Source organism: Ammodytes marinus (assembly GCF_949987685.1).
Source record: "Ammodytes marinus genome assembly, chromosome: 18".
Lineage (NCBI taxonomy): Eukaryota > Metazoa > Chordata > Actinopteri > Uranoscopiformes > Ammodytidae > Ammodytes > Ammodytes marinus.
The window spans coordinates 15,723,983-15,844,761 of record NC_137222.1 but is presented as its reverse complement, the minus strand read 5'-3'; the positions used below and the strand labels follow the sequence as shown (position 1 = coordinate 15,844,761).

The 120,779-nt window shown below is 41.1% G+C and overlaps 3 protein-coding genes across 3 annotated transcripts; 1 reads left to right on the top strand and 2 right to left on the bottom strand.

Annotated features, from left to right (window-relative positions):
• Nucleotides 1–23,031: 23,031 nt before the first annotated feature.
• LOC307264799 (nodal homolog 2-A-like) lies at nucleotides 23,032–24,876 on the top strand (the record flags this gene model as incomplete). The annotated part of the gene is made up of 3 exons (XM_080046308.1): nucleotides 23,032–23,341; nucleotides 23,817–24,595; nucleotides 24,724–24,876. The coding sequence occupies 3 exons, from the start codon at nucleotides 23,032–23,034 to the stop codon at nucleotides 24,874–24,876; spliced, it is 1,242 nt and encodes a 413-aa protein (XP_079902434.1).
• Nucleotides 24,877–26,203: 1,327 nt separating this feature from the next.
• On the bottom strand, nucleotides 26,204–29,974 carry LOC307264751 (eukaryotic translation initiation factor 4E-binding protein 1-like). Its single transcript, XM_080046242.1, has 3 exons — nucleotides 29,703–29,974; nucleotides 26,681–26,875; nucleotides 26,204–26,552 (listed from the first exon to the last, which is right to left on the bottom strand). Exons 1-3 carry the CDS (start codon nucleotides 29,836–29,838, stop codon nucleotides 26,524–26,526), a joined length of 360 nt encoding a protein of 119 aa, XP_079902368.1. The 5' UTR covers nucleotides 29,839–29,974; the 3' UTR covers nucleotides 26,204–26,523.
• A 4,807-nt stretch (nucleotides 29,975–34,781) lies between these two features.
• Nucleotides 34,782–102,273, bottom strand: ank1b (ankyrin 1, erythrocytic b; the record flags this gene model as incomplete). The annotated part of the gene is made up of 43 exons (XM_080046480.1): nucleotides 34,782–34,850; nucleotides 35,999–36,070; nucleotides 36,445–36,715; nucleotides 37,194–37,854; nucleotides 43,158–43,232; nucleotides 43,781–43,930; nucleotides 44,105–44,236; nucleotides 44,361–44,435; nucleotides 45,563–45,647; nucleotides 46,111–46,230; nucleotides 48,108–48,236; nucleotides 48,794–49,022; nucleotides 49,141–49,237; nucleotides 49,417–49,621; nucleotides 50,823–51,034; nucleotides 51,268–51,422; nucleotides 52,124–52,348; nucleotides 53,255–53,367; nucleotides 53,666–53,729; nucleotides 53,818–53,941; nucleotides 55,342–55,362; nucleotides 55,539–55,611; nucleotides 55,836–55,928; nucleotides 56,499–56,597; nucleotides 56,836–56,934; nucleotides 57,372–57,470; nucleotides 57,608–57,805; nucleotides 58,060–58,158; nucleotides 58,339–58,437; nucleotides 58,781–58,978; nucleotides 59,172–59,270; nucleotides 60,545–60,643; nucleotides 61,028–61,126; nucleotides 61,416–61,613; nucleotides 62,511–62,609; nucleotides 62,771–62,869; nucleotides 63,152–63,250; nucleotides 63,624–63,809; nucleotides 64,034–64,132; nucleotides 64,298–64,396; nucleotides 65,310–65,408; nucleotides 69,221–69,322; nucleotides 102,148–102,273. 43 exons carry the CDS (start codon nucleotides 102,271–102,273, stop codon nucleotides 34,782–34,784), a joined length of 5,844 nt encoding a protein of 1,947 aa, XP_079902606.1.
• Nucleotides 102,274–120,779: the final 18,506 nt, after the last annotated feature.

Here is a 120,779-nt window from a genome sequence, read left to right as displayed (position 1 = left end):
TTGATGGGATAACTAAAATCATCATGGACGTTATTAGCTCAGACACTCAATAGAATACTTTAAAATTGTTAAGATTGATTTACTGCTAAGTACACACAGAAGCTTGAGACCCACAGTACCTTTGGTCTTGCAGCTTTTATAGTCAGGCTCCAGATAGAAGCCAGGATGGCATAGACAGGTGTAGGACCCGTGGGTGTTCAGGCAGGTGTGTTTGCATACGACGTGAGGCATCGCCTTGCACTCGTCAATATCCACACAAGACCCAGCACGGGAGTCTAGTCGGAAACCTTCAGTGCAGTAACAAATCTGCAGTGGGGGAAGAAAGTTATTTTCAACCCAAGAAAGTATGAGCTTTTTTAACCCTCCTGTTATGTTCCGGGTCAAATTGACCCGTTTTGAAGTTTGAAGATCTAGGAAAAATAGTTAAAAGTATTTTTTCAGTATGAAACTTCTTCTGCTTGCCTTAATTAGTGTAATCAACATATAATATGAAAATAGTTCATCTCACATATTTGCAACCACCCCGTATAAAAACGCGTATAAAAGATTATCTGCATGGGAGTCCTACCAACATTACACTCTGTCAGACAGACTTTTACAAAATGAGCAGCAGAAGCAAAATGATGACAGTCCAGGAGGCTCTGGAAGTCATCATTGATCATGCTAGTGAAATAGAGGAGGATGTATCTTGAGCTAAATTCTGATTCTAATGATTCTGATGTTGAACCAGATGAGGGAATTGCTATTCCTATTCCTCCAAGCAAGACATTCATGTCAAAATGGTGAAATACAGTGGTCTTCATCCCCAAATATGCATCAGGCAAAACTGTCTGCAGAAAACATAATAAAGACAGTGCCAGGGCCCACTAGGATGGTAGTGACTTGTGTGACTGAGATCAAGTCAGCTTTTGTGCTGGTCATGCCAGATTCAATACAGAAAATCATTCTGGAAATGCCTAATGTAGAAGTGAGGCGTGTTTTAATGGGAGAAGTGGAAGGAGCTGGACAAAACATATTTAGATGCGTATTTGGGGCTCCTCATCCTGGCTGGGGTCTAGAAGTCGAATGATGAATCGACAGCCAGTCTGTGGGATGCAGAGACAGACAGGGCTATATTTCAAGCCAATGTCTCATGAAACTTTTCACATTTTCTCCAGAGTAATCAGATTTGATAATCGAGAGACAAGGGCTGGTAGATGGGACAGAGACAAGCTGGACGCTGTTGAGACAGTGTGGGACAAGTGGGTAGCAACTTCCACTACTCTATAACCCAGGCACATTATGCATTATTCTTCTTCTCTGGGGCTCCTCCAACAGGCTTTTCAGTGTAAACCTGCATTTTCAATGCATAGCTGGTGTTTGCATCACATGCTGCCCGGATTTGTATCCCATATTCAGCTGGTTTGGAAGGCATGCATTGCCTTAATGGGCAGCGACCTCTGAATGCCACCAGCATTTCATACACTGTGATATTAGGGCCTGGGTTATAGAGTAATGTGGGCCTTGAAAAGTAATAAAGTGAAAGTAAAAAAAAGTTTGAACATGTATTTTTTTAATGAAAAACTAGTGAATTATCCTAATTGAACCATTCCTTGTTAGAGGTAAGGAATACCATTGCACCAAATATTGATAGAATAGTAATGGAGTAAATTAAATGTTCACACTGCTTGGGATTTTTTTGGTTTCTGACATCTTTTGGATAATAAACATGACCCGGGAACACCATTACAGTTCCTGACAAATTAACATAACAGGAGGGTTAACAGCCATATGCAAATAGGGTCAATAAGTTATTTTCATTCTCCCAGAAAGTTATATAGCACTAAAAGGGAAAGTCTAGAAAGAATTTGTGTAGTAGCCAGAATTTGAGTAGTCGCTACTCCGATCAGAGCATACTGAGGTTAAAAAGGTGGCGCATAGGCTGGTTATTTGTTCAGTGCATACAGTACGGTCAGTAAGCGGATTGTGAGGAGATTCAGATTTTGACAGGAAGCATTCTCCAGAAAAGCTAACTCCACCTTTATGTTTGGGACAAGCAGTTCTAAAAGCCTGAGACAGAAAATGTGTTATTCACTGACCGGCCCATTTGGGGTGCTGACACATTGGTCACACCTAGGAGCTGTTGTGCTGGAGCAGTTGCGTATAGCACATCCCATGCCCTCATCTGATCTGTCGGCACAGTTTGTGAAGCCGTTACACACCAAGCGCGGGTCCACACACTCGCCGCTGCCACACTGGTAAAGGTGAGTGGGGCATTTTCTCTGGCTGCCTGTGAAAGCAGATGCACATGTAGATAGATGTTCTTAAATATACAACTTATTATAAACCGGTAATTTGTTATGGGGAATAGTAGCTCATGGAAATAAACATGGCTGATGAGGTATGAAACTCAAGTCAAGAATAAACCTGAAAGAATTCACAAGAAACATGCTCACATTTGTCCTCGTCCATGCCGTTGTGACAGTCCCTCGTCCCGTCACACTTCCAGGACAGGGGGATGCACCGAGTGCTCTCTCCACACTGCCACTGGTATTCCCTGCACTTCTCTGGTGGCGACACGCAATCCTGGATACAAAATCATTCAAGTATCAAAAACCTTAAGTGCTCAAGAAACAAGGAAGTCTCTTAATTATTGCCTCTATCATTAGAAGCTGCAGTTCCTCACCTTCTCATCTGACCCGTCTTTGCAGTCCTCTTCGCCATCACAGAGCCACACCTTCTGTAGGCACTCGTGGCTGTTGGGGCATCGGAGCTGTGTCCGGCAGCGCGGCGGTCTTGTGCACCCCTCCTCATCAGAGCGATCACTGCAGTCAGCGTATCCGTCACATCTCAGGGCCTCAGCCAAACACTGGCCACTAGCACAGCGATACTGGTGAATCGCACAGGGCACCACACCTAGAAGGATAACAATAGTGTACATCATCTGATTTTAGTAGTTGTATTATATTCATCATCATTCCCAAACATTTAACATTAGATTGGTGGACTTATCTGGGTTTCAATATTGGACATCACTTACCACACTTATCCTCATCCGAGCCATCAGCGCAGTCTCTTTCCCCATCACACAGGAATGTCTCTGGTATACAGCGAGTGTTGTTATCACAGCGGTGATGGCAGCCCTCAATCAGACTGGAACAGTCCATTTCATCAGATCGGTCTTGACAGTCGTACTGCCCGTCACAGACCTGCTCTGACCGGATGCATCTATTCCCGTGATTACATGGGAACTCATCTAGGCAGGAGAAAAACAACTCTTCAAAGAAAATCCATTTCACTTTTATCACATAAATATGCCATCAACTGTTCTGAACAGTCTAGTGATTTTCTGAAAAGCGATCTAGCATAGCACTGCAATTAAGAGTGAAAGAAAAGAGTGAAAGAAAACATTTAAATCTGGATTCCACACATCCAGAGAGACAGTTTGGAAGCTCAAAACTTTAAATCAACAGTAATTCCCAAAGAAAAGGGTATTTGTGTTGTCCACTGATAACAGATTGGAATCACCACAGATATGAGAATGTAAGACAAAGCCCATGGTGTTGCTTCAACAATATGGGAAACAGACTGTCACTGACACATGGAAGTCCCTTAATATTACAAGTGACCATGTTACAGCACAAAAACAAACCTGCTTTGCACTGAGCAGCACATCCTTCTTCGTCTGATCCATCGAGGCAGTCCTTCTCGCCATCACACACATGGCTGTACATAACACACTCCAGGCCATCTTTGCATGGCTTGAAACCTCTGCGGCACCTCACAGGGGTTGTTCTGGCACTGGGCACATTATTGATGAAAGCTTGGAAGAGAGAAAATTATACATTGAAAGGATTATGACAACACCAAGCTTAGATTTTAGTAGCCGTGCTAGAAAACAGTCAAGTCTAGGATTTTTCTATTTGATTAGCAAATTATGTATGAATGATATAATGATGATAAAGAGATATCAATGTTTGGGTTAGGAGATCATGGTTTCTATGGTGGCATTTAAAACTTCCTAGAGTGTATAAGTTGGTTGTCAGGTTGACAGATGGTCAGTAGGAAAGTGTGAATTTACTTGGGTGTACTATGTTTTGACATAGCAAGCACATTAAGTATTAGATCTAGTGTGTATTGGCTAAAAACTAAAACTGACTGGGATCAATTAGAATGTTCCTTTAATTGACCCACTGCTCTTACACATTATTGTTGCACTGTATTATTTATTGTTGACTTACAGGTAGCAGTTGGACCTGCTGATTGACACTGCTTCTCATCTGAGCCATCGGGACAGTGGGATCGCCCATCACAGACTTCCAAACTGGAGATGCACATCCTCCGGTCACTGCACAAGAAATCCTCTGATGTGCCGCAAGAAAAAGGTGTCATTTTGAGAATCAGAGAGAAAAAAAATAAACTAGTGGAGGTATTGCAAAAAATAACTTAGGAATTCCAAGATGCCCAAAGAGCTGTATTCTCATTGTGAGAGTACTTAACACCTTTCTTGGAAATGATCTCAGTGATCCCATGTTCAGTGTGTTGCATAGGTAAACTATTGCTAACACTGTTTATTTTATTATTTAACTAAATTAGCCAAACACACCCTAAAGGCATTGCTTTGTGTTGATCGCTGGATGCAGACTTACTTGGGTTTTTACACTCGACCACACAGTTGTTTTCATCAAATCCATCAGGGCAGTCTCTTTTTCCATCACAAATCTGATTTTGAGAGATACATTGTGAAGAACCTGGGCATAGAACTGAAGGAGTGATGCAGGGTGTCTTGGGAGTGAGAACAGGAGACTCTGTTTCATCAGAAACCGGGTCTAGGAAATGGTTTAAAACCAAGTGTTAAACGCAAAGTGCTGAAATTAATATAAGACAAAACAATTAAAAGGAATATTTCCATGTAAAAAGTAAAAAATAGTTTGTACTCCTTCAGTCGCATTGGCATATCTTCAATAAATTAACCCTACAGATCTGGATGTGAAAGACTTACCGCAGCCCATCTCATCTGTGCCATCCACACAGTCCTTCTCTCCGTCGCACACAAACTTATTTGGAATGCAGCGCTTGCCGTCGGCGCAGTGAAAGCCACAGCTCTCAGTTTGTTCCCTGCAGTCCAGTTCATCAGACTGGTCCTGACACTGCGAAGTCCCATCACAAAACTGGGCGTCAGGGATGCACATCTTCCCGTGGGCACACTGAAACTCACCTGGATGAGTAAAGTGAATGACTATTATAGATTGGTAAAGTATTCTAGAAATTAAGCAATGCTGACTTGAAATTGCCTAAATTACAATTTTAATTAAACGTTTAAAGTGAAACAACCTTGTTTGCAGTTTTCTCTGCATCCCTGTTCATCAGATCCGTCCAGACAGTCGTTCTCTCCGTCACATATGTGGCTGTATAAAACACACTCTGTGCCGTCATTACAGGGTCTGGAGCCCATGCGACACTTTAAAACATTTTCCTGAGCTGCAGGAGGAGCTGCACTCTGACAGTCGACCTCGTCTGAACCATCGTGACAATGAGAGTGGCCGTCACACACCAGACCCTTGGAGACACAGCTCCTACGGTCCTTGCAGAGAAAGTCAGCTGAGGATGAAGGCATTTTATAAATCAATCCAACACGATACAAAAATATCCACTTTCCCAGTGTTCAGTCTTAAAATCAATAATGTGACAACTTACTCAAGTAAGGGCATCTCCTCAAACAGTTCTCATCATATCCATCAGGGCAGTCTTTTTTTCCATCACAAAACTGTGTTTGTTCTATGCATACAGATGAACGTGGACACAGAACTGAAGGACTGGTGCAGGATGGCTTGGGGGGAGGCTTGGTGTAGTGTGATTCATTTAAGCCAGCATTTTCTCTAGGGTCAATCTCTGCAGCATGTAAAATGTATAAAGACACAAGTTTGTTGAAGTTTAAATTTCCATTTAAAAAGAAAATTGATTTATCCTACGATTACAGTAGTCATAATTAAAAAATAATCTTTAAGCCCACGTTTTCAAGCAGTCTCCATCAAATGCCATCGTTATCGTTGCCATTTCGGAATTTTGTTTCTTAGCGAATAGTCTTGCATTTTTCTTAAGGAATCCTCTCCAAATAACTTAAAATGTACCATAATAACAATTATTGTATCTTAAATTAATAAAGCTACTTTAACGGACCAATCTGGAAGGCAATTTAAGGTGTGAAATAATCCAGACATCCTGAAATCAATCTGAACATTCATTTGACTTTGGAAAAGCAACATATTCACAGGAACTCACCGCATCCTTCTTCATCAGATCCATCCTGGCAGTCTGTCTCTCCATCACAAACATGGCTGAATAGAACACACTCAGTGCCATCTCTACACTGACTGGAGCCCATGCGGCACTTGAGGGAATTTTTCCGAGATGCAGGAGTAGCAACGCTTGGACAGTCGACCTCGTCTGAGCCATCGTGACAATGAGAGCGGCCGTCACAAACCAGACTCTTGGAGACACAGCTCCTACGGTCCTTGCAGCGGAAGTCAGCTGAGTAGGGTTAGAAAATATTTAAAAAGGCATGATTGGCGTAGTATCAGATTTGCTCTGTATACCTTCAATTCATGTATTGTGTTCATCATGTTAGCTCAAACCTCTACTTGTCCATAGTCATACAATTGCGTGCAACTAAGGAACCACATCCGATTACATAATAACTTACATTTGTATGGGCATCTTCTCACACAATTCTCATCAGACCCATCTGGGCAGTCTTTCTTCCGATCACATAGCTGTGTTTGTGTGATGCATACAGAAGACCCTGGACACAGAACTGAAGGGCTGGTGCAGGGTGGCTCGGTGGAACGCACAGAAAATGGCTCCACGGTTGCAGGAGAGTAATTTAAGTTGCTACTTTCAGTAAGATTGGCAGTGTATGCTGCATCTAGAACATATATTACCAAGTATGATTTGTTAAGTATGACATTTAAAAAAATCAAGTTGTGTCTAACAAAGCACTTTTTACATGCATTACCTTATTAATCACAACTTTTGACTGAATACTCACCACATCCTTCTTCATCAGATCCATCCTGGCAGTTTGTCTCTCCATCACAAACATGGCTGAATAGAACACACTCTGTGCCATCTCCACACTGTCTGGAGCCCATGCGACACTTCAGGTAATTTGCCCGAGCTGCAGGAGCAACGCTTGGACAGTCGACCTCGTCTGAGCCATCGTGACATTGAGAGTGGCCGTCACAAACCAGACTCTTGGAGACACAGCTCCTACGGTCCTTGCAGCGGAAGTCAGCTGAGGATGAAGGCATTTAATAAATCAAACAAATAACTCAACATTTCACAGTGTGGCTCAGATCAGAGAAAAACAGTCTGAATCATAATCTGACTTACTCCTGGAAGGGCATCTCTTCACACAGTTCTCATCAGACCCATCAGGGCAGTCTTTTCTGCCATCACAAAACTGTTTTGGTTTGATGCATACAGATGAACCCGGACACAGAGCTGAAGGACTGGTGCAGGATGGCTTGGGTGGAGTGTAGGGTTGAACAGGTAAAGGTGATTCATGTAAGTTGACGTTTTCTGTAGAAGCAGTAGGGGCAATCTCTGCTGCATGTAAACATGTAAAGACAGACACATGGAGTTGAAGTTTAAAGTGGCAAAATATCTTTATAACAAATGTAATCATTTGACAATTACCCCAACAATAAGCCTGAGAACAAAATGTCTAGTAGTCTTCATCACAGGCCGTTGGTATCATTAGCATTTCTGAACATTGATTCTTAGCAGATAGGCTTGCTTATTTATACTACGCTCTTATAACACTTCTCTCATTCAAATGAATATAGCCAATTATGCTAATCTACAAAGCATTTATTCAAATTTCACAGAAACTTACCACATCCTTCTTCATCTGATCCATCTCGACAGTCACTCTCTCCATCACACACATGACTGAATAGAACACACTCTGTGCCATCTCCACACAGTCTGGAGCCCATGCGACACTTCAGGATGTTTGCCCGAGGAGTGGGAGGAGTTGAACTCGCACAGCCGACCTCGTCTGAGCCATCATGACAATGAGAGCGGCCGTCACAAACCAGACTCTTGGAGACACAGCTCCTTCGGTCCTTGCAGCGGAAGTCAGCTGAGGATGGAGCCATTTATACATCAAACTAATAACAGTCCACTTTCACAGTGTGGCTCAGATCAGAGAAAAACAGTCTGAATCATAATCTGACTTACCTCTGGAAGGGCATCTCTTCACACAGTTCTCATCAGACCCATCAGGGCAGTCTTTTCTGCCATCACAAAACTGTTTTGGTTTGATGCATACAGATGAACCTGGACACAGAGCTGAAGGACTGGTGCAGGATGGCTTGGGGGGAGTGTAGGGTTGAACAGGTAAAGGTGATTCATGTAAGTTGACGATTTCTGTAGAAGCAGTAGGGGCAACCTCTGCTGCATGTAAAAATTTAAAGACAGACACATTGAGTTGAAGTATACAGTTCCATTTTAAAAATTGCAAATTATCTTTTGAAATTTGTAATAATAACCCTAACAATAATCCTGAGAACAAGATTTCTGGTAGTCTTTATCACAGGCCAGTGGTATCATTAGCATTTCATCACATGTATTCTTGGCGGAAGGTCTCGCTTGTTTATATAAGCTTCTCATAAGACTTCTATTATCCATCTAATGCAGTCCCCGTAGGAAGCCGGTATTAGCTTACACGTAACCCATCTATGAAGGTGGGACACAGAAACAGATTTAGCCTACACATAGGTAGTGTCCCACAGCCATAGATATGGCTGCCGCATCGCTCTTCAATGTCACTTTTGGTCTTTCTTTAATATTTTTTGCCCCATATATAATCCTCTATTCTTTATAGGCAAATCAGGTGAAAATGTTTCTCTTTATTGGTAATTGCAGCTTGAAGGCAGTCCTTGCGCTCCTCCATCACCCGTTTGAGGATGCCCCAAAGATAAAGATGCTCTCAATAGGGTTTAGGTCTGGAGACATGTTTGGCCAGTCCATCACCTTTACCCTCAGCTTCTTTAGCAAGCCAGTGGTCGTTCGGAGGTGTGTTTGGGGTCGTTAACATGTTGCAGTACTGCCCTGCGGCCCAGTTTATGAAGGGAGGGGATCATGCTCTGCTTCAGTAAGTCACAGTACATGTTAGAATTCAATGAACTGTAGATCCCCAGTGCTGGCAGCACTCATGCAGCCACAGACCATGACACTCCAACCACCATGCTTGACTATAGGCAAGACACACTTGTCTTTGTACTCCTCACCTGGTTGTCGCCCCACACTCTTAACACCATCTGAACCAAATAAGTGTATCTTGGTCTCATCAGACCACAGGACATGGTTGCAGTAATCCATGTCCGTAGTCTGGTTGTCTTCAGCAAACTTTTTGTGGGGCTTCTTGTGCATCATCTTTAGAATAGGCTTCCTTCTGGGACAACAGCCATGCAGACCAGTATGATGCAGAGTGTGGCGTATGATCTGTGCACTGACAGGCTGACCCCCCACCCCTTCAAGCCCTTCAGCAATGCTGGCAGCACTCGTACGTCTATTTTCCAAAGCCAACCTCTGGATATGATGCTGAGCACGTGCACTCAACCTTCGTAAACTGGGCCGCAGGGCAGTATTGCAACATGATAACGACCCCAAACACACCTCCAAGACGACCAGTGGCTTGCTAAAAAAGCTGAGGGTAAAGGTTATGGCCTGGCCAAGCATGTCTCCAGACCTAAACCCTATTGAGCATCTTTGGGGCATCCTCAAACGGAAGGTGGAGGAGCGCAAGGTCTCTAATATCCACCAGCTCTGTGATGCCGTCATGAATGGGTGGAAGAGGGTTCCAGTTGCAGCCTGTGAAGCTCTGGTGAACTACATGCCCAAGAGTGTTAAGGCAGTGCTGGAAAATAATGGTGGCCACACAAAATATTGACACTTTGGGCCCAATTTGGACAATTTTCTTAGGGGTGTACTCACTTTTGTTGCCAGCAGTTTAGACATTAATGGCTGTGTGTCAAGTTATTTTGAGGGAACAGTAAATGTACACCGACTACTTTACATTGTATCAAGTGTAATTTATTCAGTGTTGTCCCATGGAAAGATATAATGAAATATTTGAAGAAATGTGAGGGGTGTACTCACTTTTGTGAGATAGATAGACAGATAGATATATAGATATAGTCAATGATGCTAATCTACAAAGCATTTACTCAACCTTTTCACAGAAACATACCACATCCTTCTTCATCTGATCCATCTCGACAGTCACTCTCTCCATCACACACATGACTGAATAGAACACACTCTGTGCCATCTCCACACAGTCTGGAGCCCATGCGACACTTCAGGATGTTTGCCCGAGGAGTGGGAGGAGTTGCACTCGCACAGCCGACCTCGTCTGAGCCATCGTGACAATGAGAGCGGCCGTCACAAACCAGACTCTTGGAGACACAGCTCCTTCGGTCCTTGCAGCGGAAGTCAGCTGAGGATGGAGCCATTTATACATCAAACTAATAACAGTCCACTTTCACAATGTGGCTCAGATCAGAGAAAAACAGTCTGAATCAATAATCTGACTTACCTCTGGAAGGGCATCTCTTCACACAGTTCTCATCAGACCCATCAGGGCAGTCTTTTCTGCCATCACAAAACTGTTTTGGTTTGATGCATACAGATGAACCTGGACACAGAGCTGAAGGACTGGTGCAGGATGGCTTGGGTGGAGTGTAGGGTTGAACAGGTAAAGGTGATTCATTTAAGCCAACGTTTTCTGTAGAAGCAGTAGGGGCAATCTCTGCTGCATGTAAACATGTGTACACACACACACACACACACACACACACACACACACACACACACACACACAGTTAGTTGGCAAAATATGTTTGGCAAATGAACAAATTAGTAATAATAACCCTATCAATAAGCCTGGGAACAAGATTTCTAGTAGTGTTCATCATATGCCGGTGGTATCATTAGCATTTCTGAACATTGATTCTTAGCAGATAGGCTTGCTTATTTATACTACCATCTCACAACACTTCTCTCATTCAAATGAATATAGCCAATAATGATAATCTACAAAGCATTTATTCAACCTTTTCACAGAAATTTACCACATCCTTCTTCATCTGATCCATCTCGACAGTCACTCTCTCCATCACACACATGACTGAATAGAACACACTCTGTGCCATCTCCACACAGTCTGGAGCCCATGCGACACTTCAGGATGTTTGACCGAGGAGTGGGAGGAGTTGAACTCGCACAGCCGACCTCGTCTGAGCCATCGTGACAATGAGAGCGGCCGTCACACACCAGACTCTTGGAGACACAGCTCCTACGGTCCTTGCAGCGGAAGTCATCTGTAATTAAATTTAGCATAACAAATCAAGGACACATTGAACAAATCTTTTGATCAATCAAGATACATTTCTCAAATAAGGCCTTTGAGCTGGGACATGGATAAAACATGTTATCAGGAAAACACATTAACTCCACATTCGAGGCTTACTCTTTGAGGGACATTTTTTCACACAGTTTTGTTCATCAAAGCCATCAGGACAGTCTTTGCGCCCGTTGCAAAACTGGCTTGGAGAAATGCAGAGGTAAGTAGAGGTCTGGGGACAGAGCACAGAGGGGCTGATGCAGGCTGGCACAGTCGGAGCAGGAGCTTTGGTGGCAGATGGCCACACTTCGTCTGATGGGTCAGTATTTAATTTGGTTGGTGTTCCAGGCTGTGCTGTGGCATCTTGAACAAACAGTAATATTTATTTAGTAAGTCAGTTAAACTTAATAGAGTCAAATCTGTATTGGTTAACTATGACTATAAATAATATAGGATCAAATTGAACTGCAAATGTTTCTTTAAATCATTAAAACAATATTAATTAAAAGTAATTCTCTCTCAAACAGAACTTTTTACCCCAAAACAGCAAAACCATGTCTTTGGAAACTCACCACATCCCTGTTCATCTGATCCATCTCGGCAATCCTTCTCCCCATCACACACATGGTTGTAAAAAACGCACTCTGTGCCGTCTTCACACGGCTTTGAGCCCGTACGACACTTCAGTACGTTTGCCTGAGTTGCGGGTGAAGCTACAGTGGAACAGTCAACCTCGTCTGAGCCATCGTAGCAATGGGAACGACCGTCACAAACCAGATTCCTGGTGATACAACTCCTACGGTCCTTGCACATGAATTCCTCTGAGGTTGGAAATGAAGGCAGCAAATAATACAATATATTTTCAAAGCTGTGAAACTCAATGCGTAGGTTAACTTCATACATCACTGCTAGGTCTGACTCCGTAAATGTGTCATGTCAATATGTTACCTTTAGATGCACATGTGATTACACAAAAATCTTCATCATCCCCATCAGGGCAGTCCTTTTTCCCATCACACAGCTGGGCTTGTGACACGCAGACTGATCCATCTCGGCACAGCACGGAGGGTTCACTGCAGACAGGAGTATTGGGCACTGTGAAAAGTTAATTTGGAATAGAGAAATTAGTATATCAGAGTAAGTATTCTACAGAAAATTGCCACACAAAAAAAAGAGTCAAGCCTCAAGGCTTTTCAGTGGGCTTTTTGTTAACTCGGTCTAACCTGTACGGATGTCCCTGAGAGCAGGGATTACACTGAACACAGGACCCCCCACATTCGTCTCTTGAATGGGGCTCCCGTCTCGCCGGTCCCACAGAGTTATGACATCATCAGTAAGGGACAACAGGTAGGGCTCAAAGGCAGCTATGACTGAGCCAGAAATATTCCACCTTCTACCAGGTTGGTGGCTTCTTCCCTGCAGCAAACTCAATGTTGTCAGACCTGTCAAAAGAGCAGGACCCAAAAGTAATTTAAACAGGTCTGTAATGTAGAAAGATGGGCTACAAATAGAGCATTTACTATTACAGATTTTGTATTATATATTGGGATATTTGGTCTGATTTACCATCCATCACTATCAGTTTGAACTGATTGCCGAAGCCAAAGTAATACCAATGCACTTCATCTTCAAAACACATACATCTTCAAAACACATACTACTTTATTTCAGTTATTCGCAAACTCTTCCAAGCCTTATTGCATCAAGCTTCAACAGGCGAGTCACGGCTGGTAAAACAATTTATGCATGAAAAAATCTGGGAGAGACAAACCTGACAGTTTTGAGTTCCAGAGGAAACCGTTGGCACTGAGGTCAAAGGCAATGTTCCCTATAACTTCTCCTGCCAAGTGCAGCAGCTCTTTGGGTTTGCCTCCCTTCATGCTCATGGCAAAGATTTTGTCTTCCTCCACCCAGAAGATGCCACCCCTCAGCCAGTCCAAATACAGCTCACGGATCTCCCTTTTCGTCTGGTACAGCTGCTGTGTGTAGCGACTGTCTGATGTGGTGGTGCCAATGACGTTTTGGCCACACGACAGCCAAAAAAAGCTCCCACTACTCTGGTCCACTTTTATCTGACAAACTAAAAAGAAGAACAAAAAAAATACTTCAGAGTTGATAGAAAGTGTGCCGACATCTGTTATGCGGTGGAGAAGACGGTTGGTTAGTAGCTTGTACTCAACTAAATATCATGTAGCACTGAATCTAACAATTATCTTCATTAACAATTCATCCATCAATACTTTTTGACTTTATGTATAAATCATGTAATCTATATGTATGCTCATCAAATGAACTCAGTTGTGCCCTGAAATAGCTTGTTTTAGCCAACCAACAGTCCACAACAAAAACAATCAATTTAGAATACAAATTATGTACCGTTATCATCGTTATTTAATTTAATTGCCTTGACATGATTTTAGTTAATATTGCGGTAAAATGTGTTGCCTATGCTTGTACAAGCCCAGGACACTTAAAAGCCCTAACCTGGCAAAGGTGTTGGAACCAACTCAGTCTTGACCTGGGTTAGACTGGTGCGTTGGATATGACCAGTTTGGTTAGCCCAGTACAGCAAGTCTCTGTACCAGTCAACATCAAATGACAGGATTTCTTCGTCTGTGGCAAACAGCTCGGTTTTAAACGAATCTCTGGCTCTAAACTCCAACATGTTGATATGGTTGACGGTAGCGTATATAAACCTCGGATCTGTGGGACAACAAAAAATAAATAAATCATAAAAGGACTGCAGAAAATGGTGGCTAATTCCATTATGGCATGAGACAATTTGTGACAGGGGAAACAATATATTTAGGACAGAATATAGTTTTGTAAATCAAACAAAATAAAAGTTATGGTAGACCTACATTCACATGCCCCATCAACCAACAGTACTTTAGAGTGTGGACAAGCACATGTGAATCCGACAGGGTTGCTTTTAGTTAGCTGGCAGAGTTGACATGGAGTCTTTGAACATGCAGACGAACCTTGATTGAATGAAAAGAAAACATTTTGAAACGTGAGAACTGTCAGGTGAGAAGTAAATCAAGATAACATGATTTAGAAAGATACACTTAAACTGGTTTATGAAAGTTGTTATTTCATAGAAAGAAATATTATTTTCTCTTTTAAATTGATCGACTCAAAGGGCATTCATTGTACATTTACTGTAAATTGGTACCTTATTAAAAACGATCATAACTCAGCACTTTTGCATATAAAAGCGCAAAGACAGTGGAGATTCAGAAGAACAAGTACTGTAATTATGCACCTATTAAATCGATAGCTCAAATGATTACCTTTAGGCTGCTGTAGCTCATGGTAAACGGCTAATATTGGCAGTGTGGCTTTCCAGATAAACGTCTTCTGGTTTGGTCGGTCTTGTGGAACCTGCCACAGTCCTTTGTTGTCGACCCAGTAGAAGGAACCTCCAAACGCAGCCAGTCCGAGAGCCGGTTTCCTGCTGAATATTCCTGTGAAGGAGTAACGGCCAGACCCGTCCACCTTCACCGTCTCTATAGACTGAATGAAATGAGTCAACAAACGGTTTACAAAATTCACCCAGACGAAGACGAAGAAACAGTATCTATGTTATGGGATGTTCTTCTCATTGAGCCAACTATGTGCAGTGATTTCTCCACACTTTATTTTATTCATTCATGACCTTAGAATTAAAATGAAGCGGACGACCCCTACTTCCCCAAAAAATAATGACAAGACAGCAGAAAGCATTAGCAAGAACTTATCAGAATGCTTCGATTAAACCCTTAAAACTAAATGTAGCTATTTTTGCTATTAAGCGCTTATTTACTTTATAGTTCTGCAACATTATACAAATATGCAATGTGTTTTATGTACTCGGTTAAATTTGACTGCCTGTGTTTCTTCCATAACTCACCTTTTTGAAGTCACTGATCCAGTACAGCCTCCTAGCAGCCACGTCAGCAGTGAGGCTGTGGGCAGACTGAGCGGTGAGCGCAGTCAAAGAGCTCCCGTCTGAACCATCCATCCATGCTTTCTCAATTGTCACTCTGTCGCCAAGGCCTGCATTGATCCAGAACATCAAGCTGGGAGGCAGAAAGAGACACCAGCATTTGCATTTGAAATAATTCAATTGAGATTTATTTTTATTTTTTTAATAAATTAAAAATCATATGTAACAGACATAATACAATGCAAGCTTACCTCTCCACAGGTACAAGCACCAACTCTGATGGGCTGATGTTTTTACTCAGCAGAGTGGTGTAACTTTTCCCATCAGATGCCTGCATGAAGATGGTCTCCGTCTTCCGATTGGTCCAGAACAGGTTTCCAGTCAGCCAATCACAAGCTAGCCCCTTGATTCCAGGATCCCCTGTTTAGGGAATTGGGGAAATTCTTTGTTTAGAAATGTTTTTCTCCTCTGCATTTAGGGTCCAAATTTGAATGCGACCCCAATGGATTCTGTCATGGGGTTTTAATGAGATGGATGAAACACTTCAAACATCACTGAATGGATACTATCTAACATATTTTTTTTCTTTAATCTGAAAGACTTCATTCGGTTTCATTTTTGTCACTTGCATTGGGCAGGCAGAGAACGGGCATTTACATTTACAGCATGTCTTATAGCTCCACATTTAAATCCCAAAAAGCAACTTTCAGATTCAAATATTCCAAAAATAACTTCATATGACAAGACTATGAGAAAAGGAATGGAAATTCATGAGAGAAACACAAGTAGTTTTTCACTTGGCTCAGAAATGTTCTACATAACAATGGCTAAAAACTTGATAAATGTAGGAATTTCTGGACTTTTAAAGCTGTTCAAAAAAATCAAGGAAAACACATGGTTGAACTGGTGATGGGTGATCACTAGTAGACATGGCTTTTCTTTAAGAGACCACTAGCCAAAAAGGTTGGGAACCTAGACTATCAAAAAGAAAAATATGCCACAACATTACACGCAGCTTAGTAAACCTGCCAACATAATAATCAAACGCATAAGCGAACCAGAAAGAGCCAACATCTTACCAGAATATATTGTCCATTTCTGCTGTCCATCACTTCTGTAAATGTTGCCTTGGTTGTCAGCCCAGTAATACCAGCCTCTGGAAATGTCAAAAGTCAAGGCCACTGGGTCGTACACCTGAGGCTGGATAACTTCAAACTGTTGGGATTTCACATTTAACAGCCCCATAGATTTCTTCTGCACCGTTAGCATTCTGACAGCTTTACCTGGACACATGTTCAGATTGAAGAAGGGTGCAGTTAGTGTATTAACATTTGGAGCAGGGCAAGTTTGTCCTATTGTTAGTGGAATCATTTCTTCTTCATCATCCTTTCACTATCAACATTTCATGCAATCATTTCTTTTTTGGATGTTTGACTGTATTTCTACTCTGGACTTTGATCTTTTCTTGGTCATTAGTTCAGCCACATCAAAGTAGCCCAATTACACGTCAATTAGCTTTGGTCCAAGCACCTTTCATGATGATTGCTGTAGAGTTTGATCTTTAGAGGATGAAACTAAATCCAGATTTCAGAGGTTAAAGTCATACATTAAGCTGATGAGCTCACTCACTCAGGTATAAGGTTTATACTTGCATGTTGCTCAATGTGTTAAAATGTCTTGTGGCATGTGTCTTGGAATCAAACCACCAGGTGGAAGGGACACATGTTAATGTTGTCATTACCTGTAGCTTCACATGTGGAGCTTCCATTCAGCTTGAAGCCGTCTCTGCAGTGGCAATAGTAGGATCCGATGGTGTTAGTGCAGTGATGCATACAGGGAGAAAAGGGTGGGGCACATTCATCTGAATCTGAGGAGAGCGAGAGAGCGATGTTTCAGCTTCATACGCATGAACTGTCAACTGTGCATAATAAACAGATATGAAGACTTCTAGATTATACAGCTGCAGAAGGGAGCTTCTTCCGACAACTCAACATGGTCTTTAATCTTCCTAGTTAGCCACTTGAAGAGTGGGACAAGGGGTCCAGGGGGTACATTTAGTTTTAAGTCCGCTCTTGGTGCCATATGTAGATAGAGCTTTTCTGATATAACCCAGGCTGCAAAATCAATTGGCCTTCTATTGAACTTTAAGTGAATACTGCTTTATTTTAAATGCCCCACACACCTTCACAGACTGCTCCATTGGGAGAAAGCTTATATCCGACGGGACAGGTACACAAGGCTCCCCAGGGTTTATCAACACACATGTGGCTACAGCCGCCGTTGTTCACTGAGCAAATACGACCTGCGGGAGGCGTCACATGGAACACAGCATTACAAAAATACAGAGCAGAAGCCGCACCCGTCTCATTATTTTTCATATTGTTAAAATAATCTGCAGTAAAGTGTCAGTGTAGTTTGGTGCAGCAGTTTCCATAAATGTATTCTGCCACAAACCTACCACAGGTAATGGGCTCATCGCTGCCATCTGAGCAGTTCAGCTGTCCATCACACCTCTTTTCAGCAGACAGACACTTCCCCTCAGGACAACGTATGCCATCCTCCCCACACAGACCTGTAAGAGGACAAACTCAGTGAACTATTCAACATTTATCAGATTGGGACCTCAAGTTCAATGTATTTGTCATTCCAAAAGTAAAACATTTAACTGAATAAATCTTTATTCTTCAACTGTAGTGTAAATCCAAGAGAACAGAATGAACATAAACATTCTGAGTGTAACATCTGAGTTTGTTCAAATAATAATGCAGAAAAGTTATTAAAAACAAAAAGCATCACTACTTAAAATAAAAAAAGGCCTTATGATAATCTTCACACCGATTTAAACTATATTGCTTAGCCTTACATTTAAATAAAAAAATTAAGAGGTTTTGGTTTAATAGATTTTGGTTCAGTTTCAATTATTGAATTGATTTCCTCCAATGTTCTAATTGACAAAGCAAATGACCACATAGATGTAAGTATTTTCTGAAAACATGACTGAAATGAATATAAAATAAACCCATACTATCTGCATCCCTACAGCAGACATCACTTGAAGTCAAGGAGAAAATTCACGTTGCTGTAAATCAGGTGAATCAACCATTTAAGTATTCTTCACTCTACAGTGGCAGTGAGCATAGGTGCAGTCCCACAGACTGACATTCTGTTTACTGTGGCACATTCTGTATCTTTCTCACCACAGTCCTTTTCATCAGAATTGTCCAGGCAGTCATTCAGTCCATTGCAGCGCAGCTCTTTGGGGATACAGAGGTTGTTTCGACATGTAAAGTCAGAGTCCAAACAGCTTTCCATAGCTGCACAGTTCTCCTCATCAGAGCCTGTTGGACACTGTTTTTTTCCGTCACAGCGAGCCGACGCATCAACACAGCCGACAGAGTCCACACAAGGAAACTGGCCCGGTGGACATCCAGGAGAACCTGGCAGTGCTGGGAAGACAATTTATTGAATAGGAACAGATGGAATGGTTACGTTTCATTTTCCTTTCATTCCGCATTTTCTCTTTGGGTACAAAATGTTGGCATTATGACATTTTATTTGTTTGAGTAGTTTTCTCTTGTACTGACCGACCTTTGTTACTAAACTAAACATAACACTGGTAAAAAGACAATCCTTAACTTTTTTTGTGACTCCACAAATACAATCTTGAAACTTACATGGCACATTGTAAATATGCTTTTGGTTCTCAATCTTAATATACAGTATCTCTCAAAAGTGATTACACCCTCACATTTCTTCAAATATTTCATCATCTTTTCATGGGACAACACTGAAGAAATTACACTGATACAATATAAAGTAGTCGGTGTACAGCTTGTATAACATTTAGTGTAAATTTACTGTTCCCTCAAAATAACACAACAAACAGCTATTCATGTCTAAACTATTCATGTCTAAACTGCTGGCAACAAAAGTGAGTACACCCCTAAGTGAAAATGTCAATATTTTGTGTGGCCACCATTATTTTCCAGCACTGCCTTAAGCCTCTTGGGCATGGAGTTCACAAGAGATTCACAGGTTGCCACTAGAATCTTCTTCCTCTCATTCATGACAACATCACGGAGATGGTGGATATTAGAGACCTTGCGCTTCTCCACCTTCCGTTTGAGGCAGTATTGCAACATGATAACGACCCCAAACACACCTCCAAACGACCACTGCCTTGCTAAAGAAAATGAGGGTAAAGGTGATGGACTGGCCCAGCATGTCTCCAGACCTAAACCCTATTGAGCATCTTTGGGGCATCCACAAACGGAGGGTGGAGGAGCGCAAGGTCTCTAATATCCAACAGTTCTGTGATGTTGTCATGAATGGGTGGAAGAGGATTCCAGTGGCAACCTGTGAATCTCTGGTGAACTCCATGCCCAAGAGGCTCAAAGTAGTGCTGCAAAATAATAGTGGCCACACAAAATATTGACACTTCAGGCCCAATTTGGACATTTTCACTTAGGGGTGTACTCAGTTTTGTTGCCAGCAGTTTAGACATTAATAGCTGTGTGTGGAGTTATTTTGAGGGGACAGTAAATTGACAGTTATACAAGCTGTACACTGACTACTTTACAAAGTAGTATCGAAGTGTAATTTCGTCAGTGTCCCATGAACAGATATAATGAAACATTTGAAGAAATGTGAGGAGTGTACTCATTTTTGTGAGATACTGTAATTGGGATAATTCATTAGCACTAAGAAGATTTCTCTTTTGCACAGACAGACAGAAGTACCAGAGCAATCCATTTCATCAGTTCCATCGAGACAGTCGCCATCTCCGTCACATCTCCAGATATCAGGAATACAGTTTCCATCGTCACACTGCCACTGGCTTTGAGGGCATCCTAAAACCTGACCTATACAAGAGTGAGACAGACAGAAGGACAATAGTTTAGCTGAAGGCTAAGAAAATATGACCAGACTAGTCCCAAGTCACTATCTGGATGAATTGATGGCTCTTTGTGCAGACAAGCTGAATTGTCATTGAAAGTGTACATGCTGTAAGGTTCAAAGGTTTAGGGAGCCATGAGGAACCTTTCAAAACTAGGCACTGATGCGCAAACAAAGGTTTCTTGATCATGGCTCAAATGTGTGAAAGCAGGGGGGCTCCAAAAAAAACTTAGTGGTTCACCATTGTTGAAATTCCACTTCAAGTAAAAGCTAAATTCAAAAACAAAATTGTTAGATAATGGTTAATTTATTTAACCAATTAATTCTAGATAGACAAGAAAAGCTTGTATAACAACTTTCTTTCTCATCACAAAAGGTCACACTAGGCCTCAAAGGGCAAACAGAAAGAGAAGATAAACATTTGCACTTGGTCGAGTAGGCTACATGTAGGCAAGTTGGCTAAAATGGCAACAGGCAAAACCCCATTCTTTGAACCGCTTTTGCCAAAACGTGTTCTAACGGTTTCACAAAACAGGCAGGGAAACATGGAGAATTAAATGTTATCAATGTAAAAGTATCTATTTAACATACTGAACTGTCACACACGCGTGTTACATTTGAAATACCGAAGCCTGTGCAGTTAAAAGTGACAGACTCGCATGACAATCCCCAAAAAGTTTGTAACCCAAGCCTGAACGCCATGTTGCCTCGTTAATTGTTTAGAGCTGGACCAAAACAAAACAAAATGCACATACGGGTTGTTGAGATACACACTCACTTGACTCAAGTCTTACAAATATAAAGCCTACATTAAACAAAAACAAATATTACCTCTGGAAATTATCAGACTTGACAGAAAAACCGTACAAATTAGCTGACGTAGGTCCATGTCAGCCCGCGCGCCTCATCGGGTCGAACCGCTTCACCTGTGAGGAAATGCTTTTATCCACTTCCACTGCTGCAGGTGCGCGTGCGGTCATGGACTGATCAGGCAGCCGCCGTTACCAAAATAAATAAGTAACTAAATAAAATAGTATTTAATGTTTTACCATACATAGGCCTATAAAGGCTACATATTTATTTTTCATTTATTTTATTTAACTTTTATTTATCCTCGAGAGACCAATTGAGGAGTGACCCTCATTAAGGGGTGCCATATATCTATCTATCATCCAGCTTTGTTTAAAAGTGCAGCTAAAACAACAGACATTAAACCTAAATGTAGGCTCAATATGTCATATTCTGTCAACCGTTTGGTAGGCCTATACAATGTATTAAAAAAGAAAAAAAATAGACCGGAAAAACAATCTACTGCTATTTTTTAGGGAGAACATTAGAGGTGTTTGTTATATTGTATCATAGTTGGTTATATGAACTCATTCAACACGTTTCAAAATGTCTTCTTTATAGGCTAAATGATATTGACTCCGTTGCATTATCAGTTCACCGTAAAAGAATGAGACCAATAATTCCTTCACAATTCTGAAAAAAATTAACTTTTTATTCAAAGTACAATCGTTTGTAGGCTACTTTCTTACCTTAAAAGGTGCACCAGATCAAAACAAAGGTGTGATGCTATGACAAAAAAATAATTTTCAAAGAACAGGACTCATTTACCACTAATGGCTTCCATCATGCTCATTAAAAGGAATCAAAGCTTTGTAGTTCGCCATCAGACCTTTTATTTTGAGGTGTGCATTTACACTTAAGAATGGGCAACGATCAGCTGCCTTGTTCGACGTCATTAATGTCTCTTTAATGCTACTGTCAATTGGGTGGTGTTGCATACTTTTTTTTTCATTGAATGTGTTCAAGTTTGTAGCTGTAGCCTACCAATCATTGAAATATTGATATGCATATGATCAGTAGATAATCATGATTGGGAATACCAAAATGTTGCCATAGGTTCCAAAACATTACAGTTGGAAAGAAAAGTCCAGCTCTATAAATAGACAGCTAAGATAGATAATACAAATAAAGTAATAATCATAATTAAAATATATGATGCGCTACAAGGAAAATAAAAATAAAACATGCGAGATGTCCTGACATTTTCATTATTTTTCTTATATGAAATAATGCTTAATACTGATATACTTCATCTTTATTTTAATTGCATATTTTAGCCTATTATTTATTCATAAAATAAATACTCAGTTGTTCACCTCATTGTTTCATTAAGTAGAATTATGCTATTGTTGTTTTATAGCCAACTCTATGGTTCAACCTTTGACACAGACAATCATCTGTTTGTTTGTTTTTTACTTTCAACTATCAACCTTTTTCGTCCCAATGCCATCTTTGTTGATTTTATATGATTCATGGGCCTATTTATTAAGCGTATTTGATTATTGTAACTTTTAAAAATAACACGATGATATAGCAAGAAATACTCTAACTTGCCCACCTTTTGCGCACCTCCTCCTGTCCCATCAGGCTCCTGTTGCGCTTCAGAAAGTGATTTGTGATTAATTCCCTTGTTGCTTCCCAATTAATCAGAGCGCAGTTGTGCACGTAATCTCCTTAACTAATATAATTGTCATGCCTTTCTTATCAAAGAGATCTCTGATGACCTTGACTACTACAAAGACCAATTGGTTTCGATACAAACGACCCTGTCACATCTAAGTCTTTGAACGCGCCCGTGGATCACACACGCCCTCCATCCTCATCCATCTGCAGCTTGACACATATCTCTTCAAAGGAAGTCAGGGAAGGAAGGAGGCGTGCGATTATAAAAACAGCGTGCCAGCATCTCACCTGTACCATTGTGAATCTACCTGTGGAAGAGACAACAATACTACTTCTTGGAATTATGAAGGGACTAGCAGCAGTGGATTTCTCTTTTGCGCTTCTTCTTTTGGTGGATTTGCTTCTTGGTCTCGCAGCGCAGCCCTTTCATGGGATGCACCCTGACGCACTGCTCCGTCGGATGAGCGGCGGCTCCAAACGCACCGTTTTGCGGCAGCAGAGCGGCAAGCTGCCCCTCTACATGATGCAGCTCTACCGGACCATGCTGACCGACGACCGGGCCAGGAGTCCGGCTGCCATTGTGGGCCACGCCGGCACGGAGGACAACCCCGCTCTGCACGACTCCGACTCTGTCATCAGTCTTGTGGCTAAAAGTGAGTAGGCCTATTCAAAAGTGAAGTGGAGTTTGATATGTGGCTGCCTAGATGCATGTTATTCTATTTTAAACACAGAGGATAACTCTTACTATAACTCAAGGGATCATACAATGTAACCATTTTAGAAGACAATATAGCCTAAAGCTTTGTGTGAATGCCATCTCTTTAGCACATGATGTTCCTTAGGATTGCTTTGAAACCTTTATTTATTTCCCTCACCTTAATTTAATCATTTGTTTAATCAAAATTTGCTTGATCAAAGCACTTATGCAAATCCTAACTGAGAAAGCATCTTTGACGTTCTTCAGAGCTGCCAGATTAGTCATCACATTTACAGATACATTAGAAATGAGTCTTTTTAGGCAAATGTTTTGCAAGCCCAAAGTCACATGATATGCGTGTTAGTCGATTCAGGGCCTTGTCTTTGCAAAAACAATGCTAACCAATTGTCTTTACTCTTCCCTCTTTTCAGGCTGCCAGCAGAATGGCCAGAGGTGGTCCGTCACCTTTGACATGTCCTCCATGTCTGCGAGTGACAACGTCCAACTGGCCGAACTTCGCATTCGCCTGCCCTCCTTCGCCGAGTCTCCCCGAGCCTCTGTAGACCTCTACCACCAATCCCAAGGGGACGAGGACAGTGTGTTCCTAGGCCTCCTCAGAGCTCACCCCACTTCCACCATCTCCCCCTCCTCCTGGAAGGTGGTCAACATGACAGAGATGCTGCGTCGCTGGCTGCACAGGGAGGACCTCACACAGGGGACTGAGGAGGAGGAAGAGGAGACTGGGGTGAAGCATGAGGAAGAGCAGGAGAAGGAGGAGGGAGTCCAGCACCCTACAGGTGGCCGCGTCATGATGGTGGTCTTCTCAAGGCAGAACCCACACGGCCAGAGAACGCCCACCCTCATCCGCACCGCAGAGCATTCCAAGTACGTCAGCCTGGACAGAGAGAGAGCGGAGGTGGCCAAGACGAGGAACCGCAGGTCCAAGAGGCACAACGATTACCACCAGACCAAACAGCACAGACAGAGGGGAGTGGCCGGCGCTGCTCCTGCTGCCAGCAAGGTCACAGAGGAGGAGGTGAAGAAGGAGGGTACTCTCTGCAGGAAGGTGGACATGTTGGTGGACTTTGAGAAGATCGGCTGGAGCGAGTGGATCGTCTATCCCAAGCGGTACAACGCCTATCGCTGCGAAGGGAGCTGTCCCACGCCAGTAGATGAGACCTTCACGCCGACTAACCATGCCTACATGCAGGTAAGACCAAGAACTTTTTCATTGTACAGAATTTGCTACAAAGGAATATACCTTGACAATAACACCCAGTTTAAGATTTGTTCTAATTCATTTTTTCTCTTTCTTTCTTTCTTTCTTTCCATCTACAGAGCCTACTGAAGCTTCGCTACCCAAACAAGGTAGCATGTCTGTCCTGTGTGCCGACCCGACTAGCCCCGCTCCCCATGTTGTACTACGAGAACGGGAAGATGATGATGAGGCAACACGAGAACATGGTGGTGGAGGAGTGCGGCTGCCACTGAGCAGAAGACCAGAACAACCTTTTAGGTTTAAGGCCAACAAAAGACTGCGCTCACAGGGCCCAGAGGAGTCTACAGAGCTGAGCTACTCATAGGCACCAAGTGGATGGACGTCCACCGGCACTTAACAGAGATGTCCAGTATGACACTTGGACACAGGCTGCTGCAAAAGGGCAGGGCATGAAGGAAGGGACTCAACTCTCTAAATTATGGATTCAAAAAAATTAAGATTAATTACAGTATTAAACTGTTGGTACTTTTTGTATAGAAAGGTGACTTGTTAAGATAAGGTGAAATTGTAATTGGATTGCAAAGCCATAATTCAAGATTATATGAACGATCACAAAAACTGTATGTGGTAACTAACTGAAGCACTAAAGAAGATTAATTAAATCAGTTGTATACAAGAGATTTAATGTACATACTGTTGTTCATATGCTTGAAGATTGCATATTTGTAATGCCATTCAAATGTCATAGTGGTGGAAGCGCTTTGTAACTTAATTGAGATGTATGGGTCACATTGACCCATATCTTTTGCGATGTACATTTAAAATAGTGATAATAAATTATTTCTTATCATGAACTAAGCGTGTGATGTTGATTATTTAAGTGTGTTGAATAAAAACAACACTGGCTGCATTCCATTTAGGTATTAAAGTATCTTGGTGTTGGGCTTGCTGGCACACAATATGCAAATGGACGGCGCCATCGTTAATGTCTTTAGTAAAACCTGTGCTCCAGCTAAGATATACAGTAAGAACCTGAAAATTGGTTTTAGTGAAGCTATTCTAAAAGGATCAAAATAGAAAAATATTTTAGTTGGTAGTTAACATTTATCTCTGTTAAAGAGCAGCACACTGCTTATCTGCAGATCCTCTCAACTCTGTAGGCCGTATTATAATCTTTCAGCTGACTGTCTCCATTTTATGACCCATAGTCACTCACTTTGTTGTAAGTGAAAACATTTTTTGAACTCACCCTGCACCACCTGTCCACTAGCAAACAGCAGACTGAGCTCAAAAAAGAGCAAAAGGGGGAGTGAATTATGGACTAACATTCATCAGGTGGCATGAAACACAATTTCAGTAAATGAACAGTTCACTGTAATATATGCTGAATGCTATACAGTACATTTCCCATATCAACTAAAAACTTGTTAACAAGTCAGTTTGTTTCTGCCACCCCCAAGTGGCAGCAGACAGAATTGATGATCGTAAGTAAAAAATACTTCCCAAAATATTAATACTTCAAATAATACTCAATAACGTAATTAATTTATTTATATGTCATTGACATTTTTAAAGTAATTAAATGAGTCACATCACATAAAATATTAATGGTTTAATCGTAACAAGACTTTGACCTATTTCAAATGTGTCACAGGTCACACAAAGCCAAGTGCTTATGTTATGTAAACAGAACATTTGTATGCATCCGTTAGTGTTGTATTATAAAAGCACAACATTATCACACACACACATATTTAGCGTTACAAAAAAAAATGCCACCTCATTTTCAGAACAAATCTGAAAGTGGGTTACAGCTAAGTAACACTAGGCCTCTCATTTCATCTATATATAATCCCAGTAAATGAAAAAAGCAATGACAAAAGTTGGCAATCACTTTTCATCCTTGCGGCTGACTCTCTTCAGATGTCCATCTCAAACTGGTCATCCTCTAGAAAAAAGAAAAGGACATTTGCTGTTTAGCAGAGGGGGAGGAGGGCGGGAATAGACAATTATGGAAAGACATGAATGATTGCGGCTCGTCTCTGTTGTCGACACTTTAAATACACAGAAATGTACCTGCGATGGTCTCTGTCTGTCGGTTGTGGTCGTTGTTATTGCTGGGCGTCTGTTCGGGCTTGTTAGCATTAATGGCTGAGTCGGGTTTGAGGGGCCTGGTGACTCCTGGGATGTCAGGCAGGCTGGGAGGAGTACGGGCCAGAGGCGACGTCCGACACTGCAGGAGGAACTTCCTGTCGTAGATGATTCTGGTACCTGCAGAGATCCAAGGAAACAAATGTTAATGCTTTTCCATATTTTGCCCCCCCCCGCCCAAAAAAAAAACTAAAACTTTCTATAGAATGCTTGTTGTCAAAACAAGCCCCAACTTCAGCGATTTTTACCAGCATCCAATAAGGAAGTGACCACAACTGTAGTAACCCGGAAGTGCCACTGGGGGTGGTACCAAATCCAAGACTGAGCAATTTTTCTTTGACTCACTTGTTAGACAGGCCGTTTTCAAAGTCTTATTAAACCTATTTACAGCCTGGTCCAAAAAAAACGTTTTAGTCTGTATGTTTAGGTCATATCTCCATGACAACACTGAGGGGGGTGAATTTTTTTGGACCACGCTAGTTTTTATTCTTTTGGAGGTTGAAATGTATTGGCGTGATCTCTTGAGTGACAGCTCTCCGCCCGTTGTCCCTCACTTTGCCTCGGAGGTATACGTCAGCTATCTCCCTCCCCCCCGACGTGAGGCGGAGTAAAAATTTCACAAAATGGCGACGCGCACAAACCAGGATTATTGGATGCCGTGTGAATAACTGAGGTCAGCCGGGATGCTACATCCATATTATTTACTATCCATGTGTCAAAAGGACTTTGTCAAAATCAGTAAGTTTTAATACACCCAGTCTAGGCATGATGCTAACTATGGTGGGCCCCCTTTGTTTACATACCCTTTGTTTGCATACCAGTTTACAGAGTCTAAGCTATGTTTTAACATCAGATTTTCTTTTCAGTGCACAAACGTACAGGTAGTGGATCGTGGGGAGATATTCACAGATTGACAAATTGATTTTGATAACAAGCGTTCTCCAGAATCGTTAACTCCACCTTTAACAGAAAATGTAAATGTCAAATGATCCATATGTGCACTAACTTTGCAGATAACCCTGATGAACTCTCGGGTTTAATTAAGAACAAAATTAACATTAAATACGTTTAAATTAAATAAATCTGCTAACCTTGACATTGAACAGTTGCAACTGGTGTGACTTTTAAATATACTTTACTACATGTGCATACATGCTCATGACCAGTGACCTAATTTTTCAACATCACATCAGTGATGTGATGTTGACACACCTTCAATGACCTACTTTGGTTTTTATCTGTGTAAATTTGTCCCACCTGGCAACTTGGGAACAGAACACAGTATCAGTTTTGGACGAACATGTGCACCATGCGTCAACGCTCTCACAACCACAAAAGGGAAAACTTTACCTACTTTACTTTTACCATCCTACTGGAGATTTCCTTAGGTCTCAAGCTCATAAATGTGTGTGTGTGTGTGTGTGTGTGTTTGAATTGGATTGTTTTATACTATATCTTGGTGTTGAACACTTGTCTTGTCTTCTGTTCCATGTTGACAGAATAAACCTAGTTTTGAAAATATGTGTGTACATTGCCCTAATTATGAATTCATACCAACAATTTTATTACATGATTACATCTTAAATAGAAAGCTCAAATAGAGGTTAGTGGGTGAAAGTCTGGTAAGTTTCAGCAACTTCAATGTATCCACACATACATATGTGTTCAATTTGTGTTCATTCTAGCTGCCCCTTTGGACAAAAGTGGTAGTGTTTTAACGACAACAGCGCCTGCTGCCCCTAAAGATCTTTGCTTGCTCATGCATTTGCTTTGGGAGGTAGTGAAAGAAAGACCGCAGAATGCATTGCAATGAGGTCATGTCATATATGTATATGTGACTGTAAGATTAAAAATGGTAAAATGCAAAATAAACTTTGATTAAGTGCCATTTCGGGGAACACTTGATTTTCCAATCTGCCTGCCGTAAAGGTTTGTGTGAGCTACAGTGGATTTGGACCCATGCAAAGGCATTAATAATAACTTAAAATATCATTCTTTTCACTGATGGTCTCACTTCACTAACTTGCTGTTACAGATTAGTTATAATCCTCAGAGGAAAAATTAGACTGTTTCATAAACATTCAAAAGTTCCTCATGGTCACTTTAACTCTTTAATGTAAGCAGTGTGACCTAGAGGATCCCACTTCTAGTAAACACGTAGCTGCAGGCTGCAGCTCAACAACAGCCCACTGTAACACCCAAGGCTATTAATAGGCCATGACTACTGAGGAGAGGCCTATATTTGACTATATAGCCAATAATTGTGTTAGTCCTACTTACGTTGAATTCAGACAACGTTTGCTATTCAAAACTGAACGAATGATTATTCACAATATTTCCTGAAACTAATATGCTATAAGCAATAAGCATACATTAGAGGTAAATGCACAAACAATCACAATGCACATTGAATGTGCAGCCTGCAGGATTTAAGTTCACTAAAACACCAACGCTGCCAAACATTAACAGCAACATAGCAGCACTAGTGCTTGACCTATAACCTGGCTCTTCCCTTTGCTGAGCACTTCCCACAAAAAATAGATGCAACAGATATATATATAAAATGTTTGAATTGGGGGTAACTGTTGACTTTTTATCCTTGGTGTCAAAAATCAAAAACCAAGGCATTACCTTTAAATGTACAACTCATCCACTTAAATGTTTTGCGTGATGGCAACACGTGCAAAAGCAACATGCCATAGGCCCTAGGCGACTGTGTGATGGGGAGCGCCAGCTGTGGAATAACATTTTAGGAGAAATTCTGGGTCCTTTTAAACTGCTTGTCAACAACACAATCCGTCTCCAGATCAAAATGGCAGGCCTACACATAGAAATCACTTGCACTTCAGAGATTTTTCACCCATTTCTTGAAATATTATCGTATAATGCCTGATGTTGAATATTTTCCTAATGTCCCGCTCCCTGACATTGACAACCCTTTGGTTACCTCCTGGCGTAGTGCTGAACAGGGTCCCTCCTGGAGTCGTGGAGTAGTCCAGCGGCATGTGAGCAGAGTCATGGATGGTGACCCGTCTCACTGACGGGATATCTCGGCTCCTGGTTTGACCTCCTGCGGCGGACATGTCTCCTAAAACTGGTGGTGTAAATGACTTCGAGTGTACTGGCGTTCAGAGTGCAGGACGGAATACAGCTAATGACAGACCGAAGACAAGTTACCTTGATCCTCCACGTGGTCCGAGCACATTCAAAACATCCTAGGGACTTCCTACTAAACAACACGTGACGCCAGGGGCCCTGATTGGCTGAAAACGGGGCGTCACAAGGTCACATGATGTGGGAGCATGGACCTATAACGAGTGTGGGAGTGGTAGTTCTTCTCTCTTCTGGGAACTACCATAGATAGTATAATAAACTACAGATACCACTAAAAGCCTATGCAGTTTGGTTTGAACAGATCGACAATGAGAATAGGAACAAATCTGTGCCGGACAATTACAGGATATTTAAAAAAAAAAGTTAAATATAAATAGGCCTATTTAATTACAAACACGTCATCCCCATACAATTATTGTGATGAGGATGGTGAATATGACTATTTTACAGCCCCCTTATAACTTGATGTAGCCTACATTTAAAGTTTTTAATGTTTCCTGGAAATATAGTGTTCAGGTGAGCTGTTTTACTCAGAAGGCCTACAGAGCATAGTTTAACATGCATAATGTAATATTGGTACCTAATTATTAACATATACGGAACACTCGGACCAGTTAACAATGTTTCCAAAACATATTTATGACAAATAAATAGTAACTTGGGTTTAAATGGTAGGCAGTCTGCAATGTCTGAGATGATATATCAATTCTACCCTATAATGATATCACTAAACACACAATAGTGCATAGAGGAATATTCTAGCAAAAATATAGAAAAGAGCCACATTATGAATTTCACTTTTTTTTTACACAAAAACACACAACATTTATGTCACATCTTTGTTTATTAATTCTTGTAAATGGTTTGAGCTGGTGTACAGGGTAAGATGATCTATACATATATTCATGTCAGAATGATTCTGATTGAAAGGCTTGTATACATATTCACGTTTGTTTATCCTCTCTCCAGGATGATACAAAAGAAAAGAAAACAAGTGGTCATAGCTACAAAGCCTCTACATTCCCCATGATGTGGGTGTCGGCCTAGTCTAGATAATGCTTAAAGAACATCAACTCTATGAGGGTGCATAGCATTCTAATGAAATATATTTTGTCATATATTTATACATTATATTTTCATAAAAACATATTTTTTTGTGCATGTGTGCAGTTGCATTCCTTAGGATAGATTAATATGATATTGCGTTTACATAGTCATGTATCCATTCTAAACGGATTATAAGTGATCTCTATTCTTCGCAACAGTTAAAATTTTACATTAATCTTTATCTTTTTTAAATACATCGTCGTAGGTTACAGGTCCTCTCAAGTCACAAGCCCAGTAAAAACTTTCTCTCTTCTTCCCCCCCGATCCAACATGGTTTGATACCTCACTCTCTTACAAACACACACACTTAACATACAACACAAATATGGTGGAGTTGCATTCATCATAGTACAGTTTCACTGACAAGTTTAATTCATACTGCAAAACCAAATGTTTGTTAAGTGTGAAAACATAAAATATCTTAATTAAAATAAAACTACCTAATACATCATTTCACTTAGTGGCCAAGAGTAAATATCCTCAGGATTTTACAACTGCTCACTATCTGGGGAAAACAAGGGGCTCAACGTCCACATTGATAATACTAGAGATTCTAGTCTTGGCTGATTTGGCGATACCTATGGTTAGTTACCTATGGAAGCGAGTGTGTTTTATAATATACCTCTCGGATTTGCTTTTGAAACATGACCACAGGGTCCTACATGATAGTTTAAACAATTGAGTGTGTATGCAGTTTACATCCCAGCAATGAAAACTGCAAGTATACTTCAGAGGGTATTATCCATGCAGATACATTGAATGGCTGTTGAAAATGAATCAAATGAAACCAGTTGTTTGGTTTTGTATATTGTTTTTTTGTTAAGGTATTAATGGAGGGCGAAAATACTGACCACATACTCAAACCTTTTGTATTTGAATCAAAGAGCTCCACAAACACACAAACGCACTCACAAACCATCCTGCTTGACCCCCTCCAAAAAACAGCCTCCCCCCTGCATCCCAATCCCGCCCTTTAGCACCCCCTACACCTAATCTGAAGCACTCACTTCCCACGCTCGTCTTTGAGAGGACTCAGAACTTAAAATGAAACAAAAAACACTTTGATTCTGACAGAGCAGAACTGAAAACCTGAGTGGATCAACAACAGTGGAAAACATGTGATATGTAAAAAAACGTGTGCTATATCGGACGAGGTTCTCGTTTGCACGGACTGGGCATGGAAAACATGTGCATTTCTGTGATGTATAACTAATGTGTCCCATTCGTTGATTCATTCATTCACTCATTCTGGCTACAGTAGCATTTTACAGTACTTCAATATTGTGTTTCTATTTTCAGGAAAAATTGCGTGCTACTATGACATGACTTCCCTTTGCAACGCTGCTGTCAGGTTTCTGCATAAAGAAAAGTGTTTTTAGAGATAGAGGGGAACGACAAGTTAGTGTACAGTAGCGGTTTGAAAAAACTGTTGCACACTAGCAACTGCAACTTAAATGACTCAGGAAAAAGAAGATGGAGTTAGGTGGCGTCCATCTCACGGCAGCAGCAGACTCCTCTACAGATTTCAGCGTGTTACGTCAACTTGTCCTGGTTTATATTTTGCTACGTTAGGTGCTGAAAAACAAATGAATCCCACTCAGGCCTCCGCAGTCCCACACGGCAACGGCTGAGTCATCTGATCCGGCATCAGTGCATCCTCTATGACTCATCCGCATCAAGGTCAATGGATCCAGTCAGATGCAGCGCGGCCCGCCCAATGTCAAACTCAAAATTCTGTTCGTCCATGTACTTTCTGTCTTCATGGAGGAGTTCAGTCAGTTGCACCATTTTCAGTTCCAAATCCTTTATATGTAGATCTACAGAACCCTGGCTTCCATCTTCTGTGTTCTTGTCGTTAGGTATTATTGCTGTGGCAAACTCCGACAAATCCAATAACTCTGACCGGGAAATAATCCTTTGATAGTGTAATGTGTTTCTGATTATGTGTGCGTGTATGCATGTATGTGCGGGTGTGAGGCTGTGCTTTTGCTTGTATATTTACATAGCCTACATGAATGTGTGTTTGTCTTCACAGTTTACGAGTCTGCGGTCAGTGTTGATAAGACAATCACAGTGCTACCTGTTCCAATTGCGATTCACATTTTTTTTCAGTAACATCGTGCTATTTGACATCCACTCCATGTAACTACAAATTTCCCAGAGCACTAAATCCTTACATGAATCAGATCCTCAATCATTTCTCCACTTCATTAATTGTGTTCATCAAATTAACCAACATTTGGCCAGCCACGCCCTACAGCTGTAGCACAAATAAACAGGGAGCACACATACGCCATTGTAACATTAGATGCTGATGGAGAGGCCTTTGATTGTACTGCATATTGACTGAGGCTACTGACAAATATTATGTATCAAGGTGATATGCGCTACTGGGAAAAATTGCGGAAGAAGGTAGAATATGGTGATGAGGGAGGAAAACGTCCATCTTTGTGTTGTAAAGCTGCTGCCCACCATAATCAAGCAACCAACCCCACTCTAAAAAAACATTCCCTGTTGCGAGAAAAACATATTCCCCTTTGAAAACACGAGGGAGTGGGGTGGGGTGGGGGGGGGGGTGAAAGCTCCAGTTCCTTCAAAAATGCTTTAGAATCAAGGTTGCACAAGTTTCAAAAGGAACGAATAACCAGCAACAAGTTTCATCCACAAAAGAAACAGACGTCGACACACGCAGGACAGAAACACTAATGAGCGGTGGAGCACAGCGGTTTTCTCATTTCAGCACTGAGCACGCTATGACATCACAGGAGGGCAACGAGCCAATCATGAAGCAGGGCTTGGCGCCGAGCCAGAAGCAAGAAACGCATGCGGTAGAGCAGAATACGCGAACACATACGCAGCACACATACGCGGCACACATACACACACTGACACATGTCCACGTAGCATAGAGTGCATATATCACATTGAGAATAATAGGGAAGGGGTCCAGTGAAAGAAAGCATCGGTTGGCTCAGCAGAAGCTTAGCTGTACACAGGACCATCCATTGAGGGAATTTCTTTCGCTTTAGTGTTATTGGACTCATCTTTAATGCCACTCCAGTTAGGGGGGAGGGGTTTTTGAGTTCCTTAAAATGGCCTGTGGCCCAAGTATTGGCCAGCTCCATACTTTGTATCCCCTTCAGTTTGTAGATAATGACAGTTCAAAAGGTCAGAGGGCATGCACCAGCAGTTATCATGCGATTACAGTTCACAGGAAGCACTTTTTGTTGTTTTGTTTTTTCTTGGTTGTTTTACTGACATTTATGTTTTTTTGTAAAAAAGAAAAAGAAAATCATGCCTTATTCTATTTGATATTTTTGTTTACAAATGTTATAAAACTACAAGTTGATCTCCTCTTTTTTCCCTCTCTGTCTCTTTTCTTCTATGGTGGTCCATGGTGACACGTTGAGGATCATTCTGTGTTTCTCATTTTGTAGTTTGCACTTATTTTAGTCTTTGTCTCACTCTTCCTCTCCACCTTCGCTCATTTCCATCTGCGCTCCGGTTGTGTTTTTTTTGTTGAGGATGGTTTGGCAGTGGCTTTCCGGTCCTAGAAAGCAGAGAGAAACACAATCAACACACAACACAAAACAAAATTACTTTGGCCTTCCAAAAAAAAGAAAAAGAAGAAGATCAAAGTGAATACCAAATCTAGGGTTCTAAATTGAATATAAATGGAACAGAAAAGCATGTTAGAGACTATTGAGCTCCAATATGTTGCCATACATGTTGCTATCCAAGCACTGGGATGCACAAGTGCTTGTTGTGTGTCCCGTACCTGGAGGACTGGGGAAGTATGTGTATTTCAGTGATTAACTCTCCGCAGACTGGTACGCTGCCCTGACTGAGCGCCCCTTCTCACATCCACCCCCACCTGGAGCAAGGAGGGAGGGAGGAGGAAAGGAAACAACACTCGGACCAGTTAACTGCTGAAGCCTCCAAATGTTACTAGAGCAGGAAAATGACTTGTCAGTCCACTGGCAAGCCACTGCAGCTCGCTGCAGTCCCAGCTATCACTGTTTAATATCTAGTAATGCATCAGTCAATCAGTTCAGAAGACATCATTTTCCAAAAACTTCACTGCCTAAAGCACAGTATTCAATATATCATATCAGTTTACAAATGTAAAAGCATTGCACCACGATGTTGATGAAAAGTGGTAATGTCTCACTCATATTACACCGCTACTCCTTGAAAATGTTTTGTATATCAAAGGAATAGTTAAAAAAAATGTATTCTTAGCTTGTTGCCTCACTCGTGGGTTCAAGATCAGGTGACAGAAACCATCTGCGCATCTGTCATCTGTTATCTGCGCATGCATTTGTTAAGGAGATATGGGCAAAGGTTGCTAATTGCTTACTAGCTTAGCTCAATACTGGTAGTCAATGGGAAGTATTAGCCTCCGTTTACCGACAATCAGAAGATAGACATCCCTAACAATCATGTGTGCTTGATGTGACTTGTTTATTTACAATTTTTATGAACAAACCACTGCAGATGTGCTTGTTAGTAGGTCAACAAAACACAACATATGTGTTTACAAGCACACAGGAGTGTAGAGTGATTTTGTAAAGTCTATCTTGTGACTGTTGGCGGAAGCAGGCTAACACTTCCCATCGACTAGGGTGTGAGCTGAGTTAATAAGAGATGAGCACCCTTTGCCCATGTCTCATTCAAACATGCACACAGAGTTAAAGGAATGGTTTTAGTCGCCTTGCCTTGAACCAGAGAGTGAGGCAACGAGCTAACAATGAAATATTCCTTTAATGTCTTAAAATATGGATGTCTAATATCCTAATTTCTTAGGCTCCAGATTTTCTCTAAATCAGCAATCTGTTGTCAAATCTGCTGATGGGGAAAACTACTTCAAACCAAGATTTAGCTGGTGGCTCCTGTGATTTTCCCACCCATTGTGCCTGGCTATATAACTGATTGACAGTATAAGGCTGTATTCTTCGGTTTACAATGTTTCTTCGTAGTGAATATGACTCAGCGTAAATGGCGAAAACACGACTCGCTTACCTTTCGAGCGAGCACATTTCCTTGTTCAGAAACCAACCGTGGCTCAGCAGGGTAATCCTCTTTTTCTTCTCTCTGTAAATAACACAGTTGACATATTAATAGCAGTGCCGAGTGTTTGGATTTGACAATAGCAACAATATTGTTTGCAGTCAGAAATGTAAGCCAAAACAAATAGAATCCGACATGGTAGATATTCCCCATGTGCTGAACCATACGACATCTTTTTCTGGTCAGATTTTGTGACGTCATCAAAATAATACATTTTGATGATTGTGCGAGTCTGTAAGTGAGACTCAAACTGATGATGGTCGCGAGCAAATAAATCAAACTTAATGACTGAATTATTTTCCAATCTGACATTTCAAAAAAGATAGAGAGATGGACAAAGATTTTTTCCCCTCTGGGCGTGCGCAGGAAGTGGCGGCTGGTCGGCGTGGCAACCTGACCTGGCCCCGCCTCTGCTCGTTCTCCCAAACACGGTGGCCCGCCTCCTGTTGAGAGACGCCCAGCCCCGTGTCATAGGGCTGCGGGCCCTGCAGGAGGCGCCCACGCAGCACATAAGAGTAACCCGTGTCACACACCGGAGTCAGCAGAGCCTCCTGGGCCACACGCAAGCCTGGCATGCTGCCTTCACGTGCCGCCGACACCGAGCCCACCCAGCTCTGCAGGGTGTCCCTGTCTGGTAAGTAGGGTTGGAATGCTCCACCTCCCACCACACTGGAGAGAACAATGTGAAAAAAGCATACAGGGAGAGAGAAAGAGAAAGAGAAAAATAAATTAAGATAGCAGATACATTGTAGCCTGGTTAGTCTTTTTATTGTCCTGATCTTCCGATGTTCTTTTATCTCACGCTGATCAATCTAGCCTTTCTCCAGTCTCCGTTGGGAGGAGGCTTTTTTCTGTCCCTTTGTGGAAGGCAGCACTTGATTGGTTCAGGTAGTCTTTGACGGTCGGTCTCAAGAGGCTAGATTGATGACTACATGAACCAATCAGGGGCTACCTTCCACTAATGGACAAATGTTAGGTCAGAACACGGGTTCTGGTTGGGCCCTTCATTTGTTGATTTTGTCCTCCCAACGGAGATTGGAAGACGTCCAGACTGACTTGCAACGCGAAGCTTGCAAGATCAGGCTAGGTATGCCAGGCTAGATAAATTGAGAATTTTGAGTATAGACTCAAAGTATAGCCAACGTACCGGTTATCTCCATTGTGCTCCATAGCCCGCCAATCACTCAGTCCTGTCACCTCACACCGCTGGGCGTACACCTGCTGGCCTGCAACGACAGAAATCCCTTCCACTGAACCCAGCCCTCCTACACCTCCACCTCTTGCCCCTCCTCCTCCTGCGGCGAGGACTTCCCCTCTCCTCCCGTCCGACCTCTGACCTCCCAGCTGGCCGTTCAGGTTGACCTTGGGAACGGCGCCAGTGGCCCTCAGAGCCCTGTCCCTCTCTACCAGTGCAGTCACTAGCTCCTGTGGTGCCTCCTCCTCCTCTACCTCCCCCTCCTCCTCTTCCTCCTCCTCCTCCTCCAGCTCCATTATGGAGCCGCTAGCCTGACTTGCTCCGCTGGCCGGGCGACCCAAGCTGTAGGGCAGGGAGAGAGTGGCGCCCTCAGAGTCGTCGGCCCGACTGCTGCCATCCAGCGACGAGTCCTCCACCGCCAGCGAGGGGCTGACCCCGGCCGGCCACACCTGGACGTCCGACATCTCCATCAAGGTGTCTTCCTCGGTGGCAGCGATTGGGGCGCAGTCGAGGCCCGTGACGTCCTGCCAGTAGGGTTCAACGCCCAGCGGAGAGGGGAAGCTGTACTGCATGGAGGCCGGGGACAGCAGCTCCTCCTGCACCAGCCCAAAACCTGAAGGGGAAGACAGGAGTGACAAGAGAACTACTAACACCACGCAGGGACAGGGAGGATGGGGGAGGTGGTGGATCGACTGTTTCGCTCAACCTATGAGGAAACAGTGGGGGCTTAGCTCTGTCCCAATAAACAAGGAAGGAGCCATTGTTATCAAGCCATGGATTTAGAATTAAGATATCCTTACATCCATTTCATTAATTGTGAAAAATAATATAGTTTAGGAGTTTGAATAATCAGTATAAAGCTCGTACCAGTATATGTTCTATACTCCTTTCAGTTGGAAAGGTAGAACACAGGAACAATACTTTTCTTTAAAATCAGCTCCCTTTATCTGTCTAATGTCAATTTGTCTTCTTTAAATACTGGGGACTGATTCCCTTCAGTTCGTGGGTTTGATCCAATGGACTTGTCATTGGGACACAGTAATAAGAGTGAGGTGGGGGTTAGAGGGGTTAGGTGTATCATCCATTTCCTGTGAGGTGAATTGTGCAGGGCTTCAGCTTGCACTACACTATGTTCTTTGATTTGCGAGAGAACAGGTTAGTCTTGTCATTACATCATACAGTATATTTATTGTAGGGTTGGCACGACACTAGTTCATAAATAGTAAAGCCGTTACATCGGAGAAAAAGTTTCCGATTGGATTTAAGGATCCTGATTCACTGGACGTCATTAAGGCTGGTCAAGATCTTATAAAAATATACTATACATTTAATAGTGGTCATCACAGAAACATGGAGTTTAGACCAACATTTTCTTGACCAATCAGGGCAGAGGCTGGATGCCAAACTTTTCCAGTAATTATAAACTCTTCTCTCTGTAATAAAGGGTCTCTATTATCATTCCAACCCTTGTCACACGTTTCTGAGTGTCAGCAGCATTTTTCAGATTCTGCAGAGGAAAATGCAAGTTACTGTTGATCTTGCATTATACTGTAGCCCCATATCAGTCATGCATATGTCTGCATCCCATGCATTCAAATAAAGGTCATTGTACAGACAGACACACACACTATTACATACAGATGCACATTAGACAAACCTAGTAAGTTTAGAGATTTTTTTCTGCAAAGCCTCACGAGAACTTGATTGATTTATTGAATTAAAAAAAAACGGTTTTACGTTATGCGTTAAGTTGCTTTATTGGTCAATGGCTTAATTGAAATTTGTCAAACAATATCAACAAAATACTTTTAACACACGGTTGGGCACTGTGTTCTACCTTGTTTTTATAACCAAGGCATTATTCACTGGAAAGATATAAAAGGACAAACCCACTGCATTTTTGATTCTACCTATGATCTAAGTTTACTATAAAACCATGGCTATATGTATAACTATTTAAATAAAGTAAACATTAAAACATATCCTACTAATAAGCTATTGAAATAGTATTTGAATAAAACTGATAAATCTATGTTATAAATCTTAAGTGTATTTTGAATACATAGGCTTCGGACCTTGGATAGCCTGATTACTCTAAGTAAATTATTCTTGATTCATTATTGCATCAATGAGTTCAGATGAATGAATTGAGGTGAAATTGAGCAGTAAAGGAGTAATTCACCCACGAACATAATGTATTCACACCGTTCTGCTTCAGAGCTCAAATCTATTTAATCTATTTAGTGCTGTCACCTTGTGTATCAAGCTGGAGGGTTTAAACCAACAACATCTATAGATTAAGAAACCTTTCAAAGAACAGCCTAAGGTACTACGTATAGTGTGATCACAACCTCAAGGTTATATAACAATCCTTAATGGTTTAACTTTTTAAGCAGTTTTGACAAACTGACCTTGTTAAAATAGTTCTTATAATATTCAACCATCTCCCTTGAAATACAATATACAGACAGACAGTACACTGCACACTACAGTTCTCAATCCCATTAATTTAAAAACCTTTGATTTTAGTTGTGCAGGATTATGGTTAGGTTAAAGAATAAAAGCACTCACTGTCCACGATTACCTGATAAAACAAGTTTAACAACTAGATCCTCAGAGAGGTTTGACATGTTTTCATTGAATCTTTTGAGAAATCTGTTTTTGCAGAAACAACCCCTTAGTATATACCATTACCAAAAGGATTGAAAAGCTTACCGTAACTGACCTTCCAAGAACTGCATTTTCTGTTTCCATTTTCAGATTAATCAATTTAAAAATCACCTGCACATGTTTTACAATAAGCACAATCTCATAGCAATTCCAAAACAATATGTGTAGCTAACAAAAAAATGTATTCCATAAATCCATAAATGCCGGCATAAAAAAGTATGTATTAATGGGTGAAATACCTCTTTACCGTGACAACAGTCATTTCTTAGAGCTTTTGCGTTAGTGGACCAAAATGCAAGTAAGCATGTGTGTGTGTGTGTGTGTGTTTCTGGGATGGTTCAGGGCCAGGAAGATGAAAGGGTCGAGTTAGAATGAGGTGATCAGGGAGGAATGATTGGGTTAGAATGAGTTAGATGAATCTGGGTTAGCCTTTCCCTTCACTCCTGCTATTTAAATGCACACGTACAAACAGGTGTCAAAGGCACAGGACGTGGTGAAGCACACATAAACTCCACAGACAAAATGATATTTAAAAAAGACAACATACTGCACAGCACGCAACTCACTTTACAATTGTAGTTGCACAAACACACACACAAACTAACACACACACACACACATACACACACACACACAATACTGCACTCATTTTAAAACACAATGTACAGACAAAATCCCACACATCCAGACCAAAACAGAAACACGCATCACAACAATATGCCTGCTGGTAGATAAAGTACAGACAACGTTAACAGTGCATCTGTCTTCAGACCTCTGCAAAACGTAGTTTATGCAAATCTAATAAACGTTGGGAATCAATTATTTTACTTTTATACACATTATATGCAACTACAAAATAATCGCACAAAATATTTCTTTAAAAGAAAAAATGTGTACTAACTAGATCAGGCCTATTCAACTAGCGGCCGTGGGCCGAATACGGCCCTTCTTATTTTTTTTCTGGCCCGCAAGAGGTTGCCTGCAGCCAATTTTTTTTTTTTTAAAGGAAAATTGTTGTCTGCAAATCTGGTTCGCGTGTGTAATACACGGTGTAATATGATAAATAAAACAAATGCAGTAAATCAGTTTTACACATGCCTATGATGCTGGTTTATGAAGCTGCATGAGTCTCAGGATAGGCCTTACAACTTATGAGCCAAAATCAAGGCAGTGCAATTTCTCTCACTGACAGAAACAGGCTCAAACTGTCTCATATGTACAGTAGTTCTGTTTTGTGATGATTCCAACAACATTGTTGAATCATAAGAATGTGTCCAAAATATGTAAGAACAACATTGTTATTAAAAATATGTGTCCAAAATATGTAAGAACAAAAATTGTTATAATGATGCGATTACAAGTGCAGAAGAAAGGAATGCGTCTGACAAGTTTATTCCATTTAGCAGTACTATATCTATTGAGTTAACATTTGTAGCGATTTATTGACATTATATGTTTTACTGCATGTGTGGCCCATGAACCCCCAGCGGTTTTCCTTTTCGGCCCACTTGTTAAGGAGGTTGAATAGCCCTGAACTAGATCAACAAAGGGGCTGACTTTTATTTGATTTTTAACAGTATCCATTTATCAAAAATGATTTACAGTTAGTATTTTTGCCCATGAATGAAAGACATCACATGTCACAGCAACATTGTACATGTAACATTATCTGCTTCACAGCTGACCATCTATTACATATGCGAAGAATTAAAAAACGCACCATTTATTTGACAGGAAAAGAAAAAGAAAACATTTGTTTGTTAATGAAGCAATAAAAAAAGACTGAAATACACCCATTGAACTGAGAAAACATTTTACACTTTAAAGAAAACTTCATACATTGAAAGCATGCCATGCACATAAAGATGTCAGAATCAAAACCACTCACTCACAAGTCCCAGTCACTGCACAGACACAAATAACCCTGAATAGACTTGGGTAAAAATTTACTTTAAGATTATGATGTATTAATTGCAGCCTCTTTGAGTGCCCTCCAAATAAGTGCTATATAAATACTATCAATTATTATTATTATTATTAAGGCAATTTATACAGGTAAATTCTTTGCAAACACTACATAAAGGGATTTGCTTGACTTCCTATAAATAATAACAATTTCAGACATAAATAAATGTCCATGTCTCAAACATGCTTGCACACACACACACGTTTACACACATACACAGGCACACAAACAGATACCGTAACAGCAAAGCATGCAGCATGCACGTGCGCAAACTGTAGTACACACACAGAGCTGGATTGAGAGGAGGAGTAGGAGTAGAGGGCCCCCGCTCGACTAAACGAGGGAGGAGCGCGGGGAAAATAAGATGACTAGAGAAGAGGAGGCCCAGAGGTCAACATGAGGTCATATGAGGTCAGAGGTCGAACAGGAAGAGCTGTGAGGAAGAAGAGCAAGAGAGGGGAGGAAGAGGAAGAAGAAGAAGAGGAGGAGGAGCAAGGCAGCTGGCCAGCAGATATGACATGTCATAGGTTCAGATACAGTGTAGGAGAGAGAGAGATTGTCCTGAGCAGAAGGCAAAATGTCAAGCCGAAATTATGCCTTGTTCTCAGGAAAAGGAGGAGAGACAGACAGAAAAAAAGAGGGAGGGATAGAAACAAGGTATGAAGGCCTAGAGCACACCATTATCTGTGTACTTTGACTAGTGTATCCATCCCAGACACACGCGTATTCACACACACACACACACACACACACACACACACACACACACACTCACACACATATGTATGTACACACACACATGCGCATGTATGTGTGCACGCAGTCACGCAAACACACGCACACACAGGTTGTCTAAAAAAGAATGCAAACATCCTTAAAAGAAAATCAGGGATTACACATATGCTAAGTGTTGTCGTGTTTGGCCCTACAATGTGTTAGTTGACTATCAAAAAATAATCCTTTTCAGTAATAGTAAAAAGGGAGCTATGCTTGTTTCTCATATCAACTAAGGAGAATAAGAAAGCGTCATGTTCAGGTATGAGGTGTGTAAAACTGGAACTGAAAAAAACATGACTTGTGCCTCAGTGAGGAATGCACATAAGGCGGTGTTAGTGCATGCTGCAAAAGGCCAGGGGTTCATGGTGGGAGAATGGTACCATTCCTCAGGCCTCAAAAACGTCATTTCAGATTCATCATCGGCATCATCGTCATCATCATCATGTACATGTCATTAGCAGCAAACCACCATGCAGCCAACCCCAACTTCAACTTCAACTTACCCCTTCTGAAAAACGGGGGTCTAATAACTCGCGGCCTGTGCAATAGGCGCGGTGACCTTGACCTGTCCGTGACCTCTTGTGGAGCAACAAGAGACAAGGGTGAAACGGCTGTTACCCAGACTCAGCGGAAGGAGGGAGGTTGTTTTTTTTCAGAGGTGGATAGTAAATTAGAACAACAGCTCACCTTATTGTGCTGAAGAATTTTGTCTCAGATGTTTTAGTAGTACTGACTACACCAGCTCATGACAACAAATACATTGGTTTTCAAATAAAGCTTTCGAACAAGTAAATCCTGGAGAAATACCTTACTGTAAACTTTCCATTTTTAATTGTCACTTTATTAAATACGCAAACTTTTGGCATTTTTGTAACACAAGTTGAATGAGGAAGACTCTAAAATACTTAAAAAACAACTGGATTCATTACTTGCTATAAAAAGGTGATATGATCTGGCACTCGTTTAATGCGACAAGGTGTTAAGACTAAAACATTCAATCCCTTAGAAGAGTATAGCACATTTTGAGCTGTCTAAATGTAGTGGGTTAATTCGCTGTTCATTGATAGGGATACTGATTTAATCATTGCATGTCTTGTGTGGTGTTGGATGTGTTTGCAAGTCTTACCATTGACACTGGGCGACAGCAGGCTGAGGTCACTGAGTCGACAGGCACCCTCCTCAGAAGAACAGGGTGCCGGCTGCGGAGCTTGACCCTCCAGGGAGGTCACAATGTCTGCACGATCGATGTTTTTCAGAGCGGTGTACAGGCTCTCCACTGAGAGGGAAACGCACATAGGGAGAAGGATAAAATAAGAAAGGGACAAAGAGGACAATGAAGTAATGTTTGCGAAGTCAGGGGGAAATATTCCCTCTGACTTCGCTTTTTTTTTTAGATAGTCTGAAGAAGAGTAAACCTGACCATTGAATTGAATAATTAGATTGTACTTACTCTTTGCCCTTTTGCCTTCTCTGCTGGCCCACAGGTTAAGGAGGGCAGAGCTTTGGTCTAAGAGGGAGTTGGGATTCTCCACACGGATCCTATTGATGTCGTCCACACCAAACAGAAGCTCACGAGCCAACTCTGACAAAGGGACAAGTCAAGAAGATAAGGGGAGATAAATGAAATGTACAAAAAACAGACAGAGACGACAGATCAGATAGCTCTCCTCTGGTGTTCTTTTTTTCTTCTTTATTAAATGACGAACCTGCCCAGCTCAGACCCAGCTGCTCCGATATGATGTTGATCTTGAACTCAGTCCTCTCCATGGCATTCACTGTGGCTAAAAAGAGAAATAAAATAATGTCACCAAGACAATAAAGAATACATAAACTGAACTAAGAAGATTGGAACTCTGACTCTATTTAAAAATATATATCGAGTATATATCTAAGTCACAATTTATTTGGACAGTCCAGCTGAATCTGTCTACAGGTAATCAGTGTTTGGGTTAGGGGACAAATTGAATCAACTATAGACTATCCAAATGTGTGTTATTGTCAAAAACTGTTATACTACAGACATAAAAAAAATGCTCTTTTTTAATCGTTTGTGTGCTAAGAGCCCTGACTTTGACTATTAAAATAGCTGATAGCAATACTTACCTTGACAAAAGCATTGCTCTGTTGAAGGAAATTTGCAATACCTACAACATTGTTTTTGTCCAAATAGTTTTCAAGGAAAGTACACCATATGGGCAGCAGAGGGGGGAGTCAGAATCTGGGGGGTTCATTCAGGTGCTAGTCCCACCAATCACAGTAGCATACAGTAACCATTATACAGGGACTGAGGTGCAAAGTAGCAGCGCTGGTTAGTTGATAGACAGAAAAGGCCTTTCCCCCCTTCAACCACCTTTAAACCAAACCAGTCATCACAATCTTGACTTTACCACAGGCCAATCCATATGAGGACTCCTCTGTCTAGCTCCACTGCGAGGTCCTGCCCATTCCCAGTGCTACGCTACAGTGCTAATGCTAACAGTATCTGCTAGCCATGCCATCGGAAATCGCAGTGGAGACACCAGCGCCATGCAAACCAATCAAAGAAGTCATTCACTTGTTGTCATAGCTACCAAGACACCAGAAAGAAAGAAAAGGCTTATTTGCCATGTGTCATGGGGCCCTTCTGGGTCTCGTTGGGCACTGCTGATCATCGTTTGGTCATACATTCAATATGATTATTTTCCACTGACTGCACTGTGAAGAACTCTTGGGCACACTGTATAGCAGTTCATTGCATCCAAGGCTCAGTCTTTGTGCCATGCGTGCACGCGAGACAGTTAGGGGCAAATAGAGAGGACAGAGTGGGAAGCGAAGGGTTGTGGGTAAAGGGGTAGTGCAACATTCGGTGCCCGTCTCCCACTGTGTGTTAATCAGGAGAGGGCTGCGGGTCAGGCAGGGAAGGACTCACCCACACCAGGCTCATTCAGTGCACTGTAGCGTTCCCTCAGGGCAAGGGGGGTTAACGTTCGCCTGCGCTCCTCGCTCCCAGCAACCTAAAAAGTAAAAAGAAACAACAACAAAATCATATCATAGTTGCACAAGTGTCAGTAATGCTGCACTTTTTAACCCATTAACGCCCATTGTAAATGTCTGCAGGACATTAGGACTATGTAGACTGCCTATTATTTACACATCATTACATGAATAAGGTCATGTAATACATGCATATATAGATTGGATTCATATATTTAGTGGGTATAGTTATTTTCAAAAAGAATACTAGTCACACTAATCCCGGTACAATGTACAAAAGAGTATACAATGGAAACTGGAGTCTGCCATTAGTTATTTTTTGGGAATCTGTCCGACAATGTAATACATCCTTGAACTAAATGTCCAAATTCATTGTAAGGCTAAAAAGATACTTTTTTTTAGACAACCACCCCAATAAGGAAGAAGGTGTTAAAGGGGTTGTGTGTGTCTGTTTGTGGGGCGTGTTTTTAAGTGCGTCCTTACCTTGACACACGGTGGCATGGTTATGTTGAGGTTACACAGGACATGCTGTACATCCTCGTACTTGGTGCATTTCCGCAGAAAGGACAGAAACCCGATGGCTTCCTTGTTGCTATCTCTGACCTAACATAGAGAGATGACAGAGAGCGAGAGAGAAAGAAATAGAAAAGAAGGAGAATATAGATAGAGAAGGAGGAATCCAAGATAGAGGAATGGAAGAGAGACGAGTGAACAAGAGAAATGAGCAAAGAGAGGTTGAGCGCAAGAAAGAGGAAGGAAGGAATTGAAAGAACGAGACAAGGTACGAGACGGAACACATGAGAAAAGAAGAGAGTGAGCAAGAGAGAAGAGGAAGAGGAGTAGTAGGCAAGAAAAAACAGATGAAAACGGGTATTAGGTCCCTCCACATTGTCTCGAGCATGTGACGCAGAAACATGGGACGAGAAGCAGGGGGGAAACAGGGATGGTAGCAGTCCACAGGCAGGCGAGAGGGAGAGATTTACCTGCACACTTTACCTGGACGTCTGTCAGAGCAGACAGTTACAGACAGTAACCGTGAGAGAGAGAAAGAGAGACAGTGAGACAGACACATACGGACAGGCAAGGCCGCAAGATAGGAAAGGCAGGCAAAGAAAGTGAGGGAGTCACAGAGGACATGCAAACAGTTACCCAAGAGAGTCGACAGGTAAAAAAGGTAAGTTGTTTGTTGCTTGGCTACCATAAGGGAAAAGGTATTTATCAAAGTATTCATGAAGCTGATGCTTAACAGTAGATAGTGGCACACCGACAGACGCACATAGACAAAAGGACACGGACGGACAAATAGGTGGATTACAGAAAACGCCAATGACGACACAATAAGAAATGACATTAATATGATGACGGACATGATAACAGACGCACAGCATGAAAGCAGACATCTGCACAAAACGTCAATAAAATGCAGAAGGAATAAAACAGACTAATGACTAATGTCACATTGTTTTTTAAGTTATGGATGTAATTATTATACAACTCATCCAAGTAAAAATAGATTTGAAAAATAAAATAGATAGAGAACGGAAGAAGTCCATAAACTGTACAATAGAAGGGAATGGGATTACAATTTGACATCAACAAAGAAAAAGGACTGGCTGAAAAACATACTGAGATTTAGAAATCTATCATCACAAATGATCAATAATAATAATAATCTTTATCTAAAACGTCTTACTGTATGAATATATAGTTAAATTCATATGTGCTATACAGCTTTCTATACATTTTACATGGTAATGGTAAGACTTACTTAGCAACTGCCTGACAGATATGACAGTAGGGCTGTGCTGAAATATCGATACGGCAATAAATTGTGATATTTATTTTCTGTCATATCGTCCGCTCCAGTATCCATATATTTAAGAGAAAACAATTCAGGTTTTAAACGGGTTGGGAACTACAACCTTGGCTCATGTAGCCTTGACTTGTCAGGTTTTGACTTTGAATTCAAGTTTGCGCTTAATCATCAATATCATGTCAAGACCACTCAGGTCGTACACAGCATCTTGTATTACAGCTCTGTTTTTACATTTTCATTGAACTATGTGGAATATTGCAATATATCGCAATATGCATTGTATAGCAATATATCGCAATATGCATTGTATAGCAATATATCGCAATATGCAATTGTATAGCAATATATCGCAATATGCAATTGTATCGCAATGAATCCTGATATATCATATCGTGAGCCATGTATTGTGATGAGTATCGTATCGTGAAGTCCTTGCCAATACACAGCCCTACATGACAGTGGGAAAAAAACGCAAACACACATAAACCACCATATGAACAGGTTGTTTGGTTGATCAGCGGGTGGGTGACCAGGAGAGAAACTGGCGAGAAGATCCTTGATACACAGTGAATCCAACGACTGAATGGACAACATCACAGTACGGTATGAATACATATATCAAGTGATTAAAAGAGGGCATGTGAACAGTTGGATAGAGACAGACCTTGACAGAGACTGGCAGCCTGTTGTCTCTAAAGGCCTGGAAGCTGAAGCTGCGAGGCTGCTGGGTGGCCTTCCGGATGGGTACCAGGTTCCCACAACACTCCAGGTGCAGAGGCATTCCCTCCATCAGCTGTGGAGAGGTGCACACAGGGTTAATGGTGACAGGATAGATAGTTTTAGCTGGAGAATCCGAGATGGATTCATTCCTTGCCTGTGTGCTAGTCGCGCAAAGTCAGTCCTCGCTACAACTTGTAATTTGGTCTGGCAGCACACTATCATTTCTGGAATAGGGAGGAAAAAAGGTCTGGCCTGTTTTTCTTTCTATAAACCAATCACAATAGTCTTGGGCGGTGCTAAGCCCAGGAAGCAGCAACGGTGTCCCTGCAAAATAGTGTGAACGTTTACCAAAAATTCTAAATATTAAGTGTCTGCAATTTTTCCACATTTAACCGCTTAAGAAAAGGTGCCGACCGACAATGTTACTGACGCGACGCCCCATGTGTGTTTGTGTGTGTGAGTGCACGCACGTCTGTGCAGGAACTTCTCTTCTATATTCAGTCTCTTCTGAGAGGGAGCATTAAAACGGTACAGCATTGAAGAGGAAAGGTAGGAGTTTTCCGACGTAAAATGTAGGCAGGCGTATCTCAACTTTCTACATCCAGTGAGCCAGACTACCCGTGTGCTGACCTCTATGTCTCGACTGCGCGCCACCTCGGTGAAGTTTTCGTGCAGCTCCAGGGTTTTGTCCATCTTGTCGTCGGTCATGCAGTAACAACGCAAGCGTCCTTCGCGTGCTTCGTTCATCTTGGCAAAAATAACAAACTTGGCCATGTACGGGACAGACATTAGCTCCCGGTACAGCAGATTTGCGAAGGTCACCACCTCTGCTGTGCGAGGACAATCCGCCAACCAGAATCTGGATAGGGTGGAAGCAGAGAAGAGAGAAAGTTTGAAAGAAAATTCATAAACATTCGGGCGTGTGCAAGGAAAGAAAGCTGAATACATTTGTGTTGATTTCTTGCTGAGATGCTCACCTTGCAGAAACATTGGTGGTAAAGTTGGCACAGTTGTGGGCGTACATCAGCTTTGTGGTTCCAGTGATGTCCTCCCACTGAGCAGGTGCTGTGCCACCTGTATCAACAAAACTGTCATTTGAACCCCGACAACAAAGCTAACAGATGGCTTCATATACTAAATGCATTTTAGATCCCCAGAAAATCTGAATAAAATTTTATTTTTATTCTACAGAAAGTCAATACTCCACAGCGAATCTTTGCGGACTTTTGTATTATTTTCAAAATGGATGGTACCGATGACACTGCAGAGGAGGCGCAGGCTGGTGGTGTCACCCTCCCCAGCATCCCGAACACTCTCTCTCCAGGATGGTGGCAAAGGGATGCGCAACCCGATTGGACGGTGGAATTTGCGTCGGCGTGGTTCGATGGTCACCACTGGGCTGAAGGTCGCCTGGTTACCGAGCTGCCGAGTCAGCATCTCGTCAGGGATGGGCTGCGCCTGTGGTGGAGGAAAAGGTTATGTAAAAGGAGGGGTGCCAGAAATGACTTTTTAAAGGATATGGAATGGAAAGGCTCAGTACGTAAAAGTATCTGGAAGATACACTCAAGCACACAAACACAATAAAAAAGCTGAAGTAACTACGGGTGATTCAGAAGGATAGGAAATAGGTAGACAAATAGAAAAAAGGTGAGGATGCAACACAACATAAAATGGACGAAATAGAGCAAAACATCAAACTCACAGCCATACTCACACATGCAACCAATTCATATTCCACACCTGACCCAACTCAGATCAGTGCATCAGCTCGGTCAGTGTGGCTCACAACTTAAATCAGGGAACTGAGGAGTGATGAATGGCTGGATAAAAAGGAAAACATAAAGAGAGCAGCATAAGGCAAAAGCAAAACTCATGCAATTTCCTTTAATAGCTTCGGTGCTTTGAAAAATTAGGCAATGTGAACAATGTACACTGAGGTGACAAAAAATCCAAAACAAAAAACGGAAATGAAAAGTGTAATCCCTCATAAGGATTCTGTCATGAATTTCCATATGTGTGTGTGCAGGACTGGAGGAGTTATGGTCAGCCATGCAAACGGAGATGCTAGTTCTTGGCAAAAGTACTAGCATGGTGCTGTAGTATATTGTAAAACTAATGTCTTGTATTGTATCTTGTATATTTTTAAGTTAGGTGGTTGCTGAGTTAGTCATGAATATTTATTGTTATAGAGAAGTATTGTTTTAGGGGCTTTAAACTTATACAATAACATGTGTTCAGTGTACACGGTACACACTTCCTCTCATTGACTGATAGCACAACTCTGACATATCCAGGCTCATTTTACTAACAGAACATAATGATTTGTGTTCTGTTAAATGTCAACTCTAATAAACTGAAAACTGTACAAACAGAAATGCCACAGGTGAACATGCTTGCATAGAGCAGTGAGTCACAGGATAAGCAGTCATTTATGCTGTTGGTCATCTTGAAATTGAAATGTCTTTCCTCAGTCATCTCTGAAAAGCACCGGATATTAATACAAGAATGATAACAAACAGCCAGGTCATTATAACAAATATGCATGAGTTCTACATGTTTTTCCAACCTGTAATTCTCTCTCCTTTTCATTATTCCTGCTTTCTAATACCACTCTCTCCCTGTATTGTGTTTTTGCTCAAAGTTGGACTCCTCTTCTTACCTGCAGTCCCAGTCTCACTCTCTTAGTGACGGCGGTCTCAGGGAAGATGGCCTCGACGTGGGGCACTAGCTTAGTGGTCAGACGGCCGCCTTCTGGACCAATCAGATCGCTCTCCTGCTGAATGCGGGATACCACGGCGAAGTACAGGGGGAAGTCAGTGGAGATGATCCGACGGATTCTCTTTTTCTCAAGCTCGTCTAGACTTTCCAAATCTAAGGAAGGACATCAATACAAATATACATTTTGGAACAAGGGAGCCATACAAACTAAACTTAACAACTACACAAGTCCAAGTGACAGTGTACTTCGGTGTTGTTGCCATGACAACCTTCCTAAAAGAAAGTGCCCAGTCGCCCGTGCCCTCGTTCTGCAGCGCTGGGTTCCTTCCTACATCGAGATTAAGACCGACGTATCTGCAACCACGTCTCATCACCATCACACTGACCTTCATCCATGCCGTTCAGAATGGTTTCCAGCACCTCGTCACCATAGCGATTACGATGCTCCTTCCAGACCGAGCCATTTTCACTGCGGAGGACCACAAGCTCTCGGTCCCCTCGGCCCAGTGAGGCAAAGTGGGGGATTTCCACTATTACTGGCCTGTGAAAGACACAATAAAACGTGCACTTAAAATGTGGTTTTGTATCAAGATGATGAATAAATAAGATTACACAATGTGGTTTTGTGATATAAAATACATAAATAAAGATAATGCCATCAATCCAAATATCTTCTTGAAATATGCAAGCCTGTAAATGTCCAGTAGATGGCATAATATTCATTTTGTTTTTCAATTAATTTACAAATGAGTTAAGATACAGCATATTTCTGTCCAAATCTTACTTTCTGTTTGGGTTGAGCTGAATGCTAATTATCAATAATTAAATATCCCAAATAATTAAAGTTGACACAAAATTGTGCTTGACAAGAAATCTCACATTAAAGAAGAAGTAAGTGATATTTTGTTAATTAACATGTTAAATTACTCTATAATCATAAAGCAATCACTTAAACAATATGTACAGTTCACAACACAGGTCTCCCAGTCATTTAGCTTTGCAGTAATTGCCAGATAAAATATTGAGTATCCCGCTCTTTTGATCCAATAAGGAGACAGAACTTTATAAAGAGGCAGGTCTCTGTGCCCTTGAACGCCCTTGCTGCTCTCCATCGCGGCACTATCTGACGAAGACGGCTGCGTGTTTGTTTGGTGGTGACATAGGGACGAGGGAGGGGACTGCTAACTGCAAAGCACTTACTTCTCCTTTAACCCATTTGAAAGCTGTCCAAAGTGGACTCACCCGAGGAACTGCATACTGGATGGCCCAAGGGAGATGATGCGGCTTGCAAGCCCCTCCCCCTCTACCAGCGGAGGGGGCGTGGTCAGTTTCTGGGGTTTGACCAGACGGCAGGTGATGCGTGTGGGCGCGGTGCAGGTGCGAGGAGGGATAATGACTCGCAGGCCGTGGTGTCTGCTGCCTCGCATGGAGCCTCCTCGAGCATCCACCATGAAACTCACCAGGAAGCTGAGAGGCACACAGGAACACAGTGATTGAAGTGGAAAGGTTCATAAGACTGCATAATCATCTTTCAAATGTTTGTGGTCATGATTAAGATACATTAGGCTGTAAAATCTGACAGGACAAAAACACAACATTTAACAGCATATAGCTTAAGCTAGGCTTTCCAAAGGGAAGTTCTTGCATTTGTGGCGTATGGAAATTGATCTGATCTCTGCCTGTTTACACTGTATGCAGAGTGACTCGTAAAGGAGACACTCATCCACCATGTGGGTGCCCTTTACATTTGATTATCTCAATATGGCAAGGGAGGACGGGCTATACTAAGAGGCCACTAAGTGCAGCAAGAATGACATACAAGAGTGAAAAAAAGCCCCATGCTGTTTGATCCCGCGTGTGTGTGTGTGTGTGTGTGTGTGTGTGTGTGTGTGTGTTTGGGGCAAGGTGACTCTTCTCTCATGAGTGCATAATTTCTTTCCTAACAGCCTCACTATATATTCTGCTTATCGAAAGCTGACTCATTGTGTTGACAAGGCCGACTCAATAAATTAACATCATGCTGCAATGACTTTATGAATTTGAAAGAAACATCTTAATTGCATATTTGTTTTCATGGACTATATAAAACAAGGGACAATTATAATAGTTTATGATCCTCAAGTGATCAACATGTATCAAAAGATCAACAGTATACATCCTGGGTTTAATGTAATAGAACACAGTGATATGCTGTGCCTGTAATAATCTTTTCACATTCGCGACTTAACAAGATCGCCTACTGTCAAAACAAGAGCCCTGCCTCTCACGCATCTCATTGGGTCTTCTTTATGATAAGCCTGACAAGCAGCATCAATCCGCAACACAATAAAGTAAACAAAAAAAAAGAGGATTATCGCGCTGTTATTATCTGACCCAGTGTGAATGGGGCTGGCCACAGGGCTGACGTTGTCCGAAGTCTCCGTGGCTGGACTGCTAGGGATGAGAGAGTCATCATCGTACTCCTTGGGCAGGGGGATGGGGGTGTGCTGAAGTCAGAGAGGGGGCAAAGAGACAGGCGGTGAAACAATGAGAGACAGCTTAATAACCATAACTGAAAAGATTAAGGCAGACAAAAGCAGAAGGCAATGACAGAGAAAAGGACCGAGAGGAGAGGGTGAAAACTAAAATACAGCACAATGAAAGACAATATGATAGAAGATGATTTTTTTTAATTCAATAGAAAAGTTAAAAAAATAAACATCAGAATATCTGTCTTCAATTGGATAAAGAAACAAATGCTCACGAAATGGAATGCACCCTTTAAACACGACGAGTTAAGCCTACCTGATCCAGTAGTACGGTCTCTGGGGACACACAAGGGATCCTGGGGATTGCAGGAGAATATGGCCTGTAGGAGAGAAAGTGTTACCATGTGTCATGATAGGTGGTACGTTTAAAATTTGACCTCCACCACCGTAAAAAACATGATAACTTACGTGGTACCCATGCCCCCCTCAAATTCTCTCATGCTTTTCTTCGGGGAGAGGAAATCCTCATCCTGGTCCTTGAAGTCGTCAAGCTTTAAATAGCGTGCTCCGTCCATCCCAAGCAACTCGTCTCCTGCGGGAAAAATTATAGTAGTGAGAAAAGTGGGAGAGGAACAAAGAAGAAAAAACGAACAAGCCGCACATAAAGAATTAACAAGATAAAAGGACAAGACCAGGGGAGAAACTGGGCCAAATGATGCTGATCTCAACTCTCAAGTTCTTCCACTCAATTTATTTTATTCAGTAAAAAAAAAATCTGTCAATGGAATTGGCCTTTTTATCCAATGCATTGATCTTCTTTTTTAAAATGTTTTGTTGATGAGTGACAGTATCTTGAACTTTGGTTGACCTGTCCGCTTGAATCAAAATGATCCATTCTCGATAACTGGAAGACGTTTTCGTTTCACCAGCATCATTCCCATCCCTTCACCTTCATGAAACCACAGAAAGAACTATGACCACAAAGCCATCTCAAATAGTTGAGTCCACACAATGGAGTCAAGACTGACAACAACCACAGCCGATGAAAAAAGAAGAAGAGGATTGTTAAGACAGTGAATATCAGCAAAGTTTAAGACACTGCACGGACAGCACACTGCAAGGCACCTGGTGACAGCTGTTGTTTTTTTTATGAGCATGCCTATTAACGATGAAATCACATGTGGTAATGGTTGTTTCTGTCTAGGAGAGAATACTTAAATTATTATCAATTATTAAGGAGGAATGATAATGAAATACTATTCATAACAACATAACACTTCACAAAACAGAGTCGTTGAAGAGACAATAACACTCATTAGTACAAGCGGTACAGTTAAACAAAAAATTCAATGTTAAAGAAGGAAAAAGCAATGCAATTAAACAAGTACATCAACAACATAGATTACAAGATGAAGCTTGCATGTAAAAAGGGTTTCAACATTTGTTGTGAAAATAGATAAATTGATTCGATTTCATTCTGAATGTCCCTAAAGCAGCAAGACGACTGCATTAACAGTGAATGTCGTTAGCAGAACAGTGTCACAGCTGGGGCACAGCATGTGTGTTATTAGCTTGTTAATCAATTAGGCTCTAAAAGGTATAAGCACTTATTTTGCAAATGGCTGAATTGGAAGGGTTTAAATGTTTGTGGTTTAAATGCAGAAAAATACTGGAGCTCTGTCGGTAATGAGAACACGAACAGATGTGCATTGAAGTCTGGTAAAAAGGAAACATGTCGTGATTACATGCTGATGAAAAACAGACACTTTTTTTTTTAAATAAACCTCCGAGCAACAGGGAGAGGAGGAGAGAATAAAGATAGACAAGCTCAAGACAGAATGGAGCAAAGAGGGCTGGAGTTGAGAGCAGAGCCGGAGAAACTGATTAGAAAGACAATCAGACACAGAGAAAATGAGCATCGCAACGAAGGCACAATTCACAAGTTCACTAGTCACCGGACCGGACAAGCCAGAGATACAGACAAAATCCTACCTAACGTTAGCTGGGCAACCCCTACAAAGCAAATGGGAAAAAAAGTGTTATAAACATGTATGCATAATCAAATTCTTGGTGGTACTTTGATGTACCTCTCCCATAGAGTCTTCTTCTTCCAAAAGAGCGAATCAGAGCTGAACATTTATCATAAAAGCTGTCCGGGTTGATGTGTTCAACACAATCAAAAAGCATACCTTCATCCTCTGAAACATCCAGAATCTCATCTACTGTCTCCGGAAAACTCATCCGATGCTTCTCTGTAGTGATCTGTAGAGAGCAGAAGGAGGATACAAGACCGAGACAGAGGAAAATAAAGAGAGAAGAATAAATGGAAAATGCTAATGTACTGTATTTTGTAAGCAGGTGAGGGAGCTGAACCTGATCAAGACAAGACAATCATCTTGTGACCTAACGTCTGAGTCACGGTGTGTCAAGGCTACTTGTTTGCGCATTGGTGTAACCATGTGAACCATGCATGATGTGTTGCTCACCGCGGAGACGGACTCCTCGGTAACCAGCTTCAGCACGTCAATGACAGAGATGTAACCGAGCCGCTTGGCAATACCCAGGGGAGATGTCCCATTCTACACAAGAGAAAGATGAGACACATCACACACAATCTTTCCATTTATTTTTAACTCTCACTCTGGTTATTTTGACACACACACACTGTCATAATGTCCCAACGCTTTAATCATTTTTGCAGTATACAGGCACAAAACCGAGTGAAAAGAAATATAAAACATTAATTCAAAATGGAATCCAGCCAAGATGTAAGTAGTTTTTAAGAGGAAACATTGTTTTAGAGGAACACTGTTAAACACTAAAGTTAACACACATAGCAATTGCAAACTTAAAGACTGCATTAAACAAACAAAAAATGGAGTACCGTATGTGGGAAATTTAAAATATTGACCAGAAAATCCAAATATAAGATACTTTTTTTTTTGTTGTTTCTTTTCTTGCTTTTATAAAATAAGCCATTTGAATCAGTGAGTGGTACCTTTAATTAGTGCTTTCCTTATCATTTTTCACATTGTCCAAAGGACACATTCTTATGTTTCCCCAGAGAAATCAGTTTGCAAGTACAGAGGTAATGCCCAGTGTTGAGGGGAAGGTAATAACAAGATAAGGTATTCCTTAAGGTGTCTCACCGAAGTAATCTCATTGGGCTGAGCTCCGTGTTTCAACAACATCGTGACAATATCGGTATGGCCCTGCTGAGCTGCCTGGTGCAGGGGTGTGTAGCCCAGCTGGAGAAGACAAGAGGGAGAATGGTCAGACAGAGAATTTATTTCCATCTATGATTCTGGCTCCTAATGTTTATACTACTTTTGCCCCAGTCATCTGCTCACCCTGGTTAACCAACAGCTGGTGGTTTAACAGCATTTTGTAATACAGTTTAATAGTGCTAACACCAACTATCCAACAAGCAAACCAAAAACATACAGCAAGTAATATATATAATACAAGTTGGCACATGAAGTTTACCTTTGTTTTGCTATTTACTTGAGCCTGCTGCTGCAAAAGGAACTTCACCATCTTGATGTTGCCATAGTGACAGGCCACGTGAAGGGGGGTGTAGCCCATCTGAGAGGAGGAGAGAGAGAGAGAGTTGGCTTCACCATGGCCTCTTTATACCTTTATCTTGTGTAAACACATGTTTACTCTTACAAACACGAGCAGTCACAACTATGAAAAGGCAAACAAAAATGAAAGCTGAGGATTGATAATGGATTCATGGAAAATAACTGTTAACTTTACTTTTTAGAAAATAAATGTTTATTTAGCCTGAAAGCAGTTTTGTAACCGGAACATTTTCCAGCAAAGCTGGATGGTAAAACGAAGATCATTAATGAATGGAAATTGTCGCTAACAGAAAAGCCCAATGACTATGACAAAATATGCTACATGCTAGATGATCAAAAGTGGAAGAAGCTAATTCTGTCTTTTCTTTCAACTCATGTTGGCTAATAATAGCTTTTTGGAAAAAAAATGTGTGGACCGGTGGAGGTGGTGTAACTTACCCGTGAAGCAACGTAAACGGAGGCTCCTTGTCTGGCCAACGCCTCAGAGATTCCCACATGACCTTCCTGAGCCACAAGATGCATAGGGGTCAATCCATTCTAAAGGATGGAAAGAACGGACAGGAGAGATGAGAAATATGTCTTTCCAAGCCATATTTTGTCTAATAACTGTACAATGTTTTCCAAAATGATTCCAATCATGGATGGATCCGTTTTCATCCATTCTAATGTTATACCTTGTTTCCTAGATTTACGTTGGCCTGTTTGGAGATGAGCAAGGCCACCATGTCGGGCCGCCCCTCCTGTGCAGCCAGGTGTAGGGGTGTGATGCCTTGGAGGGACTCGACATTGGGTGTCGCCCCATTCTGCAGCAGAACACTGGCCACCTCCATCTGGTTCTGCTTGGCCGCTATGTGCAGAGCAGTGTAGCCGTTCTGTGTCGAGAATCAAGGACATAGGATAGAGTGGGCATCGCAAATCTCAACACTATTCCTGTCTTAATTGAGTGTAACATTTAGAATGCCATGAGGGAGTGCTTTAGAGATTGTTGTGAGAGCTATTGTATGTTTAGGTATCTCATGCTCATTTGACCTGTTTTTTTGGTATGTGTGTAAGCAATGGCTTGCCATGCTGTGTTGGCCTGCCAGTGTGAGTTTTTGCACACACATACAGTATGTGAGCATCTTACTCGGGCTGTGCTGTGTGCAGATCCTCCCTTGCTGACCAGGAGTTTAACAACATCCAGGTTGTTGTGATGGACGGCCACATGAAGGGGTGTCAGACCGTTCTGTTAAACACACACGCATACACATGTACATGTATATAAACCCATAGACATACACACAAAAAACACACAGAAACATGTATATATGAAACACATACCATGACAATATATATCCCAAACACAAACTCTAAGGCTGAATTGCTCTTCAGAGCCTTGCAAAGAATGCTTTATTGTTCGTCTCACCTTGCCAGCTGCATTCGGATTGGCTCCCCTCTCCAGAAGGAGTTCAGCCACGTCCACCTTTCCATATTTAGAGGCCACATGGAGGGGAGTAAAGCCTTTCTACTCAAAAGGGAACAAAAAAGGGAGAAATATTCCATGTTTGTCATGATTGTATCTTTTGTTTATAGAAAAATAGGCATTTTTTTTTCTAATACTTAACATCAATAAAACTAATTCTGTGTGATGAAAACAAAGATTGTGATAGAAATTGAAATTCAACCAAAATAACAGGATATGTTCTTGAGGTAGGAACATAACAATTGATGCATTCGCTCTGGAAATTTGCTAAATACAATTGTCCCAGAAGACATTAATGTAAGTAAATTATCTAAGCATAGTTTAAGTAGTGTACCTGTAGTGCCTAATGTAGACCAGTTAAGACATTTTCAATTTTCTTCTCTACCTTTGTCATTTTAGTCTGCTCTGCCCCAGCATCCAACAACATTCGAATAGTGTGGGCATGTCCTTCCCGTGCGGAGATGTGCAGTGGAGTGTGGCCTGCACTGGTAGCTGAGTCAGGGCAGGCTTTGTGCTCAATGAGCAGCTTGACAAGCTCCTTGTGGCCCATGCGGGCCGCACAGTGTAGGGGGGTCTGGTCATCCTGGACAGAAGGTAATAGAGTTCAGTTTGTGTTTCAAACAAGAAAATGGATATCATTACAGCAAAGGCCATCCAAGCCTGCCATCCAAACCAAATCTGGGCTTTAAGAACATGTTACTGCAGTTTAAAAGGCAATGAAGCCCACTTAATGGAAGCAAGGTTGTGATTGTCAAGTGAGAATACACAGCTCATACCTTAGCCTTGGCATCCACTTGTGCTTCGTTCTGAAGCAGGAACTGAGCAACTTCACAGTGACCTGCTCTGGAGGCCATGTGGAGAGGAGTCTCCACTTTCTGTTGAGTATAAATACAGGCAAATACAGGCACATGTCTTCAGTCACTCAAATTAAACTGTTTCAGTTCTATGTAATTGACATTTTTAATTAATTCATACATTTTAATCCACCTTGGTAATATTGGGGCCCATAGTTTGGACAGTTGTATTAATTTGAATCATTTAGAAACAAACCAAGTTCTTTCAGCATTTCCTTTTTAACAGCACTGACTTAAAGTGGCTACGAGGAACTTTGGCGGCTGGCGGCCCCTTTGGACAAAAGCGGTAGTATTTGTACAACGGCAACTGTCGTAAAGCTCGTTTCTAGCGTGTGTCGGCCGGTGCGAGTGTCAATTGATTAGGATGCAATATAGTGCATGTCCATGTTGAAAGTGTGAGGGCACGCAATCTTTTCGGCTCCCTGAGAGTGGCAAGTGACAATGCATCAACTCAATGCCAGTCAGTGCCACACACACCTGATTCCAATGAGTTGATGCAGTGTCACTAACCACTCTCACAGAGCTGAAAGATTTTGCGCCCTCACAGAAAGCGAATGAACGAGAGACTGCAGTATGGATCACGATGAGGTAATGTGTTTATGTTTTTGTAAATAATGACTATTTCAGATGAATAATGGTCATTTGATGATGATGAAGCAAAGTAAACTTTGTTTTAGTACCGTTCATTCACTTAGGAGTAAACACTGCATGACTAGTTCACTTCTGTTAAGTTGTTTACACGTTGCCTGGCAACGCCCTCCACTCCAACTACTTTCCCTTTTAGCTTTTAGTTGTTCTTCAATTAATTTTCTTTTTTTCTTTGATGGTCCTGCCTGCCCCAGTATCAGCCATTATGACCACAAATAACTGTCTAAAACAGGGCTCCCCTTCCCTTACCTGGAGGGATAGGCTACTAAAATTGCATTGATGCGCTACACTGAAATCTGCAACCAATACGAATATGTGACCATAGAGCCTGCATGTGCAAGCCGAAAATTGGACTGGGTGGTAAATTATGATCATCAGAGGAAAAATTAGACTGTTTTAAAAATACTTAAAAGTTCCTCGTAGCCACTTTAAGGTGGTGGCAAAGAATGAATCCATGCTTACATTTTAAATGTTTGACCTATGAATTATACATTCTCAAATAGTAATTGAATTCAGTGTGACATTCAATCACTTATATACTGTGAACACTGCAAGGTAAATTGTTACGTATAACATCTGAAGTTTGATATTAAAAGAAAAAAAAAGGTGATGGAGGCAGTTTCGAGGTAGAAAAGAGGGGTTCTCACCACATTGGAAGCATTAGGTGAAGCCCCTCTCTTGAGCAGGCTCTTTACTATGCTCAGGTGCCCCATGAATGCTGCTACGTGAAGAGGAGTGAGACCAGACTGCAAACACAAGCGCAGGCAGATAATGTAATCAAGTTTCACTATCAACGTCCTACAGAAATGTCAAGTGATATTACACTTCAATATCTATCTTTGGACAGCGGAGGACATTATTATTATTAATATCCCCTATGAGCAATCAGAAAATTGCCAGATTTTAAACTTTAAGACGGATGACACTGACATTAGACAGGGGCTATAATAACATAAACATTATGCATGTAAGCAACACACGTTCCACTCTTGCCTGGCCTTAAATAGGCACATACGAAGCAGTATATACAGTCACAAAATGCAAAACATGTTTACAAAGGCCAGTTTTTTTCTCAACGAGACCGGATATTTTTTTTTTCAGACTTGGCCCCGGTGGTCACATAGTCTCACCTCTGTGACAGCTTCGATGGAAGCAGAGTGCTTTAGCAGCAGGTCCATAGACCGCATGTGATTCTTCTTGCAAGCAATATGGAGAGGTGTGAAGCCATTCTAGAAACACAGAGAAAAACATTGTTCACATCCAGGTTTTACAAGTGCACTATGCTTTTTGATCCAAAGAATGTAATATTACTTAGTTAAAAAAAACTTTTTTACAGCATTGATTTAATATCAAAGTTGTCTACTCGATGAATACAGACTGAAACACTGAGGTGCTCTTTTTGTAAGCCATAACATGTCTTCAATTGAATGAAAAATAAATCACCACACCCTTTTTTAACAAATAGAAAAAATATCACAATAAATAAGTAAAAGTATACAAAACAAATAGAAAACCTACCAGGGCACGTGCATTGGCTTTGGCCCCCTTGTCCAATAGGACTTTGGCCATCCGATGGTGACCACAGTGGGCTGCTACATGAAGAGGTGTTAAATGGTCCAGCGTGATATCGTCAATCTCAGCGTTGTACTGCAGTAGCAGCCCGACGCAGTCCATGTGATCCCCCTGAGCTGCCATGTGGATGGGGGAAAGTCCGTTCTGTGAGAAAGAAAGAATGGGGACACAGTAAAAATGTCAATAAGTCAATAGGATTCAGTTTCTTGTGATCAGGAAAGCAATCTTTTGAGGGGATACAACCAACTTGTGTGTTACATTAATTTCCACAAAATACAACTGGCGAGGAATCTTGTAGCAATAATATCTGCTCAGTATGTACGTCCATTGCTGATGGGGGCTCAGATCTAGGATGCTCAGCACAAAGACCAATTAGTCAGGTATCTCGATATTAGCTATTTTGCCAAAGTTTGATGAAATTGTAAAAGTGCTGTATTTTCCACACTATAAGCCGCACTGGACTATAAGCCGCAGGTGTTATAATGTTTAATTACCATATGTAAGAGTTCGTGCACAGAGGGGATTGTCGGGAAAGAGATGGCTGCTTGAGGAAGCTCCCATTTATTAACATTTCAACAAACAAGTTGCATATTTGCATAACGTACGTGTTACCATTTAGTGCAATAGTAGCTACTAGGGATGGGCACGAGTGTGTTCGCTACTCGTGTGATCGCTTGCATTCCTCGAGGATCAATCGATTCCTCGTTAAACTTTTTTCTATTTTTAGAACGCAACGCATCTGTCTACAGAACAACGGTTGACCGCAATAAAGCGCTCAATGCTTATGTCAAACAGTCACAGTTGCCATATGATATTAAGGATTTTTTTCCACAAGTTTAAAACACATTTTCCTCACTGAAAGTAATTAAATAGACGGGCCACAATTTAAACCGATTGAGTAGGTCTGCCATGGGGAGAAAAAAAGAGAAAAAAAGCCTGGGCTGTAGTTGTAACAAAAAAAAATAGCCTAAGTCACTTAACAGATCTACCAAAGGCATAGTAATGGCTAAATGATCACAGTATTCCATAACATTTGTCTACCTTGGTTTTAGCCTGGATGGGAGCACCATTTGCCAGCAAGAGCTCAATGATGAGGACATGACCATTCCTGGCTGCACAGTGGAGAGGAGTCAGCTCATCCTGCAAAGAGAGAGTGGGAGAGTCATTACATCTGGTGTTTAATGACATAAGAGACACAAAGGAGCAAGACAGATGGGGGGGGGGGGTATAATTTGGGTAGCCGTTAAAACATACATATGTGCCAACATTCCAGATTGAAGTGAAACTGAACAGTACACTACCTTAGTGGTGGCATCAATCTGTGCTCCTCTGTCCAGCAGTAGTCTGACCATCATCACATTGCCCCTCCTGGAGGCTATGTGAAGGGGCGTGATGCCATTCTAGAGAAGCAAGGGCAAGAACTTGTCAGTTGTATTAATCATCACTGTGTATAATATACAGTATACAGTCTATGGTGTAATCATTGCATGAAGTCTCAAGATGACTTTCAAATACGACACGAAAAAAGTCAAATGGAAGCTGTTCTACTGAAAACAACTAATTAAGAACAACTAATTGTACAGGGAAAGTGTCTGTTAATGTTCCTGTATCCTCCATGTTTGAACCACATCCATCGTTCCGCTCAGATGTCGTCACTGACTGGACAGCCGAGGTGGACTGACCTTGGGGACAAAGTTGACGTTGGCTCCTCTGTTCAGCAGCAGCTGGGCTACGCTCATATTCTCATAGTGGGCTGCAATGTGTAGAGGTGTGAAACCAGTCTATAGAGAAAGAGACACGATGGGGAAGTGAAAGAAAAACTGGGATAATTAGAATCATATCAATTCATATCACTAACAGAAGACAAGATTACAACAATGTCCATGTCACAGAAAAAAAAAAAAAAAAAAGTTTCGGAACATAAAGTTAGAGAGAACAGTTAGATACTAGCCAAAAAGAGGTTATAACAGCAGGTTTTGATGATTATAGTTCCCCTTTCGATTTCCTCAGTTTACTCAGATAGTTTCTATTTTGATTCATGGAATTTGTTTTGTACTCATGCAATGTATTTTGTATTACTTTTTGGCTGACCGTATTGCCATAGCACACTAACTTAACCATAGCACCAGTTCAACAGTCTCAATGAGAGCGTACCTTGCTGAGAACATCGGGGTTGGGGTCGTTCTGCAGGAGCACTGCGGCGGTGCGCGTGTCGTCGTTCCGTGCTGAGATGTGCAAGGCGGGCAGGCGGACCTTCCCCTTGGTGCCATAGTTAATGAGCAGAGCCACAACGTTTTCATGGCCCTGCTGGAGGGCCACTGCCAGGGGAGTGAAGCCATCCTGAGAGAGGCAGTGATAGAGATGGAGAAATGACAACAGAACATGTAAATAATTAGGTTAGGGTGATCAAGGTGAGGTCAGAGCAGGACAGGGTTTAAGATATATAAAATAAATGATATGAGTATATACAGTAAGATATTTTAGATTACTAATCAATAGTAGGGCTGGCCTGGACAACCTCAGACACACTGCCAATCAAAAAGCCAGTCTGAAGAGACACGCACCTCCGTTGGGAGACTCTGATTGGCCCCGTTCTCGAGCAGGAACTTGACCACCTCCAAGTGGTTCTCCTGCGCTGCCATGTAGAGTGGACTGAACCCTTTCTGTTAGGGCACAAATGCATTATGTATAGTTACAGACACACTGGTCCCGACAGATACTGCATGTAATAACATGGAAACCTCATTAGCAGGTGTGTTACATTTCCAAGCACAGAAATACACACAGACTTAGTGCACTCTGATTGCACACAGGTTGCGGTGACTCACATGGGACTGGGCATTAACGTTGGCACCGTAGTTGACGAGCTCAGCCACCACTCTCTCCTGCCCTGCCAGCGCTGCGATATGGAGAGCTGTGTTTCCTTTCTGGAAAGGTGCACACACACACACAGTACCATTATGAAGGAGAGAGAGCAAGAGAGAGAGAGAGAGAGAGAGAGAGAAAGAGAGAGAGAGAGAGAGAGAGAGAGAGAGAGAGAGAGAGAAAAAGAAATAGAGAGAGGAAATGCAATGAGATGATTGCAACCAAATGGCCTAGATCCCTGCACTAAGAGCTTGACACTGAAATACAGAGCTGGGGTATATTTATTAATTCAGTGCACAGGATCAAAACCTGTGAGAATGAAAGCAGCACAATTTGGTTTATATCCATTCTCTCATTTAGAAGGACCCACACTGTGATCATTAAAACAAAATCAACTGTTCAGATGATATAAGTTTTCCTGAATATTTTATGCATTCATTTAAAAAGAAATTGGGGAAAAATGAAAGCCCGGTCAAAACAGGCTTTCAGAAATAACTGGCTTTAAATGGCTTTTTTTTAAATCAGTTCACGAAAAAAACTGATAATTCCTTTAACTTCAAACACTTTGTTTTAAATATAAAAAAATCTATTATACATGAGCCCTGCTGGGTATGCTTTACCACCACTTCTGATGATAAAAACCCAAACTCAATAATGCATGTTAACAGTTTTGTTAAAAAATTCAGTTCACTACTGCTGGGATAACAGGATACTAATCAAGTGCACACGATCTGTAGTAAGCTAAAGCTAGAAACGTATTGCATTTATTATTCAGGAAGTAAACAACCTAAGCTGTTTGGCTTGTGAATGCTTGGTACAGTGGTTTCTATAGTTGCACTAGAGCTGAGTTAGCTGAGCTTAGCTAAAGGTAGGAAAGGTGTGGGGAAGTTGTGACAGCTAAAGTGCTTTATAGATTTTAGATCAGTATGAAATGCCGCTTTTGATTAGTAAGCATACAGTGAGGGAACACAATACCTTGGTGGTGGTTTCCAGGTCAATGCCAGAGTGCAGTAGCTCCAGGACCATTTTGACGTGACCTTCTTTAGAGGCCAGATGTAACCCGTTGAGACCATTCTTAGGGAGAAAAACAGAGAGAGCTTAGCGTCACAAAGCAGTACGAAACATTAAATAAATGATTGAACTTTTGATTAAGCATAGGATTATGTATATTAACGCTGCAGTGATAGTATAATAATCCTGTTAATAGTCAGGATTATTATAATCACTGTCTAAATTAACCATAAAGTGATACCGAGTCTCTCAGGGCAACTTAATGAATTGAGTTGTGGTCTCTCAATGTGTAATATAATATATAAGTGCACACATTCTCCTAAATGTAATGAATATAACAGAGATTATCTGCAGCCATCCCTGGACAGCATTATCCATGTCCTTTTCTCGGTCTCGGCATTGCAGTCTTGGCCACAACCATTGCCATGGAACACTTAATGACATCCCAGAATTGACTAAATGTGCCATCAGAGCAGTGGGCTGAAGAATAAGACTAGAGTAATGTGTTTGACTTCCTCTGTTGAACGGTTCATTTTCGGTTGGCTGTAATAGAACCATGTTACTGATGGAAAGGTTATTTTTTTTAAAGGAGTATTCGCACACCCAGCTAACTTGGATGCAGGTGTGTTGGATAAAAATACACATGGAAGCAAAAAAGGAGATCCCGAACGGTAGCTGAGTGGTAGTAAAAGGATGTCCTTTTTTCTTCCAACTGATGGAAAGTTCGAAAGGATGAGAAAAGTATTTCTCATTATACTTTAGTGTCTGCCCCTATGAACACTGGAGCTATTTCCAATTTCAGAACACCACTCATATAGTTACTGTATCTCTAAAAATAAGTGATACACCCACATCAACAGCAGCTAGACAATGATGAGTAAGGAGGCCCACAGACAACTGGTTTACCTCTAAATGGTCCGTCTGTCCTGTATTGGCTGTGTGTGTCTATCTGGCCACTCATTGTATTGCCTGCTGTAACCAATCTCACCACCAGGAGTCTCCTTCATCCAAACTGTTGTCAGGGCTCCCAGTCTTTACTGCATGTCACTCAATTGAAATGGGCAACACAGTGTCTCTGAGAGCATGCGCACAGTGATGGGTAGCGCACAGTGTTTAAGAGGCTGTTACCCACTCTGTTGAACGTAGTGTGTGAATGTCTGCTGTGCACACACAGGACTAAAGAAAGTACACAGTGAGAATCAGCTTTTTTCTTACATAATATACACACACACACACACGCACAAGGACACAGTCAACACCCCTTCAAGCAACACCCTGAATTATATGCATTTATGCATACACAGTTATACACACATGATAGCGGGTACTTAGATATCTCGAGAAATTCAAGTAGAGAGCAACATGATCCTGCAGGGTTATAGGGATAACAAGGACAGGTTTATTGCTGCAGTTTCACATAAATCATGCACAAAAAACATCTCTGCCCTTGCCTCAGTCCTCAGTGAAAACCCATCAATAAAATGGTTACCAAAAAACGGAAAGAAAGAAAGAAAGGAAGAAAGAAAGAAAGAAAGAAAGAAAGAAAGAAAGAAAGAAAGAAAGAAAGAAAGAAAGAAAGAAAGAAAGAAAGAAAGAAAGAACTGCATAAGGAAAGGGAAATAAATCTTTCAAAATCACATTGAAAGCGCTTCTTTCGAGATATAACTGATCACATGGTGATTGGTATGAAATGCAATTACTGTAGATCATATCAATAGTAGACATTTAACTTAATTACAATCTTCATTCAAAGATGTTGAAAGCCTTGAAAATTGTTCAAATGTCCTCTGATTTTAATAGTCATCTATCTTCGGTATCTTATGTTCGGTCTGTGTGTGTGTGTGTGTGTGTGTGTGTGTGTGTGTGTGCGCGCGCGTCTGTGTGCGTGTGTGTTGCTTGCATCAATCAAGCAAGCAGCACACACACACACACACACACAATCTGGCACAATCTAGCCTGAGGGAGCTGGCGTTCATTCTAAATGGCCATAGCACAGCCAGTGTTTTGTCTCTGTGTTTATAAAAGCACTTGTCCTTTCATTCACCAAACATCACTTCCACTCCACAAGAATCCATAACACAATAACAGCTAGTCTTGAACAGCCAGACCAAAATACAGCTAGCAGTAAACACAACAAAATGCTGTCGTTGAGCCGTGTGTGTGTCCAAACCACACACACATTTAGGTTCATGTCTCTTGGTTTTCAGTCGCCTGGACCTTTTTGTGTTCTGGTCATGATGCAACAAGGTGTAAGAGAGCAGACAGTAGGGCTGAAGATTGAGCGGACTATAATATAATATACTCAATTATTTATGCACACCACTTTACACAAAGAGAGAGAATCAGGAGGTCTAGGGGTCGTGAATTTTTAATTTTCCCTTTGGTCTTTTTACACTATTGGCTGATACTGCAGAATGACATTCCATTGAGAATATATATAGTGACATAATGTGGCGCATTTACATCCCTCTTCAAGCTCATCTAAAACTAAGACCAGATTTAGTACAGTTTGTTCTTTCTCTGAGGAAAAAAAGTTCCTAAGTGCCATTCTCCATTCAAACTGTTTAATAATCATGAGCATTTTACAGAGGGGAAGCGTTTTGTCTTCCCACAGTGGGGCAAGAAAAGGCTCTGTACGCTCAGACATGTTTTCCAAGAGGCAAAGCCTTTTGGATAATATTTCTTTATTTATCTTTATTTACAATAAATTCTTCATGACATGCATATAAGTTCCTTTGGCAGATGGTCAGGGAAAAATAAATCCAATTCGCATTAGTGCATTGGTAAACATATGCACATTTCTGATTTCTTTCTTTCTTGAATATATTTAAAGCAACCTCACTGCGAGCACAGATATTTTTCCTGAAGTAGAATTTAAACTGGTGACAATCTATTGTCCAGAAATGCATACCATTGTCATCTAAATGTTGTATAACAGTTTGTATTCTTCTTCTAGCAAATGAAGTTGTTTAGAAGTGGCTATAGGAATGAGCACAGGACGTGCTTTATTCTTCAACTGTGTTACTAGGATTTATGTCTAGCAGCATCACTGAGAAAGTAAGACATTTTTCTCATCACGATATGAGCAAAAGCTGTATCTTACTGCACTGACAATGGGTGATCATCACATACTGTATATTAACCCAAAGACAGTAATCTCTCTAATGATGCACTATTTTACGCTCAGAATATAAAGCAGCCAGAAGGCAATGAGCAAAGGCACCATCGCAACCAGACAAAACCACTTTACTTTTTTCCCAACATGCTGCCCCTGGGCCTAAATGAATACATTTGAGGGTGGTTTCAAGGAAAATAACTTATAAAGTGTAATGAATTTCCAACCTCCTAGTGTATAAAGAAAATATCCTCTGGAAATCTCTCCTGAGGAACATTATCAACACAAGCAATAACGTTATCTCGCTTTGCTCTGCTGCTATTGTGTGTATGAGTTCAACAGCGCTGTTTCATTTTTTACTATAATCTGAAAGTTGAATTGCCTCAGTGGCTAACAGTACAAAAGAGTACGATTTGATTTGTTAGTGTGGAAAACAAACTGTTGTGATAATAATATTCACATTTCAATTTTAAAATGAGTTAAATGTTTTTATATTATCATGGAAACAAAAAAGTAATTTTGGATTTGGTGTGTGGCTCAGAGCAGGGACTCCTGGGTAGGCTGCTATTTTTGTGTCAGTCCTGTGGATACTTAATAAAAGTTGTAATTGATTTCGCTGAGGCACGATTTAATTGACTGTTTTGATAATTGAAATCTGTGGCTGGCATCTTAATCTACTCCCACTGGCACACAGAAACAAATATACACACATGCAGCTGTCTGGATGCCTGTTATTGCCAGTTAAATGATACCATCTTACTTGATTGGCTGTGTTGATGTTGATCCCATTCTTGAGGTGATCATGAGCCTTGTCCAGGTTCCCTGAACGCGCTGCACGCAGGAAGCTGGTGGCTGCATCAGCCTGTGGAGAGGAGAAAAGGGACGACATAAATACAGATAAACACTCATTTCCATGAGCTCCATGACAACTAAGCACATCAGATTATTAGACCGTAATAGAAATATAGTGTAAAGGGTATAAAACCAATTCTTCCTCGTCCTCCACAGAACACAAACTGCTCAAATTCACCAACATAAATAGTTTGGAAATATAATCAAATGCAAAGAAAAATACACACTGTAATCCCCCCTCAACCTTGCATTTCAACTTTAGTTGGCAAAAACCGTAGGACAATACAATATGGTATGGTTATTGCAAAAAGATACTCTGCTCCATATTTTGCATATGTAAAAGGATCCGACACAGTGTCTCTCTCAGCTCTGCAACCTTTGACAAGATGTGTCAACCATATTATTTATCTTACCTATCAAGGATGACCTAAAGTTGTTGGATATGTGTACGTGTTGGCTTAGTGTAAGGACATGTGATGATGTATGACATGTAAGTCTTCAAAACTAAAAAACCCCAGTCCCCAGTTACACATCTAATTCAATTATAATAATATAAATATATCTATTACTAAAAGGCAAGACGCAGGGCTATACGCAGGAAACACGATACTCCAATCATCGGCTCTCCTGCCCTCTGTGAGAGGTTAACAACGTCAGACTCCTTACGGTGGTGGTTTCGCCCACACTGCGAAATTGGCAGGCATTCAGAGCTGAGCACGATCTGCCACGAGCGCGTGCCTCCTGCCTGTCTGCCCTCGGAAGGGAAACTCCTGTGGTTTGAGTCCTGGTGCGTGTCAGTGTTTATACGCCCACCTCTGAATTCATTCATCAGCCGATAGTGTAATGTGGCTGACCCGCACAATGAGAGGTTTCCATTGCCCTGAAGAGGAAATACTGTGCTCTTGACCCCTCCCTCCACCCCACTGTCACCAGCAGAATGATGTATCTCTTTGTAGCCGTTATTCTCAAGTGCTTTAATTATACTGAATTGCTGAGAGATATGCCTGCCCTTTCCCACGAGACGTTTATTTTTCTTCTCTTTCCCTTCTCTCCTCTCATCTCATATCTGTGTCCATGCCTCCAGAGCCAATGTGATCTTTTGTTTCTGTGAACGGTGCACTGCGTTACAATTTAATTTACCTATACAAAAAAAAAGATCATGTGGTCTTTCAGCAGTCTACTCTCCATTCACCTACCAGGCCAAGGTCCCCTCGACACCTGCGTTTTATTTTACATTTCTAAATGAAATCTCAATGTTCCCTTTTCATTTGCCTCCCCCAGGTTCTCTTTCTGTTTCTGTTTAAAACAGATGAAAATGGAAAGAAGAAAATGTGAATTTTCTTACGTTAAATTAACAATAGACAAAACTTTCAAACTATTTATAGGTTTTTATTTGGACCTTTTCATAAATTGCAATCCTTCCACCAAACCACTTTATATTTTCTACAGATATCAAATCATCAAAGCACAGACATCACAAGGGTCTTGGCAGCAATATGATCTATTTCACCATCTCCTGGCTTTGCTTTGAACATGAGTGCTGGACAATACTCAGCCAGGCAGCACTTAAGAGACTGCACGGACTGCAAACAGTCAATGTCACCGACCGGATCACGGTCTCCACCTGCACCTGCAACCCCCCCACATCCCCCTCCCCTCCTCCTCCCCCATGACCACACCACTGATGCTTCATGATCCAGATATGTGCATTTATCATCTGCAATATGTGTTTTTTAACAAGTGCTTGCCATTATGTGTGTGTGTATTAGGCCAACAAAAGGCATGAACCATGAGCTCCCCTGACCACATTTCGCAGCTCCTTCCAGAAACTCATTCTGTGCCAGCTTGTGTTCGTCTTGCTGTCAGGTCGGAATCCATTTTCCTCCGTGCTCCACTGCCTTCTCTACGGTTCCATCTCTCTCTTTCCTTTTTTAACTGCTCCTCACATCTTTCATTTCATTTGTCCTCTACCGCAGAGATTGTAGCTATACATCAAATCCTGGCATTCCCACTTCCACTGTACTTGTAATCATCGTGCAAGTAACACCAAATAATCAGATTACAGAAAACTCTCCACTATGCATCACTCGATACTGTAAGTGACCCCTGCTTCTACTCCGCCTGCAACTAAATGTGATTTCCCTTTCCCTGCTGCCTCTCTATATTCTGGCTATTTGCCTTATTTCTCTTGCTCACACATTGTACTTTGTTTTTCCCCACACTTAGGAATAGCACCTAAACTATTTGATGGTTTCAATGGGTTATTAACATATTTGACATGTACCCCTAATTAATAATTAAATTTACTTTTTACAATGTGAGTATTTTCAATTTCTTTTTGTTTGGGAGAAGGTGTTAAAATGAATCATTACGTCTAATAAAGTACGTCCTCCTAAAGTACTATATCCGATAGTGGTCTACTGCCTCGGATGACTGCTATAATTAGTATCCCCTGTGCATAAGACAGGAGACACAAAGATTGTTTATATAGCCAATTCACCGCCACATAGTCGGCTGCTGTGCAGTGGGTTTTCTCAGATTTTCAATTTCACACTAGCTAATCTAGACGATCATAAAGATTCAGTGTTAATGGTCTGTAAATGTACAGTTAAAAATGCGAACCACACTCTGTTTAAAGGCCAGGACACACCGGCCCGATAATCGCCATCGTAGAGTTTCGAGGGGACGGAGAGACGAATCTATTTGGTGTGTGCCGTGAAATCGGTCGTAGTTGATGTCGTCGGGCTTCTTTTGAGCCGATCGGCGGCGGACAGTCTTTCAGTTTGAGCAATTTGATTTGTGGAGGGCTAGCGAATCAGTGAAGCCCGGAAGTGAGGCGGGTAGCACAAACAGCTAACAACAGCCATCGTTTTAATGTGTTTGTTTGTTTCGTTCAGCGAGTACTCACATGCATCAACCCTTGTTGACTGCTCGACACCATGCTCGACACTCTCTGCTAAAAATGGTGCTCTTTATGGTCCATAAATATAAATACGTATTTCTATCTATGTTGATGGTCTAGCGAGCCGTCCCATCATTTCCGGCTTCCGTATTTTTTCGGGCCACAATACAGATTAGCGCCGCCTGCTGTTATGGAGACATTACGTCCCGCGCAAGCGCAGAGCGTACGGAAAGTCAGCAGTCGGTTTGGTGTGTTCTTTGCACTTTTTCGGCCGCGACGGGAAGACTGGAGCTCCCTGGATCGGCAGTTGCGATTTTCGGGTAGTCGGATTGGTGTGTCCTGGCCTTAAGAGAACAACACGTTCGACAAGTCTAAACCACAATACACAGAAGGACACAACACCACTGGAGAAGTACAAATGAGTGTGACTAGACAAGGCCACAGTGACATAGCAGCTTTCCTGAACACAATGACATGACAGGGTTTTTCCTGGCTCAGAATGGGCCTATGGGGGATGAGAACACGGGACAACTTTTTTGGGGTTGCGATTGCAACAGTAAAGGCGAAAAGTTTGTGAATGTTAAGAGCGGTGTGGGGTTGAGAAAGGGGAGTTTCGATGATCGTTTTATTACAAACATTTTGTTTTCATTTCAAGGGAAGCAGTAATATAAATTGAATTGCAATCAATCGCCCAACCCTTTGGAGAGGTTTTAAATAGCGTAATATATTCTCAATTTTTATCATTTTGGCGCTGGTGATTTTTCTTTGGGGGAGGCATAACACCACTATGGGGGGCGCCGAAAATGTCTCTATGCAGGAAAACCCCTGCATGAAAAGAAGCAACAGCCAAACACAATCACCACAGTGCAAACACACTATGTCCTACGTTTTAAAATCAGACTTTTACTAGAAATCTACCAGCTCACTAATGTTGTAGGGGGAACTATCGACCTGCCGAAATTCAGTAGAAATATCCATTGGTGGTGCAACAACAGGACACTTTTTTGCAATGCCTTTAGGAGACCCCACTGCAGTAAATGAGAAAAAAAGAGACTAAAGTGTTGCGAAAAATAAGCAATGTGTACACAATCATCATATTTACTGTGTTATTAAAGAGCCGTATTCCTCAGGCATCAACAAGCCTGTCAGAGCTAACAATGCTGACCAAACGGGTAAGTCAGCGCTGATTCTGAATCACATTGTCTAGGAGACAACAACACACAGCAGCCAAGACATCACAGAGACAAGACCGGAAGGTTGATGGAAAAACTAAAAGAGGAAGTCAAATGTAAACTGGCTGAAATAAGGTGTGGGGTGTCACTTATTCAGAAAGTATTTTTGATTTACCTAGAGTTTGATTGGCGATGTCTGATTAATGCAGAACACATTCATGAAATGCATTCATTCAATATAACAACTTATCAGCTGCTTACCTAATTATATATTATATATATTTAAATTTTACATTTGATTCTGCATTTGGTACAGTAGATGTATTAACATCTATAAACCCAAACATTGTCCCATATGGGAACATGTCAAATGTACAATCAGTGAAATACATAAAGCCTTTATAACATACTTCTTTGGTCTCCTTGAAGAATATGATCCCAGAGTGCCTTTAAATATTAAGGAAGCAGTCGACTGGTTGTGCCTCTTGTTAGAAACAAGCACAGTGAAGCTGCTTTTATCTACTACACTGCACAGATAGAACCAACTTCCCAATGATATTAAATTCCGCCCAGACCCTAGCCCGTTCCAAATCTAAATGAAAAATTCCTGTGTATTTCATTGACCGGTTTCTTTATTTCTTTTGTTGTATTTGGGGGAACAACAACCTTTTACTGCAGAAAACTGGAAAAGCTGGTAAGATTCTTGTTTGTCACAGTTAACCACTTTGAATTGATTGCATTTGTGTTAAAAAAAAAGTGAGATAAATAAAGCTGCCTTGCTTTGCCGATCACTTTCTTTGTGTTTTTGTTGTACTTCATGATCCTGTTGTATTAGTGCTTTTTGTGGCAACATGCCTGTGTTACATATCAAATTACCTTTAGGTTTGTTATTTAATAATTTTTTTCTGTGTCCCTCTATAATTGGCACCTCAATTGTGCTCGCAAACACACACACACACACACACACACACACACACACACACACACACACACACACAGACACACACACACACACACACACACACACTGAATGAAAAGGACCTATATGTGAACACATACAATTGTTGAAATACACACACGTGGTCGAGTACAAGAATCAATTGATAGAAACCAATCTTGCAAGATGAGTATCCTCTTCCCATTTAAAAAACAAATTGCATTAATGGCAAAGAAAAGAAGGTGATTCATATATAAGCTGGTGTGAATCTTACATGTAGGGCCGATCTAATAATTGGAGAACGTGTTAATAACCATATATATAATATTTCAGGACTCAACTTATTGTCCTCTGCGCTTGGGTTTCAGCCTCCACATCCACTTTTTTGTATGATAAGCATTCAGAACTTTGGGAAAGGGCAAAAAAGAGACATTCATTCTGTGAACATCACATACTCTCTGGTTTTTGTTCCATGGCACTTCTCTGACTGAAGTATTTGGCAGAATAATTTCTCACATGTACTTATTTGTAGTGACAGCTCCTGTCACTTCTGGTTTAAAATGATTCATTGTGTCACTTCAAGTAGAGACTTTTTCTAACACACAATTTGAGACATTGTAACACTCATCTTGTCTCCTTCTACCTAACTGACCACTATGGCTGTCACTATGAAATAGAAATTCGAATATTGGTTTGAACATGGGGTGAAAAGTTCATATTCAAACTATAATGACCTGCTCAAAATGTAGGCTGCAGTATCATAAGCATATCAGACCATTGATCTGATTGGCTCAGTCATTTTTTGACCAGACTCCTCCTAAAGGAGATTGGAGAAAGTCCAAACTGATCCGCGGTAGAGAAAGAAATGTGAATCTCAAGCGAGATCAAGCTGGTCTCACCAGGCTACTATTGACCTACACTAAGCTCATTTTAATCACTATATATAATAAACAATAGAAAAATAAACGTGTTGTAAGTAGTTGTGGAATCAAAAGACATGGGTAAGAATCAGTAGAGAATGACAAGTGTACAGATGTGCCTTTAGAGGGCACTGCCCCTTTAAGGTACCATGTGCTTTATTTTTTTTAAATGCACGAAAAAAGAGTACCGGTACCTCATTCTCTGATTACATTTAGTTTTAAAACTGTAGCTTCCTATTGTTGTACTACTCATTGACGTTAAAAGTAAGCCAGACAAAGACACCCCACAAATTGGAGGATGATAAATTTGCAATGGGATCTTCCAAATACAACTTATTTTTACTATAACCTATGTTGATGGTGTGTATGACAGTTAGAGAGAGAGGGAAAGAGGAAGGCAGAACACAGGAATAATAAAGACATGCAAAAAGCAGAGGGAAAACAATTAAATAAGAAAGAGAGAGAGAGAGGTTAACATTATCTGTATATCCCTATCTCCACAGAGAGTTACTGCTAGTAGAGTAGTAGGTACTATGTTTGTCTTTTGAGTGCAAGAACTGACACAGCATATTTGTGGTGTATTATGATAAATACAGTTGGACAGCCAGAGGACGTGTTAAGTGTAGAAGAAAAAATGGTGGCTATTTGTCATGCTGAGCATAAGCAAGAAACTCATTCACATAATGCTATTGGGGAAAAAAACAACACAACACATATGAAGACAAATTACCTACGGACACACACAGGCACACAAACCCAAACTAAAAATAGCTGAATAGATGCCACAGTGTGTTAGAGCAGGCACCAACAGGGAGGGAGACGGATCACAGTAATGAACCCTCTTGGGTTTAAACAAAGACCCACTTGTGCCACAAAAGACGGATAGATTCTCAAGCAAACAGATACACATGCGCAGTCCCACAGTAGATGGTGGGTTTATGCACAAAGCAACATGATCTGCAGGCTCTGACAGCAGAAAACATAGAAGAAGAAGCCTTTCAGGCTCTCGCTGTCAAGTCTATCTCACAATCTGAGTCCAAAATAAAAGCTATATGAACATGATTAAACGTAGGTGTGTCAGTAAGCAGTTGGTTATGTATGTAACACATGTTATTGTGTTTCTAACCAACAAATGTTGGGAGTGTAGTCAGAGTTAAACTAACACTGGCCTACATCAGTAGACCAGTCTGTGCAACCAGCTCCACGTCTCATCTGAGGATGAGTTGCTCTTTATTCTAAAAATAAAAACAACAAAGACTGAGCAAAAGATTAAACGATTGGTTGAGATAAATATTTTTTTGCTGCACACTAAAAATTCCTCTTTACTTTCGAAACAATGATGAGACACATCAAAACGAGGATGTTCCTTTTGTTTTCTCCATCCCCGTGCTAAAACAGAGCATCTGAAATATTTATAGCCTCTGTCAGGCCACTGCCTCTGCAACCCATTACAATCAAAGCATTGCTTTTCCTTATTTTTATATACACGAGTGTGTGTCTAACTGCATGTACATCAAAATACATGCCGATATTTTGGACAACAATTATGTGATGGGAAATGTAAAATAGGTTTAGATTCTATTCAGTGGGATATTTGCAACACAACAATAGATACAATCACAAAGAAATAGCAAGAGGGAGCAAGAACAGAGGCATTTAGACAACTACTGCACACACACATATACACACACTGACCACAATATTATTAGATGGCTCAGTTTCTGCATCTGATGGAATTACGCCATTAAATGTACTACACACCAGGAAACTAAACTGATCTTCAGACAGTATCAATAATGATGCAAAAAATAACAGGGAAGAAAATTCAGGTAGGCGATGAAACTCTTTTGGTTTTAGTGTAAAGCAAGCTGGAAGAAACACTCAAACATCCTCCTCTAAGCTACATCATTTATTATTTTTCCATTTAACTTTCCCATTCCAAAGCCCGTGATCTACCATCTCTCGAGAATAATCCACCAGATTGCAGATGTGCTGTACACACATGCACAGGTTAAGAAATACAACATTCTGTATTTCGTCTGCATATTTTCACTCCTGTTATAAGATCTGACCAGGTGACAAGAGCATGGTATGAGATCTGATGGTACCTTTTTTCACCTTTTTTTCTCTTTACTGCTTACTTCCTAAATTTAGAGCCTTTCTGCCTAAAGCACAGCATCGAAGGGAGACACAGGAGGGAGACAGCAGGGGACAATAAAGTGATGTGACACAGGGGTGAGGCAGCCTTGAACGTGTGGATTTACAAGCACTTCTTCATTTTCTCAGCTACAGTATACTATCATGTCCATACATTTCCTCTAGTCAGTACTCCTTCAACATTTCTCTCCCTCTCTCTCTCTTACCCTCTTGTTTATCTTGCTTTGTGCGGACTGTCTCTTTCCCTCTCTTCCTCAAACTGCCTCCACTCTTTCTTTTCATAACCTTTCAATATTCATGAGCGCTGCAGAAATACTACTAGCAAAGCATGCTGGGAAGAGCTGTCCCTAGGAGTCTGCTCTTGACGTCATGACTCTGTGCTGACATTCTTGGCTCCCAGCCCTGTTTCAACATCCAGACGGATTTCTGATGAAGCATTTTGATTATTCATTAGTCGTTAACTCCAGAAAAAACAGGGCAAAAAAACTCTTTGAGAAGGGTTTCTGAAGTTGGTCATCTCAGGTCAAAATATATTTGAAATAATCGGAATTTGATTGATTATATTGTTTACCTGATCCTTTGATCAGCCCTGATACAGATACTTATACTGTATTCATGTGGTATCGGACTCATCGGAAAAACAAGTTTCCGAGTCGGAAAATGAACATGATCGACTGCTCAAGTCGGAACAAAATATCTTGTTAACAATGTATGCAATACTCTGGAAACAAAAAAAAAATAAAAAAAGAAGCTGCAGCTAGGGCAGGGCGATGAAACGATAATGATCATCATCTTACTATAATTTTCCTCAATATACATTAAACAAATGTTCAGAAAAAATGTAGTAATGCTGATCAACCACCAGTTGCCACGTGCGATCAAACAGAAGAAGAAAAACAACCAATCATGTTGCAAGAAAAGTTGTAGGCTTTGCTAAGGGGTTTGTTTTTGGAAAAGAGAACAAATACATGTGAAATAAGTGACAGCAAGAACAAATAAAACCCAACACAAATGACAAAGCTATATGTTTCACAAGAGATGGGGTAACTCAACTTCATTAGTCTGGAGTTATATGGGCTTTTAACCCTCCCACAAAAAATACAGCAGTGTGCACTGCAAACTTTGTCAGCTAAGATGGGAAACACCACAAAGCTGTTTCATAATTTTAAACAATATGACCTGTTGAGACACAGAGACAGTAAGAAATAACAGACCCAAACCAGTGTTGTAATTAATTGACTGGTTTGTTGAACATTCACGCAGGAGCAAACATCTGCCTTTAAACTTGAAAGGAATACTTTTTCGACACTCATGACAAGTTTCAATCTCGATTGATGTGAGATTTAAAAAAAATTACATACTATTTTAATCACCAAAGCGAAATTCAAATTCACTGTTCAGTGTTAATTATTTTTTGGAGATCCAAGAAACAACCAAGGCCATACACCAGTAAATTACTTGTACAGTAAAATGCCGAATTGTTACTTTTTAGTGAGGTTTTCACAAAATATTATGTGTTCGTCTGAAGGTTGTAACCTAATAAAAATCCTCTTATCTTACCTCTAGTCTTCACCAAAAGTATCTCAAGAGTCTGTCGAAATGTAAAACCCAAAGATTTTGAAAATATACAGTGTGCCACAAAGAATAACTCTCAAAGGTTTTGTATTGTTGTTCATGAGTAAAGCATAATTTTGAATGGACCAAAGGACAAGAGACAGGTAAACCCTGCAAATCAAAAGGTGCATAAAGACACAAAAACTGCAAAGACAAGGTAAGGAGATACCTAGGAAGGGGAGACACATAGAATCTAGGGAGCCATTATGTCTGAAAGTCATGTGTCCATGACTAATGGTAAAGCACTCAGCTGCACTACCTCCCATAAGGCCAATATACAATCACTATGACAGCAGACAGCAGCCAGCAGAGGGAGGAGCAAGAGTGATGTATAAAAAGGGGGAGGAAGACTTGAAGGACATACAGAAGAGAGAATACATGGTATGACAGTAAAAGATGAGCAAGGAACAAAGGACTTAAAGGGTAATACATTCTACTACATGCCAAAAGGTTTCTGTCCATACTGGGATTATCCGGTTGTTTCCACTTCCAACAATTTAGTTTTTAACAATTTCACCTTACATGGATGTATATATTATAAAGTGTTTTTTTTTTTTTTTTTGTTAAACAGTATAGCAGACCTAGCCTGGAAATCCTGACCCTGATATCTTGAACGATAGAGGGTCTGGCGACGATCAATAGTAATTTCCAACTCTAGGGGCGGCTCCTACTCGTGCATTTCAAATGCCACTGCACGCAGTTGGATAGCACTACAACCAATCAGAGCGATGCACAAGTGACGTAAGCCCCGTTCGTTTAGCGAACAGCTGTTAAACTGTTCAATTAAACGTTTGCCGTTGTCGGTCGGCAAAACAGAACATTCCACTTACTTGCTAGTGAAAGCTATGAGTCCCGTCTTCCAATTCGTTAAGGGTCGAGGCCAAAGCAGTCTCAAACTCACACAACATATCCGCAGCCATCTTTGATGTTTACTATCACAGCTTCGACGTCGCATGCACGTCACTGTCGTCATCCGGTTACGTCCTCCCCAGAGCACCATATAAAGGGCTCTGGCGCGCCCATATTAGATAGAACCAATTGAAACGTTATACCAGATTTCTGGTAGTCTTGATAAGCTTCAACGGAGCGTCTCCAGACCAACACGCGCAGCAAATTTAATTTGCCAGCGCCTAGTGGCAGGTCTGGGAATGCCAGGCTATAGCAGACCTGAAATCACATAAGAATAACACTATATAGCAATAGCCTCCCGTTTTCCAGCTTCGAAAGTCCAAGAGTATTCAAAGAAATCTGGGGGGTTTTTTTGTGTAAAAATGCTGGCTGTGGGGCTGTTGAAAGGCCAAAGCAGAAACAAAAGTATAAGTGAGGACATGACTTTAACAGTGATAGAGAGAAGCAGAGGTCAGGTGCAAGTGAGAAAGATGGAGAAAGGAGGGGCGAAAGCCATCATAAATGGAGTCATGTCGTAAAGCAAACTATTATCCGTGTGTTATAATAATGCATCCCCACTGGGAGACATTCTTTTTACTAGCTCTCCCCCCAAAGGAAGAGGTCAGAGGTCACGGTCAGATACAGAGCAGCACCTCTGGGGCTGGTGGGGAGTCAGTGTATTGCTGAAATACACTGAAGCAAGGCCAGAGGGGTGTCCAAGAAAGTGAGAGTGATGGGTTGGCGATGTGTGCTGCAGCTTATGCACTGTTTTATTTTTATTTTCTGTAACAGTAATCTGTGTATCTGAATCCGAATTTGATGAAAATGGGGGCGGGACCTGATAAGCCTTTGGCTTCTTCCGTCTCCCTTCGGACAACACAAAGTATGATGTATGAATATTTGCAAGAGAAAATTGTGTATTGTGTGGAATTGTCCGAAAGAATAATAAATAAATAAATAAAAATTAAGGGTAACTTTTGCTGCACAATTAACATGCTGGACCTGAGGAGATGATGTTCAGAGTAAAAAAGGCCCACCCTTTTACAGAGCAACTATTTGGGAAATCCTGTAACCCTAGGTGGCAGAATTGTAAGCAACGTTATATTCTTCTGAGTATGTTTGAAGCATGTGTGAAGGCAAAGACTTTCTCAAGGCATATTCTGTCTTCATTAATGCTTGTTTTAATTAAAGCAAGAGACAGATGCGTGCCAACCTCCCATTTCCATTTCACTATGCCTTCATCAATATGGCGAAATATGTTTGCATATTGTATTACTGATTGATATGTGAAAACAAATCAATGATCATAACATACACTAAAACATCAAATAAATTAATCAATGGTAAAAACAAAAAACAAGTGAGAAAACCCTGAACAGGAAATAGAAGCTTTGACCAGAATATTTAGATCAATCTTTAGGCGATAACAGCCTGTTATTATGGTAGAGTGGGTCAAAGCTGCATGATAAAATAAGTTATTTTCCAGACAATAAAATATAATTTGATATAGAAAAACAGTTAACCTAAAGAAAAGAAAATATCCTGATTGTTAAGGGGCTTCAATGATAAAACAAAAGTTAAAATACTCATAAACTCACTACATCAAACTTTTTTTGTGGAGCCAGCAACCAATTTAAACCCAATTTATTCTCAAAAATAATATAAAAAGTATATACAGTAAAAGTAAAGCATTAATAAGACAAACTAATCAATTGCTTGGATGACGGCAGGTAAGTTGACCATTAAACTCCACAGGGAAGTCAATATAAAGTCACAGCAGTATGACTCAGTAGTTGAAGGAAGAGTTGGATGTTAGATGTCAAGAGGATCTTTAATCGTGGCCTGGGAGGAAGAGATATATGGGCTGAGTGGCATAGGGGGTTGGTGTAGGGGGGCAGGAGCTGCTGCTCTATCCTGACATTGACTGACTGACTATCAAATCACCCGTGTCATGAATCAGGACTGTAGCTGGCTCTGGAGCTGACACATCCTAACTCACAAGAGCACACCGACAGGCACAAGACAAATGCACACAAATACACACATTCTTGACCTACGTGCAAATGCTCTTGCACCCCAAAAAAATCCAGGTGTGCAGATTTATCCTCGCAAAAACGCTAACCTGTACGCTTCGACTAATGTGCAGACGTGTCAGCCTGGACACATGCTGTAACATACTACATCCTCTTTGGTTTTGCTGCCAACAGGCGGTCATAGAAGCTGACATATGCTCCTCACTGCAGGAAGTAAAGATTCAAACACACACAAGCATGCCCATGTCAGCCCACTGCTCGCAGTATGCAGTGCTTACAACAGACGCAAGTCAAGTCACAGGGCCTCCATGTGGACGGTTGTTTTAAAAGATGTCCAGCTCATAAACTGCTAGTATCCACACAGTTCTTTTTCAAAAAAACAGCAAAGACACAAACAGCACCTTAAGGCTGTAAATATTCTATTCTAACAAGACTGGGGGGACATAATGGCTTACTGTATATGAGCTAGGACTGAAAAAGGAAAAAAGCCAAGGGAGCAGGGTGTCATTTGTTCTCTCTGCTTTGGCCTCGACTCATTAAGATGATTAAATTATTAGAACAGGGATAATAACAAGAAGCATTAATATCAGGATGACTGTGACATACCTGTGTTATGCCCATGTGATGGCATATCTAGACTGTGCATGACTCTGCATATATGTGGCAGCTGTATGTACTGACATGAGCACAGTGTGCCAGCCACACTGTGTGCGTGTCTGTGATATTGACAGCGGGTCATCGCTAATCACCCAGTGGGCGCAGAGTCATACCGGTGAGCGACACACTGAGAGAGGGATGGGGGCTGAGAGGGGCTGATGGAGGGTGAAAAAGTAAAAGCCGTAGAGGACAAACCTGCTAGATTAGCTAGAAGACAAGACCACAGGAGGACATGCTACATCCAGCTATTATTGTGAGGTCAAATCTGCCATGATAACTATCGCTTCTAAAAATAACTACGATACGGTGAACATTATTAATGACAGTGGTGTCAGCTCTATCTTAATGCACCGATGAAAATGCTGTTTTAAAACAAGTTATTGGATCTGGTACACTTGTTTTTTAAAGGTTGAAGAATGGAACACAATTGATTGTAGTCAATAGTATACGTTGTACGTCTAGAGTAGACGACGTATAAAATAAAATAAATATAATACATGAGTAAACATTAGGTCCGCTAACAAAACCAGAAAATTACAAATCTTCTTCACCTTCAACCATATAAGAATAATGGCATTCTATCCAGCCACAAATTGCTACTGCTGGTCTGATAGATTTCACAGGATGGTGACCACTCCCTGAGGCCGGTCGATAGTCACCTCCTTATGATTCAGCATTCCGCACAGGTTCACAAGGGGCCTTTCACGAAGAGCCATTCGTCATTGGGACAAACTACTTATACGAGGGTCATGCCTGAAGCGCAAGGTCCAGAAGGGGTTAACACATAGGCTAACACATACAGTAGCCTGCCAATTGCAAGCAGCAGCAAGTGGCTTGTCCTCAGAGGCCAGGCAATTGCAATTTTTCCACAAAGTCCAGATTAGAGAAGCGAGCCACAGAAAACGATAGAGCGAGGGAAACTGGAATACTAAATGAATCCTGATCAAAACTCATTAACATATTGAAAAAAGAGGCCATGGGCCAAAGCAGACACTGAGACAATCACAATGACATAGTCACATAAATACACAAAATGCCGGACTATTGAAAGTGCCTGGATTATTCCATCCCTCAGGACAATTCAATGAGACCGTGAATGGCTCTATTTCCAAACATAAATCATAGTGCTGATTTTGAGGTTGAAAAACATATCTAAAACTGCCTTTTATTTTCACTGATGCAAGAATCCTAAAATAACCCTAAGAGAACATACTGTACTGTCACATCTAAAAGGGATTGTTCAGTATTTTTAAAGTGGGGTTGTATGAGGTACTTATGCATAGTTAGTCTGTTACCTTACGGAGATGGCTGTCAGCGCACTCATTTTAAGGAGTTTGGAAGAGATTTCACGTTGCTGTCGCACAAGTAGAGGGGGCCAGAAGAAAAAAGTAAAAATGCTTACTTGAAAAATAAATAACGGTGTAATCGTATACTTCATTTAGGATTTGTTCACTGCTGATTTGCAGAATGATATGCTTCACTGCACCGATGCAAGTTGGCATACTAATACATGGCCGAAATATGCAAAATTAAAGTGATACAAGCCAATTTCAAAAATACTGAACTATCCTTTAAGGCAAAATAAATTCATTAAAATGCATTAATGCAAACTATTGATCCAAGATGATAAAAGGATTCAAAGAAGTGGGTGGCAGGATGACTGTGACACATGTCACATGATGTCGCAATGAGAAGTCACTCAGCTCTTTCCACTTTCCAAAGTTCATGCTATAATAAACCTTATGCACCAGGGAGAGCTAAAAATATAGGCTAGACAAGCTGACACGCTGCATTTCCAAAAAACTGCACTTCCTTTCGGAGGGACAGTCAATCATTCTCATCATTCACCAGTTGCTGATGCCTATTGTCTGGGCTGTATGGCAAATACGTTAGGTTAACACTCGACATGGCACTATAAACATGTCTACACATACAGCTTAAATGTGTATCTTGCAAAGGAAAGAGATAATAGTTTGAACTCCATTTTGGGGTACAATGCCAGCACATTAAGCATATTGTTTTGAAAGCTTTATTCATTATGCTCTTTTTTCTCTCTGCTGCACGCCTGAAGCTATCACATCTTTAAAAAAGACATATCATGTTTGTACAAACAACTACCTGGTTTTGAGAACAATCTAGGTATCAGGCATTCTTGTTCTAATTAATATTTCATGCCAGAGTGAAAGGGCCCTTACAACAATGTTACAACTAAACCATCAGATTTCAGTAAGATACTTCTGCAATCTTAGCAAAGGTTAATTATATAAGATATTTCTTGAAATCTGTAAGGTAGTTTTTATACACAAAATATGTTAAAAACATCGACAACAGACAAAAGCGGTATTTACTGCACCAAATATTTTAGTAGTGGAAGCTGGAGAACAGACTTCCGGACCTTTCTTACTGGGTCATTACAATGCCTGTTCTTGACCTCATTTATTTTTTCAAACTGGCATGGTATATAATTTAGCACTTTTATGACAGGAGTGCACTTTGTTTCAGATTCAACTACTACATAAACTACAGGCACATATTTGTACACTGAGATCAATATTACTTGCTGTGTTTACAATGGCAAGAGTTGTTGCCTCTTTTTCCAGTGGGTGGTTGCAAATTATACTGTAATCAATCACTCTAGACCGTTTTGCATGGGTCAGTGAGCTTGGTGTCTTGAATTCTGATGAAGAATTTGTTAAGCTATAGGATTAAGGGGATGTTTTTTATATGCATGTTATGTGCATATGTGAGAGGCAGTGTGTGTCTGTGTTTCGTCCTCTCACCTTGGCCTTCCCCATGGGACAGCTGGTGCAGAGCCAGCAGCACACGACCTGTCACCCTGTCAGTCGGTCATAACGCCTTAAAACCGCTGAGTAAGATTCACTGCTTCATTACAATGCCACAAATATTGTTTAGCTTTGTGGGTGTTTTTTATGACTCATAGACAAGAGACAGAGAACAACTGCGTGAAAACTCCCAAGCGTGTGTGTGTAAGAGGGAGAGGGAGTGTAAGTAATCATGACACACATCAATCAATCAATCAATCAATCAAGCAAGCAAGCCAGCCGTCGCAGTGTGTGAGTGTCCTTCAGGCGTAACATAAAGTGCATCATGCTAATGTCCCATAGCTGCTTTGAATGGGGGTATTTGTATACGTCCGCACCGGTGATAGCCAAAGGCCGGAGCATTATGTTGTCAGGTTATCCGTCCATCCATCCGTCTGTGGGTCTGTCCATCCGTCTGGGCCATTCTTGTGAGTACAATATATCATGATCGATTGAGGGATTTTCTTCAAACCCCACACAAATGTCCACTCTAACTCAAGGATGAACTGATACGAAGTTTAAGGTCAAAGGACAATGTCAATGTGACCGCGTTCCTCATGAACACAATATCTAAAGAACGCTTTGAGGGATTGTTTTTCAAATTTGGCAAAAACTAACACTTTGATTAGAAAATAAAACTGATTACATTTTTCTTCAAAGTGTGAAGAAAAGTCGACTGACGTAAAGACTGCTGAATAGATTTTGGAGGTCAAAGTTTACTGTGACCTTACATATTGACAGGTCGACATGGGCTTGTCCCATATTGTAGCTTCTTAGGAGTGTTACCTTGGTTAAAGCATTGTCTACCACCACTGTACTTTAACAGTTATACCTTGCGTATGTCCTTCAACTAGGCAATTCTTTTGGAAAAAATACGACTGAACGTTTGTAATCAGAATAAGGTTCTCTACTCTGCAGTATCAAACTTCCATCTGCTCCTGTTTTCCCGCTTGCTCAATATCATCCAAATGCAAGAGAATCTTGCTTTATGACTCACCGGCTGTTCTGGCAAAATACAGTGTTAACGTTTATTTATTTCACTCAGCCTCTAGCTCTGTGTTTAGACTGCTTATGCATAGTTGTCCTAGATGATATGCAACCTAATTGTTTGCTGGAGATGCCACATAAAGACTCATTTATGCTCCAATTCCGTACGTAAAAAGAGACGTACGTTTACAACGTTATATCCGTCACTGCCCTCATACTTCCATGCGTCCTTTATGTTGGAATCGACATTAAGCAAATCAACCATTAGTGGGCAGCAGCGCCGCTCAGAGTAAAAAGTTACTCAAATAGGAAGAAGAAGAGTCAAACAGTGAATTAACTGGAATAAATATTTTATAATAGATCCATGGAAGAAACAGCTTTAGCGATATAGGCCTACTACTGTAGTTATGGAAGAGGCTAAACTAGAGGCTGTGTTATAGACAGCGGGGGTCTGTGAGGACATTAATCACTTCTCTATTGCTGCCGTCAGCCTGCCGTCCGCTGCCGTCTAGCTGACATTTTTCCCCGTGCGATCCCCGCTCATGCTGCTCTGTTGTAGTTGTATGTCCCTGTGCCCCGGCCGTGTAACTTCATAGATAGCTAAATGTGTATGTAATTTCGTACCAACTCACAAAAACCTCTCCTCAAAAGTTAAGACATTTTCTAAAGAATTATGTCTTTCGTTTATGTTTGTGAACAAATGTACAGTAAGTGAAAGTGAACTGTTGGCGATGCGCCCCCGTGATCTTCGATGATACTGCTCCGTTCTGTCCGTTTGGTACGCATCCGCAAGCTTGCAGGATACGTGCAGAAATACGGACGTAATGTACGCAGAGTACGGACAGAAGGCTCCGTCCGTATCCGTATGCGTATGTAACGTAGAGCATAAATGAGCCTTAAAGGTACAAGCTTACAGGTACTAACTTGGTTCATAAAGCAACACTGATAGCTGTACACAGCAGGCAACAGACACATAGGCTATTCACAGAACTTATGGGAGCAAACTGTGACTTTTATGTTTTCATCCATCTTAATTTCCTCTGTCCGTCATCCCGAAGTGAGTGACGTCGGGAGGAGCTCAACGCTGATTGGCTATCGCGGCGCGGCCGGCGGCAAAAAGTTCAATATTTTCAACTCCTGCCGCGCCGCCCTAGCCGTGCCGCGTGAACCGCTCGCCACCGGCCACCCATTCACGCGTGTGTTGGTAATGTCTGTGCATGGCTGGCTGCTGATAGGTCATGTCGCAGAAAAAGCGAGGAAAAAGGAAAATGCATAGGACAAATTAAATAGACTTACTATCTTTGTTTTCCTGTATTGTGAAATGTTTTAACTTTTTTAACTTTGCCAAGTATCCCTCTTTCTTAGTCAGTCAAATAACAGCTATCTGTGGTGGATCAATAGGCTGTGGTCAATATATTTATGGCTTTAGGATAGAAGAGAGGGAAAAGGGCAAATAGTGTGCAGGCTTTTACGGCAAGGAAAATCTCTCTGTCAGTTAATGAGGCTGAATCTGCGCACCATGCAGCAAATTAACATTTGGCATGGTATGGTGCACAAGCAACACATCCTCACCAGTCAATAAAAGCCCAGCGATAAAGCACTCTGTCAGACACACAGACACATACATTGGTAAAAGGAGGGGGATTATTTTAGGCCTGTCACGCTGTAATGCACAAACACATTTTCAAACTTTCAGAGTATGGTAAATTGCTCGACCGCTTCATGATGTGCGGCATTAATTCCAGACTTTTTTTAGATAATTTTTTCGAAGCTATATGAAGGCAAATACACATTTGTATTAATCTTCTGGCTTTCAGAATTTCTACCTGATTCCCCCAACACATTAATTAACACTGCATCTACAGGGCTTGTATGATAGCTCTGAGTCAGTTTGGTTGACAGCAGTATGTCAGGGATTCCAGAGAAAAATATATGAATGGTCTTTTTTATCCTGTGTATACTGGATCTTCTTGGTATTTAACTACTGAACTACGTAGTATGGATAAATAAATATATTCTGAATATATTTGAGCTTCAAGAGTCATTTTTGGACACGTGGTAATAAAATGTGCACAAGTTGCTCTCCCAGAAAATGTTCTGGGCCTTTCAGCCACTTCCCATGGCCTTCATCAACATAGCAAAGTAACTAACAGGATGGACTCAGATCTATTACGTAATCCGAACCTAAATTTCTCCAAAAAGCATTTAAGAATAAACAATGGACATTATAGCACAATAAACACAATTGGCAGACTGTGGAGGTATTATCAGCATACTGTATCATTCCTCAAATTAACAGTATATAAAGCTGATTTGTGTATTACTTTGTCCAAATGTATTTTCTTTATTATGTTATGATGCAAAATGTAATTGCTGCATGATTATGTACCACATGGTTGCTACAAGCGGGTAGTAAATATTAGATTGTCTAAGAATACAAAATGACATCACAAAAATCGCCTAATTTTATCATCCTGAACTTTTTTAAGAATCATCCATGACAAAAGAAGATTGTGAGAGTGTCCATACAGTATTAGAACAACTAAAGCCTATTTCTATATTTAATATAATTATAATAACTTGAAAACCACACAAATATGATGCCTTCACATGTCAACTCCGTCATTGGCCTGTCACACCGTCAGACAGGAAATCTGACGGAGTTGACATCTGATGGTGTTGACATATTTAACGTTTCTTAAACAAAACAAATGGAGTTTACCTAGTAGCCATTTGGTTTTTCTGTTGATGATTGGTGCTAGTATGAACTACTTCAGGAAAATAGAATTATCGAAACATTTCAAATAACTTCTTCAGAAATTGTAAGTCGGTGTTGACATATCATGGTTGTGACGCAGGACTTTCAAGATTTGGAATGTAAAATATTCTAAAACTTATCAGAGTCTTTCTGACTCTAATGTACTCTGCAGAGGTAGAATGTGACAAGAGGTCCTTCATAGTGACCGCTGCCCCTTATTTTGCCTGATTTTATTCGATTGTAATGGATTGTCTGACGGTGGTGACAAAAAGTGTCCCAACACTTAGAAACCTTAGAAAAAACATAAATGTGTTGTAGAAAAAAAGTTGTTGTAGTTTTTTTTTATTTGAGAGATTATTTTGTGTTGCCTTTGATGGAAAAAGCTATTTTTAATAATTAAAGTAACTTTTTAATAGGTTTTATTGCAAATGAATGATTGAACTCTTCTCTGTGGACACACAGTTTTGGACGTCGTGAGAAGATAACAAGTGTCATATATTTGACATAATAATAATACAATTAAATTTAAGGGGATAATCGTGCTCCAGACATTATATTCTTAATCCCTAATAACATCTACAATTTTAAATATGTTTACTTTTAGAAATAACAGCAGTTAATATTGGAAGACGGTCTTTTGTCCCGCTTCTCAAGAATCACTGATATACGTGTATGAACACAAAGAAATGGCTAATGAGACAGGATTAAGAAGGCAGACAAAAAGGTTGAAGGATGAGCGATGGAGACGATGCAGAGAGATAGATACTGCTAAGAGCAGGGACAGGCAAAGGGACAGAGAGAGATGGTTGATGGAGAAGAGCTGAGGGCATGGCGAAAAAACAAACGTTGCTTCTTTTTCCCTCCTTCCATGTATGGTTTAAAATTGAATTAGCAATGAAGTATTTATACAAGTTCAGCGCATTTTACAACCCAATGCCCCTCTACAGTAGACAGCACAGGAGGATAGTGCTGCAAAACATGCAAAACTGTTAAACGCTTTCTTCCTTTTCTCTATACATGTCATGGTCAGAATCACAGCCAGGTCATACCCACACAGGAGGGGGGAGAAAATACAAGTATAGCGAGAGAGGTAGAAAGTAGCAGAGGGACGACTAGGGTTTGGAGTCAACTGAGGAGAAGCACTCAGTTTGAGCTCGCTTCTAGCTGCCTGCCCTTGCTGTCTTGTTTCCAGTCAGGCCGCCATCAATGAGTGTTGATGCCAGCTCTCGTAGATCTGGGAGTGTGAAGTGATATAACTGAATGAATGGCAGCTGGTCTTGGCAGGGATGTTTGGAAACTGCTGATAATATATTTTGACATTTTTAGAAGTTTCAACACTTGAAAACCAATACTGTTTACAATAGGTATTCCCCTTTAATCCAATGACTTTAATGTGTGTGTGCGTGTGTACTCTCCACCAGCGTGTGATGGGGCCTGAAGAGAGGAGCCATTCCATCTGCCATCGGGCAGCAATCCCACTGACACATGACTCCCTGTGTCATCATGCAGACACACACGCAAACACAAAACCAAATAAACCATCTTAACGTCTATACCTAAATGGGTGACATCGAAGTGACATTACTAAAAAAAAACGTTCTTCCTAGAGCAACTATAGCGATTAGAATTTCCAATCAAACCTCGCTTTTCAATCCTAAAAGTCACATTAACTAATTCATGGGTGACGTCACAAATCAGTGAACATGACAGTCATATCTCAAAATTAGTATGACTTATTTTGACAGCCTTTCGACATTCTGATTTGCATCCCCAAGTGTTATGTGCCTTTGTAGAACTGAAATGTAGCCTCTAAAATATTTACTAAGGAGCTCTGCAGCACAAAATATTTGTCACTGACATCAGCCATAGCATGTAACCAATATAAAGATGCACTTGATTTTCCAGCACAAAAAGTCAAGAAATTGCAACTTGTGAAAATATCCACTGACAGCACCAGCACTATATGAAATCCTGGATTTTTCATCAGGCATTTTGTCCATTAGCAAGCAATACTGCATTGGAAAGCGGTGGATTCAGGGTGTGCCTGAGAGCGGCTGCTAACAGTGCATTAGCGAGCTCCTGCAAGCTACATGATCCATGTAGACCTTGAGGAGCACTAATTCCATTACATAAAGCCCATCTCCAGCTCTAAGTGTGTGCGTGTGCTCTTTGTGGGCATAAAAGTGTGTGTGGAATTGTGCCATCCTGTATTACTTTCATTCTACCTCTAATTATTCCTAAGAATTAACAGCCCTCACATACCGATTTTGCCAAAGGACTGTGATAAGTTAACTGATCATTAGTATCATTTATATAGGCCTACTGCATGTAGGACTTTTATGTTATTTACATGTGTTTTGTAACTATAGTATATTTTAAATGTTGTAGTCACACATTTCGTTTGTAGCTGGTGATCTGTGCAGCAGAGTTAGCCGTCTCATCACCAACCAAGACATCCCCTTGTCTGTCTCCTCATCACTTCATCATCCCACCATGTGCTGTGTCATGCCGTAATCACCATGGTAAGATCAGTCACTTCAGACCGCCTGCCGACTGACCTCAGGGTCAGACTAAACTTTGCCAAAAGATTTACAGCTGCTACCCTTCCCTTTGCATGCCACTGCTTCACGCCGGTTGGCCTTGCTAACAAGGATGATGGATGCTCCTGTACAGGCTGGCAGATGAGCTGTGACTCTTGAAGAACTCAACCATCGCACATTGATGGGCCATTAGCAACAACTGTTGTAACAACAACTGTGTTGTAAAACAATGCCAAAACTGTAATACAATTTATTTTTTCAGATTTAATGCAGTGGCTGGCAAGGCAACACACAAAAAATATGATTTAGCCTCACAGCCGACCCTTGGTTTGAGTTATAAAAAGTAACTTAAGTCCCATACTCAGAAATTGTTAAAATTACAGAAATATATGGTGGCTGGCTAGACTCTCTAAAAGCCACAATACAACCTACAAACCGAATTTGTTAATATGTTGTTCAATCAAAATATCCAAACTTTAATATTGCTTTATACATTAAAACAAATCACATTTAGGCAAACACCATAAGATCACCATCACAGCTACAATGAGTACTCAAGTTTTACATTTACCGAGCAAAGCGTATTTCCTGATATTCATTGAAGGTGTCTGACAAGGCGTATATCTAGAATCACTTTGATCTGATTCTCCAGATAAAAATAAGTGACAGAGTTGAGTCTTAGATAAGCCCTCAGAGATGTCTGATATCGGCCATCGTGCTTCTATTCTGGATTTTCCTGTGTTGTTCGAGGCAGGTACGAATGCGGGGCTACATCAGATACAGTATCAAAGCAGGTGCTCAGCTAGCACACAGTATAGAATGCGGGGCAACATCAGTTGTGTAGATGGGTAGCTCTGGTCTCAGACACAGTGTAATCTTAGGCTGGCAGGTAAATATAGCCAGTGGCTGCTTCAGGCTGGGCTGAGTGCAGCTTTGCTCTGCATGACCTTGGCTCATCCTGCCCTCCCTTTCCTCAAAGGGGATACAGAGACACCAGCCCACACTATTACTCAACATGTGTATCACATAAAAACCTTAGGTTATAAGTGGCTCGTATAGCTTCAATACAGACAGACAATATAGGATCAAATAACAACGTACTGCTGCACGGACCAATCTAGAAGCAGCTCTGTGGAACGTTTTGACCGTTTAAGCCTATGAGGGGTCTCTTTGTTAAGCTGTACAGTTGAGTCTTCCTGCTCTCATAAACTTTGTATGTAGATTTCTTTTTAAAGCAAGCTCAGATAAACCAACTGAACACCACTAGCCTTGCACCAACTCACAGACAGAAATAAAGTTAGCTAGTGAGGCATGTTGAGCATCTATAAAGAAAAGCTGGGGCAGACCAAAACTGAGCTCAAATGGCAATAAATAGTGGAATTACATTTGTCATACAAGAAGTTATGAAACATTCAAAAGAAATTATTGCATTCTAATTTAATTAGGTGTTTAATTTGCTCTGTGTCTGTGTGTACATAGGTACGGTATTTGTTAACGCTACATTAGCCATACTTTTTTGAGTAGTACTAGTAATCAACAGATATCGACAGATATCATACATACATACATACACTATATTGCCAAAAGTTTTGGCTCAATTATTTGGATGGGTGAGTGAATACTTTTGGCAATATAGTATACATACACTCTTGTGCACATGAAGAATATATACACAAATACACTGCTTTAACCAAGATAATTGAAAAAGAAAATGTATTTATTTATGCAGATGATACCACTTTTAATTACCAACGTTAGAAATGACTGATGTCATTTATTGTGTGTTGTTCTTTTAGTGTGCAGAGTGGCAAATTAAGTGGTAGAGGGTTAGGTATCCATACAGTTACGTAAAAGTGGAATGAGATATCATGCAGACCTGCCATGCAATCACAGTACCTGCATATGCATACATGCAGCTCCTTTGAAAAACACACGCACTTACGGCCCCCACACACATCCTGCGTCTACCTCTGGAGCGCGTCGCGTTACCTTACTGCTGCCTCTCTCGGACTTTTCTCGGACACACATGCAACGTCTCAGCAGCTGCTGCTGCTGCAGCGCTGCTTCTAAAAGCCCTATCTTTCTACATAGAGTTTTCATAGATAATTCCCATTAAAAATGAAGTTCTTTCATGTCATCTATGATGCATATGATTTATATTGAGTCTGGACAGTAATCCGTGCGCCCCATTGCCATTTTTTTTCTTTTTTTTTGCCATATTTTCGCTTGTTGGAAGTTTTATTTTGAAGGGGACACACCAGGAAATGGTGAAACTACAGCGAAAGCTGCCAGTATTAAGTCAATATGACTCTCAGCAGAGTATTTCAAAAATCACTTTACTGATTTATACGGGAGAGAGAGAGGGGGGTGTGGTCGGGGAAGAAGAAGGCCGTAGACACAGATAGAGCAACGGAAAACTGTTGCGCTCATCATGATCTTTTTTATTTCTTCACTATATTGGATCTCTATATGTGTCATTTATCCAAAAATGAAATGCCAGAACTAATTGAAAATTAGGTTTTAAATCCCTCGGATTTTGATTGTACAATTAAATCGTGAAATAAAGGGATTATTCGCGTATACGACTGACGGATGTTTTATTTTGAAATAAACACACCGGGTAAACGTGTAACTAGAGTGAATGCTGCTGGTATGACTGTCAGCAGAGTATTTCTCTATCAGTTAAAGCACAGAGACGCGAGAGAGACGCACTGCTCTCAGAAAAAAATAGGCGAGCCTCCTGAGGTGAAGGGGAGCGTCGCTGCAGACGTGCCTCCGACGCGCCTCGGCAGTGCGTCTGAGGTTGGATGTGTGCTCGCTCTACATTGATTTCACAGTCTGTGACAAAAAGTCAGACGCAGACGCGAGGTAGACGCGCAGTAGAGGTAGGATGTGTGTGGGGGCCGTAAGTGTTTTAAGTGCAGGCTTAGAGGAAACTAAATGTACAGGCCCAAGGAGCCTCATGTTGACATACTACAATAAAGGTTTCATGTCCTAGATCAGTCTACACAATTGGTTACAGACAACCGAAACTGAATCCAAACAATCACTAGCAAAATGTAAAGATTACAGAGCATCTTCAGCATTTACATTATTATATTCTTAGTATATTTAATAATTACCACTTGTATTTGATTCCAGCCATGTTATTATTTATATGCACCACACACTCCAGCTGAGTGTTGTACCAGTAAATGTTTCCAACTAGTTTACAAAGTCAGCATTCAAATTTGCACGCTTGTTGCTGCAATTGATGAGTCTACACTCTGCACAGGTGTTTGGAATGCTATTCTTTACTTGATGTTACTTTCATTGTAGAGATCGTATAAGTCAACGCTAGGGATTAATTTCTGTGCTTGGCCAAAGATCCTTTGAGAGGGAAGAAGTATTATTGTGTAACACCAATGTGCTACTGTGAGTGAGCGTTAGTGTTTCGCTCACACTTCGACAGGGTGTTGAAGCTGAGGCATTGTGTCACTTTCAGAAGTTGAATTCTGCTTAATTTATATGATATAAATAACTTTGGCTGATCACCTTGTAGCTTGTGGAAAAATAAATTGTGTCTTTTCAACGTGTCAGACAAATATTTCAATAACATTTTACTAGGGGTGTGACAAAATATCGTTGCACGAAATTTGCGACAGTAAAACACCTCGTTTTGCGATATCACGCAATTCTACAAGTGCGTCAGTTGTTTTCCGTGACAGTGGTTGTTCTGTCGTGTTATGTCCATGTCTTTGGTCAATGGAAGGGAGAGACGTTCGCTTACTCCCGTATTCAATCATGTGTGTCAAGTCCGCGTTAATGTAAGTGCTCGTCAAGCAAGAGTCATAAATAAAAGTATCGGTATCAACAGATATGAATATTAGAGGACTTGGATTTGGATCAGGGTAAAACTTGATCTTGAAATCCCTAATGCACAGCAGCATAAATAAATGACAATCAATACACTGTTGTGACTAGTGACCCATAAAGATGCAGTAATCGATGATCCTGGAAATGATGGTCACAGTAAGATTGTGATCCATACTGATAGTGCTACAGCCGGTGAGGCAAGAATACATTCTGTCAAATCGGCTACGGCTATACATTGACTTCCATGGTTTATTCCACATATGACAAAATGCATTACATTTAGCTGTAACTGCCAGCTGACTTTATTGCCCTATGATGAGCACCAACAATTGTAGCTTCTTTTTAGACTCAGAAAAATAACAGATGTAGATTCACAATGCATTTGCACACAGATCTGACGACTGGCACTATGCAGAAAAACTAGCACCCAGCGTATTTGTAAGATTTAAGTTTGCTTCTGATCTTCTTTCAAAGATGGTGCTCTTTTTTCAGATATGTGCAAGGAAAGGTCATAGATCTATTCCAAACTTAGGACACTGCAGCTGTGTGGCATGCACCTGACCCAGCAGAACAATGCCCTTGCAATTTCTTTGCAGATTCCTTAACTAGATTACTGTCCAGTCCATCCAGAGTTTATGATAGGATCTCTGCTGGCACTGTAGAGGATGACCTTTGTGCGAGGGGAGTAGTGGGGAAGAGAGATGCCATGCTGCCGAGTATGATTTACATCGAATGGCTCTAATTAACAATCTGAGAACATTAAGACCTCCTATTTCCCTCTCTGTCTCTTTAACTTGCTCCCTCACTCCGTATGGGTGCTTAGAAGGAATCTACTATAGGAGAAAAGTTAGATGAAGAGAGAATTACACAGTGAACAGAGAGATGATAGAGGTGAGAGTGGTGGAGAAACGCCACTCAGACAGAGAGGTAGTGAAGCAGAGATGGGTGTTTTTTGCCACAAACTCTTCAGCGTGAAATGTTCTTTAAGCTGTTAAATCCTGTAGTGGTCGAAACTGATGTTCTACATTGCTTTTCATCCCTTTCTTATTTAGAATTAACAATGATACAAACAGTGTTGGGAATAACGCTGTTTAAAATAACGGCGTTAGGTAACGCCGTTCTTTTTTCAGTAACGGCGTAATCTAACTAATTACTTTTTCCGTCGTTACAACGCCGTTATCGTTACTGAACGTTAAATGCGGTGCGTTACTATGAATTGATTTAATAAACTGTGTAATCCGAAAGCACCCCTGGCTCCATACTACACAAACTGCTAGTAAGGAGAACGGTGGGTTAACAACAAGATAAGCGATTGTTATTAAGTACGGGTCCCCAGTGTAACTGGGGATCCGTAATTATTACTCTCCACCATACTTATTCTTCTGACTTCTTACTTCTTCTTATTCTGCCTCACATTTTCTAGCTGCTTCTCCTCCCACACCGTTACACGCAGACATGCAAAAATTTCGCACAACGTGCGTCCCCACCCCGCGGGGTGTGCTATTATACAGTTTTTTGAATTTCCGCTAGGGGGCGCTGTAATGAAGTCCCGACTGAACGAACTTTGAGAGGCCACGCCCCGCACGCCGTAACTCCGATTGACTTGAAATTTCTCACACAGGTGTATGTTAGGGTGCTCTACAAAAAAGCCTCTGGGACCATAAAAATTCTTCTGGGAATATTTCCCGCTAATTAGCATAAACTGAAAAAAAGCGTGTTATCCACAATTTTCTGCAATTCGACTGTATCGACACCAAATTTCTCGTGAAGCCCCGGGGGACTACAATAAACATACCCGTAAAAGATTAGTTGGACAACTTGAAAAACATGGCCGCCATTGACCAAAAAGTTTACGCAGGGGCGGGGCTTAATAACACGTTGGCCATAACTCCTTAACCGTAGGTCCTATCATCATCAAACTTGCTGGGTATGTGCAGAAGTCATGTGGTAGCATGTCCCATCGAAGCTTATCGCGATTAACCCATAGGGGGCGCCACAAATGGGCGGGGCATAATAACACGTTGGCCCTAACGCCTTAACCATAGGTCCTATCATCATCAAACTTGCTGGGTATGTGCAGAAGTCATGTGGTAGCATGTCCTTCTAAACTTATCGAGATTAACCCATAGGGGGCGCCACAAATGGGCGGGGCTTAATAACACGTTGGCCATAACTCCTTAACCATAGGTCCTATCATCATCAAACTTGCTGGGTATGTGCAGAAGTCATGTGGTAGCATGTCCATCGAAGCTTATCGCGATTAACCCATAGGGGGCGCCACAGGGGCGGGGTCTATCCACTAATTGGCCATAACTCCTTAACCATAGGTCCTATCATCATCAAACTTGCTGGGTATGTGCAGAAGTCATGTGGTAGCGTGTCCCTCGAAGCTTATCGCGATTAACCCATAGGGGGCGCCACAAAAGTCACCCGACTCCGATTGACTTGAAATTTTTTACACATGTACAGCTCATGGTGCTCTACAATATAGCCTCTCAGAATTTTTCTGTAATTTCCGCTAGGGGGCGCTATAATTAAACCCAGACTGAAGAAAGTTTGAGAGACCACGCCCCGCACACCGTAAGTCCGATTGACTTGAAATTTCTCACACGGCTGTACGATAGGGTGCTCTACAAAAAAGCCTCTTGGACCATAAAAGTCAACCTGGAAATATTTTCGGCTAATTAGCATAAACTGAAAAACAGGGTTTTAACCACAACTTTTTCCAGTTTCACTCTATCGACACCAAATGTCTCAAGAAGCCCCGGGGGACTATGACGCACGTCTCCGAAAAATATCAGTAGGATAGCTTGGAAAACACGGCCGCCGTTGACTAAAACGTTTACGCAGGTGCGGGGCTTAATTACAAATTGGCCATAACTCGTCGCCCGTAGGTCCTATCGTCGTGAAACTCATAGGATACGTGCGGAAGACGTGCGGTAGCGGCTCGCGTCGCTCTACGATAAAGCCTCTGGGACCGCGGGGGTCGGCCGCGATTTTTTACCTTCCCCGACTCGCGCGGGGGCGGCCCGTACTTTCCAAATCTCCGCGGGATTTCTAGTTTCTTATACTGTTTTAAGATGTGTTTTATTCAGTGTGGATGACATTATAACTGTCAGTTAGCGCCGTCACGTCAGTCAGCCGGAGCGCCTGTTTAGTGAAGTTTCTTTTTCTTTCTCTCTCTGTTGTGTGAGCGTGCGAGTTGCCGCAGTAACCACCTATCAATCCACGGTTGAAACGTGCTCTCCCTGAGTTTGTTTGCATCGCCCTTGAGAGTAAGTGCATGGAGTTTCCCGGTCTCTATAAATTATAATTTATGCACGTTATTAAACAGCCGCGATTCGCCGGTTGCAACAGCTGTTTAGCGTGTCATCATGAGCCGAATATTGCTACTGTTATTTTCCTGGGATCTGTATGCTGCTGTGCATGTTAAAGAAGGAAATAAACATAGGATAAATCCTTACTCCTCCTCTCATCGTCTCATGCTTCATAGTCTGACGTGTTTGGCCTTAAGTGGTGTTTTAGCCGACACCCCTGAAGTGAATCCAGTATAGCAGATCAGCACGGTACATTCAGCAGTTTCCTCTACTACTTTTGTTGAGAACAAAATAGGCTAGGCCTAGTGCAGGATAAACCTCTTGCTGTCTGTTGATGTGCAATAAATATTGAAGGTTATGTAGCCTACAAGTAGGCCTACCTGTCTGTTCTACTCATTTCAACTGACTTGTGAAAACTGCTCAGAAAAATCCAAATTTGTTGACATACAGCAAATTTTTTCTTTTTTTACAGTAGGCTAACACAAATAGTTACTTTCCCTGGTAACTAGTTACTTCTATTATAAAGTAATTCAATTACTAACTCAGTTACTTTTTGGAACAAGTAGTGAGTAACTATAACTAATTACTTTTTTAAAGTAACGTTCCCAACACTGGATACAAATAAGTGAGAGTTCTGGTTGATTTCTTCTTGATGATGCATGAATTATTTGCGTTTCAATACAATTTTAATAAACCTATACAGTATATAGCAGGACACAATTAATTTGGAACACATTCAAATAGGCCACAATAAGTTAAATATTTAGTTTTGCCCAAGTCAGTCAATATTATAATTGATATTATTTGTTGTTAGTAGAGAAGTAACTGTTAGATTTAGAACTGACTGATTTTTGAAAAGTAAAACGACAATAGGTAGCAAACATTGACGGCATAAAGATCAATGGTTGGACAGTGTCGCAACCTTAAGTAAGCCCTCAAACTGCATTTTATATCTCAAAATGTATCTGCTAGGGTAAACTTGTATGATGGCCTGGGTACATGTCTGTCAACAGACAGTATCCATCAACATGTTAGTTTTGTAGTTTGGTCAAAGGTGAAGGCCGTATCTCATAAATGAATAGTGAATGTTGTTATACAGGCCATCTTTTGGATCTTGTGATAATGTAATGTCAATATTCACAATTTTCACAACTGGTACGTAGTCATTTATCTCAACATTAGCCATAGATGGAAATGTGCTTAACTGTATAAACATACACTCAACAAAAATATAAACGCAACACTTTTGTTTTTGCTCCCATTTTTCATGAGATGGACTTAAAGATCTAAAATTAATTCCAGATACACAATTGTACCATTTCTCTCAAACATTGTTCACAAATCTGTCTAAATGTGTGATAGTGAGCACTTCTGCTTTGCTGAGTTAATCCATCCCACCTCACAGGTGTGCCACATCAAGATGCTGATCTGACATCATGATTAGTGCACAGATGTGCCTTAGACTGTCCACAATAAAAGGCCACTCTGAAATGTGCATTTTTTTGCTTTATTGGGGGTCTGGGGACTCAGAACCAGTCAGTATCTGGTGTGACCACCATTTGCCTCATGCAGTGCAACACATCTTCTTCGCATAGAGTTTATCAGATTGTCAATTGTGGCCTGTGGAATGTTGGTCCACTCCTCTTCAATGGCTGTGCGAAGTTGCTGGAGACGGCTTATGGTGGATAAATGAACATTCAATGCACGAGCAACAGATCTGGTTGACATTCCTGCTGTCAGCATGCCAATTGCACGCTCCCTCAATGCTTGTGGTATCTGTGGCATTTGCGGTGAGACAAAACTGCACATTTCAGGGTGGCCTTTTATTGTGGACAGTCTAAGGCACACCTGTGCACTAATCATGATGTCAGATCAGCATCTTGATGTGGCACACCTGTGAGGTGGGATGGATTATCTCAGCAAGGCAGAAGTGCTCACTATCACACATTTAGACAGATTTGTGAACAATGTTTGAGAGAAATGGTACAATTGTGTATCTGGAATGAATTTTAGATCTTTAAGTCCATCTCATGAAAAATGGGAGCAAAAACAAAAGTGTTGCGTTTATATTTTTGTTGAGTGTACATTTCTTGTATGGTTACCTACATTTATTGTATGGTTACATACAAGTACCCTTGTGAGTCCACGCCAAACCCATTCAGTGTGTTCATGGTCTGGTTGAGACAGGTATAAATGTCTCCCGTTTTATGTCAATTCCCAGCCCAGTGTGTTCTTTATTCACACCTGTAGTATATTTTCTAAATATCAAGTGAGCTTTCCTGAATCCATTCAACAAGTACCTTTTACTGCAGAAAAGGTTTTTTCATAAACCAATTCAGTGCTGGCAGGCACGATTGTAAGGCGGCATAACCCCAATATTATCTGCACCTAAAGGCAGAGCCAGAGTGGGAGAGAGCAGAGGAGACGTGACAGGGAGGGGTGAATGGGAGCTCTAAAGCCTACAGGATGGTATCCTTCGTGCCTGGTTTGTGAAACCAAATTCAAATATTAATTTTCATTCATTGCACATATAACTAGCTGCACATACAATAATGTGTATAGGCCTTAACATAGATTTTTCAATCGAACAATAAATATAGCACAAACGTGCCCCCCAAAAGTATGCACAGATGGGTTGAAATTGAATCTATTATTAGTGTGTACCTCCATCTGTCCCCTCCATTTTAAACCTCCCCCACTGAAGAAAAAACTGTAATTTTGGGGAGACACCAAACCTAAGACAACCACAGCTTTGTGGTAGACTAGAGCCAGAGCACGTTCATGGTGACGTGATTATATGCACGCAGATGCCATATGAAATAAACTGAACTTGCATAGCATTAATATGAATGAGCTGCACCCATATACGGTTGAAATTCCCCTCAAATCGCTTGTCATGTGAAAGAAGAAAATGACACTGCCTGTTATTTTACCAACAGCTCGTAATGGTCACACCTCCAAAGGCATAACAATCATCATCAGGCTTCTTTTTCTTCCCCCACAGCTAAATGTCTGACCGAGCGCACACAACCTGTGCCATAGTGTGTGTGCTCGACTGGTTAGCCAATAAACACACACACACACGCACGCACGCACCAGCTGAGGCCGCAACACCAACTGTGTAATTATACGTGTGTAACTGCATCCTCACTAATCTTGCACTATAGATGCAGTGAGAGAGAGACAGCTAAAGAGATCTAGAAAGACAGGTACAGGAGTAAAAATGGATGTACGCCCGCGTCTCCCCTGTCTCATGAGGCAGACAGCCAGCCATACCTTGCGCTTGCGGTCCCTGGATCGATTCCTCTTCTTTAACTTCTCCTCCTCCTTCTCCCTCTGCTCCTGGGCGGCGGCCTCTGCAAGGTCCTTGGTCTTACGGAGCTGCTTGGCGGCTTGCGCCATGGTGCCGCGGCTGCTGCTTCTCCTGCTCCAGTCACCGTCGCTCCAGCCCTCCTCTCGTTTGCACTATAGCACCGGTTGTCCCCCGTTTTCTCTTCCCCGTGTCCCTCTATCCCCCGAGTCCCGTCACTCACTACCTCCTCCTCCTCTCTGGTGGCCACCACGACATGTGTGTGTGTGAGGCGAGCGGGGAGGAAAACGTCCCTTTCCGGATCTGTGTGTGTGTGTGTGAATATGTGGAGGATGTTGACGCTACAGCAGCCACAAGACAGCCCCCGCCGGCAGCCACAAAAGAAAAGATGCTACGGCTAGTGGTGCTGATGCTGCTGCCTGTGCCGTGGCTGCTACTCATCCAGTCAGCTTGCACTGCGCTGAATTGCCTCCCTTCCCCCCCCTCTTTCCCTCCTACCTTTCTCCCTTCTCTCCTCTCTCTCCTCCCTCACGCTTGCACAGACCAGTCACGCAGTCCTGTGCTCGGCACGGTGGGGATCCTGCTGCAGAGCTCCCTCTTTTTTCTATCTGTCAAATGTCCTCCTCTTCCTGTGCTGCCCTGTCTGCTTTGTCCACCGTTTTCCTCTCTGCTCGTAACGCTTTTTTCTTTCACAATAGCAGTTGTTGCATTTTGCATAGGTGAGGAACGAGAGACGAGGGCGCCAAAGCTGCAGAATGCCTTCCTCTGACGATGGCTTTTCCCTGGCAACTCCCTCCTGGAAACAGATAGAAATGAGAGTAGTGAGAGATAGGCCAGCATAATTAATCCTAAAAAAAAACATGATCTTGATTCATGTATCTATGACTATGTGATCTCATTTTTAATTAATGATGATATTCCCACTCGCTATGCATTATTGTCACACTGAATGTTCACTTCTTTGCTAGGGAACAATTCCAGCAGCAATATTTAAATGAAAATGAGTTACAAAATGTTAACCAAAACAAGCAATTAATATCATGCATGCAAACTCCTCAGTAGATTTCGTAACTTGCCCATGTTCCTAATTAAAGCCCCAAAATATTGATACCGTAGACTTGTGTTTTTGACCATGAATGAATTTGTTAATACAGTGGTTGTTGGTTGTCCAAACGGCCTGGGTGCCAGGTTGTCTTTAAGTATTCTAAAGTTGTTCTTTTAGGGTGTCTAAAGTAAGTGTCAGTAAATGTTTTTGTTGGAAAAAGAAGAATTGTCTGAGAGAATCGTTTCTATAAGAAAAATTGTGATTCACATTTAAAGCCAGAATAAAAAAAAATGTTCCTCCACATACTGTGCATCCTAACCTAAAACAAAATGTTTAAAAAAGTACTGTCTGGTGGCAAACTGAGGCTGTTAAGAAAATCTCAGTTTAGTGTACAATTGAAAAGAAAATTATGTTTTAGGTTAGCTTTCATATACTGTATGTGGGAAAAAAAGTTTCTTCTGGCCATGTCTGCAACATTATAAGGCTGACTTCTGCGACAGCGACATCTTCCCAAACTCCTTAAAATTACTGCTCTGATCTCCGTCCCTATAAGGTAACAGACTAATTATGCTTAAGTACCTCTCACATCCCCACTTCAAAAATACTGAACTATCCTTTTAAGCGAGAATTGTGCAGCCCTAGTGGGAGATGGAAGCTTCTAAAAAGAAATTGATATGATCATTGTATCTAGTATATAGTATCTGAGTGTTTGCTCTTCTGCATATTTCTTTTTTGGCACACCTTGGTCACTTTTTAGCTGTCAAAGGTTGATGTTAAGGACCTTAACATTTTAACTTAACTTAAGGTCTTTCAAGCTTAAATGGAGCTTAAAAAGGAAAATGAAAAATAAAAATAAAAAGGTGGCACGGAGACATAGTGCCACACATTCACATCCACACCGGCCTACTTCTCTCATAATGTCAGAGGCAGACGGGGAGAAAAACATCAACATGAATGTTTCATGAAAAACTGCATGTCCTCTCCCTCCCCTTTCGTTCCACCATTTTCCCACTCTTTTAAGACATGAAAAGGGAATGCATGACTGTATGATGTTGCAATTCAGCAGCAGAAAGGTCAAACAAAACTCACAAATAGGCAATATCAGTGAAAGGTGATACAGGCAGAAATTTGGTGAGTGTTCTGCGAATGCTTTGTTGTCCAAAATAGAAAAGTCCTGTTAAACTTGTAACTTTCAATTGAGGCTCCAATTCATCTCTGAAAGTGAGTTTGCTGACAGAGAATGGTACTTGTGAAGCTTAATCTACTACTAGATACAATATTATTTATCTATTGCTTCATACACATTTATTACAGCATGTTAATTACTTCCATGGAGGCTATAATATGTTGTCATGAGCGACTGAAAAATGAATTTTTTGAACCATTGCGCCATCAGTGGGAAAATAATGTATGATTCATCCCCTTGTTGTCACAGGTTACATATCATGATACATACACCGTCATATGATCCATTTGCTCTCTATAGCCACACTTTTCAAAGAGAGAATTTGCACTGACATCAAACTCTCTTTCCGTCTCATTTATTCCCCCCACCCTTGCAACATCATCTTTCTGCAGAATGATGTTGCAAAGTAACCAAGTAACGTGCAGCATATAGCCTTCCTTTAACAAAGAGACCATGTGACAAGACTAGCAAGTAGGAATACATGTGTTTAATATTCATAGACACCATTTGCCAGAAGATTAACACCAGACCCTTTCCATAATTTTAAGCCTTAAGGCATGACAAGAACATCCATGTTGTGGCTTTGTGTAAATATTCAAAATGGGATATCCAATCGATGATTAACAGTATTTGAGGACATTTTTCATTTGTATACAATATTATGAATAATCTAACTCCTGACTTGTATTGTCTGTGTGCCACTGTGCATTACTTTGAGTGACTTGTTAATATTTTCTTGTGCCTAACACACCACGCTGATAGTTCCAGCTGAACCTCACTAAGCTGCATGTGTCCATTCAAGGATACGTGCACATCATAAAGACTACAGGTGAAGGGTTAATTCTTCACTAATGGGGTTTTCATGACCAGCCACTTAAAGACTTGAATGCATTAACCATAATGTGAGGAGGATCACAAGTCCAGTTAATGGATGTCTTATATGCTGCCAGTGAATAGGTCAATTATTTACCACATTCTGCTTTGTATTAACTATTAGCCTACCTAGCTTCGGTTAAAGTACAATTTCCATGATAGCTTTTTCTTCTTCTTCTTCCAGTAATAGTAGAAACATTTAAGGATGTTATTGTTGAAGATGCTGCACAATTTCAGCCACTGTAAGCTGAATACATGTCACATGTTATGAGAGTCTTTATAACCTAACATAGCACTAATTAGTTTGTCTGACTGATGGTGGTTCATGCACCTTCAATCGTGATGTACCTTTTACTACATTAGCATCAATATCGATTTAAGATAATACTATCCTCGTCCCATAGCGGCAACATTTACATTATACATAAATTACATTTTTAGTTCCCAAGAAATTTTTATCTGCATCAATACATGCTAATGGTATGGTATTTAGAAGCACGTTTATATTATTTGGACACACCTAGCTAGCTAGTAGATACCAGCTAATTTTAACTGCACTGTGGCAGTTTGTGCCTGAATGTAATTATCACCTACACAATTAATTATAATGTCCTTCTCGTACATAGACTGGTACTGGACAAGGGCTATGTGTTAGCCATAAAATAATGGTGGCCAAAAACAGTGGGTAGCTAGCAGTTAGAGGGCACTGCTAACAGGCTAGCTGCTAACAGTGCTACTGCTGATGAGCTGTTGCTAATTTTAGTAGAGTAGAGTAGTCTGTATAGGAGTAGCATGTACATACAGTAAAGAGGCCATATATGAATAACTCAACCCCAATGCACAGTGTAGCCCACCCTGCGTTCAGCTTGCCAGTGTTTGATTTAGCTAGCCATGCACGTTAATTGCAAGCTAAATTGCTAGTAGTGTGAGCTTGAACGTCAGAGGCACAATGGCACAAACATGGACAAGGCAGGCTAAGCTGTATTACATTATATTATATATTATTAGCTAACAATGGTTAAAAACCGTAAGAACAGTCACTGTCCCAGTCAGTGTTATGCTAGGTTGTGATAAATAGTAGTACTTTGTTATTTTCTTAGTAGACCACGAAATATTAATAAATAAAAATACCTGAAGCAAAAGTTTTAAAGACAATGTTGTATGACTAGCAATACATAAATAATGCAAATTCAGTGAATGTATAGCTTACCATTATCTTCTGCACATTCATGGACGTGCTGTTGTTGGCCTAGTAGTTCAAGGCCTATATGCCTAAATAAATAACCAGTTCTTCAACAGAAGCCCATTGGCGCCAAACCTGTGAAGGTGTGGTCTCAGGAGAAAAACAGACCAATAGGCTTCAGTTTACCAAATACTGATATATCAGAAACATTATGGTTAGACCTTGTAGCCTATAGCCTAAAGGTGCGAACACACTAGGCATTTTACACGCGTAAGATTTACGTGCGTAACGCGGCTAAAATGTTGCTTGATCGTTTTGTGTCAAAAAAGGTTATACGCGCGTAATGTGACGAGTCTCCCTCCCGATACTGTATTTCCCTTATCAACTATGGCTGCGATCAGAACCGACCCGACACAACAGCGTGCATGTCCACACAAAAACAACAACAATACGGCCAACAACTGTGCCAAAAGACAAACTGAACAGCACAAATAGCCTAGCATTAAAACAGCATTGCATATTCACGGCAGCTACATAACAAACACAGTTACAGCAGCATCGGTGCACGGCGGCACAACATAAAGGCAAGTAGCCAAAATTACCCTACCTGGCTGTGACAGGGGACCGTGGCTGGCGTAGATCAACACCGGTGCTTCGTGTACTTGTCGTGAAAGTCCCGCGGACAGTCGTCATGTTTGGGTTCATAATATGAGGCGCTAGCCGCCCGCACACAACAGGGTGAGTTAACTAATGCTATACGGCGCTAACTTTGTTTATCGGCTAAAGCACAGCTACACATATTCACTGAATTAACCAGGAAGTCCATTCTCCTGGTTTACTTTCCCCACGTATAACCCCGAGCGGCTTCATACAGCACCGGCCGCCGCAATACATTTACTCCTCGGTGTCTCGCATCAGCCTCTGTGTACAGTACACTGTTCTCCGACCCTGCCAATGTATGTGACGTAGGGTCAAGCTCAACGCTGATTGGCCAACGCGGCTAATCGTCTCGCGTAGGAGCAACAAAAGTTCAATTTTTTGAACTCCTCGCGTAGCTATACGCGCGTAATATATACGCACGTAAAGCTACGCGCGTAAAAATGTTGCTTTAGCGCGAGTGACGCATTTACGCGCCATGTACGCGCGTAAACCAATGGTTCCCTATGGAAAAGGGGCGGGTTTCATACGCGTCTGTACGCGTGTAAAATGCCTAGTGTGTTCGCACCTTAATAGAGACAGTGCATAAAGGCCGTTTCAGACGGTAGGCGACATTCCGCTCGCGTTGTCGCCTGGCACCGTGGCTTCACTTTGCGCTCCCCGTGTGAAGTGACGGGCGGACGAGCGCGATTGTGATTTTTCAACCGCCGCGACAAAAAGATAAACAGTTCTCAACTTTTGCAACGGCTCCTACGAGCGTGCGCAAGCGTTCGACGAGCACGGAAGCGACAGTTCCACGGGAGTGCGCCCGCTTGTCGTGTCGCCTGACAGAATGCCGCGCCTTCTCTCTCCCCGCTCGCCTCTCCATTGACAATGCATTGCCAGGGGCGACAAACGCGTTCCGTCTGAAACGGCCTTAACGCGTCATAATCTGAGGCCACGCCCATCGTGGGGGAAAACAATTCACAGCGCTCCGTTCACTTTCTATTGAATGACACTCGTATTCGGCAAACAAACTTAATAAAAACGTAATACGACATGCCTTTCACAAATACACGTTACATACTCTAAAGCCACGACTCTTGTCTGTCTATACGAGCTGTTTTTGTGAAAATTGATTGAGTAATTTTCCATATCGAGACAAAACTCTTAACTAATGTATGCTTTATGCTAGGCTAATGTTAGCCTTCTGCTGTAGGCTAGCCAGGTCGGACGGGAAAAAACACCTCAATATCTAAAATTACTCAATCATTTTTCACAAAAACAGCTCGTATGGACAGACGAGTCGTGGCTTTAAAGAAAGTAACGTTTTTTTGTAAAATGGATGTTTGAATAAGTTTTAATTAAGTTTGTTTGAAGAAGACGGGTCTCCTTCAATACAAAGTGAATGGAACGGTGTTCAACGGTTTCCCCCACGATGGGTCCGACCGGACAAAAACACCTCAATATTGAAAATTACTCAATTATTTTTCACAAAAACAGCTCATATAGACAGACAAGAGTCGTGGCTTTCAAGAAAGTAAAGTTTTTTTGTTAAATGGATGTTTGATTAAGTTTTAATTACGTGTGTTTGCAGAAGACAGGTCTCCTTCAATACAAAGTGAATGGAGCGCTGTTCAATGTTTTCCCCCACGATGGGCGTGGCCATGGGCGTGGCCTATTTCATGCACTGTCTCTATAGAGACAGTGCATAACGCGTCATAATCTGAGGCCACGCCCATTGTGGGGGAAAACAATACACAGCGCTCCATCCACTTTATATTGAATGACACCCGTATTCGGCAAACAAACTTAATAAAAACGTAATACGACATGCCTTTCACAAATACACGTTACTTTCTTTAAAGCCACGACTCTTGTCTGTCTATACGAGCTGTTTTTGTGAAAAAGTATTGAGTAATTTTCAATATCGAGACAAAACTCTTAACTAATGTATGCTGTATGCTAGGCTAATGTTAGCCTTCTGCTGTAGGCTAACCCTCACGGACGGGAAAAAAACACCTCAATATTGAAAATTACTCAATTATTTTTCACAAAACAGCTCGTATGGACAGACAAGAGTCGTGGCTTTAAAGAAAGTAACGTTTTTTGTAAAATGGATGTTTGAATAAGTTTTAATTAAGTTTGTTTGCAGAAGACGGGTCTCCTTCAATACAAAGTGAATGTAACGGTGTTCAACGGTTTCCCCCACGATGGGTCCGACCGGACAAAAACACCTCAATATTGAAAATTACTCAATTATTTTTCACAAAAACAGCTCGTATAGACAGACAAGAGTCGTGGCTTTCAAGAAAGTAAAGTTTTTTTTGTTAAATGGATGTTTGATTAAGTTTTAATTACGTGTTTGCAGAAGACAGGTCTCCTTCAATACAAAGTGAATGGAACGCTGTTCAATGTTTTCCCCCACGATGGGCGTGGCCATGGGCGTGGCCTATTTCATGCACTGTCTCTATTGCTCAAGGATAACTTAAATCCATACATCTTAAATGAATATTCTGGAAATTAATCCATTTTAGCTTTTCTTGCATGCAGGGGTTGTGTGGTATTTCATCACAAACAACACCTTAGAAACATTTTACTGGTCACACAGTAGCCAGCCTTTAAAAAAAACAGAAGTTAGTAGGCCTACTGGTAATTGGAGCAGATCTGATTCCCCCAGTCCCTCAGCCAAACTGTGGCGTCCAAAATATGGTAAATGATGAAGCTGCAAAAATTTTCATTTTAGAAGACTGCATAACGGCACACAATAATTTGAATGGGTGTCTGGTGAAAATAACTCAAAAGGTGAATCTAGGTGTGAATCAAGCCACAGTTAACCAGTTAAACATGTTTTAGAAGGTTAAATAGAGACACGGGAATTAAACTGAACCTTGTCTCAAGGAAAGTATTGGGGAGAAAAACACTGTAGCGGTTTCCCCCGGGCCTCTCTTCATTTTTTAGTTGCCAGATGGAAGTCATGGTTCACCAATCAACATGATATAGCATGAAAGTGTAATATTTATTACCAGCATGTCACACACTACATTCCTGGGTTGATTAAACTGTTGCGGTTGGTGATTCATGATTCTACAGTGCTGAGAGTCACAAGTTCATCACTCCTATGAGCCCCAAGCTGCACTGCAACCACCCATAGATAGTGTATAAAAACCACCTCACTTTGACCATCTCATGTTCACTGTATTATTGCACCACCAGGTGGTAGCTGGTTGTTGTTGCTACTGATGTGCAGATTCTCCTTTTTTTAATCTATGTAATTGTGATAGTTTGTAATAGTTTAAGTTTCCCATGCATGTTGTGTCTGATCAATTTTTGAGTATGAGAAAGTTTTATGGATTTTCATACCACCTTAGGGTGATTTTTCAGTCATTAAAAAATGCCATATAATGCAAAGAAAATTCAATTATATTTCAGTTCACTATGTACGGGTTATGTATCAACTCTTGTGCTGTTTATGAGATTAAAAATGTCTAAATGACATATTGACATTATTATTGCTGATGTTGCAACATTTTTTATAGCCAATATGTCATTGGAATGTTCGTTTAAATGTCCCTGAAATGCCCTACTGTTCTGCAATGTCTTTCCTGTCCTGCCACATGCCATCTGGCCTGACTCCAAAGCAGCCTCTATATCCACTGGTCTTTGCCCTTGACGATGACTTGCACTTCCCTCAGCAAAAAAAGAAAAATTATCCTGGGACTCAGCCAATGCTGCTGTGTCCAATCTAAAGTCCAGGGCCGGCTCTGAAACAAGGAGAGGCCGTGAGTGCACCCAAGGACACGTCTTTCTCTTCCCCTTGATGTGAAATATTCCCACAAGGTATTGGAAGGATCATTTATGGTTTATCTGGAGTGTGTGTGTGTGTGTGTGTGTGTGTGTGTATGTGTGTGTGCGTGTGTGTGTGTGTGTGTGTGTGTGTGTCAGTGGTAGAAGAAGTATTCAGATCCTTAGTAAACATTGATAGCAATGCCACACTATGGAAATTCTCCACAGCAATTAAAAATCCCGCATGAATTTTTCTTAAATGTACTCTACCGTTGCATTAATGTGTTGTATTTTATTGCTGCAGATGTTTAAGGTTGAGCTCATTTTACTACTGTATCTACTGTTGTTTTATCTACAGCAATGCATCCTATTCTACAAGATCACCATGTTGATAACGGTGATCAAATACCTCAAAGTTTTACTTATGTATATTACGTGAGTCAATGTACTCAGATACATTCCACCACTGGTGTGAGTATGTGTTTGGTGTGGTGGATATATGTCATTTGATATAAACTAAAGACTTCAATTGTTTTTGAAACGTAACATAAATATGCAGTCAATATTTTAAGGTTCATACAATGAAATACATACTAAATACTGTGCATGAAAGTGCATTGAATGAATTCACAGAACAGTGCACCCTCTAATGGGATAATTATCAACATGTCATTTTCTGTGGTGATGTTTTATAAGAGGTAGTTTCTCAGCTTCCTTTTTCTTTACAACTTCTACTAATACCAAAACTACTAAATAGCACTACTTTCGATGTTGTAGCAACGGTACTATACTGACTCCAAGTGCCCCTGACTGCAGCTCGCAAACCCGACACACTTGCACTTGCACTCTTGAAACTGTAGATGTCAGCAGAGTTTTAAAATAACCATCTGCCACACGAGAGGTCGAGGACACAACATTTAGTAGATATAGTAGGAGCACACACTCTCAAATTGCTGTTAGAAAAACTGCTGCCAGAACAAAAATGTACAAGACATTTTTATTTGATTAGTAGGCCTACATCTTACCTTACCTTCCCTTGTATCACTCACTTAAAACTTTCCCAAATACTGTGACACTTGTGTACCATATGCATGTAATTAAGCAGATTCAGCAAAACAATTTATCTAAGTGCAACCCTTTGATGAACTGTTACACTGTCTCTGTCAAATAAGGCTCAGCATGGTCAAAATAACACATGGCTATAGAGATCACCACCAATGCAGGTAAACAGTGAAATGGAAAAGGCATTTGAGGTCAAAATTCAGTCAACGGTTCATCTTCTGCACCATAGGCCATGAGAAGCTCTGTTTTACATTAGAAGAATAAATTCCACAGAAGGTTGTTTAAAAAGAAAAAAATCTTCTTAATAATTTGTGATTTTATTTTGATATTATATTGATTTGGAGGTTGAATTGGTTATCAGCAGTCTTCTTGAAACATCTGATGTGACAAAATTATCAACATGAATAGAAAAAGCTTTTAAAGAAGAGATTCAAGGAATGTTTAGCCATTTTATGAAATGGCTTTCTTTTGTTTTCAAGCTTGTCTGGTAAATATGTTTGTTAAATATGAAGCTACATCCAGGGGACAGTTAGCATAGCTTAGCATTAGCATCAAGATTGACAAAAAACCCTGACTATTTCTGGTTTGGCATTAGTTTAAGTATAAAACAATGTCTTGGCAAGCAGTGGATACTCCACCAAGTTCACTGCTCCCTGTCCAGAATTAAGTCCTGCTCTTAACCCTCCATTAATCGCACAATGGCACTTTTCTCATTCTGTGTTTTTCTTTCTTGTGTTTATGCTGTAACAGACATGAGAGTGACATCGATCGTCTCATCTAACCCTGCTAGAAACCCAATGAGCATATTTCCAAGATGTCAAACCATTCCTTTAAAGGCTCAAATACTTGCTGTCGTTAGAAAACCGTGACAACGATGGCTCCTGCACATTTGAAACGATCACAAGAATTAGATCGGCCCAATTGATTTATGGTCACTAAGAAAATGGCTTGGGGAAAGGACAAAAAATGTCTGTGCCCTTCTTAAATCTCAGGCTGTGCATGACTGCTCCTCCATTAGCAACCGTTGATCATCACGGCTGGGCATGCTCGACCGGCCCGCGCGAGAATCAAAGTGCCTGGCGGTGAAAAGCACTTGGAAGACACCCAGAAATTATCTCAGTCACCCCCTGTGATAGCCAAGAAGCCACAATACTGCAGACCAGCTTCCTGTCAAAGGAGAAGAATAATGCAAACTTTCTCTCTTTCCCATCTGAAAATGCTGATCAGGAGACTGGCACACACCCGCAATTCTGCAGTGCTTATAATACGGTCTCCTTTTTCATCGTCCAAGCCCTTTCAGTTAGCAGCTGATGATAGGGCACCTTGCATATTTATCAACGCGTAAACAAACAAGTTTATTGTATTTCTCATTGTGCCTTAAACTTACACCCCTCAAAGTAACACCCAAGTTTCTGTCATTGTTTTTTTTTCTTCAGAAACACCATTAGGGCAAATTGGAGGGTGTTGATTAACTCTTATAAAAAAGACATTGAATAAGGCGCCATATCGGTTAGTCTCTTTTTACTCCAGAGCCCCGGCCTCACCCCCATCACCAATGCCGGGAAATGGTCCGACCTCTGAGGCTTGGATTACCTGGCATGGCCTGGGAGAGAGCGGCTCAGGAGCACTTGAGAACAAGATTCGCTCAGCTCCCTGATCAATGCTCATCGACTGTGTCTTCTTTTTCCTACAAGGGTTACATTACAGCTAAATGTGTTTGCTTTGCAGTGGTTCTGCAAACTGCTACGGCAATTGACTTGTTCCATAGATTAGGAGGTGAGGCGCGGATGCAGAGATCGGATCCTCTTGGAATGGCTGCCGCAAGTAAAGCAAGGGCCTTGTTTGTTTTTTTCCTTCTGTAGATTTTCTTTATGTCATGCTGCGGCATGATGCAACATGACATGATGATACATGACATAATGTAATGGGCAGGGTCAGGGCATGATGGGATATACAGTAAAGGGACATGATGGATAGGATAGCTTTGTTATGATCTAACCAAAGGTCACATGACACATCCCCTTTTCGATAAGCTACAAAAGCGATGGGGCCCTCTCGCAGAACAAGCAATGTGTGTATACTCATATAGATTATGTTCTCTCTTGACAATGAGACCCTGTTTCTCAATGGGATTGACTGTACAAAAAAAAGTTAAATAAAAATAATAAAAAAATTACCTTCTTGATATGCTTTGGGAAGTACATTACATAACTCATTACATAAAACTGTTACTTTTTCAAAGAAATATGCAAACTTGAGACATCGGGGATCATTTATATATATATATATTTTTTTATATGAAGATATAAAAATAACCCTACCTTTACCTAAGCCTACATTTTCCTCACTTTTAATTTTAAATCACAATTTTCCAGGAGTAAATTGCAAAACCCTTTTTAAAAAATTATCACACTTCTGGAATAATAGCGCTTGATGAATACAAAGTACTTCAGTCGCCATTAAAGTTATTAAGGTCACTAAAGCATAAGAAAAGTCCCCACACCACTCAGACTTTCAACACATTAAACACATTTCCATGATGTGCCACGAGTCTGTTTGGGGGTCATTAAGTTTGCTAACGGCAGAGGGGGAAGGGAGGATGGGGAGGCTGAGGTAATATAAGGACTCCTATTTGTCTGCTGCAGCGTTCCATTTACACATAACAAAACTGCTTGTCTTTTTCCCCCTCATGTTTTATTGATATGCATTATAAAGTCATAAATAACTTGTTTGTAGCTAAAGGAGTCCTACATTCCTTAAGTATTGCTTTAAAGGCAACATGTTTATTGACTGATGTTTGCGAAAAATTGTAGATACACACTTCTGTTCATAGGCCAATGGAGTTTTTAACTGGCCGGGGACAAGAGAAACTCACTACCCTGTCCATTTGGCCCACTGCAGAGAGACAAAGACGAAGAGAGGCAAGGGTGTTTGCATCAGGGGAGGGAGGGAGGGAGGGAGGGAGAGAGGGGGCAGTGATTTTTTGGAAGCAGGAAAGTGAGCTGCACTGCAGTAACTGGGCGTTGGCTCAGCCGGAGACAGAAAGAGGAGGAGGAGAGGGGGGGGGAAGAGAATGAGGGGTGCAGGGGAAGTTGGTTTGATATTTTGTGAGGAGGATTAAGCAAAAAATGTCACAGTAAGAGAAAGCAAGAAATGTGTGGTTGTCTCCACAGTGTTGACATGTTGCAGGTTCAGAGTAACATTTGGAGTTATTCATTCACTGTAGGAAAGTCATTAAGTACATTTACACACTGGATGTATGTACACATTCATTTATTTTTGTACTTTTTGCTCGACTTTGTTTCACACCTCAATTCTTGCAAAGTAGTTTTACTTGAGTACAAAGGTACAGTAAATGTCTGACTTTCACAGTACTGTTACTTTTATGAACATTTTTACAGGGTGACATTTGCACTTGCACTTTTGTAAAAGGATCTATGTATTTTCTCCACCATTGATTAGGTCTGTAAATATGGATTCGTGTACACGGAGGGATTTATAAAGTCTTGTTTGGACTTGTTCAAAATCACAACTTTTGTATTAAATTCTACTTACTGCTCAAAATTTTCCAGAGATACCAAATTTGTCAGTCTGAGGGGAAACACGTTTAAAATTATGCAAACAACAACAATAATAATAATAATAATAATAATAATAATAATAATAATAATAATAATAATCATAAATAAATAAAAACAATATTTGATAGTGTAGAGAAACAAAAAGTGACGGAAGAGAAACTGTCACAGGACAACCAGGGTAGAACTGGTGTTACGGTGTGGGGTTAGGATAACAGAATTGACTATAACATTTATTTTTTAACAAATAAAAGTGCATAAGTAACCAAAAAGGTGACCACTTATTTTCCTTTACTTTATCTCTCACTCTTGTTTTAACTGCTGCTTTGTTTTCTCTTTGCTCTTGGGGGTCATCGAGTTCACATGTCATCTCTTTGCACATTTCCATCGTAATTTGTGTGATATGCAGTTTGGTTTATGTGTCCTTATCATTGAATTGATGCCTAATAGATGTTGCCATCGTTTAAAACAGCTGTTATATTTTTAATGTGGACAATACAATGGTGATTTATTGGACTTAAGTCCATGTGCTGCTGTGTCATAGTTCTCACCTGTTAACATGAGACAGCTCATCTATATCTGCTGCACTTCTGCGTCTGGTAGATTATCAGTAACATGGCCCTTTAATAGATCTTTCCTGTGCTTACATTTCTGTCCTCTGTGCATGCTTGGATGCATGCACTGGGTCAAACCAGGACACGCCCCAAGAACACACACCAGCACCAACTCTCAGTCCACCTCTCACACTGTGATATATGAAGCCATAATGTGCAGGCAGCTCCCTTATCACCCAACCCACCTCAAGACAGGCAATATAATGTTTAATGCTGTAAGCATTTCTTTTACCCCCCCCCCCCCTCTCTCTTCATTCGTTGTCTACCTCTCCTTTCCTCTGCTGCCCTGCTCCTTCCATCTCTATTTCCGATCCTCTCTCTCTCTTGATCAGTCCTTCTGCCTTTATCTCAATCATCCTTTATCCATTTCTCTCCTTTTCCTGCTTTCTTTCTTCCCTCCCTCCCTCCCTCTTTCTTTCCATCTTTAAGCCAGGAAAAAAGTGCTGTGTTTGCGCGGAGGTTGTTTGGTGCAGGAGACGGGGAGTAATTGATAGTGGTGCTGCTTTTGCCATCAGGAGAGCTGTGTTTGCTTTTAGCCTTAGAAACTGAGGCAATTGCAAGTTAGTTGGGGATGAGTGAATGGCAAGAGTTTTAAAAAAAAACTTTCTCCTGAGTTTATTTACTTAATTGAGTGGTAGATCGGTTTGATTACACTGCTCCTTGTCTTTTTTCCTAAATTAAACTATATTTTTTGGATAATTAAATGTCAAGTAGTCAGGTGTACTTAATAGTGTTTATCCTCTAAGTACTTTATTTCTTCTTGGAAACTAGGACAGGTGCCATACATCATTGCTAAATATATTTGAGCACCAGCAGTGTGTGATGGTAAAGGCTCCAGCCCCCATAACGCTGTGGAGAGGTGAAGCAGTTTAATGAAATGCATTATAACAAATGTACTTCCAGCCAAAGAAATATACCACCTTCTCACTGTCTGCATTGATGTCTCTTGATATATAAGCTTGTGGTGTTTAGTCGACCTAAACTGTGTGTGCTTGTAATGCAAAAAAATAGCACAAAATCAAAGTAGAACATTCAATTTGTAGCATTAAGATGATCAGTTCTTCATTTAAAACCTTGATGATAACATTCAAATGATTTCGCTCCACATGATTGTTTTCGTATCCTCAGTGTTTTTAGTTATTTCAGTGTAATGCAGTACTGAAACAGTGTAGATGTCAAACAACACTAGAAATATGATATGTAACATTTGATACTACAGTGAAACAAGGATGCAATGCAAGTTAGTTATTTTGAAAACAACTCTCGCCTGGGATAAAAGGCAAAGTTGTACTTGTCAGAAAACTCGCTCCAAGGAAAATGAGATTTTTTTGAAATTCAGCACAAGTTAAAAACAAAAAAGGTTCACCATTTTTATTCCACGGTTGTTGGTTTCACAGTCGTTTACAACTCAGAGGGTTTCCAGCAGGGTGCCTGGAGTACGTCAGACCTGCTTCACCACTGAATGTGCTACTGAAATATTGATGAGATCTCCCGAGCTAAACTCAGGCTCGCTTTGGCCTCAGGTTAGAATTAGAATTAAAATGTAAGACCCACTAAGATAAGACAAAATGCTATAATACACTTACTGAGAGCCTCAACTTTCTTGTTTTTTTCATATATTTGATATGCATATGAGTGAGTTCACATCAAAGACATTGCAGTTCCAACTTCTGTAGTGGAATTTGCAAAGATACCTCTGAGGAAACAACAACAACAACATGTGGGAGGGACAAAAATAACAAAGCTGCACCAAAGAAGAAAGTGTTAGGGGACTGTGCAGAGGAGAGGCTCGGTGCTCGTCACACACAAGGGGAACATTTGCCACACCCAAATAGCAAAAACATCCCCACAGCACGCAACCTCACCCCCTTTAGAAACTCCCCTCACCTTTCCCATCTTCAGAGGAAATGAAATATGCTGATGAAGCTGGCACCTCTCGCTCACTGCTGTAGACGAAGCATTTTGCCACTTCTGAGACATCAGATTGAGTCAGGCCTGTGATATTTCATCTCTGCTGCCAGTCTCTGTTGTTGCAAATGCGCTCCCCCTTTTTCCCCATAGAGTATGTTCTTAAATAAATTGTGTGATGTGTCTCTGTTGAGGGTGTCCAACATGTTTTGTGTGTGTTTTAAATGCCTCCCCACTTCTTTCTCTGAGGGGTTTGCAGTGTTTTGAGCACTTGTACTCCTTGTGAGTGCTGTTTCTTGGAGTGTTGTTAATCGAATGAGTAGCCAAAATTCCTCTCTCAACTCTTTTCAAACAATCTGCTGCGTGAAGACTTTCACTTTTTGCTTTGAATATTTTCTAGACTGCAGACATGATTGCTATATATGTTAATTTAGAGCCACTCACTGCATTGCTGTTCAAATAAAACAAAAGTCAAAAGGGGATTATGGGAAGTTAATACATATTATTGGATCCGAAGTGGACTGAACAACTAGTAAGCATGCTGTGCAATTTTATTTCGGCATCAGTTATTTCCATTTATTTGGTCAGTAGGGCACTTTCCAGCATGGCTATTGCGTGCACGTTTTATTAAAAATGTAAGAGTTTTATGGTTGTATTCAAATATAAATATATATTTTTTCTTGGCCCAGGTGCACTTTATCTACTCACGCGCACATTTTGCTGGTGTGCGGCATTTTTCTGCAGCCTGTTTTAGCCTCATGAAATATGCAGAGTTGAGCTCAGCTGTTGCCATTCACCAGTACGAGTTGCATGACGTTTCAGTTCTGTGACCCAAACCGAAGAGACGGCTTACTCAAGTGTGATACTACTCTTACTCTGCTCAGCCCGACTGCCTTACAGCAAAGTTTGAAATATGCACAAGGAGAGGTTAGGGGGTTTATAGAGAAAAATAGCTGCAATTCTATGCATTCTATGCGGATGCAGGACCTGTGCTCGTCAAGGTAAAAGAATCGGACCAGTCCTTTCTTCTTCCCCTTCAGTTTGCTCATCTGAGTGCCAGTCTGCATGGTGCACATGCACCTCTCCACTACAGGAGAGCAAGAGGACACACGGTGTTCACATAAAAGCTGGTAAACCTAGAGCCTTCATAACTTGCTCTTCTCACTGTTGGACATTAACCCTCTATATCTGGACTGAAATAGTGATTACTGATTCAATTCTTTAAAATATCAAGTCTAAGACTCTATATTTTATCAGAAGCCAAGTGAAAAGCAGCGGATGATCTTCACACTTTGAGATTTTTGGTGGATACTATCTCGGCCTGCTTTGTCTGCTGAAGCCTGGGGATTTCCTAGCAGAGAACCTCAGCACACCATGCCACCCAAGAAGGACCAAAGCAGCAACCAAAGTAATGGAGAGGAGTTGGTGTCGCTCTCACAGGTACGAGATCTAATGAGTCAACAAAGGGATCTGTTCATGCAACTTCTGCAGCAGCAAGAAAGTAACTTTAAGACTGTTGTGGAATTATTTGTGAAAAATGTGAACACTCGGATTGACAAATTGACCAGGGAGTCACAGGAGCTGAGAAGCAGCCTGCAATTCTCCCAGAAGGATATTGATGATCTAAAAAAGAAAAATGAGAATCTTGAGTCAGAGAGAACAATTGCTTGTGCTGAAACCAAAGCAATGCATTGCAAATTGGAAGAGATGACTGAGAAAGCGGACTACTTGGAGGGTCAAACAAGAAGGAACAACCTTGTCATGGCCGGCATTCCTGAGGCCCAGAATGAAAGCTGGAGGGAGACTGAGGACAACGTCAGGTGTGTGATCAATGAAAAACTTCACCTTGACAGTAGTCAGATGGTGATTGAACGTGCACATAGGATTGGCAATCCATCCGGATATTCTGGAAAAAGACCGAGGCCTATCATGATCAAATTCCTCAGATACAAAGATAAAATGGCTGTTCTAGGAAAGGCTAAGGATCTGAAAGGCACCAACATCTATGTGAATGAGGACTACACTGAGGCTGTCAGGCAAAAGCGCAAGGAACTCATTCCAGCCATGAAAGCTGCCAGAGAACGAGGCGACATAGCCTACATCCGACATGACAAGCTTATTGTCCACCCCCCCTTTACAAAAGCAAAGGGATTAGAAATATCCTCATAACTACAGGCAAGCACATGCACACACACACACTGGACTGAATGTTGACTTTCTTACACTATGCTGATGTTGACACTTCCCAAGAAAGGGCTGAAAATAGCTCATGTTAATGTATGTAGCCTAAGAAATAAAGTTCAGGATATAGATGACTTGTTAACGTCTAACAAAATTCATATACTAGCCATTTCTGAAACTCATTTAGACAATACATTTGATGATGCTACAGTGGCGATAGAGGGATATAGCATTTACAGAAAGGACAGGGACGTCTATGGGGGAGGAGTTGCAATGTACATTCAGAGTCATATCCCTGTTAAGTTCAGAGGGGATTTAATGTCATGTGATGTTGAAATGTTATGGTTACAGGTTCACCTACCCCACCTTAAACCTTTACTGCTGGGCTGCTGTTATAGACCACCAAGCTCTAACAGTCAGTATCTTGATAATTTGTGTGAAATGTTTGAGCGAGCATGCGATGAAAATAGAGAAATATATGTCCTGGGAGACCTAAATATAAATTTTCTTGCACCAAGTTGTCCTCTGAAAAATAAGATGCTTACT

What these genes read in the sequence shown, in the direction of transcription:
- LOC307264751 (XM_080046242.1), bottom strand. Translation starts at nt 29,838, where the DNA reads ATGTCCGCCGCAGGAGGTCAAACCAGGAGCCGAGATATCCCGTCAGTG. An exon ending in GTTCAGCACTACGCCAGGAG is followed by an intron (nt 26,876 to 29,702) that starts GTAACCAAAGGG and finishes GGATCTCTGCAG; the next exon opens with GTACCAGAATCATCTACGAC. An exon ending in ACAGACAGAGACCATCGCAG is followed by an intron (nt 26,553 to 26,680) that starts GTACATTTCTGT and finishes TCTTTTTTCTAG; the next exon opens with AGGATGACCAGTTTGAGATG.